The 144,179-nt window shown below is 45.7% G+C and overlaps 1 protein-coding gene across 8 annotated transcripts; it reads left to right on the plus strand.

Annotated features, from left to right (window-relative positions):
- Positions 1-226: 226 nt before the first annotated feature.
- Positions 227-111,239, plus strand: SLC12A3 (solute carrier family 12 member 3). 8 transcript variants are annotated; one of them, XM_088471921.1, is made up of 26 exons: positions 227-523; positions 5,093-5,215; positions 10,534-10,609; positions 10,688-10,783; positions 12,266-12,405; positions 12,485-12,595; positions 15,070-15,181; positions 23,758-23,888; positions 24,252-24,336; positions 40,371-40,525; positions 42,527-42,634; positions 46,666-46,789; positions 48,839-48,940; positions 50,359-50,514; positions 51,570-51,669; positions 52,111-52,222; positions 53,696-53,830; positions 55,744-55,850; positions 82,692-82,774; positions 86,626-86,709; positions 87,193-87,294; positions 87,507-87,618; positions 93,129-93,215; positions 97,140-97,275; positions 97,636-97,703; positions 109,559-111,239. In XM_088471921.1, the coding sequence occupies exons 1-26, from the start codon at positions 227-229 to the stop codon at positions 109,698-109,700; spliced, it is 3,084 nt and encodes a 1,027-aa protein (XP_088328047.1). In that variant the 3' UTR covers positions 109,701-111,239. The 8 variants fall into 8 exon arrangements, with proteins under 8 accessions (XP_088328047.1, XP_088328046.1, XP_088328053.1 ...); XM_088471920.1 differs by having other exon boundaries at positions 10,534-10,783; XM_088471927.1 differs by lacking the exon at positions 227-523 and having other exon boundaries at positions 5,127-5,215; positions 10,731-10,783.
- The last annotated feature ends 32,940 nt before the right edge of the window (positions 111,240-144,179 follow it).

Raw genomic sequence — 144,179 nt, forward strand, 5'->3', positions numbered from 1 at the left:
ATTGTGTGGCTCCTTTATCATCTCTCTGATCAGTAGGTACATTCAGCTCAGTTAGCAATTTTCTTTGTCCCCAGGCTGTGGCATTCTCTGTAAGGTCTTCTAATGGTCTAATATTCTTGTTAGTGATTTGCAGGTTTGGTTCCTACCGGTTCTCCAGAGTATAAAACCGCCACTTTCAATTGAATGGAATAAGTTTCCTGAAGCCCAGTCTGGGGATGAAATGGAAATGGCTGAGAGCAGAGATGAGACCCCGGCAGACAGTGCCCCATGCAACGGCCGATTTACCATCCGCTCCTTGATCAGCACAGAGGACAGCGCCAAATCTCAGTATGAGCAACAAGAAACAGCCTATGATACCTTTAACGTCAATAATCTCACCCATTCCAGTACCTTTTACATGAGAACTTTTGGATACAATACCCTTGATGCCGTACCAAGTTATGACCACTATGCTAATACTGAAGTATCTGGGGAGGTAAAGAAAGCCAGGCCCACATTGGAAGATCTTCATTCTATCCTAAAGGTGAGATACAGGAGCCAATGGCCATAATGTAGACTTCCCAGATGGCGTCACCAGATTTTGGACAATTCCACAATTAAATATGTCAAATGTTTAAGAAGTTTATTATGACACCAATTATCAGTTAAGATAATGTGTCAAATAATGCAGTTGTATTTTAGTACTTTAGGGTGGGATTTATCAAACCTTCTACAGAAGATAAGTGTTGGTGGTGTTAACCTTGACTACCAATCCGATTATAGCTATCATGTATGTAGCACACAGGTTCTCAGGCTCGATCCTCAGGACCCCAAACAGTGCATGTTTTCCAGGAGTCCTCACAGAATCACAAGTGAAATAATTAGCTCCACCTGTGGATCTTTTAAAATGTGTCAGTGAGTAATGAATACACCTGTGCACCTGCTAGGTGACCTGAAAAACTTGAACTGTGTGGGGTACTGAGGACTGAGGGCCTGATTCAGAGCCGGATGCTCTGACCAGAGAGCTCGCTCTGAATCAGGGCCCTCCTACCTTAAAATGGAGCGGCCTCCTGGCCGCTCGTATAGCTGTGGGTGACCACCCACAGCTATAGCGAGCGGCCATGATGATGGTCGCGATGGTCAAGACCATCGCGACCATCGGGCTTGTGACGAGACCCTGCGGTAGGGTCTCGCTGCCGCAAGCCCTGGAGTGATTTTGGCTCTATCAGAGCCAAAATCACTCCCACTGACATCACTACTGATGTCAGTGGGGCCGGACTCAGAATCAGGCCCTGAGTTTGAGCACCTCTGATCTAGCACATTCTATGAATGATAGTTATAATCTGATTGGTTGCTATGGGCAACACTTGCACTTGTCTGCTGTCCGATTAATCCTCCTCAGTTTGAAGATCAAATGAAAGAGCTGTTTTGTTGTGTTCTGTTTAGTCTTTGTCAAGTACACAGTTTAAATACTTTAAATGGTACCCTGGTTAAACGCTGGGCTGGATTACACATCCTTACAAAGCAACATGTGTTATCACATCTAGAGTGAACCACATACCCCCAGCTTATTTCAGCAGTTGACTTTGTTAAGCTGGGTACACAGCTATACTCCTCTCTGCAAGTTCATCCGTAATGTGCGTATGTTTAAGGGTAATGCAAATCTGTTATAAGAAGCTTCATCAATGACTTGGATTAATATTTTCATACACTAGATTTCGATCTGTGATTTGGTTCATGAATGCTTATTAAAAGCTGGTTAAATCTATGATGTATATGTTTAACTCTAATATTGCTTACTGCCAGCAAAAACACATTGAATGTTTGAATGAAGGTTTTTTTTTTCTCTCACACCGAAGAATGGAACGTTTTATTTTTTACAAGATGTTATTTTGTGAGCTTGCTGTTGTGCGTAATCCATGGTTCCATCTTCTTATGAAGCTAACATTTGCCAGTATAGGTCCATAACTTTACACATAGACACAGAGTAGTTTTATTCATATGACGAGTTGGTGACAAGTAGTTCTGTTCTGCATGATTATACTCTGTGATCCTCTTATTTACCATCTACAATATCCTGATTTTCAGTTACATAAGCCTGTTCTGGCTATATATATTATCTACCATAAGTGGATGCTGCCTTATAAATTGAAACACCTGCCACAGACGTTCATTGAAACATTGTCCCCTGGGGACAAATAAAGGTGAAAAACAGTATACTATCTGCATGGATTTACTGGGGGTCTATATGCCTTTCAACAATGTATGTGTCAGACATATAGGGGAGAACAGAAGACGTCTGGGGGAAAAAAAATTTCTTTCTTTTATTAAAGCCATTATAATGTTCTCATGTAGCCCAGAATGTATATCTCATGTCTTTTTAACAATAAAACAGCACAATTGTATTTTAATGCGCCTTTCACATAAAACGCAAAACATATTCAATGGGCTCGATTCAGTTCAATGCAAATTAAATAGCGCTGGGAAGGAGTTCCCGGAGCTATTTAATTCAGCGCGCCGTTAACCCCGACTATGGATTTCTTCTCGCATCCCTCCTGGGGTGCGAGCAGAAATCCAACAAAACTACAGGCGCAATGCTCTTTTCTGTTCTTAAAAACAGCATCGCGCCGAGAAGTTTAGTAGGAGAATGCCTGTTCCCGCGACTAAACACCCTGTTTTAAGGCGCGAGGGGTGGCATTTCCCGACCTAACAGCGCGCAGATTTGAATAGCTCCGGGAGCTCCTTCCCAGCGCTATTCAATTAAATTTAATTGATCGAGCCCATTGTATGTTTGACTACAGACTTACGGCTCCGTATCTCTGTATTGTCACTTTCAATTTTTGAGAAACGCAAGTCAAAAAGAACTGGAGAACTATGTGTTTTTTACATTTGAAAGCACTATATGTAATAGTAACAATAACATAAATATGAAACAAGATAACAATCCAGGTTTCTCATTATTTGTTTTATTGTGCCATATAGCCATAGATTTCATTCACATGTATTCAGGACTCTCGGGGCTCGATTCAGACCCGGACACTAAGCTGCGCTCTCTTGCAGCTAAAAGGGGCCAGGTATGCAAATGCCATCGGAGCTGCTCGCAGCCCTTGAGGTCGACCCTACCCCACCGCAAGCACTGCGATCACTGCAGGCTGAAATACAACCAAGTGACGTGTACAATGACGCTTCTTTGCTACACACCCATAAGACGCCGTTTTGACGCCCAGACTCGCCTGCGTTAGCAGCACCACTCCGTTTACCTTCCCGTTACCACCCTCAAATGACACTATCTGTCACTCAAAATAGCGTCCAATCTGTGTACTACGAGCGCACGAATCCCGGACGGAATGACTGGTAAGCACATGCATATTTTGATGCATACGCATGCGCAGACGGGCGACAATCACCCATAGCGTGCGTCCACGACTTAGCGTCTGGGTCTGAATCAGGCCCTCAGTGCTTCATTTTCAAATCTGTGATAACTGAGTGTGGTGTCTTTATCTTGCTTGGAACATATGGATTTATTTTGACCTCTTACTACTTCAGCATCAGTGATTTTTTTTTTTTTTTTAGCTGGGTCCAGTCTTGCAAACAATTTCTTACTGAGACTCCTATCTGTGTCTCTGCTCTCCCTTCCATACACTCTGCATGACATTCTGTGTATTGTGCCTTCTTGCCATAAGTGGGCAATGATCTCATAGAAAATGGGCATTGCATTGATTGAAGTATGATCAAAGCATAGAGATGATTTGCGCCAATAGATATCTTGGTGATGATGGTTTATGTATGCAGCCAAGAAGAGCAGAAACCTGTAGATGGGGCTCCTCAAGGTAAGTATAACGTGGCAATAAGTTGTTCTGGTGCTTCTTACATGTCAGTTATGTTCCAATATGGAATCACCCGATGTATATGAACAACAATAAAGAATATATAGTAGTTACGCCCATGGTGCACACTGTTGTGTAATTTAGCACTTTTAAATTAGACAATGCAAACTCACCCTTTCTGGATGATGTACAGACATTGGGCAGTTCTTACACCGATGTTCTTTGATAGTTGTTCCTATTTGTCCCAGCTACTGTTATAATGGGCTCCTGTTGGGCATCTTCCTTTGATCAATTTCAATGCTTCATCAGCCTTCTGATGCAGATTTACTGGCATCCACAGCGAAGATGTGGCAGCCATTCTGAGAAACCTTAGGGTTACTCAGCTTGCTGATGCCTGCCCGATGGTCGTGATGGTGATCCCATGCTGGGTTTTCGTACGCATCAGCAGATCACAGAAGCCTGCAGTGAGCATCTTTGTACACAAGATGCTTCCTGCCGCTATTGCATATTTTCGCACAACCGCTGTGCAGTGTGTACAAAGATGCAACGCAGGTGCCAATAGCATCCATTTCTGAGTCGGGCCCTTTGCCATTATATACCGTGAGTAGGCTCATGATGATGTGAGTCACGATGCCAGGCACCTGCTCCTCCCATCCTGACACAGAAGTTATACTTCTACTGATTTCAAAGTACCGCATAGGAATTTGCAGCACTTACAGTTAATTATAATAAGGGATTATGGGTGTTAGTGTGGGGCTCAGGGCTGCCATTTTCAAACCATTTTATGATCTTGACTAAGAGAAAAAGGAGCTTTGGTTGAAGGATCTGCTTTTACAATGCACTAGGAGTGGCCCTTTCTATTTTATAAATGTACTAATGTATTAGGTTTGCTTGATCCAGAACCCTTGGAGTGAAAGGCTTACTGTATGTTCTGCTGAAAATTCAAACTCAAGTGATCTAAAAAGTACAGGAGTGGGTCAGTCTCCTGTATGTCATATACCTCCTGAGTGAAGTAGCAGGCCTAGGGGTTTAATGACACCATCTCACATTAAATCGCCTCATTGTGGCCCCTCCTCTTGCAGTAAAATGCCCTTACTTGCAGTTTTGAAAAGCAGAGGTCAGGACCATAATGTCATAATCACTGTGCCCCCCCCCCCCAAAAAAAATAAATAAAATAAAATAAATAAAAATGGGTGTAGTAGTCAACCAAAACTATCTGAAATCTTTAGTAATGAATATGGCGTGGAAGCAATAAAGTGAGGGATAATATCCTTCTGTCTCCATAGCAAGATCATCTGCGGCCTCCTGTGTATGAGGCCAGTTTGGACCCTCCTGATGGTGAAGCTGAGAATGCAGTGGAAAAGCCTGCAGGAGAACCTGTCAGATTTGGGTGGATAAAAGGAGTAATGGTAAGTCCATAAATGACCGATATACTGTATGAGGCAATTACTTTTTTTTTTTTTTCAAAATAATTTTTATTGAAACACTGCACATATTCACAATTAAATAATACAATAGCAACCAGTGGTCGAAGTGGAAATTTTGAAGTGGGGGTATGGAAATATCAGGGGGCTGCTTAAGCAAGCCTAAATTCTGAGCTCCCCCGATATTTCCATAACCACACGTTAAAATAATGACAGTAACTTAGCCCTAATGCCCAGGGTCACTTTCCATGTACTGTACACAGGCTCTCTGATCCTCTAAAAAAGCACCGCAGGCCTGAGGTCTGATTGCGCCCACGGGCCTCCCCTCACAGCAGCACACTAATCCTCACACCTCCTCCTTCCCTCACTGCAGCACTCACTTCTCACACCTCACTGCAACACTCAATGCTCCTTCCCTTACTGCAGCACTCCTCTCTTTACACCTCACCTCACCTCACTGCAGCACTCGCCACCCCTCACACATCCCTTCTCAATAGTCCTCACCTTTCCGCAGCACACACCTCCCCTTTATTTATGTATTTACATTTTTTGGTGCTTTGCAGGTAAAAAGGTGGTATTAATTTGTAGTCAAGGGTAGGTTTGATTATTTTGGCCCAAATGGAGGCTGCACACAGGCCCCCTCTTAAAACGCCCCTGGGAGGAAGAAAAATTACACCTGGATCAACCATGCTGAGAGAGGAAGGTTAAATGCAGCAGAGGGCTACAGTCCACTGTACACCTCCCAACCAGAGGCGGATTAAGACATCATGGGGTCCTAGGCAAGCTATTGGTTTGGGCCCCCAGCTGGTCATGCATCCCATTTTCTACAGTGTATATGCCCACCTTCCACTTATATTCTATACTGTCTATACCCACCTTCTGCCCCAAATGTTATATCTATACCCACGTTCTCCCACCCCATGTTCTACAATGTATGCCCACCTTCCCCCATATTCCCTTCACAGTTATCACTTCTCAATGTAAAAAACAAACAAACAAATGCTGTGGGCAGGGTACTTACTATTCACTGTGCAGGCTCCCTGTTACTTACATTCACTCCTCCTTTACTCACAGGCTGCAATGCCTGCCCCTCTGCAGCCTGCATGGCCAGTGTCTGTACACTGAGCCTGTGCAGGCTCTCACTGCATTCTCATTGGCTGGCCACAGGCACAGCTCTGTAATGACGGAGCTCAGCTGTGTTGATGTCAACTTAACAGATGGAGAGTCAGTGTCTTCCCACTCGCGGTTAGAACCCCTCCCCACCCTTACTAGCAGCCGGACCTCTCCCCTACTCGCGGCTGTACACCCCCCTCCCCCACTCACGTCTGGGCACACTCTTTCCCTGCTCTCGGCCAGAATCCTGCTACTAGGTGACAGGCGCGCCGGTGCTCCGTACCCTAGGTGCCCGCCTGTACTGCCTTGTGGGAAATCTGCCCTTGCTCGCCTCTCCTCCCCATAGCACTCACCTAGCCTCGCCACGGTACGCCTCCACTCCACAGACTCATGGCCACTAGTTTGTACAAGTACAGTGCTTCCTTCCCCGGGCGGTATTTTTAACCTTGCGCTTGCCGCGCAGACCGGCAGCCAATTAGAGGTGGCTACGCAGCCGCCTCTGATTGGCTGCCGGTATGCGAGCCGTGATTGTCTCGTGGCAGGCGTTGGACTCAAAATGCCTCAAGACTCCCCTAATTGGCCACCCGTCAAAGTAACAGATGGCACTGGGACAGTGATAGTCCCAGTGTCGGGCGCAGAAGTGAAGTGCCGGTACCGTTTCATATCATAGCAACAATATATTGTGTATGATAACATTCGGTACGTAATACATTTCTGTGATATTTTCAATATAGTCAGATATAGTCAATATAAGATTTTAACAGACACAAATTAAAAATAAATATATAAATATATAATAAATAAATGAAAAACTTTCTCTCACCCCTTCCCACCCCCCCCCCTTCCCCGCCCCGAAGAAACAAGGCTCCTCTCATTTTCAATTTGTTCAGGTATCAATAGAAGTGATATCCATTGGAGGGTTGTTTTCAATGGTCCAAAGTGTATACCATGTGGTATCCTTCACACTATTCTAAATTTGGCCTCGCATATCTAGAGATAATGTAGATATAAATGACTCCCACGTATTGAAAAATATTTCTATTTTGGTTTCTTTTTCTAATACTACCTCTACCCAGTCTGTTCGGAAAATGTTAAATAATTTTGCTTTAAATAACGCAAAAGATGGGGAAGTGTCGAGATCCATTCTTGCAGTATTGTCTTACGTTCTGCCGCGCTGATTGCTAAAAGCAGTTGTTTACTTCCCTTACTAGCCCTGTGTCTGTAGGGATGATGCCAAATATTGCCCATTCTGCTATGAAAGGGACGTAGTTAAATAAAGATGATTCCGCATATCTCTTTACTCGTAGCCAAAATCCTCTAACTGTTGGACATATCCAGAAACAATGGTATAAATCAGCATAGTTTTCTCCACATCTATAGCAGGAATGAGAAGTTGTACTTCCCATCAGGAATCTTCTGTGTGGTGATATATAAGCTCTGTGGAAAATGTTTAAAAACCTCTCCACATAAATTGTTGATGTTAGAGATCTACAGGAGTAACTAAGGGCCGTCAGTAGATTTTCTATTGTGTATGTAGGAAATTTCTGAACCCACTGTGAAAGTCCCCTAGTATTGGATGCATGATCCATATTTGTTTTAAACTGTTGATAATAATTAGAGATGGCTTTCCTCAAGATTGGCGGTTTAGAAAGAAAATTATCTATTGAGTTATTCCAATCTCCCTCTGTAAATACCTGAATAACTGAATTAACGTAATGTTTTGCCTGCAGGAAGGCCATGGGATATCCCGACAAAGGATTATATTTTTTTATGGCTTCACTAAATGTCAGTGACCTATGTGCCTCTCTATCAACCAAATATCCTATTCTCTGTATACTTCCTTCTTGCCACAGTATAAATGGATATGCCGCCTGTCCAGCTTGAAAATCAGGATTTTTTATAAACGAAAGAAACAAATGTTTTATGTGACTCTGGCCTGACTCATGTCTCATTTGATGCCATAGTCGTTTTGTATTCCACAGTAGTGGATTATCCCTTATAGCAGTAGAGAGTTCTTGGTCATGTAGATGGAGAAATGTAATCAAATCCTTTTGTTCAAGAAACTCTCGCTCAAGTGACGTGTTGGCATAGTCTCTGGCCCATTTAAGTGATATGTTTTCCGGTAAATGCGGTGTTGAATTACGTGAACCCAAATAAAGCGCCTCCGATTTGCCTATGTTTACTGCGAAACCCAAATTTTTTTCAAAATTTTTTAGTAAATCAAATATATGAATCATACTCTCATGAGGATTAGCAATATAGAGCATTATATCATCAGCAAATGCTGTTAGTTTTATTGTTCTAGGACCTATTGTAATCCCTTTAAAATATGCCTTTAAAATAAGAGAGGTGAAAGAGGGCATCCCTGCCTTGCACCTCTAAACATCTTTATTGGATTGCTATTACATCCATTTATTAAGAGCGTCGTCATGGGAGATGAATATAAATATTTGATTAAGTCAATGAATGAAGAACCAAACCCGCGTATTTGTAATACTTTAAATAGGTGAGGCCATAGCACCATGTCAAATGCCCTTGAAGTATCTATGCTTAACAAAGTGTTAGTGGAATTTGAGGATATTCCTGATGATACCGCCACTGCAGCTATCGCCGCTCTAACCCCACGAACCAAATGGCGCCCTCTTACAAATCCCAATTGATGAGTTAATAACTCAGGTAAAATAATCTGCATACGGTTTGCCATAATTTTGGCTAATAATTTGGCGTCTGTGTTTAATAGACTGATAGGTCTGTATGATTATAATTTTTGTGCATCTCTTTGTGGGGGATGCAATCGGGAAACCGGCTGACGTGATCCCGACAGCCGGCTTCCCGACTGCTTTATCCCAGCGTGGGTTAAATGACAGGCGTCTATATCTAGATGCCTGTCATTTTCCCGACACCAGGAGACAGGCGCCCGGCATCCCGATCGAAGGGATGCCGGGCGCCTCGAGCGGACAGCCGCGGGGGGGTTAGGTTTAGGGTACCTGGGGGGGACAGGGTGAGGCACCCCCCTTGGAGGGTTAGGGTTAGGCTAGGGGGAGGGAGGGTTAGGGTTAGGCACCCCCGGGGAGGACTTGGGGTTAGGCACCCCCCCGGGGGACTTAGGTTTAGGTAGCGGGGAAGGGGGGATTAGGGTTAGGCGCTTGGGGGGAGGTTAGGGTTAGGCATCCCTGAGGAGGGTTAGGGGGGTTAGGTTAGTTTATACTTACCTGAGGATTTCCAGCGCAGTCGGGCTGCCGCTGCCGGGAATCGAACCGGCCGGCGGTATTTCATATCGATTCCCTTTGTGGTTTGGGAATCAGCACTGTAGTAGTATTTGTAAAATAATGAAATTGGGATTTGTTGTCTATCATATCATTAAATAAGTCTTTTAGGATCGGGCGGCAATTACTTTTTGTTATAAAGCACAATTTTATTTCTATTCTGTTTATTCTATAAATGTGTTTTTTTTTCAACAATAGATTTTTATTGAATATATGCAAAAACAAAAGCTGTAGGGGTGCAAAAAAGCAAAAGGGCAACAAGGAAAATAAGAAACAAGGATAGGGAAGACAGGACATCTACAGGCATCAAATATGTGAAACCGAGGACTTACAGTAATGACAGTGCAGACAGCAAGGTCCGCAGTTGGAGATTTGTTTAGGTTAAAAGGAGGGGTTCTCTGCATAGCAGAACCTGTAGGAGGGCCTACGCCCTTACCATCTGTTACATATAGAGGCCACTGGTACCATTTCAGGATAGGAGAAGAGGGGGCCGTGTAATATGGGACCTCCCAAGTCTCCATTTCAAAAAGGATTTGGGTTTTGGAAACAACTTTACCAAATGGAGGGGGAGAATCATGGCAGCAGCAGCATTAGTTCTATTAGCTGCACTAGACATGAGATAGCTATATTCTGGTAGGCTGCAGGGGACAACGCCGCCATTTTCTTGTGGACAAATTTTAATAACGTTCCCCTGTACTGCATTAAACGTTTCCGCCTGTTGCTGTCACTTATTGCATGATACGATTATAGTCACGGAATCTGCTGTTACCCATGGCGACTAGTCACAAATTAGTTGTTTTGCCTTGCAGCCCACAGTTTGCACTGTGTGTCAGCATCATACACAGTATGTTTTATTTGGGTAAGATAAATATATTTAATTTGCCATGACTATATTACTTTGTAAATGTATTTATGTCTATCTAGATCCGCTGCATGCTGAATATCTGGGGAGTGATTCTGTATCTGCGGCTGCCATGGATAACTGCCCAGGCTGGGATAGGTCAGTACAAGACAACACTTTCATTCCTCTGTCTTTTTGCAATGTATCACATTAATCCTTTGCACACTCCTCCTATAGCGCTAACCTGGCTTATTATCTTCATGTCTGTGACGGTCACCAGCATCACAGGATTGTCCATCTCGGCCATTTCCACCAATGGGAAAGTCAAGTCAGGTAAGCTACAGTTTTAATAAAGCTTTACAAATTCTTGTTCAACTCATTTCCTCGCACAGTTTGATTGGCCATTGTGGAAACCTTTAAATACAGACTCAAGACTTACCAGCTACTCAGCATTTCATTGGCCCTTTATTTAAAAAAATAAATAAATAAAATGTAGGTCTTTTCTCTAGTCTGGTAATACTTATATTGATTTTGTATTATGTGTTTTTCAATCTGCAACTGTAAACCACTCTGGGGGCGATTCAAAATTGTTTTGTAGGCGGCAATAATTAATAGGCACCCAGAGTTGCAATTCAATTGTTCTGGGCGCCCATTAATTATCGCGGTCATCGCGCCCTACTAGCCCAGGTTTAGCTAAACCCATCTAATGTCCTGGTTAGGGTGCCCAAACTGCTGTTTGGGCACCCTAACCACAGGTTAATCACACATTTTTGCTCGCACCCTCCTGATGGTACGAGCAGAAAAGCCAGTGGCTATCGCTCCCTAACGGAGCATCAATTGAATTACTCTGTCGGGCACCCAAAACAAATAGTCCCCAAAAGTCAATTGAATTGCCCCCTTATATTCCCATTGGGAAAAAATAAATGTATTTTATTATTATTATTATTATTATTATTATTATTATTATTATTATTATATTTTGTTAATTCAATAGTGGATTCCATTTGCCAAGAAAATACATGAGCAAAAATGAGCTTGTATTACTAAACAAAAGAGCACAAAAAATAGTGTATTTCCAAATATGCGCAGAGCCTTATACATCCAGTGATGTGATGGCAGCCACTACTACAACATATGCCCCTGGTTTATGACAAGTCATCATCTTCAATGTGAATTGGCACCAGCCCTGAGGCAGGTACAAAAGATACCCCACCTAACATGCACATATGTGCTTTTCTGCAGGTTTGTATGAGCCACATTTGCTTAATAAAAAAAACCCCATATGTTTGCTGTACTGTGGCAGAATCAATGGAGTCTGCACAGGTGCATATGTACGTGTGCCCACTGTCTGCCGAGCAATATCATGCAGTATATGCTAAACAAACTGGTTGCCACTTGCCATGGAGATGTCTGTGTTTGTATTATTTATATAATATGCATAGATATATGGAACAACCTTCATCCAGCATTCTAAATCATCTCAACTCCCCTTAATCCATTTAATACCTTGGAAAGCACCTAAAGGGGGGGAGATTTATCAAAGCTTGGAAAGAGATAAAATACTAACCAAACAGCTTCTGTCATTTTACAGGCTGTATTTTTCTCTCTCCACTTCATAAATCTCGAACTGTGGTAAATCTTTCCCCAAGATGAGGTTTGATACGTAACTTGGAATATCCTCAGATTACAGTTTGAGTAACCGCAGTTCCCTCTGTTACTTAGCAGTTATATACTCCAGAAATGTACAAAAAGTCACACTAAACTGTAAACCACCTGTACTATATGGTACACAAAGTCTACATTTGTACACTTCAGGTGGAACATATTTCCTTATCTCTAGAAGTCTTGGCCCAGAGCTTGGTGGATCCATCGGACTGATATTTGCATTCGCGAACGCTGTGGCAGTTGCTATGCACACTGTTGGTTTTGCGGAGACAGTCCGCGATCTTCTGCGGGTGAGCCAATGTGTCTATGACAAGTGACCTTCAAGTGTCAGCTGTGTTCTACAAATAACTGACAATTTTACATATTTAGGACTACGACTCAACCATTGTGGATCCAATCAATGACATCAGAATTATTGGCATCATTACGGTGTTTCTCCTGCTAGGAATCTCACTGGCTGGCATGGAGTGGGAGGCTAAGGTACAGTAAAAGTACTGAATGTTCATTATTTGAATATTTAATCTAGGGATGTGCAGGTTCGGATAGGTTCGAGTTTGCACGTGGAGTTCGGATTTTTCCCTCCAAAAAAACGGAACTCAGAACGAGGCAAAACGTCATCTTACATGGACGAACACCATCATTCCTGGTGTTCGTCCATGTAAGATGACGTTTTGCCTCGTTCTGAGTTCCGTTTTTTTGGAGGGAAAAATCCGAACTCCACGTGCAAACTCGAACCTATCCGAGCCTGCACATCCCTAATTTAATCCAATGCTGTCCACTGTCTCTATAATCTGAATTATTTGTCTCAGATCTGACCAATTAGTAAAAATGTGTCCAGCAATAAATCAGGTGAAGCAAACATAGTGCAAACCATTATTACATTCATTGCCAGTTCAGATCAAATTAACCTCTGTATTTTTGTGAGCAGTAACTGCCAATCAGATTTCTTCTTTCATTAGTATGACTGATAATAGCAAATATCCTATTGGTAAGTATCATCAATATTTTTGTTGATCCTATTAAAAAGACATCAGAAATGTTTAACCTGTGCCTATGATCAGACTTGTGTACAGTGTAGCGCCAAGAGGGGGGAGCAGGTATAGATTACCTGGTCCCAGAACTCTGTAGGGGCCTGGGAGTTTCGGAGAAGTGTGTTCATGTTCTCTGTCGGCACAGACCATAGATGTGAAAGCTGTTCTCCAGTTACCACGCCCCCACCAGCAGCCAAGCCTGCCCAAAGTCTCGGAAGCTGTGTTTGGGGAACTGAAAGTCCCAGCATGCCTTGCCAGACCCTGCAAGCATTTGCTTTCTTTTCCAAACAGCATATGAGCTCGCTCAATATTAGATGTAAGCATGCTAACTAATACTGGGTGAGTGAAAAAAGACCAAAACAGATCTCTATGAAGGCCGCAGCAGCATTAAAATTCAGTGAGGGACCCTGATCTCCAAATATTTATATTGTTATATGAGCCCAGGGTGTAATGCTAATAACCCGATACCCTATCACACCCTTACTAGTATGTCAGGGCCGCAATGTAGACCATACAGGAAGAAAGTTTCTCAGTCTGCACATTACATACAGAGATAATCTGCTAGCCACAGATAAAAGCACAACGGCTGTGGGCACAAAGTAAAGTAACAAATTATATAGTTGATTGGTCCACTAAGTGGTTGAGGTGTTCATGAAAAAATACCTGATATATTTATGTATTGCACCAAGCAACTTAGCCAGGGGTGTAGGGAATGCTCAGGGGTGCAGGGTGGGGCTCACACAATTTATACTCTACAACACAGAAAAGGAGAGAGAATGATATTATCTGTTGGGTGTACTATTTATAGAGAGGACGGACTACCTCCATGGCCCTTTGTTACTCCTGTAATAGGTGTGAAATCAAGAGGTGTTAGTGACTTGTGACATAGGGCCTGATTCATTAAAGGCCGCTATTGCGATCGCAGACCCACTGTGGAAATATGCTAATGATTGCAATCGCAATGCTGTCGCACTGCCAGCATAGAGACGACCACTGCCTCCCACTACCGCTATCTCCCATCCATACTTAGAAATTACTAACCTCATCGTGCGCAGTGAGTACACAAGCTGCGTATGCAATCGCAGTGGCTAAGTTATGAACGCCCATGCAACAGCGTTCAAGCGGTCAGGCACGCCTGCATTTCTCTGACCACCCTCCGTCACCACCCCCAAACGCTCACTGCCTGTCAATCACTCTGCGATGGCTCTGCGTGGTCTCCGTTATCGCAGTGCGATCGCAGTGGTGCCTTCTCATACGCACACTGCAATGCATATGCATACGCAGTACGCAACAATCGGCCAACTGCCAGCACTGTTGCAGTTGCGATCCTTAATGAATGAGGCCCATAGTTAGCATCATCACACGAGTGGGCAAGGTCAGATGAATATGAGATTTTCCACTGTCACAGCACATCCTCGCCCACCTTGGAGGCAGGAAGGGGCCCTTCCGGGAAAGTCGCCTACTCCATTGTTAAAGGTTACCTATCATCTGCACATACCTGCTGTGGAGCCAGCAATTTTGTGGTCTGACCCAATACTGTAATTATAGAAATACATTCACGAGGAGCCTGTGGCCTCCCTCAGGCCACGTGTGTCATCTGCTTCAGTGATCTCACTGGTACTAGTGAATTTTTTGGTTGCATTTTCATTAACAGTGTAGCAGCAGAAAGACTGTCTGTGTTCAGATGTACATAAAACTACACAGGGGATGTTGTCAAAAGGTCGGCAATGACAATTTCGACACCCGTAATGTTGACAGTGTTGTTGTCGACACTATCAGAATGTCGACATGTGAACAGTCGACATTGTCAGGTGTCTACATTAGGGCTAGACCCTGACACAAACCTATTGTGAAAATATGATTATCTCTTACTGTATCCATGTGTTGTTAAACTACTGTATGGGTTTTGTCTCTGTTCCTCAGGCTCAAATTCTGTTCTTCATAGTGATCATGATCTCCTTCATAAACTATTTGGTTGGGACAGTGATTCCTGCCTCGGATGAGAAAAAGGCTAAAGGCTTCTTCAGTTACCGCGGTGAGTGATGCAGAGATCACATGATCATTTGCGGTAACCTCAGCGTAGTGTCACAAATACATGGTAGTCATATGGTGACAGAGTTGGGGGTGAACAACATACAGACATTGTAACAATGTTATACCGATACCCTATGATGTCATCAATACCCTGCTAGTATGCTGCTTTGTCTCATAATATGATCATTTGGTAGTGCTTGGTGCAATACTACCCCTGTGATGTCAGGTGAGTGTTAGATTGACAGCAGAGCTGCCTGGGCAGTCGCACAGGGGTCCCCCCACACATACTGTAACTCAGGGCCGGATTAAGGGGGGGGTGACGAGGCGGTCGTCCCTGGGCCCCCACACACAGAGGGGCCCCCACTAGCAGCGGTGCAGCCGGTGGCTTCACCCGCCGCTAGTGAAGTGTAGACCGCGCAGTGAGCGCGGCCACACTACGCAGTGACAAACACACAGCCGCCGGCGGCAGCTGTGAGTATGTTACAGCAGCCGATGAGAGTCACACAGACTCTCATTGGCTGCTGCTTCAATGGATGGAGCCGGCTGGAGCTCACTTATGAGCTCCGTCTTCCGGCTCCCCCCCCCGGGTGATGATGGGAGTGACGTCATGACGCTGACATCTCTCCCATACTGCAGGAGAAGAGGAGCCGAAGCGGACAGCGGCGGTCGCGTCAGGAGCGGGATTTCAGGTAAGTTGTGGGGTTTTTTTTCGTGTGTGTAAGGGGCACTGCATAGGGGGGACGATTCATCGGGGCACTGGGGGCAATGCTTAGGACAACTACTGGTGGCACTGAATAGGGGTGGGCTACTACTGGGGGCAGTGTATAGGGGGGACTACTTCTGGGGGCAGTGCATAAGGGGGGACTACTGGGGGCACTATATAAGGGGCACAGCATGGGGGGGACCACTACTGGGTCTGGGGGCACTACTGAGGGCACTGTATAGGGGGACCACTACTGGGGAGTTATATAAGGGGCACTGCATAGGGGGGACCACTATTGGGTCTGGGGGCACTACTGGGGGCACTGTATAGGGGAACCGCTACTTGGGCATTATATAAGGGGCACTGCATGGGGGGGGACACTACTGGGTCTCGGGGCACTATATAAGGTGCACTAATGGGGGCAATGTATAGGTTGACCACTACTGGGGCATTATATAAGGAGCACTTAGGCGGGACCACTACTGGGTCTGGGGGCACTATATAAGAGGCACTACTGGGGGCCCTGCATAGGGGGACCACTACTGGGGCACTGCATAAGGGGCATTACTGCAGGGGCCCGCCACAAGTTTGTTGCCCAGGGGCCCCCACAGACCTTAATCCGGCCCTGCTGTAACTATATGGCATAACGTGAACTGGGGGTTCTGTGTAGCATAATGTGAACATGGGGAACTACAGTGTGTTCCATACTGCTAGGTGTATTTAAATATACTTTTAATAACATATATCGTGTTGCCAATATGATATATTGACAATTTTATTGGTAGTGGACCCCACAAACCTTTATCTGGCCCTGTGTCTGGTTGACAGCAGAAACGTATTGTGGTCACCATGGTTATGAAAAACAAAGGATAGTGTCTAATGATAGTGGTTCATTTACAGGTAGGAGGAGAACATTAAGCTGATTTGTGGAGTGCATTGGAATATACGGTCATCAATGAGTATGTGCTATGTACATTAATTAATTTTACTTGAGTATGACTACAGGAAAATTAACTATTAGCAGGGGTGTCATTAAGGACAATAGGGTATATATTGCAGGTCTGATGGATGTTAGGCACTGGGGATTTTAGGGTTACTCTGGTAGTGGATTGAGACCACCTATATAATAATCCGAGATGGTCTGTCCCATCTCCATCATGCGTAGGACTCTCCGCCCCCCCCCCCCTTTAGCGGCTACCACTGCCATGAAAGACAGACAGGACAAGTTAGCAAACGGGGTTGAGCGGGAAAGAGAGGGGAACCCAGCAATGCCAGCCAAACAGAGTAAGTGTAACAGAAGTGCGGGGGCAGGAATGGGGGGACCCAGCGTACAATTGGTCCAGAAGTTATACATATTCTTTGATTGTTACATATTATGGAGGCAAATGACATTCAGGCTATGGCCTGGGAAATGTAACTAAAAAAGTTTAACAAAGGGGACCTTAAAGGGAGTGAAAATTATATGCTCAAGTAGAAGTAGTATTTGGGCCAACACATTGAAGTGGCTCTGTTCTGTCCATGGTACGACTTTGTAGCTTTCACAGTTATAATGCCATGAGAACCGGATGACAGAATGACAGTGGAATTAAGCACCATCCATAGGAGCTATGTAACTTGGGTTACTCCTATCTATTCTCAACCCCTTACCAATTTAGGCAAGCTTTGCTTTCTATGTGTGCCTTTAATCCAAAAGAACAGTGCTTGGAGCTAACCTTCTGTCTACTGTCGTCTTGTATTTCTATGCTATTCATTGAGCAGGTTCTTCCTGACACCTGATACATGCCAGGGACGGCATTTGGTCTTTTAATCCTCTATCCACTCCTACCATAGTATTTTGTCACTCCATTGTTTTTCCTCCAGCACATCTTTGTCTATACAATCATCCCAGGCTCCATACTGGAACACCCAATATTGGGCAGTGACATGGTATAGATTCTCTACTTTACGTTTGCATCCAGATTCTTTAGAAAGTTAATGAAGGCCTTTGCGTCAAGGGTGTAACTATTGGGGATGGGGTAGCAGCTGCTGAGCATGTGTGTAGCTTCCCTCCTTCCATCTCCAGGGCCATGCTATCCTGTGCAGTCTGCAATCAGCATAGCATTGCCTTATCTGAGTTTTGTATTCATCTTCAGCCGGCCAGTATTATCAGGAGCATCTTTAGCTGGTGCACTATTTTGCCCTCTCCCAAAGTGAGAATCTCCCTCAAATGATGGTTAGATTTAGCTTACCAGAGAAGTTGATGACCCATGTCAATCCTTGTCTGGAAGGATCACCCAACCTGAGGGGAGAGAATGATTATTTTTGGATGCCACACTCAACATAGTCTATGATCTCCATCCAACTATAACATTTGCTGGAACTCAGTGCAATTCTTCAGGGATTGACATCTTTCCATCAATGTCACCATAGTGGGAGACCCTACATCCAGCCCTTTGGTCCCTCCAACTACAGTTCTACTTTGCTTGGTGCCAAGTTCCCCAGGCTCTCAGAATAGGTGCCACTGTGGCTCTTTGGGAGATCAGTGTGAAATTTATTTAACTCTCCACTGATTTTTTTATTGATTCTGCCCCTCAAAAGCCTTCTAAAGGCAAGGTAACCATCTCTTCAAAACATGCCATGGGGTCTGGGCTGCTTATATCATATTATGTATGCGTGACCAGAGAATTTCCACTTCATGTTTTCTGTATTTTCTGTTGGATTTTCTTCAAGATAAAGTGGGGACTGACTCTCAGCTCACTAAAGTTCCTTTCCTCCCTTTGCATTGTACCCACAAAATAATTTCGTTCCACTCCTGGAAGTCCGAGTTTGACATGCTTTTCCTACTGTCCTACCTTGCCTTAGTATGTACTTTTCCTGTTATCTGATAATGGTGGTTTTTTATTTTTGTGTTAAACATTAAATAATTTTACTCTTTTTTTTTTTTCCTACCTATTCTTAGCTTTAAACTTTACTCTTTGGACACATTGAGGGTTATCTGCGTTTACCTTTGATATAACTTAGTATTTTTACCACTGTAAGGAGCAAAGAAAGGTTGGGTGGCATCAGGGGCTGGCTGGCAACTTTCAGCCTGGGGGGCAAACACAAGCAAGTGGCCCCGGCTTTTCTATCAGCACACTGAGAAGCATTCCAGAACGTGGCCCTGATAGAGTAATGCATATGGCATTACCCTATAGTAGCCTATGGGGTACAATTTAGCAAATTCTTCTACAGCAAGGTGCTCTGGATCTGATAGCCGCGCATGTACAGTGTTGTGCACCGTGGACCCGAACCAGGAAGCAGTGTGATAGTATTACACTATGACACTGCTTCCAGCTCTTTAACAGGACAGGCTCTTATTGGAGCATATCTCCTGGCAAGAGACGTTTAGTAAATGTAGGTGAATATATTAATATACACATTACAAATTTACCAAAAAATATTTAGCACATCCAATTTAAAAATGTGGATTGTGATAAATATGCCCCTTAGTAACAGAAAATTGTGCTTACCTGCTCTCCTTAGGTTCAGTTTTGTGGCGTTGAACGCGATTGATCCTCCATTCATCCACACTAAGGGCCATAAACAATTAGCTGCGAAAGAAGCAAAAACTTAACGTCGGAGAAGTTTTTGCAAAATTCGCGTGTTTTGGTGCGATATTTTCGTGTATTTTTTTCTATGCGCGCTCCCATTTTTCGCACTACAAAGACATGAAAATGCATTTGCACGACAAACTAGCGAAAAGTACAGGTGAATTTGGGGAAATCGGTCTGTACCCTACAAAAAGCCTAAATGACATAGTAAATCAATATATAAGTGTATTAATGACCCTAAGAAAAGTATTTGGGGTTCTTAAACTGAGTTAAATGGCTGCTTTATGCATATTTGTATAACATTGGAAAAATGAAAAAACACAAGTTTTTTGGGCCAAAATAAATACTGCACTTAAATTAGGTATACATGAAAACGGGTGCAAGTATATTTTGTGTCCTAAAGGTGCGTGGCAAAATACACCTGGTGCAGCCACCTACAATGTTTAAAGTACATGTCCCATCCATAGAGCCCCCCAAAATATCTGACCTTTTACTTGAAATCCATTTTCCAATACTTTAATATTTCACCCCAAAATTATGTAATTATTGGCCAAATTAAAAAAATATTTTTGCCTAAGTTGCCATTAGGGACATAGGGGTCCCCACATTTTTAACCAAAAATAGGGATTTTGCACATTTTTTCACCTGTCCTGAGAGGGTGAAAACAGTTAGCAATTTTTTGTCTATGGAGTTTTTCCACATGAAAAAACTTCGGCAATAGCATTGCACAATACGCAGTTTTGTGCAAAAACTTTGCACCTGTGAACACTTATAGCCAAACCATGGCTTTTCGTGGCTAATTGGATATGGACTTAATTCTGATTGCAGCCACCAGCCATGCTGTAAGGGGAAAAGGGCACACATGTGGGGAGGGAGCATAGGCACATGTGAGTAAAGAGGGCAGAGGCACAGATGGGAAGGGTTGTGTAGAAGAAATTTATCAGACAATAATGAAAGACTAAAGGGGAAAAGTTGACAGTGGGAGAGACGGCAGAGGGAGAGCGGACAGTGATTGACACTGCAGGGGAGAAAGGGACAGTGAGACAGACGGCAAGGGAAAAAGGGACAGTGAGAGACGGCAGGGGATAAGGGGACAGGGGGAGATACTGCAGGGAGAATGGGACAGGGGGAGATACTGCAGGGGAGAAAGGGACAGGGGGAGATACTGCAGGGGAGAAAGGGACAGGGGGAGATACTGCAGGGGATAAGGGGACAGGGGGAGATACTGCAGGGGAGAAAGGGACAGGGGGAGATACTGCAGGGGATAAGGGGACGGGGAGATACTGCAGGGGAGAAAGGGACAGGGGGAGAGACTGCAGGGGAGAAGGTGACAGTGAGACAGATTGCAGGGGAGAAAGGGACAGAGAGAGACTACAAAGGAAAGGGGGTACCTCTGTGGTGTGATGTGCTCCGCAGCTACAGTGCCAGCCTTCTGCTGTGCTGTGCCAATGAAAGCAGGGACTCGGAGGAAGGAAGAGAAGAGAGGAAGAGAGCTGGGGGCGGGGCTACTGCAGAGCCGAGGAAGTGGTGCACTGCTGATCTGGTGGGAGGGGCTGAGGGAAACATGTCTGTGACAGGGGTTTCCTCCCAGGGCAGGTTCTTCCATCATAATCCAGCCCTTCTGCAGTCACTGATCAGAGGAGCAGTTTGTAGTTTAAATCCCCGGCCACACTCCATCTGCTTCTGTCCTAAACACTTGTAACTCCTGAACCCCCCCTGATGGCCCCGTCTGTATAAGCCGGCCCCTTCTCAGCCTAACTTCACTGTTCCACAGCCGACACTGACAGCCAGGAGGCAGATGGGGGAACTTTCCCGGCTGTCAGGCATAGTACACAGACAGCGCTGCTGCGGCCCTAGTTCTGCACAATTGTACTGGCCTGGGTGGCAGATGGCACCCTGCCCCCCGGCCCAGCCCGCCACTGGGTGGCATCTTAGTCCATCTTGTGATGGATTATTGCTCAATGCACGAGGGCAGTAGACCCATCCTGGGTAATGAAGCATGGGGCCTCAGTAGAACAGCTCTATAACCTGGTTCTTTCTCAATACATTCACCGCAGTCTATAAGGTGCACATCTTGTTCTCTGGAAGAAGATTTCTGCTTTCTGTAATTCCTCTGGAGTAATTCTTTCCATCCAAAATAGCAGTCTGTGGGACATCACCACTGTCAGACTGTTGTCTTCCATGGAAAATGGCCTTAAGAGAAAATTCGTTTTTTACTTAACATTACTACCGTACACATTTATCTGATCCCTGTAATAGACACAAACTATTCTTTCCAATTTGGCCTAGCACAAATGCATATAATAGCAAATGTTCTTACTTGGATGGATTTTTCTTGACTGTGCAAGTAACATTGTTTACTTTTTATAATTATCTTTGCACATGACCAGATGCAAAAGCATCAGCACATCCTGATGTGATGTGTGGCATAATTGCATAGACATCGACATACTTTAAGTCTAGGCCTGCCTTCAGTTAGGTCCCTGTTATATGCATCAGATCTAAGCATGTTGCTGCTTTGAGACATTCAGTGTAGGCCCTTTATTTTTTTTGATTGTTGGACTCATGTGGCCTGTTGTCCACCTCTGCTTCGGCCCTGCCTTCGCCTAAAGATATTGTACCACATTGATCAGTAGGGACTGACCTTGGATGTTTTATTGCTATTTTTGGTCAACAACTTTAGATCTGTTCTGAGTATGAGTAAACACATTGAGTTCTCTGGAAAACAGCCTGACTATTGCTGTTGACCTACTGGCAACACTATCTGGCATTACCATATAATGGTCCATAACCATACTCTATGGAACCTAACCATATCAAGATCCTTGATGACTTGCTCCACACCCTGTCAAGAATAGTACAGAACCACTCAACCAGGACCTCTGCTGATGTAAGTGCTACTCCTAGGCTGGTATCTCTTCATTTCCCCTAGCAGAGCACTGGCACAGAGGAACAGTGTGTGGCATTTTACAGGTAGATGCACATGTTTGGACCTTGAGTATGGATTCACAGAACTTATCTTATCCTTATTTAATGTCTTTTTTTTGTTTTGGACCTACATTTCAATAGCGCAGCCTGGTCCACCAGTGATGAAGCGAATCTCAGATCTTTGGGACAGGTCCATAATACCATGAAATAATTTTGTTAAGAAATCTGCCATTGAAATAGGGATTCCCAATGGAATAACCCTACACATTGGAGACACAATCCTATTGTCTCTGGTGGAGCTGCTCAAACTATTTGAGCCAGATCGCAATTCTACCAAACTGCCCAAGTTCAACAACCTTTTTTCTTGAGCCAGTCTTGAAAATATTGAGACTTGTTTTTGGTTTGACCTGGAGGAGGTGTATTTTATAAATGAAAAACTGTTAACTCCAAGCTCTCCATTAAATTACATTAAAAGAAAATAAAAAATGATATAACAAAACAGTCTACTACTTTCAGTCAATACTAAACTGGGGAGAAGTTCCCACTGTAAAATACAATAGTTTATTAAAGTTTCCCAACTTTATTACCCCCTTACCCAACGCTCCAGGGGTGCGTGGAAGAGCCCCAGGCTTCAGACCAAGCCTGGGCTTAAGGGAGAGGGGGACCCCTTTTTTTGCGGGATTCCCACCTTCCCTGAGATCCCTGGCTTGGGCTGCTAATGCTTTGGACCAGGAGCCCCGGTGAAAGGGTCTCCGGGCTGTGGCATTACAGCCCGGCCATTTTGGGTCTGGTGCTGGTTTTAAATATAGGGGGGATCCTACGCTATTTTTCCCCCCATATATATTTAAAATCAGGACTGTCCCTGCACCAGGTTGACTATACGCTACCTCAACCACTGTGATCACTTCAGTGTGAAATACAACAGTTGACGTGTACTATGACGCTGCCTGTTAATTATGCACGCCTCTGAAACGGCGTTGAGACTCTCAGGCACATCTGCATTCGCACCTCCACTCCCCCGTTTCTAGTGGCCTGCCCCTGTTATCACCCACAAACGGTCTCTCCTGTCACTCATTCAGCTGGGCTGTCTATGCTGGGTGACCGAACGCTTCCCGATCTTTCGCAGTGGTTCGCGCACGCGCGTTGTGATGCATACGCATGCGCACAATGCAAACCATCGGCAGCTACGAGCGAACGCTTCTTAGCGAGAGGGTCTGAATCAGCTCCTAAATGCCTGATACCAACAACACATAATTGGTTCCCTGATACTACAACCTCGGGGTGTAACCTGGCTCAGTCAGATTGCAGCTGCCTTACGCTGATCTTCACACTGCTGCTGTCAAGTAAAAATGAATATAAACTTTCCTTTCTCTACAGCTGACATCTTTGCTGAGAATTTCGTGCCTCAGTGGAGAGGACAAGACGGACATTTCTTTGGAATGTTCTCCATCTTCTTCCCATCAGCCACTGGAATTCTGGCTGGAGCCAACATCTCTGGGGATCTAAAGGTAGAAATCATTTGCTTAGGTCAAACCATGTAAGTTCCATCTTACAAGAGTAGTGAACCTATAAATGAAAGAGATGGTTCAAATATTCTCCTCTCACCCACTCCCCTCTCTTGTTTAACAAGTTTTATGTTCAAGACTAGTTGGAATAATCATTGCACTAACTCACTAAAGGGGAGGTCTATCAAACCCTCAAGAAAGAGAGAGAATAAGTTAACCAATCAGTTGGTTGTCATGTGTTCTGCTGGCACCAATCGAATGAAAGCCCTCTAGTGGTGTTGAAGATATATGTACAACCATCTTATTATCAAGGTTTGATGGTGGTAAAAGGGTCAATTACTATTATTCTTATCTTCCCTCACCCAGGACCCGGCAGTGGCTATTCCTAAAGGCACACTGATGGCCATTTTCTGGACGACTGTCTCTTACCTGGTTATATCCGCCACTATCGGTATGGAGATTTTCTTATTAAATCGTTAATATTGAGTGAATTACAGATAATTTATAGTAATGTATAATCTGGCATAAGCTACTCTGCAGATACTGATGATAGACAAACATGAAAAATTCACATAAATCGCACATTTAAATACAAACCCTACTTATTAAGATGTTCTGTTGTCATATTTCTCAAGTAAATCTATTGCCTCAAATGGACTGCGCCTCTGTTTTCCTGGAAGAAAATGTTACCTGCACAAGATAATGGAGCTCATTCAGACCTGCTCGTAAGTTGCGGTCGCTCACTGGGAAAAAGGGACGCGTAAGGATGCCCGGTATATTTTAGCGAGCTAGAGCAAAGTGCGCTCGCAAGTGTCTAAAGACGTCCCCTTGCCACTCACAACACACGTCATCTCCGGGAAATGAAGGATTAATCACAACCATCGAAAGCCATCGGAGCTACTCGCAGCCCTTAGGGTTGCCTTAGCCTGCCACAAGCACAGCGATCAGTGCTGGCTGAAATACATGCAGGTGACGTGTACAATGACGCTACTTTGCTAATTATGCACGCCCTTTAAACAGCGTTTTGGCAGCCTGACACGCCTGCGTTCACACATCCACTCCCCCGTTCACAAGCACCTTCCCCTGTTACCACACACAAATGGCGCTATCTGTCACTCAAAGCAGCAACCTGATAGTGGTTTACGAGCAACCAAAATCAGATCGCAACGAATGGCTTGCACACGCGCACTGCGAATTATACACATGCGCAGATGGGCGAAAATCACTCAGAGCGAGCGCGCCTTAGCGAGCTGGTCTGAATCAGGTCCAGTATGTATAAGAACGATAAGTATAATCTAATTAGAAATCCTGCCTATCTTGTTTGTAGTGTACATGTTGGAGCATATTTGTTCAAAAATATTTTTTTGTATCTGTTGTGGTCTCCTGTTTTCAATCACAATATCAGCATCATAACTTTCTATGGGTCCTGCTAAAATGCCAAAGAGCCCTGTGTAGCTAACACCATCATAAGACCAGATACCGTAGTCACTGTAACGGCGCCTAACGTAGCTACTCAATGCAAAGCTCTCCGGCACTCTTCGCTTGCACGTGCTTGGGCTTATGATCGCGCAGCTGCAGTAGTGCGGCGGGGGTCCGCACTAGTGGTCACGTTACATCTAGCACACCACAGGGTCGGGCTCCTACCAGAGCACCTGTCCCTGCATGTGATTAATGTTAAATTGATGTTACTTTAATTCCTTATTGCCACATTAAGAAATCATAATTATCAAGACCAGTTCCCAATACATAATAAATATGCCCCATTGGGCCTTATATTGTGTTGTTTTGGTAACGGGTACGGAGGAAAGATGTACTAAGCCTTGGAGAGAGCGAGAAAGTGGATGGAGATAAAGTACCAACCAAGCAGCTCCTAACTGTCATTTTACAGGCTGTAGGGTCTATGTACTAAGCCGTGGAGAGTGATAAAGCACCAACCAATCAGCTCCTAACTCACTATACAGGCTGTGTTTCAAAAATGGCAGTTAGGAGCTGATTGGTTGGTACTTTATCTCTATCCACTTTATCTGTCTCCAAAGCTTAGTACATAGACCACACACTGAGAAGTTCACATGTATAATAATAATAATCTTGTGCAATTTTAAAATGATTATGGGGCTGATCCATAGTTGGGAGCAATGCAAAAAAAGAGACTAACTTTACACCTGGGCAAAACCATGTAGTGCAGCAGGGGGGGCAGATTTAGAGGGCCTGATTCTGAGTTGGAGGCATCCTCACCCACTCCTCCGTCTGGCCCTGGCAGCCTACTTACAGATTTATGCTATGGTGAGTATCAGCCCGTCCGCATGCGTTTGCTTAGCGTCACCCACTGGTTTTCTCTCTGCAGCCATCATCATTATTATCTGGAATCACACCCCACCCATGCTGGGTGCAATAGATCCATCAGAAACAGGCATCCTATCTCCGCCCACACGCTCCAATCTAGCGCCCCACCACACTCCCATGAGATGGATCTGTTCCATGCGTCCTCATGGTAACCGTCCAAAATGCCCATTTCACGTCAATGGGTTGATCTGTCTGAACGCTCAATCGCCGTCCATGTGCGTATGCACGGTATGGCGCATGCGCAGTCCACTGTTGCTTTCTTTGGATCTGTCTGCATTAGGACTTGCGTTTATTTAGATTTGGGAGGGGGTGTCCAAGCTCATATATAAATTGCTTTATAAAAATAAAGCATTTGTTGGTTACATGCAAAACCCGGCACTATCTACTCTGCAGCGTGCTAAAGGAGAATATAAATTGGATTTGCACCCGTTGCATTGCAACATGGTTTTGCCCACGTGCAGAGCTGTCTTTTTTCTTCTTTGCTCCCAACTCTGAATCAGAGCCAATATGTCCAGCACATAGCTAAAATGATGTCGCTTTCCTTTTATAAATATCCATATTCATTAATACATATAGTCATAAGATATTCTGGCCAGAGAACATCATTTCTTAATAAGGGCCATATTTATTAATATTCTACATTTTCTTCCTGAAATATACCAGCCATTGTTTAGTGACGTATTTGGAAATTGCATCACAGCAATGGAACGGTTTTCTTGAGCCGAGACCGCTCCTCTGATGACCTGTTGTCTCGGCGCAGGTGGCCAGTGTTGTCCGATACCCATCACATCCATTCATCTCACAATTTACACATTTGTCCATGTGGCGAATCACAGTCAGGCACATGTGCAAATTGTAATCGTATGGATAGTACGCCTATCTCTCATACCTCACTGTAAGCTGGTTAGACAAACGGAAGCAATACATCACTGTTGTAAGTAAGTAGATATTTTTTATGTTCTCTAATATTTGCAATTAATTGGCTACGCTATACTGCTCATGGAAGAGTGATGTTGTCATTAACAAAGTCAACACCACAATGTCAGGCAACGTGTTGACACTCTTATGTTGACGTGCGAAATGTTGACATTATTGGAATGTCAACATTAGGTTAGGCTGCGGGAGGGTTAGGGTTAGGCTGCGGGAGAGTTAGTGTTAAACTGCGGGAGGGTTAGAATTAGGCTGCGGGAGTGTTAGGATTAGGCTGCGGGAGGATAAGTGTTCGGCTGCGGGAGGTTTAGGCTGTGGGAGGGTTAGGCTGCAGGAGGTTTAGAGTTGAGCTATGGGAGGGTTAGGCTGCAGGAGGATTAGGGGTAGGCTGCAGGAGGGTTAGGCTGCGGGAGGATTAGGGTAAGGCTGCGGGAGGTTTAGAGTTAGGCTGCGGGTGGGTTAGGCTGCAGGAGGATTAGCGTTAGGCTGCGGGAGGGTTAGGGGTAGGCTGTGGTAGGGTTAGAGTTAAGCTGCGGGCGGGTTAGGTGCTAGGGGGAGGTCATGCTATGGGTTTTGTGCACTAGAGGGAGGGTTAGGGATAGGAGAAGAATACTCACTGGAAGCGACGCTCCGTCAGAGCCCTGCATCGGAAGGCACACTCACGTAACTGCCGGGAACAAGAAGATTCCGCTGCAGCCATCGGGAACAAGTAAATCACTGCTGAGTCACCAGGGATGATATGTTGACATTCTATCATATCGACATTTCATCAGTGTCTGCATGATTAATGTCGAATGGTCAATGTTGACATTATGACTTTGTTGACATATCATACCACAGCCATGGAAGATAGGGCTACAGAGTGTAATTAACCCTAATGCTAAACCGCAGGAGTGGAAAATGTGTGCGGGGTTAATGAGTGTAGAAATCCACTATTTAGGTCCAGGTCCCATGGGTTAGGAGAGTACTGCCTCTCTAGATGTAACTGCAGCTAGTGGGAAGGAGTGGAGGAGATGTAGACACACCTGGGCAGTCTCTGCAAAGCTTTTTACTAATGCGTTAGCTATAGCCTTCAAGTTCCAAAAACACCCCAAAACTGTTTCTGACCTTGATACATTTGATATCATCGCTGTTCCCATAGCAGACATGGGAATGGTGGCGTTCTGTTCATGAAGTCCTGATACCGAAGTCTTGTATGAGACATTTACCATATGTCCTGCATTGACTGTTTAAAACATCTTGCCCAAACTAAAAAGGCTCAAAAAACATGTGGATACATATTCCCCTAAGCGGCATATTTATCATATCTCATCATATTAATGTGATTACAATGTAATAATAATTGCTAAATTCGTAAAGAGAAAATAATTTTCATTTCAATTTTAGCAAACTTCTCTAACCAAGTTGCTGTCACTTTACTTTCGGGTTCGGATCCGGTGAGCTTCATGCACATGAGCATCTGTCAGGCTGTACAGCGTTTGTACTAGCTGGCAGGGAAGGTGGAAATAGCTACCAGGCCCAAGCTACAAAATGCTTTGCATTTGACCATTGTATGGGGGCTGCTGAGGTCTCCAGTCCGATATCCACTAATACTAGAATAACGGAGGGCTCGGATAAGCCGGGAGTGGCTTAAACCAGAAGGCTGAGGTCTGGCTTGGGTGTTGATCACATGCAGTACATTTAACCTATTACAGTTACGGGTGTGGTTTTTGCAGATTTTATTTTGGTTTTGGTTTTCAGGCTTTAGGCCTCTTTCCTGAAGAAAATTTGCCAGGAAGGCGACGTTGTACTGAGCTGTACAGTGATACGTATATATACTGCTATTCTCTCTTACTTTCTCTACTGGCTATCACTGCTAGTTCTCTTCTTTCCTTCTCCTGCTTTTCCATCCTCCTATACATTTTCCAGTATCTTTTTCTCTCCTCTCCCTGGTATTCTCTCTCTCTCTCCTCTCCCTGGGTATTGTTCTCCATTTGTGCACAATGTTCCCCCCCCCCCCACCCCGCTACCTCTCAGCAGTGGCTGCTCCTCTCCAGGAGCCGGTGTTGGTTGCCTCTACTGCGACACTTCCGGTTCCTTCTGACCGGAGAACTGTGGCGGCGGTTGCATTGGGTCTGTAAGAGGGGTGCGGTGCAGTGCCTGCTGCCATGCAGGTGTCCTTCCTTCCATGATCTAGGAGGAAGGAGATGATGTGAGAACTGTCCTTTCTCAATGTCGACCGACACACCCTACCGGACCAAACAAAATGGATTCGGGTGAAGATCATCACTGGCACTTATGGCCTCAGATCCCGAGTTTCACCTATAGGTACTTGTGCACCAGGTGAAAACTCGACCTTGCATAGGGGTGCAAGGACCACTGTCTGCCCAGATGGAAGATAGACAGAAAGAGACAAACAGACAGTGAGAGACAGATATTGCTCACTGCGTCCACTCTTGTTCTTCGTCTGCTCACTCGCCTACTGGTCCCTGTAAGGAGATAATCAAACACCACAGCCGTGCAGGGCCTAAACCTAACCTAAGTGTGTCACGCTACTACACATACTGCAACAACATTGCGCTCAACCCTGTGTGTAGTGCGGCATATTTAACAATAATCCATTGAACTTTTACCCTGCACAGAAAAACAAGAACCGCAGACGGTAATCACACAAGAGTAAAACACGGTACTGTCCATTTAAATGTTTGCTACCTGCCTAACTAGAGCTGGCCAACTACTCTTCTAGGTGACTGGGAAACACTTGCTATATTAGTGGGAGCCTGACAGCTCTCCACAGGGGACTTGGAGGGTGAGTGTCGCACTACAGCTAACACCTCTACACACTAGCACAGGGGCTGCCTACTTATACCAGTGGTCTGGGCCTAATGCCCAAATCCACACTCAATGGGCTCAGTGCCCTGGGCCTAATGCCCTGGGTCTTACTGGTGGCTCAGGCTATAAACCTGCCTATTTCAGGGCACAAAGGGATTTGGGCCTAATGCCCTGAGTCACCTTTAGGTGTTGCCTCAGGCCTATGGGACTGCCTAATGGAGGAGCTCTCTCTTAGTTGATCTAGGCCTAGTGCCCAGATCAACTGTATTGGAGGGTCAGGCATACAGGCCTGCCTAACTGTGGGGCGTACCTAGTGGCTTGGGCCTAATGCCCAGGGCCACTTTATATAATATATGGGCACGAGCAGGGTCAGCCACCTATTTGCTCGATTAGTGAGCTGGGCCTAATACCCAGGTCACTCACTCCTAACAGGGGCAATAACAATCTATTAGAGCCTGAAGCCCCCTGGGTAGCCTGGGCCTACTGCCCGCCTAATGATGGCACAGGCCTAAAGCCTGACACCCACGGGCCTAATGCCCAATGCCTGGTGGTCTAGGAAAGGGTTAAATCAGAGCCGTAACTAGACTTTTTGGTGCCCTGTGCCAGAAAGAGCTTTGGCGCCCCCTTCATTATTCAAAGAGACATAATGCACACAAAAAAGGGCCATGGCTTCATGGGGAAGAGATAGGGGAGACCAGGCAATGCTGGGGATGAAATAAGAGGAAGCTACAAGCAAGAATGATAATAAACAGAAATTTGACAGGCCCAAACAGCGCCCCCTGACCTGTGGTGCCCTGTGCGATGGCACCGGCCGCACTACCCTAGCTACGGCCCTGGGTTAAATAATACCAGTGGCCCAAGGCCGCCTACCGGTATGCTGGGAGAGGCTGCAGTGGGGGAACTTCTCCGGTCCTCAACTGCTTTCTTCTTCTGCTTTTATATGAACAGCGGCGGCTGGACGCGATGCAGAGAAGAGGAGGCCGCGCCGCTGACCAGGACGGGCCAGTGGCGCCACCTCCTCTTCTCCGCGTCCAGCCTTTCTTGACAGCAGCGTCTTCTGACCTCTTCCGCAGCCACCGAAACTCTGGCCGCATCGCTCCTTTTCTCTTCTTCGAGAGGTCTTCTTCCCTCCCTCTCTGCTGCCGAACAGACTGTTCCTGCTCATAGCGGGGCTATGACATGGCGAGCCACGATTGGCTCATTGTGCCTGCTTCCTATTGGCTGCTGGACGGCGAGCTGTGATTGGCTCGCGGCCAGAGCCAAACACCCGCCGTGCCCGACGCTGGATCAAGGTTACCGGGCAACGAGCTACAGTCAGCTCCCGCCCTGGGCCAAGTCCTGCCTGCCGCTGCTTTACCTGCGTTGGGAGCAAACACACTGTCCCAGTGCTGACAACGGATGTTTCCCGCAGAGAACACATCTCTGCTTTCCCCTGCACTTCCAGTGCTGGGATCGGACATTCGATCCCAGTGCTGGTGACGGCTGCTATTTCCACAGGTCGCGGCGGCTGTGACATCACACGCCACAACCTGATCGCGTCTGTTGCTCGGCGCCGGACCCGGCACTCAAATGATCAGCGGGGCACCGCTAGTCGTGCAGCCTCACATAGGGGTGCTGGGCTCTTCCCTCCGGGTGGGGAAGTTAGTAATGATAGTGGCCCTGCCTCCATTAGCAGAAGAGGCAGGCGCCATCTTGGGCATTAGCAGGGGGTGGAGCTGGCATCCTAAGTTGCCAGTTTTAACCCAGTCATTGCCTGGAGCTGCTGCAGCAGCTAAGGCTGCTTCCCATTCTGATTTAACCCTGCCATTACCTGTGGCTACTACTGCTCCACAGGCTGCTGCTCCTGCTGCTGGCCAGGCTGCTCTATACCTCCCTCAACTGCTCAATTAGCCGCTCCAGTGATGTTCCCAGCACTCGACCCTACTGCTATAAAGGGGTTTATCTCCAACATGGCCAATGTTTTTGCCCCTGTTTTGACAGCCATACTCCCTAATGCTGTGCAATCAATGCCACCGACCCCTGTTGCTCCTCTGGTCACTGTTTTTTCGCAAGGGTTTGCCCCTATGGGCAGTTTAACTGCTTCAGTTGTACATCCTACTGTCACTTCCATGGTGTCCGCATCTGCGGGCGTCATGTTAGGGGGCCCACAAGCTGAAGGTGTGACAGAGTCTACAGATGCTGCTGGGGGTTCAAATTTGCAGCACAAATTAGGCATGGGTCAACCTGCACCCTTAGCCAGCAACAAGGGTTTGTGTTTCTCAATCAGCTCTGCTCAGTCTCCTTTTCGACACCTCTGCATCAAATGTGGAAAGGGCCACCCCTCATCTGGCTGCTCTAAACCCTTTGCTGCCCAGCATCCAAGAAGCCAGCCGGACCTGAGGCTACTAGCTAAAGCTTTTTCCCCAATTAACTTGGATGCCATGGCCAAGTGGTTGGCGTGGTAACCAAACAAAATTGAAGCACAATTTTTGATAGACGGTTTTAAGTTGGGTTTCCATTTGCCAATAGATTCTGCGGTGCCTGTTGGTTCTCCAAGGAACCTTCGGTCAGCAAGAGAGCTGCTGCTCATCATTAAAGACAAGGTCTTTTAAGAAGGATCCGCCTCTAGCAGAATTGGTGTTGTTCCCTGTTGACATTGTAACTAAAAAGACGCCAGGGTCTTTTAGGCTCATTCAGTATCTATCTTGCCCACCCGGCAGATCAGTTAATGATGACATCCCGCAAGAACTTTGCTCTGTGTCTTTCGATCAGACGCTGGGGCTTGTCCGGGCACATGGTCCTGTTGCTTTGGTGCATATGGTAGACGTTGAATTTTTCGTTTGCTACCCTTGCATCCTGACTCGTTCAGGTACATGGGTTTTCGCTTGGATGACAGATACTACATAGACAAGTGCTTGCCTATGGGGTGTTCCGTTTCATGTGCCTTTTTTAAAAAATTCAGCTCTTGCATTGGTGCATGAAGGCTGGGTCCGGGGGTTACAGTACCGCGCATTATCAAGATGACTTTCTGTGTGTTGGTCCTGCTGATTCCCATCCCGGTTCCGATTGCCCGTGATAAAACTTAAGGCCCTGTTACTCAGCTGTCCTACTTGGGTATCAGAATCGATACCCTGGATGGATGTTGCCGCCTGCTGGCGGACAAGATCTTAAAGTTGAAAGATGCCATTCAGGTTTGATTGTCCGCCGGGAAGGTAATGCTGTGCCAAGCCCAATCTCTTTTGGGTTTGCTGAACTTCACCTGCCGTGTCATTCCCATGGGTAGTGTTTTCTCCTGTAAACTCAAGAGGGCCACTGCGGGCATTCGTAGAGCAGACCATTTTATTTGGCTGTCTGCAGAAATCAAAAGTTACCTCTCTATTGGCTCTCTTATCTGGCTGATTGTAATGGTGTTCTCTTGTAGTTGCCTCCAGTTGTCCCCAGCTCCCAATTGCAGTTGTTCACTGATGCTGCTGGCTCCTCTGGTTTCAGTTGTTACCTGGATAGGTCTTGATATGCTGCCCCTTGACCTGCGGAGTGTTTTTTTCTAGGGGCCTTACTAAAGATATGTTGCTCCTGGAACGGTTTCCGATCATGGTGATACTGGAACTGTGAGGTTGCAAGTTGCGCGTCAAAAGCATTATTTTTAGATACGATAACATTGAAGTTGTAGGTGCTATTAACGGGCATGGTGCCTCCTCGCTGCCGGCGTTGCATTTGCATGCTGAGCTGGTGTTGCGCTCTTGCAATCTAACATTGTTTTCAAAGCGATCCACGTTCCGGGTTCAGAAAACTACATTGCTGATGCACTTTCACGCTTCCATTAGGACAGGTTTAGGGTTCTTGCACCCGAGGCTTGTTTGATTGGTGAGCTTTGCCCTCCTTATGTTTGGCTGGTCATAGAGCTGGCATGGAGGGCCTAGCTAAGCAATCCCTTGCTCCTGCAACGCTGTTGTCCTATCAGAAAGCGTTAACTGAATGTAAAAGTTACCTCGAGCACCGCAGACATAGAGGTGAGAACAAGCATCTTTTATCTGGGGTCTCTATGTTTCCGGTCAGTCTTGGGCAGTTGTCTCCTGGGTTCTGGCTGGTATTTCTTTTTTTTCACGTTTAAATGGGCGTCCTGATTTTGCTAAGAGCTTTATTGTTATTAAAGCTCTTAAGGGTTGGGCTCGCTCCGTCCCTCGTCCGCTTGATAAGCGGCGGACAATCGATATCCCACTCTTGCGCAGCCTCCTAGCGGTGTTCCCTGTGATTGTAGTTTATAATTTTGAGGTTCACCTTTTCCATATGGTGTTATTCATGGCGCCTTTCGAGTGTTGGAGCTAGATGCTCCTGCTAAATTAGCATTTTCCGCCGTTATGCATTTGGCATCTCGGTGGTCTGGATGCCGACGCTCCTATTACCGGTGACAAAATCCCAAAGCCGGTCAGAAGCCCGGCGCCCGCATCCCGACCACTGGGTAACCAAAGATAAGTATTAGGGAGTTAAGCACTAGGGGGAGGGTTAGGCACTATGGGGGAAGGGTTAGGCAACAGGGAGGAGGATGTTAGGGTTAGGCACCAAAGAGGGCAAAGAGGGAGGGTTAGGGTAGGGACAGGGGGAGGGTTAGCATACCGACCAACAAGTGTCGGTATGCTATCCCTTTCAGGATGCTGGTGTTGGGATCCTAACAGCCAGGATCCTGAGCGCCGGCATCTCATACCGATTCCTTTCCCGCCATTCTTCGCTCAGACATATGTATCGGGGAGAGTGCAGTGTTGTTCTAAAACCAACCAAATGTGTCACGGTGGGTCTCTCTGTCGGCTTGCGCTGATGAGCGTATTTGTCCAGTTTCCCTGGCCAAAATGTACTTCGATTTGCGACCAACCGTGGGCAATGCATGGTTAATTCATGCTGATGGTTCGCCACTTACTAAATATCAGTTTGCTCCACATTGGCCCCTCCCCGAGCGAATACAGTACCCATTCCTTCAGAATGGGTGCTGCCACGTCCGCTGCGTCGGCTGGTTTGTCGGTTCCATAGAACCTGGCTCTTGGTCGGTGGAAATCGGCTTGTTATAAACTCTATATTAGGCAGGTTGCCAATGGTTGAGGTTTTGCTTTACTTGTGCTTTATGTCTGCATTGTGATCCTGTTTGTCTGTCTGCATGTTTGTATTATCGTTTTGTCTCCCCTGTCCATGCTACTCGGGTAATACTCGCCGCTTTTCAAAGTGGGGGTCTTGAGGGATTTTGAGTAGACAGACTAAATATGCCCCGATCATACAGTCCCTCAGCAGGTCTTTGTTTTTACCTCTTGCCGAGTTATTGTGTTTTTTCCTGAGCTATCCTCCCCCCCTATTCTCCCCACTCTGTCCTTCCCTTCCCCCCCTTTTCTCCCCACTCTGTCCTTCCCTTCCCCCCCTTTTCTCCCCACTCTGTCCTTCCCTCCCCCCCTTTTCTCACCACTCTGTCCTTCCCTTCCCCCCCCTTTTCTCCCCACACTGTCCTTCCCTTCCCCCCCTTTACTCCCCACACTGTCCTTCCCTCCCCCCCCTTTTCTCCCCACACTGTCCTTCCCTTCCCCCCCCTTTTCTCCCCACACTGTCCTTCCCTCCCCCCCCTTTTCTCCCCACACTGTCCTTCCCTTCCCCCCCCTTTTCTCCCCACACTGTCCTTCCCTTCCCTCCCCTTTTCTCCCCACACTGTCCTTCCCTCCCCCCCTTTTCTCCCCACTCTGTCCTTCCCTTCCTCCCCTTTTCTCCCCACACTGTCCTTCCCTTCCCTCCCCTTTTCTCCCCACTCTGTCCTTCCCTTCCACCCCCCCTTTTATCCCTGGTTTTCCCCTTTTGCTCTCTGCTGTTGTCAAGTTTATTATTAAATTTAAAATGACTAAATTAATAGTTTATTTTTCAATTACTAATTTGGAACACTGTTTTCCGCTTCACTAAATGTATAATGTTTTTATTTTTAATATAATTTCTAACTTAATATAACTTACTTTATTAACATTCTTTAATTCAATATTATTGTTCTTTCAAATTTCTACCCCGCCCTCCGTTACAGGTTTGATATTCTGTGTAACGGATGTTTGGATTGTGGGTCATTCATTTTATCGTTTGATTTCGGGCGGCTCACTTTGCCGCGGTCGGGGAGAGCGGATGCATTGTCCTTTGACACTGCATTACCTTTTGAAAAAACTGCTGACATAGGAGAGAAACGCGTCAAGGAAGGACTCTAGTGGACTGCTTTTTATTTATGCATCACCTTGTTCCAGCTATTTGGCATAAAAAGCTATTTATATCTGTGTGTTCACCAGCGGTGCCTCTGGTTTATTGGATACCAAGCTATTCATTGTAAGCTCCAATTATCTACCCCACACTACTCTGCTCAATAGCGTGGTGAGCTGCGTTATCAGCTGGACCCCACCTTCATCTCTACACGCCGGAGCACTTAGCCGCTGGAGCGGCACAGCTATGAGACACACATAAGTGTGGGACGCTAACATAGCAGCCGGACTCTGCTCCCTTTCTATATGCTGGAGCCATCAGCTGTTGGAACGGCTATTTGGGGTTTACATTAGAACGGTGCACTGCACCTGCTACCGGACTTTGTTCACATTCACACTCCGGAGCTGGTGAGTGCTGTAGCGGTGCTACATTTGGATACAAGAACCCTCTCTATTTGGGTAGGCAAACCGCTGGCACAGTAGCCTACAGGACGCTAACCTTGATATTGGGGTCCGCACTGGTGACTATATCAGCTACCCTATCCAATTAAAATTATTTTTACCCCCCCCCAATGCAGAGGGGATTAATTACCATTTTGATTATTTAATCTGCTAATGTTCGTAACCATTGGTTTGGGATGTTTTTTCCAGTGTACCTTCAATTAAGTAATAGATACTAATGGGTACACTTTAAGTGAGTTTTATGTGAGGCTTTTCATGTGATGTTATATTATGTCTTTATACTGAACTGCAGTTCAATTATATGTTTAAATAAATTTATATAACAATTTACAGCCTTTATATTTGTGTATAGACGACTGCGCAGACATCTCTTTTCTTTTTATCTACACATTTATGGGGGTTATTGGCAGAATACCCTCTGGTGTCAGCAGCAACTGTCTATACTAAACAGTAGTTGAGCGGATCTAGCGCGCCCACTTCTTTTCTGGTATTGTCCTTTGTCAGCTAGGATTCGTTGGGTAGGTTTCAGAGGTCTTTGTTGGGAGTTCCTTAAACCCAGGTGGTTAGCGGCTGCGTGGCAGTTTGGTGTCCCCAAAGTGCTGGTTTTACATCTAGATGGGAATGACCTTGGGTCTAGGATAGGTCTTGACTTGCGCCTTAACATCATGTCAGACCTTCTACTCATAATGGGTGCTTGGCCGTCTATACCATGCTGTGGTCTTTCATTACTCCGAGGCAGCAGTGGCATGGTGCACGTTGTCCGAGGGCTATGGACGAGGCTAGATGATTAATGCAGCTGTGGCTAATTTGTGCTGGCGCATGGAGGTTTTGTGGTGAAGCTTCCTTTGATCCGTTTCTGTGATAAGTATCTCTATAGGCCCGATGGGGTGCATTTGATGGAGGAGGGTTTGGTCTTGTTTGTGAATAGTTTGTTCGCTAGTATAGTATGGTGGCGGGTTGCTTTTCTGTTAGGCAGAAACTGGCATTGGTGAGAAAGTACGGCTTATAATCAGCCCGGGTGCAATGGGTGCACTCACCTTCTAGTAATTTGTGGAGAAATACTGTACCACCTTTAAGGAGGCAGTATGACAATCTACGGATGGCATTTGGAGTGTTGAAGGTTTGTGCATAGTACCCTAGGGTTAGGTTTTTGCATCCACTGGGCGTATACTGTCCGCAATGCAGTGTTTTTGGTTGTTTAGTTTGCATTGTTTGGCTGGTCTGTGTAGGGGCCATCCTTTCTAACCACCATAAAATATTTTAAATTAAAATAAAATTCTTCAAATAAATAGCTGATGTTTTTTAATTAAATGTATTTTTAGATAAGCTTTGGGTATGTATGATGATCACACACCCAGGACACACCTGAGCCGTTACTAGGTTTATTACTATTAATAATACAAATATTTATGGCTTCGCCATCTTTTGACATAAGCAAGAGTGAACATGGAAAAATAGTCTCCCTGGTCCCAGGTGTTATTTACGTGCTCCTTATAAGGCCCATTAGACCCACCACATACAGGGCTTTATTCAGAGGCGGCCGTACTGTCTACGACCGCTCGGCCGCCTCGATGTTTGTCCAGTGCACATGCGCACGAGGGAGCCGGCTCCTTCGTGCGCATACGTGAGACCCGCTACGACCGACAGCGCCGGTCGTAGCGGGTCTCTTTCCAAAGGGGGCGAGCTGTCGATATTGATTGACAGCTCGCCCCGTTTGGAAGGCGGGCTGGGGGGGTGGCAGCCCAAACGGAGGCGTTCCCATGGGAACGCCTGCCATTTGGGGGAGGCCCCACTGACATCACTAGTGATGTCAGTGGAGAGCTTCCGGCTCTGACAGAACCAGAAGCTCTGGGGCTTACGACAAGTGAGACCCTACCCTAGGGTCTCGTCGTATGCCCCGATGGTCGCGATGGTCTATGACCATCGCGACCATCACCCTAGCGGTCGTTAGAGCTGTGGGTGTAAACCCACAGCCTAACGACCGAAACAGAGGCGGCTGGTCAGGATGCAAGTGGCCGCCCAGTTTCTGAGCGACCGCTTGTATCCTCTGACCGCCTCTGAATGAGGGCCACAGTCCCCCATATGTCTGTCCTGTTTTGTAACCTCATTTGTATGTGCCCACCTGATCTGTATTGTTCCCTCCATTTGTTATCTGTTATGTATATGTCCTGTAGTTTAGACCTCTCCATTTCTATTTTTTCATACCACACCCTTATCTGTATGTACTGTACTTTGCTGTCCCCCATCATTTGTATGCACTGTATTGTGCTTCTGCCATCATTTGTATGTCCTGTACTGTGCTTCCCCCCCATCATCTGTATGTCCTGTAATGTGCTTCCCCCCCATCTTCTGTATGTCCTGTAATGTGCTTCCCCCCATTATCTGTATGACCTGTACTGTACTCCCCCCCCCCGTCTTCTGTATGTCCTGTACTGTGCTCCCCCCATCATCTGTATGTCCTGTACTGTGCTTCCTCCCCATCATCTGTATGTCCTGTAATGTGCTTCCCCCCATTATCTGTATGTCCTGTACTGTACTTCCCCCCCCCATCATCTGTATGTCCTGTACTGTGCTTCCCCCCATCTTCTGTATGTCCTGTACTGTGCTTCCCCCCATCTTCTGTATGTCCTGTAATGTGCTTCCCCCCATTATCTGTATGACCTGTACTGTACTTCCCCCCCATCTTCTGTATGTCCTATACTGTGCTCACCTCCAGCATCTGTTTGTCCTGTACTGTGCTCACCCCCATCATCTGTATGTCCTGTACTTTTCTCACCCCCATCATCTGTATGTCCTGTACTGTGCTTCCCCCCCATCATCTGTATGTCCTGTATTATGCTTCCCCCATCATCTGTATGTCCAGTACTGTGCTCCCCCCCCATCATCTGTATGTCCTGTATTGTGCTCACCCCCATCATCTGTATGTCCTGTACTGTGCTTCCCCCTCATCATCTGTATGTCCTGTATTATGCTCCCCACCCATCATCTATATGTCCTGTACTGTGCTCCCTATCCCCCCATCATCTATATGTCCTGTACTGTGCTTCCCCCATCTGTATGTCCTGTACTGTGCTCCCCAACCCCCATCATCTGTATGTGCTGTACTGTACTCCCCACCCCCATCATCTGTATGTCCTGTACTATGCTCCCCACCCCCCCATCATCTGTATGTCCTGTACTGTGCTCTCCCATCATCTGTATGTCCTGTACTGTGCTCCCCCCCATCATCTGTATGTCCTGTGCTGTGCTCCCCCCCCATCATCTGTATGTCCTGTGCTGTGCTCCCCCCCATCATCTGTATGTCCTGTGCTGTGCTTCCCCCCCATCATCTGTATGTCCTGTGCTGTGCTCCCCCCCCCATCATCTGTATGTCCTGTGCTGTGCTCCCCCCCATCATCTGTATGTCCTGTGCTGTGCTTCCCCCCCATCATCTGTATGTCCTATACTGTGCTCCCAACCCCCCATCATCTGTATGTCCTGTTATGTATCCAGCTCTAATGGGTGGATGGCATGATCCCCGCAATCTCATTTTGCTGGCAGTCGACGCAACAACTGGCAGTAAAAGAGAAGTGTACTGCACTGCTCACTAGTGCAGATTTTCAGCTGGGGACTGTATGCCACTGGTGGGTGTATCAGCTGTTTTTGGGGGATTATTATGATAAATATGCCCTAAGAGTGAGAGCATAGACTGCAATATAACAATGGCCCCCTGTGGCCAAAGTACCATGACATTCCTTGTTTTCTTTCCCTGCAGGCTCTTGTGTGGTTCGAGATGCCTCTGGAAGTTTGAATGACACCATAATTGATGGAGGCTCAAACTGTGTTGGATTGGCGTGTGGGTATGGGTGGAACTTCACCGACTGTGCCCTTACACAGAACTGTAAATATGGGCTGAGCAATTATTACCAGGTGTATACCTTTTGCTGTCTAATTACATAACAAAATATATACATGTTCAGATCTGGGTTTCTTATCTGGCCACTAAAAATAATATGCAACAAGTCAATGTGAAAAGGACTTTACCTAATTTCAACAATGGTAGTAGTTAGTTGACTTGCATTTATCACTGGGGCCATTGCTTCTTTTCACTTCCCCATAAATCCTTTAAGCCTTCCCAGAGTCTCCTGACAATGGGGCTGATTCAGAGATGTGCTCTGACCCGATGGTTAGCCCACATCTCTGATTGTGCCTCCTCTGCGCAGGCGCATGACCCGTACTGCACATGCACATGCAGTGCAGTATTGACAGTCTGCTGCCATTTCTGGGCAGAGAGGGGGAGGCGACAGCCTCCATTTCCCCAAACAGAGGCATGATGTCACCGTTGGGTGGGAAGGGGGGGGGGGGGGAGGCCAGGACCTACTTCGGCTGACGGAGAATTTCTTGCCTCTTTTGTGCATCTCCGTCGGTCGGCTAGAGTGACCCCATGGTCACTCATTTGGCCGAAGATCCCGCAGATGATCCGATGCTGCGTCCCTGGATGCAGATCGGAACAGTAATGCATGCATTACTGCATGTGTGGTGCCCCCTGCTGCATTACCATAATAGTGCTGCTATTGCAGCTACTACCATGTTAGCAGCTGTGATAACATCTCCGTCTGAGGCTGAATCACCCCAATATTATTTGAGTTGGGAACGATATCCTGCTGGTATCCTTCCCGACAGTCAAAATCCCAACAAATTTTAGTGAGTATTCTAACCCTAACCATCCCCTACTGCAGCCTGACCCTAACCATCCCCTACCGCAGCCTAACCCAAACTATCCCCTACCACAGCATAACCCTAACCATCCCCTACTGCAGCCTAACCCAAACCATCCCCTACCGCAGCCTAACCCTAACCGTCCCCTACCGCAGCCTAACCCTAACCATCCCCTACAGCAGCCTAACACTAACCATCCCCTACAGCAGCCTAACCCAAACCATCCCCTACCACAGCCTAACCCAAACCATCCCCTACCACAGCCTAACCCTAACCATCCCCTATCGCAGCCTAACCTTAATCGTCCCCTACAGCAGCCTAACCCAAACCATCCCCTACTGCAGCCTAACCCAAACCATCCCCTACTGCAGCCTAACCCTAACCATCCCCTACCGCAGCCTAACCTTAATCGTCCCCTACCGCAGCCTAACCCAAACTATCCTCCTAGTGCCTAAGCCTAGTACTGCTGCCAGTACTGTGACCATAGGGATGGTCACTGCTGGGATACTGACTACATCCCTACTATAGAAGTGTGATACTACTATCATAATACAGTAGCTTGGTGCATAGCCTAGTGCATACCTCCCAACCGTCCCGCATTAGGTGGGAGAGCCTCAATGTCTAAGGACTATCCTGACAATAAGTTATCAAGGCAGGTAGAATGGGTTATAGTAAAAAGAAAGTAAAAGTCTCTTTAGTATATACTGTAGTAGTAATAAAGAATGTGATCATAAGGATGTGGCACCGGTACTCCCCAGGCACATCTAGACATCTGCATACTTGTAACTTGACATGGTGCGTACACACTGGGCGATTAAAGTGGACGACTGAACGATAACGATATCGTTATCGTTCAGTCGTCCACTTTACCGTCCATTTTTAACACAAAAACGATGAACGATAACGACGACGCGCATTCCCGCAGGTCGTTCAACATCATCGTTCATTGGGTTAACATGCAGGCCAACCTGACGTTGTCGTCAAGTTGCTGCATGTTATGGAATGGGGGAGAGAGCCCGGCGCTGAACGATATCGTTAATGATATCGTTCAGCGGGTGTGCTCAATGTCATGAACGACATTGAGCACACCCTGCTGGGGCACACTAGACAATATCACTCAGGGAGCATATCGTCTAGTGTGTACGCACCATAATTCTTAATCCAACCATATATGTGCAAAAAAAAGGATACAAATATTTGTGTGTTCTGCAGGCAATGAGTATGGTATCAGGGTTCGCTCCTCTTGTCACCGCTGGGATTTTTGGTGCCACTCTGTCATCTGCTTTGGCCTGCCTGGTCTCTGCACCCAAAGTATTTCAGGTACATCATGGAATGACAAAGTGCATGTATATGAATGTAAATCTAAGCGACTACAAATATGTACTGTAAAAAGTTTGATCTTGGCCTTTAACAGTTGTGTAGCAATGTGGGCCACATCTGCAATCAGTCACACTAACCTTGTCCAGTGATTATTGCTAATGGTACTGGCAAGTTCCTATGGCAAACACCTAATATGAAGAGTGGTGCATAACCAGTAAAACAGTGGTGGACAGCATGGGACCCGAGGCATCATGTGACTCACACAGTGGTCACATGCAGCCCTACTCACCATGGTAATGTTCCCATCAGTATGACCTGCTGGCTATGGGTTAAGCTAATGATTATATTATGTGAACATATCTGGTGTTGCTCCACATAATGTGCAACCCACTTTATGGGATCAAAGGATTATTATGGGCATCGGTATTTCGACGCCTATCAATAATCCCTAGCCGGCATTCTGCCGTCGGGATTGTGACTGCATCCCGATCAAAGGCCACTTGGGAGGCATCTGAAAAATATGTTTTCTACCACTGTTCTAGCGGGGAATAAAAGCATTATCAGGTTATCCAGAAGTCTGAGAGCTGAAGATCTAAAAATGGTTACATCAATGTCTCTGTAATCACTAAGGTCAGGTTATGATGGTAATCTCTGTAATTATTACCCCTTTCTCCCTCGGCACAGTGCCTCTGTAATCACTAAGGTCAGGTTATGATGGTAATCTCTGTAATTATTACCCCTTTCTCCCTCTGCACAGTGCTTCTGTAATAACTAAGGTCAGGTTATGATGGTAATCTCTGTAATTATTACCCCTTTCTCCCTCCGCACAGTGCCTCTGTAATCACTAAGGTCAGGTTATGATGGTAATCTCTGTAATTATTACCCCTTTCTCCCTCTGCACAGTGCCTCTGTAATCACTAAGGTCAGGTTATGATAGTAATCTCTGTAATTATTACCCCTTTCTCCCTCTGCACAGTGCCTCTGTAATCACTAAGGTCAGGTTATGATGGTAATCTCTGTAATTATTACCCCTTTCTCCCTCTGCACAGTGCCTCTGTAATCACTAAGGTCAGGTTATGATAGTAATCTCTGTAATTATTACCCCTTTCTCCCTCTGCACAGTGCCTCTATAATCACTAAGGTCAGGTTATGATGGTAATCTCTGTAATTATTACCCCTTTCTCCCTCTGCACAGTGCCTCTGTAATCACTAAGGTCAGGTTATGATAGTAATCTCTGTAATTATTACCCCTTTCTCCCTCTGCACAGTGCCTCTGTAATCACTAAGGTCAGGTTATGATGGTAATCTCTGTAATTATTACCCCTTTCTCCCTCCGCACAGTGCCTCTGTAATCACTAAAGTCAGGTTATGATAGTAATCTCTGTGATTATTACCCCTTTCTCCCTCCGCACAGTGCCTCTATAATCACTAAGGTCAGGTTATGATGGTAATCTCTGTAATTATTACCCCTTTCTCCCTCCGCACAGTGCCTCTGTAATCACTAAGGGCATCGGTATTTCGACGCCTATCAATAATCCCTAGCCGGCATTCTGCCGTCGGGATTGTGACTGCATCCCGATCAAAGGCCACTTGGGAGGCATCTGAAAAATATGTTTTCTACCACTGTTCTAGCGGGGAATAAAAGCATTATCAGGTTATCCAGAAGTCTGAGAGCTGAAGATCTAAAAATGGTTACATCAATGTCTCTGTAATCATAAAGGCAGGTTATGATGGTAATCTCTGTAATTATTACCCCTTTCTCCCTCCGCACAGTGCCTCTGTAATCACTAAGGTCAGGTTATGATGGTAATCTCTGTAATTATTACCCCTTTCTCCCTCCGCACAGTGCCTCTGTAATCACTAAGGTCAGGTTATGATGGTAATCTGTAATTATTACCCCTTTCTCCCTCTGCACAGTGCCTCTGTAATCACTAACGTGAGGTTATGATAGTAATCTCTGTAATTATTACCCCTTTCTCCCTCCGCACAGTGCCTCTGTAATCACTAAGGTCAGGTTATGATGGTAATCTCTGTAATTTTTACCCCTTTCTCCCTCCGCACAGTGCCTCTGTAATCACTAAAGTCAGGTTATGATAGTAATCTCTGTAATTATTACCCCTTTCTCCCTCCGCACAGTGCCTCTGTAATCACTAAGGTCAGGTTATGATAGTAATCTCTGTAATTATTACCCCTTTCTCCCTCTGCACAGTGCCTCTGTAATCACTAAGGTCAGGTTATGATGGTAATCTCTGTAATTATTACCCCTTTCTCCCTCTGCACAGTGCCTCTGTAATCACTAAGGTCAGGTTATGATGGTAATCTGTAATTATTACCCCTTTCTCCCTCTGCACAGTGCCTCTGTAATCACTAAGGTCAGGTTATGATGGTAATCTATGTGATTATTACCCCTTTCTCCCTCAGCACAGTGCCTCTGTAATCACTAAGGTCAGGTTATGATGGTAATCTATGTGATTATTACCCCTTTCTCCCTCAGCACAGTGCCTCTGTAATCACTAAGGTCAGGTTATGATAGTAATCTCTGTAATTATTACCCCTTTCTCCCTCTGCACAGTGCCTCTGTAATCACTAAGGTCAGGTTATGATAGTAATCTCTGTAATTATTACCCCTTTCTCCCTCCGCACAGTGCCTCTATAATCACTAAAGTCAGGTTATGATGGTAATCTCTGTAATTATTACCCCTTTCTCCCTCCGCACAGTGCCTCTGTAATCACTAAGGTCAGGTTATGATGGTAATCTCTGTAATTATTACCCCTTTCTCCCTCCGCACAGTGCCTCTGTAATCACTAAGGTCAGGTTATGATGGTAATCTCTGTAATTATTACCCCTTTCTCCCTCCGCACAGTGCCTCTGTAATCACTAAGGTCAGGCTATGATAGTTATCTCTGTAATTATTACCCCTTTCTCCCTCCGCACAGTGCCTCTATAATCACTAAGGTCAGGTTATGATGGTAATCTCTGTAATTATTACCCCTTTCTCCCTCCGCACAGTGCCTCTGTAATCACTAAAGTCAGGTTATGATGGTAATCTCTGTGATTATTACCCCTTTCTCCCTCCGCACAGTGCCTCTGTAATCACTAAGGTCAGGTTATGATGGTAATCTCTGTAATTATTACCCCTTTCTCCCTCCGCACAGTGCCTCTATAATCACTAATGTCAGGTTATGATGTAATCTCTGTAATTATTACCCCTTTCTCCCTCTGCAAAGTGCCTCTGTAATCACTAAGGTCAGGTTATGATAGTAATCTCTGTAATTATTACCCCTTTCTCCCTCCGCACAGTGCCTCTGTAATCACTAAGGTCAGGTTATGATGGTAATCTCTGTAATTATTACCCCTTTCTCCCTCTGCACAGTAATCTCTGTAATCACTAAGGTCAGGTTAGGATGGTAATCTCTGTAATTATTACCCCTTTCTCCCTCTGCACAGTGCCTCTGTAATCACTAAGGTCAGGTTATGATGGTAATCTCTGTAATTATTACCCCTTTCTCCCTCTGCACAGTAATCTCTGTAATCACTAAAATCAGGTTATGATGGTAATCTCTGTAATTATTACCCCTTTCTCCCTCTGCACAGTGCCTCTGTAATCACTAAGGTCAGGTTATGATGGTAATCTGTAATTATTACCCCTTTCTCCCTCTGCACAGTGCCTCTATAATCACTAATGTCAGGTTATGATAGTAATCTATGTGATTATTACCCCTTTCTCCCTCTGCACAGTGCCTCTGTAATCACTAAGGTCAGGTTATGATGGTAATCTCTGTAATTATTACCCCTTTCTCCCTCTGCACAGTGCCTCTATAATCACTAATGTCAGGTTATGATGGTAATCTATGTGATTATTACCCCTTTCTCCCTCTGCACAGTGCCTCTGTAATCACTAAGATCAGGTTATGATAGTAATCTCTGTAATTATTACCCCTTTCTCCCTCTGCACAGTGCCTCTATAATCACTAATGTCAGGTTATGATGGTAATCTATGTGATTATTACCCCTTTCTCCCTCCGCACAGTGCCTCTGTAAAGACAACCTCTACCCATTGATTGGTTTCTTCGGGAAAGGCTATGGAAAAAACAATGAGCCGATTCGGGGATACATCCTCACCTTCCTTATCGCCTCCGCATTTATCCTCATTGGTTTGTTAATGACTCTTTATATTTACTTTGTGTCATAGCTAGCGGTGCGATTCTTCATGTTGCCTCCTTCAGCTTGAATAAAAAACTTTTCATTCCTGTATCCCAGGCATTAAATGCATAATGTAAGCTCAGCTGGACATTTCTGTACAGAGGGTTCTGCAAACATTATATACACTATATTACAATAAATTATATGTTACATATATTGTATATATTCTATACCCTAATGCACAGCTGCAATGGCTATATTTGTTTATTTGATCTACTAGAATATCTACTGAATTTGATTCTCTGTAACTTGGAGAGATAGTTATGAATGCAACAATGCCTACATTCACAATTGCTGGCAGTGGAATGTCAGAGTATGCCGACACAGTACTAACATTCTTTCAAGCGTTGTAACCAGGTCTGCACCATCATGTTAAAAGTTATAGTGCCGACACGGTTACAACACTTGAATTAATGTTAGTAAAGTGTCATCATACTCTGATCGACATTATACTGCCGACAATGTGATTGTTGAAAATTCATACAGATCCCGTGCCCTGCACTGGTGAAAAGCACACTCTACACATATATGGGGTCTGTTTATCAAGTAGTGATAACACCTTTTTCTGCTTTTTAGTATTCAAAAAGGGTTATTACTGCTTCTCCATATTCTCTCCTGGTACCTCTGTTTTTTACACTTTGACACCGACCCCATAGAAGACAGTCAATTATAAAGCAAAGAAAAGCTCAGCTGTTAGTTGCTTGTGTTAGAATCATATTATATAGTACATGCTTATTTACTACAGGCCCACAGGCATCCGGACTCTCTTGGGGATCCTTCTGCGCATGCAAAACTTTTTGGCTTCTGCATGCACAGTATGGCGGAAGGGATAAAGCAATATGATCTAGGGATGGCCATCGCCCATCGATGGTCAGCAGATGGTTTTGCCATCGATGGTGGAGATCCAATGGTTTAGAGACCCCTACCGATGTTTTTTTTTTTTTTTTCTACCTGATACTGGGACACAGAGCATAGCTCTACCCCAACATGACCTGCGATTGGCCTACAACCCAGTGAGAGATAGAGCAGGGATGACCAGTGATGGGTGAAACCATCAATGGTTCCCCTGTTGATGGTTTCATACAGGCCTGCTGAGAGTGCGGCGGGCCGCGGTAATAGGGGCGTGGCCTAATCGTGGGAGGCGTGGCCACGCCCTCTTCCCGAAAAAATAAATAAATGCAGCGGCGCGAAGTGGTGCGAAGCGCTGGGGAGAGGGGGCGCTCTGAGCCCCCTCAGCCCGGCGCAAAGCCAGGGGGGGCGCGATCAGTGTGATCACTCCCCCCACAGGCTTAGGAGACTGCTGTGGCTGCTGTCAGCAGCCATGAGCAGTCTCCACTGCAGCTCAGCACACGCTGTGTGCTGGGCTGCTGTGAGGGAGGGGGAGCGGCCCCGGGCCCCCGCCGGCCCCTCAGGAAGCCCGGGCCCGGGTAATCTGTACCCGCTCCCCCCCCCCCCCCTCTCGGCGCCCCTGGTTTCATACTATCAAGGTTAACCACCAATGGTACCATCGCTGGATACCCACCGATGGCCATCCCTATTATGATCAGATAATTTCACCTTGCGATCCTGCCGTTGTGTAGTGCGCATTTGTGACCATTTTGTCTCATGTATGCGCAGTACGGATGAAAAGTAAAGGACAAGAGTTGGTGGATTTCACAGTCAGAGTTATGCCGGCTGTAGGAAGTACAAATACATCGCCGGAGACCTGGTTTATTGCATCACCAGTCCAATGGGTGTCAGATTAATAAATAGCTCTGCAAGCACCTTTTGTATTGCTGCAATACAGAATCTGTGTTAACGCCGAAAACACTGACAGATTGATGAATATGCTTCATAGAGATTAGATCAATTATTATAGTTCGCATTCCTGATATGAATACCAAAAATAAGTATTTAAATATACAGGGTGTTAACTGACAGGTAAGCTCTAATATGAAAATCATGAGTGTGGAGAATACGGATACATTGTTATTATACTGTAGTGCTTCTGTCTCCTACAGGTGAATTGAACACCATTGCTCCCATCATCTCTAATTTCTTCCTGTGTTCATATGCCCTGATTAATTTCAGCTGTTTCCATGCATCTATAACTAATTCTCCAGGTAAGTGGCATATATTGGTCCCAGCTACTAACTTGCTTTACACGTCTCTGCGACACTCCCGCAGCCTCATCTGGATGGTTTATGTTCATACAATGCTCGGTTGTGACTTCTCAACTTCATTTATTAGAGCTCATGTTTGCCTTCATCACAACAACCAATCAGCACTTAGCTTTAATCTATTTTGTGGTTTGACAATGAGGAAGTGACTGATTGGTTGCCATGATTTAGTGTAATTTTTGCATCTAATAGCGAGTGACTAAGGTTCTCATTTACAGTCCAGCTTTCATGTGCAAAATTCTGCTTTGTTTTACATGCGCTGTAAAAAAACTTTGACTTTTGAGTTCTGCCCTTGTAGCCCCTTTAGCTGGAGGTGGATCAGAGGGCATGCACATGCTGCGTTAGTACAGTACGGATGTGTACATGTAAATGTGACCTATATCCAGACCACTCCTGTTTGCTCAACTCTTAGTGCAGATATATATCCTTATTATTTATAATGATCATCTGCACAGATCTTTCCAGTGTTAAAAAACATAAATAGATACAGACTGTGGCATGGCCCTTCCCCTACAGAGTAACACTGGGTACACACTGAGATGAGCAGGGACACCCTGGACATCACATGATTGTAGGTACACACTATAGTGACTAGTGAACGACGGATTGATCATTCGTTCCGTCCTCCATTAACATAAATTGTGTCACATACGAAATCATCAGGTTTGATGTGCAGCACGTCAAAACAGATGTCGTCGCTAGTGACCGCGGGCAATCGCATATTGAGCGTACACACTGATCGATGTAGGTGATTTGTTATTACGAATTGGCAAATCGACCCGACATCGCTCCAGTGTTTACCCAGCTTTAAGCTAGCACCAGTGTTAATAGCCAGGGCTGGTAAAAACTAATGTGGGGGTAACGGAAAGCGTTTTTGCTCCCCTCCTAGGAAAAACAACCCCATCCTGACAACACTTGAGCTCCTCTTACCTCCCATGGGTGGTGGTGGGTGTTGTGGTGGTAACATGTCATGAGAGCAATAGTTTAAAAATAGTATTTTAGTATCCGGCACCACTGCTATAAGTGCCTGCATACCTATGGCTGCCAGAACTTACTTCTATTATAGCCTACAAAGCATCAGCACGCCTTACCATTCATGGACAAATAGGACCTGTTAGTTACCATAGAAATATACACATTGACACTATATTACATTTCATTTATTTGAAGTAAAGACTCAGCCAATCCCCCTTTATATTTATTCTTTATGGCCTGATGAATTCCTATTGTATCTTCATCTACCGTCCTTTTTCCTACCTATTTCCCTCTTTTCCTTCTTTCTTCTTCAGTAATAAAAAAAAACAAAACTGAGGACATATTTATATTTGTTGTTTACATGATTAATGCTGTATCCCCACCAGGCTGGAGACCTTCATTTAAATATTACAGCAAATGGGCCTCACTGTTTGGAGCAATAGTGTCTGTAGTCATCATGTTCCTGCTGGCCTGGGAATCTGCTCTGATCGCGATCGGTATTGTCATCTTCTTGCTGGCCTATGTCCTGTATAAGAAGCCTGGTAAGTACACTGTGCACAAGCTATCATACTGATGCCTCTAGTCTAGGCGGGAGTGCTGAGCCCGGGTCTGTGCTTGAATTATGATATTATCTTTATTTATATAATGTCACAAGGTGTCCGCAGTGCCGTACAGAGATTAAACAATACAATTATGCACCAGTACATGGGATGACACAAAGATACAACCCAAGGAATGGTGGAGCATGGAAGAAGTGTAGGGTAGGGTAGAGCTTCACACAATAACATGTGGTTCCCATTGAAAATCAGAACGTTAATACTTTTTGGACGAGATATGTACTGAAGTAGCTATATCTTTTTCTAGTATGACTAATGTTCTTACAGCTGTGTAATTGCTTTATTTTGCTGCCATTAGTGTAAATAACAATCACCATAAAATCCTCTTTGTGTGTATGCAGACACTTATTTGGACTTACTGGGCCATACAAGAAGTTACACAGCAGATGTTACACAAATATTGCAAGAACATACTTGTGAGTGTGATTAATCTGGAGTAGGCTGATCATGGGATGCCAAATGCCAGCCCTACCCACAAACGCATCTTTCTGGGCTGGTGGTCAAGTATAATGGACCACTGTCTAGTATCTGCCACCTGGTTATCAGTGGTCAGCCTTTCCCTGTAATCTGAGTCCACTGGGTGCTGAATTCTGGGAAAATAAACATTCCATGTTCTAGGTCTCCAGTGGTAAAATAGTAAATACAGGTCTGTTTTGGATAATCTAGAACATGTAAGACGCATAACTTTGTCCCATGTGCTACTGTCACTCTTCCATGGAAAACAATCATCATTATTTATAGTCAGTTTATAAAAATATGATTTCATGTGAACGCTGTAACAGTGTTCTTAATGAATATTGGGATGACAATTGTTAGAACGGTCACATTATTACTGATTACATGACTACTACCTGATTCTAATAACACAATTTTTTAGACTTTTATTATAGTACAGTTATTTGTGTATTATAACTTTATATACCTGATGCATGCATATACTTATCATGACCTCTAACACAGCATTTGACATTTACTTGTAGAGGCAAACTGGGGTTCCTCTGTGCAGGCAGGATCCTATAACATGGCTCTTTCTTACTGTGTGGGGCTAAACCAAGTGGAGGATCACATCAAAAATTTCAGGTGAATGTAACTGTGTGTCCGGTCTTTAGGTCCAATCCACTGGATTTCTGGGAATCCTCATTTAATCCTACAAAAATCTGCAGATCTCCTGGATGGCAGGGGAAGGGGATTAGCACAATTCTGAGATTCAAGGCTGCACAATGATGTGAAACATGTCATTATACCATGGTGTAGCCCTGCATAGATGTCATTGTGCATTGTTGGGCAGACAGTTGATGCAATAGTATGAGTGCAGTGATGACACAAAACGTGTCACCTGCCCACCCTGACTTTTTAGGCTTTCTCTCTACATCTCCCAGAGGACTGGTTAAATGTTTTCTTTTATTCATAGCGTAATGTGATACAGGCTTCATGAAGAACGTTTTTAGTGTAGTGTGCAAATGTGATGCAGGTTCAACTTTTGCAGAACTGTGATCTACTCTGTGTATCCTCTCCTTATAGGCCGCAGTGTTTAGTCCTAACTGGACCTCCCAATTTCCGTCCGGCTCTTGTGGATTTTGTGGGAACATTTACGAAAAAACAGAGCCTGATGCTATGTGGGAATATAATTATTGTAAGTACAAGCAGGCATTAATGTTATGATTTCTGACCTACCTGAATTTGGGTACATTTATTTTTATTATGCAGCCAGGAAAATCATTCTGGGCACCAAGCTCTGTTGACAAAGTGTTTACAAGTAGAAATAGTGATGTTTCACAACTATCAACCATTAAATAATAATGAAAGTCATATTATACATTTCAGGAAATGAAACCAGGGTCTTTTGCTACCTCCCTTTCCTCTATAACAGTCTTGTCCATGTTCTCCATTAGAAGAACCATCTGCAGGTTCAAAGGCAAGGTCATGGACAGTCTTGGGCCAGCTATTAAAGTTACCTTGGACAATGGATGGCCTTTAACTTATCAGAAAAACAACATTATGATACTATAAAACACCAATACATAATCTATATTAACAGTATTATAACATGTGTGCACTGTGTCTAATATATTATTTTAAGTAAGCAGTAGGGTTCTAAAGCCACATGAACTGGCCAGTGGCCAGCATATCGGGATGCAATCGGGAAGCCGGCTGACGTAAGCCCGACAGCCATTTTCCCGACTGCTTTATCCCAGCGAGGGTTAAATGACAGGTGTCTAAATCTAGACACCTGTCATTTTTCCGACGCTGGGTGCCGCGAGCGGACAGCCACAGGGAGGGAGGGTTAGGTTTAGGGCTCCCGGGGGGGACTTGGGGTTAGGAACCCCCAGGGAGGGTTAGGGTTAGGCACCACCACGGGGGACTTAGGTTTAGGCAGCGGAGAAGGGGGGGTTAGGGTTAGGCACTTAGAGGGGGGAGGTTAGGGTTAGGCACTTGGGGGGAGGTTAGAGTTAGGCACCCCTAAGGAGGGTTAGGGGGTTAAGTTAGTAAGTACTCACCTACGGACGATCAGGATTTCCAGCGCTGTCGGGTTGCCGCTGCCGAGAGCTCTTCATTTGTCTGCCTGCCGCTGCCGGGATTCGAACTCCCGGCCATGTGGCCGGCGGTATTTCATACCACTTCCAGCGTTTCATATGTTGTTAGGAGGTGACCATTTAGAAACTATGATTAATACTTTCCCAATCTCTTGGAATGTCCGGTGGTCTGCTACACACTCCAGAAAGAGTAGATCACCTTCTCACCGTCTAGTGTAATGAGCAGAACTGTTGTCAGTGAATCGCGTCATCATAGCTCCAACATTTTGCTGCCTCTTCCCCCACAGTTAGTACCTCCTAATTCCCTCATGTATCTCTCAAGGGGGGAATAAATGTTGACAAGTATAGTGAAATTTATATAACTATAAAGAACAATATAAGTAAATAAATAAGTAAATGCTTACCAGAATTTAAAACCTGTACCTTTTAGCTAAATTAATTGCATATTTGAATTTGTTTCATTGTTATCCCTAATCTATACTAAACTCATGTACTGTAGTTGCACAAGTAACAATTTTAGTGCAGCATAGGAACATCTTTCAGGGTCATATTTGTATATGTTCCTTACCCAGGGCCCTCGGAAACAGAAACTCCAGGAGTTGAACCCAGATGGTCACGTTAAGTGGCTGAATAAGAGAAAAATTAGAGGCTTCTATACAGGCATAGTAGCCGATGACCTTCGCAGTGGCGTTCAGATGCTCATCCAGGTACCCATGTGCTGTAATAGTAATCATCTGCTGCAAGGTTTAAAGATGCTTAGGGTTAAAATGATCAAGTGATGCTTTTTAAAGCTGCAGCGCCTTTGGTGGTTTTACGCACTCAGTTTAAAGGGGCGATAATATGAAATAGAAAATGATGCATGTTTTGCATTTAATGTTATTGCCCATTGAAATCTAGATGCCAAAACCCCCGAAGATGCGTCTGCTTTGAAAAGCACTGCTCTGTAAATGTACCCTAATGTGTAATTGTTACTATCAAACAATATCTTCTTAGTTAAAATCCTATTAGAAAGATAGACATTATCTTGTTCATTTGTTCCAAAAAATATTTTGTATAGGTTCTTAGGCCCTCATTCAGAGCCGTACGCTCTGAGCAGAGCGCACGCTCTGAATGAGGGCCGGGCTCCATGAAAATGGAGCGTCCTCCTGGACGCTCGTATAGCTGTGGGTCACTACCCACAGGCTATACGAGCGTGCATTGTGATGGCCGCGATGGTCGTGACCATCGCGACCATCGAAATTGCGAGCCGGAGCCTGCGGTTGAGGTTTTCAACCGCAAGCTCCGGAGTGATTTTGGCTCTATCAGAGCCAAAATCACTCCCACTGACATCACTAGTGATGTCAGTGGGCCGGCTTTTGACGGGAGGCGTTCCCGTAGGAACGCCCCCGTCAGGGAGGCACGCCCCCGGCACACCCACCAAAGGGGGCGTGCTGTCAATCAACATTGACAGCACGCCCCCTTTGATCGGACACAACGAGCGAAGGACTTTCCTTCGCTCGTCGCGTCTGGCGCATGCGCACGACGGAGCTCCCTCCGTCGTGAGCATGCTCAGTCCATAACATCGACCCACTTGCGAGCGGACAGCCGCTCGCGAGTGGGTCTGAATCAGGCCCTTAGTTCTATACCTTTTTATTAGACACTTTCACTTTATAAATAGTATGCAAATGAGAGGGAGGAGTCAAATTCAGGTAATATTGATGATAGTGTCAGCCCAGGGGAAGCTGATATAGAGCACATGCACAATAACTTATTTCTATATGTTTTTCTGAGCATTTCAGTCATATTACTGTTAGTATAAGTCCTACTTATATTATGATATATTTTACTTTTCTGCATGTGTTGCTATATAACGTGAAATTATAATTGCTCACCAATCCAGAGCTGTTGGAACAGTTGTTTGTTCAGAAAATTATCTCATCCACCCAGGTGTATACTGCCACAGCCAGGGCTGCCATCGGAAGTAGTGGGGCCCAGTACAAATAAATATGCAGGGTCCCCTTAACCTCTGTGTCCCCAACCTCACCAATGCCACAAAACAAACATGGGATACATATTATACACACTGACACAGACAGATGTGCATAGAGCGGAGACTGAGAATAGCATCCAGGGATATGGCTCCATCAGCACAGAACCTGCCTGTGGTAGATCTCCAGGTTTCTTCATTCTGCTGAGGTACAGTTTCTAAATAAAGTCTTTAGCACATCAGTGTCAGGTAAATTAACTTTCACCTTAAGGTGTTCCTTTATTACTGGTGGTAGCCATTTTTCTGGATACCAGAAATGCACTGAGACCTATGTTAACAACTCAGCCACTATGGCTTCCGGATAGAAGACAAACTGATGGTGCAATTGATCAGCAAGTGGTGAATGAAATGTAGGATGGGATCATCAGCATCGTGCCCCCTTTACAGCTTGAGCTCTTTGGAAATGTACCTACGTACCACTCTTATAATGGCCCTGTCTTCCTTAGTGACAAGTCTCTTATTTCATAGTGTCTGTAAGTTCATCTAACTTATTTAATACATTTCATTAAGGTTTAGTGCTTCCACATATGTAATTATTTTTCCTCTTCCATAGATCATATCTTTACGCAAATTCTATTCTTTTACCTTATGTAGTCTGCTGGCCTAGGTCAGATGAAGCCAAATGTCCTGTTTTTGGGATATAAGAAGAACTGGCAGACTTCTCACCCAAGGAACGTTGAAAGCTACATGGCAATGCTGCAGTACGTATACGATGCTTGAATGTGAATGAAATTGCTTTAAAGTAGGGGTGTGCACCGGCCACTTTTCGTGTTTTGGTTTTGGATCTGGATCTTTCTTCGTGTTTTGGATCTGGATTGGTTTTGCCAAAACCACCCTTCCGTGTTTTGGGTTCTGGGTTTTGTGTTTTGGATCTGTATTTTTTTTAAAAAAAGCATAAAAACAGCTAAAATCACAGAATTTGTAGGTTTTTCTACCCCTATGCTATTATTAACCTCAATAACCTTAATTTCCACTCATTTCCAGTCTATTCTGAACACCTCACACCTCACAATAGTGTTTTTATGTCCAAAAGGTTGCACCGAGGTAGCTGGATGACTATGCTAAGCGACACGAGTGGGCGGCACAAACACGTGACCCATCTAGGAGTGACACTGCAGTGGCAGACAGGATGGCAGTTTGAAAAACAAGGCCCCAAACTGTACATAGTGCAAAGAAAAAAAAGAGGTGCAAGATGGAATTGTCCTTGGGCCCTCCCACCCACCCTTATGTTGTATAAACAGGACATGCACACTTTAACAAACCAATCATTTCAGCGCCAGGGTCTGCCACACAACTGTGGCTGAAATGATTGGTTCGTTTGGGCCCCCACAAAACAAGCTGGCAATTAATGTGTCCCTGCACAAACTGGCTCTACGAAGGCAAGATGTCATCCTCATCCTCCTCATCCACCGATTCCTCACCCTCTTCAGTGTGTACATCCTCATCCTCACAAAGTATTAACTCGTCCCCACTTGAATCCACCACCACAGGTCCCTCTGTACGTTCTGGAGGCTGGTCTCCCTGGAAGAGCTGATAATTCATTTTGATGAACATCATCTTCTCCACATTCTGTGGAAGCAACCTCCTACGCCTTTCGCTGACAAGGTTCCCGGCTGCACTAAACACTCTTTCGGAGTACACACTTTAGGGGGGGCAACTCAGGTAAAATAGAGCCAATTTGTACAGGGGCTTCCAAATTGCCTCTTTTTCCTGCCAGTACAGGTATGGACTGTCTGACATGCCTACTTGGATGCTGTCACCGATGTAATCCTCCACCATTCTGTCAATGGTGACAGTATCATATGCAGTGACAGTAGACATGTCAGAAGTTGTTGCCAGGTCCTTCAGTCCGGACCAGATGTCCAAACTTGGTCCTGCCTGCCCTGCATCACCGCCAGCGGGTTGCTTAGGATACCTAAGTTTTTTCCTGGCAGCCCCAGTTGCGGGAGAAAATGAAGAAGGAGCCGTTGACGTGTCACGTTCCGCTTCAGCTGACAGTGTGTTCACCAGCAGGTCTTTGCACCTCTGCAGGCTTGTGTCGGCCGGAAAGAGAGACACCACATAGGCTTTAAACCTAGGATCGAGCACGGTGGCCAAAATGTAGTGGTCTGATTTCAACAGATTGACCACCCTGGAATCCTGGCAAAGCGAATGAAGGGCTTCATCCACAAGTCCCACATGCCGAGCGGAATAGCTCCGTCTTAGCTCCTCCTTCACTTTCTCCAGCTGCTTCTGCAAAAGCCTGATGAGGGGAATGACCTGACTCAAGCTGGCAGTGTCTGAACTGACTTCACGTGTGGCAAGTTCGAAGGGCTGGAGAACCTTGCACAACACGGAAATCATTCTCCACTGCGCTTGAGTCAGGTGCATACCCCCTCCTTTGCCTATGTCATAGGTGGATGTATAGGCTTGAATGGCCTTTTGCTGCTCCTCCATCCTCTGAAGCATATAGAGGGTTGAGTTCCACCGCGTCACAACCTCTTGCTTCAGGTGATGGTGGGGCAGGTTCAAGAGTGTTTGCTGGCGCTCCAGTCTTCGGCACGCAGTCGCTGAATGGCGAAAGTGGCCTGAAATTTTTCGGGCCACCCAAAGCGTCTCCTGCACGCCCCTGTCGCTTTTCAGAAAATTCTGCACCACCAAGTTTATTGTGTGAGCAAAACATGGGACGTGCTGGAATTTGCCCAGATGTAATGCCCGCACAATATTGGTGGCGTTGTCAGATATCACAAATCCCCAGGAGAGTCTAAGTGGGGTAAGCCACTGAGCGATGATTTCCCTCAGTTTCTCTAAGAGGTTGTCGGCGGTGTGCCTCTTACTGAAACCGGTGATACACAGCGTAGCCTGCCTTGGAACGAGCTGGCGTTTCTGAGATGCTGCGACTGGTGACGCTGCTGCTGTTGCTGCGTAAGGTGATACATCTACCCAGTGGGCTGTAACAGTCATATAGTCCTTAGTCTGCCCTGTTCCACTTGTCCACATGTCCGTGGTTAAGTGGACATTGGGTACAACGGCATTTTTCAGGACACTGAGGACACTTTTTCTGACGTTTCTGTACAGTCTCGGTATCGCCTGCCTAGTGAAGTGGAATCTAGACGGGATTTGGAACCGGGGACACACTACCTCCATCAATTGTCTAAATCCCACTGCACTAATGGCGGATACCGGACGCACGTCTAACACCAACATAGCAGTCAAGGCCTCAGTTATACGTTTTGCTTCAGGATGACTGCTGTCGTACTTCATCCTCCTCGCTAAGGACTGTTGGAGGGTCAATTGTTTAGTAAAAGTAGTGGTGTTCCTACTTCCTATCTGGGATGATGAACGACTCCCAGCAGCAGCAACAGCAGCAGCGGCAGCAGGAGGCGTAGCAATGCAGGATCCTCCGGAGGAATCCGGGATAGGAGAGTCAGTCATGCCAGTGACATGGCCTGCAGGACTACTTCCAATCCTGACTAAGGAGGAAATTGACGAGGAGGGAGTTGACGGTGTGGTTTGCAGGCGCTTGGATACAACAGGACAACGGGATTTAGGTGTCCCTGGACTGCTTACGGTCTTAGCCAAAGTTTCTGAACTTGATAGTAACTTATTATGAACGCGCTGCAGGTGCCGTATAAGGGAGGATGTTCCTAGGTGGTTAACGTCCCTACCCCTACTTATTCCACCTTTACATAAGGTACATATGGCAAGACAGTTGTTGTCCGGATTTGGATAGAAATATTGCCAGACCAAAGAGGTGGAATGTTTGGTCTTCTGCCCAGGCATGACCGTGATGGGCTTTTTCATCCCACGGACAACAACTGTCTCCCCCGGAGCCTGATTTAAACAAACCACATCACCATCAGAATCCTCCTCGCCACCTTCCTCCTCAGCGCCAGCTACACCAGTATCCTCATCCTGTTGTACTTCAACAGTGACATCTTCAATTTGCATATCAGCAAGTGGACTGTGGGTGCTCCTTTCAGCACTTGCAGGGGGCGTGCAAATGGTGGAAAGAGCCACCTCTTCCCGTCCAGTGCTGGGAAGGTCAGGCATCGCAACCACCACCACACTTGGACTCTCCTTGGGGATTTGTGATATCTTCTTAGAAAGCACAGTTCTTCGCTGTGCTTTTGCCAGCTTAACTCTTTTGATTTTTTTAGTGGGAGGAGGGCTTCCATAGTCATGTGAAGCTGAACCACTAGTCATGAACATACTAGGGATCGACCTTAGCCGTTCCTTGCCACTCCGTGTCGTAAATGGCATATTGGCAAGTTTACGTTTCTCTTCAGCTGATTTAAATGTTTTTTTCAAGGTCATTTTCCTGAACTTTGTCATTTGGGATTGTATGTGCCCTCTATTATGACATTGGGCATCGGCCTTGGCAGACGACGTTGATGGCATGTTATCGTCTATGTCATGACTAGTGGCAGCAGCTTCAGCACTAGGAGGAAGTGGTTCTTGATCTTTCTCTATTTTATTTTTATCGGAGAAAGTTTGGTCCTCCATTTATGTTATATCGATTTGATATATACGTGCGGCTAAACACAGAAAATATTTCTTTATTTCTACTTCAGGGTCCATAGGGGTCCACAGGGTGACCTTGGGGTATAGCTGGATCCTGGATCCTCGGGCACCACGGAGTTAAAGCTTTCAGCTGCTCCCAGGATGCACTTGGGTCCAACCTCCCCTATACCCCGCCCCCGAGCCACAGGCACCTCAGTTTTAGATGGTGCCCGGCCGGAGTCGGGTCACCCTGCGGGGTGGGCTGCAGGAGCAGCCCCCTAAAGCTTTTAATTTTTTATTTAACTTAGTTAAATTTATTTATTTTTTACTATAAGTTTTTTCTCTAGAGCAGCAGCGCTGGGCTGTCTGTACAGACGCCCACGCTGCCGCTCCTTCTCCCTGCTGGCGTCGCGACGCCAGCGCTGAACTGGGGATCGCGGCGGGGGAAGCCAGAGTCTGTACTAGCCGGACTCTGGTTTCCCCCGGGACTGCTGCCGGAAGACGCCGGGGAGATCAGGTAAGCCGCGCACCGCTGATTAGCGGCGGTGCGCGGGTTCCTTTCAAATGCAGTCCCATGCCCCCGGTCTAGGGGACAGACCGGGGGCGCTAGCGGTGGCGGCGGGCCCCCCCTTCCAGCGGAGGCATACCCCGCCAGACCACTAGACCACCAGGGTTAATATCGCGGCAAGCGGGATGCCGGCAACCCGGGGGTTAATATGCTAGCCAGGGGAGGAAGCCTTCCCTGTCTAGCGGCTCCTCCCCTCAGCTCAGCGCGCCTTTCAGCTCGGAGTCTGGCGTCGCTGAGCTGCAGATACTCGGCCACTCCTCCTCTGAGGTCTCCAGCGGCCATTTTCTCTGTGGCAGCGTGGATACTCTCAGGGAGCACGCGGACCGGTCCCCCTGTGTACCTCTCCCCTGCAAAAGGACAGTGTACACAGCGCTATAGCCCTCCCAGACACTGAATCTGGGCAGGTTGATTGTAGTGGAAAGGTGCAGTGAGTATATCTTCCTGCATGGTATGTGACTTTTGCTAGTGCTGCCTGTCTGTGTCTTTTTTCTACTTACTGTCAGCCTGTACCTATCCCTTTCCTTCTCCTACAAGCCCTACAGGTGTGCGGGGGAAGGGTGTTTCTACTGACCTCACCTATATAGATCACGTATTTGTGAGGTCCGTCACATACAGTTGTGTGCTACACGGTGCCATATTGTGGGCTGTTGTTCAGCACACTGGTGAGTGCGCACGTTTTCTTCCTAAGTCATGTCTGAGGAGGAGATTGAGCACTCCGGGGCTCCAGCATTGTTCTCCTGCAGGCGCTGTTCTGCAGGAGTGGATAGGGAGGATTTGTCACAGGACGGCCTGTGCGGACGGTGCCAGGCGGTCCCTGGTATGTCTAAACCTCCCATTTCGCAGGAGCCACCATGGGCGATGTTTTCCCAGGTGCTGGTGTCCATCGCGGACCGTCTGTCGGTCCCGACTGCCGCCCCTACTAGGGCGTTGCCCCAGCCTGCCATCCCCCATTCCCCGGGTGTCCCACAATTATTGCAGACTCCCCCGGGGTCTCAGCCTGTTGGTCACTATGCGGGGTTGCCAATGTATATTCAGTCCACCCCTGTGGCACAGCCGGCTGTGGTGCCGTTTCAGGCTCCTGTGACAGCTCCTCCACCCTGGGTGGATGCGCTTTCCCACACTGTCCAAGATTTGGCGGCAGCATCTTCGGCTTTTCAGTCGATGTTGCGCAGTGACGTGCCCTCCAGGGCGTCTAAACGCTCAGTCATGGCACAGGCTGCGCATCTTTCGGATTCTGAGGGGTTCTCCGATGATGGTGAGGTACAGGATGACTCAGCCTCAGATGCCTCAGTCCAGGAGGTAGACACTAAGTCTTCCATCAATGTGCGGGCTCTGGTTAAGGCGGTGCGGGCTATTCTTCTGATTGAGGATGAGGCACCCGCTCCCAAGTCAAGGTATCCTAGTTTTAAAAAAGCTAAGGTTACTTCTACAGCGTTCCCCTTGTCTGATCAGTTGACTGATCACATGGCGGTGGCCTGGCAGACGCCCAGTAAGCGTTTCCTGCCACAGAAACGCGTGGCGTCCAATTATCCATTCCCGGAAGCGCATTGTAAGAAATGGGAAACTCCGCCTGCAGTCGATTCCCATGTAACACGCCTCATCAGGAGTGCTACTTTGCCATTGCCGTCTATATCCTCGCTGAAGGATCCTACGGACAGGAAGGTGGAGACTTGTCTAAAGTCTATTTATTCTCTCTCAGGGGCTGTAGCCCGGCCGTCCATGGCCATCTCCTGGGTGGCGAAGGCCATTGAGGGGTGGGCCAACGCCTTGGAGGACACGTTTACGGATGAATCTCCGGACGTCCAGAGGGCGTTGTTAGGACAGATGAGAGATGCCGCCTCCTACATTGGAGAAGCATCTTTGGATGCTAGCCTGTTGACCTCTAGGGTTTCGGCGGCAGCAGTGTCTGCTCGTAGATCCTTGTGGTTGCGGTCTTGGAGAGCAGACGCGGATTCAAAGAAAGGCTTGGAGGCCTTACCTTTTAATGGGGAATTACTATTTGGTCCGGACCTGGACAAAATAGTAGATACCCTGGCAAAATCCAAGTCAGCCTTCCTCCCTTCAGCTACTACACCTGCTAAGGTCCGGAGCTCGGCGTTTCGTTCCTTTCGGGTTCAGGGCAAGGCAAAGGGTCAGTCCTTCCCGAGGCAGTCCGCACCCAAGACCGCCTCAAAGCCAAAGAAGCAAGCCTGGAGTGCTAGGCGCCCTTCTTCCAAGCCAGAAGATAAGCCTTCTGCGTGATGGGACGGGCCTCCCTCTGGGGGACCCCAGAGTGGGAGGCCGACTTCTTCAATTCGCCCAGTGCTGGCACAATACAACCACGGATGCCTGGGTGCGAGAAGTGGTCTCCCAGGGGTACGCCCTGTCTTTTCGGCACAGGCCGCCTTGCCAGTTTTTTTGCACAAGTCCTTCTCAGGACAAAACCAAGGCCTTGCAGGTTCAGGAAGCCATAGAGGCCTTGCTGACGGCGGGGGTCATTATACCCGTACCACAGTCTCAACGTGGGATGGGGTATTACTCTACGCTGTTTCTGGTGCAGAAACCCAATGGCTCTCATCGCCCCATCCTCAATTTGAAGTCCCTGAACAGGTTTCTCAGGGTTCCCAAATTCAGGATGGAAACTTTGCGTTCCATCATACTGGCGATGGAACCGGGGGATTATATGGTCTCCCTGGATATCCAGGACGCCTACCTCCATGTGCCTATAGCAACATCGCACCAACGGTTTCTGCGGTTTGCTATTCTCCACAACCACTACCAATTCAGGGCTCTACCCTTTGGTCTCTCCACGGCACCAAGGGTATTTACCAAGGTGATGGCGGTCATGGCGGCTCACCTTCGGAGCCAGGGGATACGGTTGCTACCGTATCTAGACGACCTCCTCTTGCTGGCAAGCTCCCCGGAGGTACTGATCCAGCATCTCCACCTGACGGTCGCTTGTCTACAGGCGCACGGCTGGTTGATCAACTGGAAGAAATCCTCCCTCATCCCATCACAACGGATGGTTCATTTGGGGGCCCTGCTGGACTCTCGTCAGCAACGGATTTTTCTGACTCCGGAGAAGGTCTCCTCCTTACAGCTGCGGATTCACAGTTGTCTGAGCAGTGGCAGAGTGTCGGTGCACTCAGCGATGAGAGTTTTGGGGTCCATGGTGTCGGCATTCGACATGGTGGAGTTTGCCCAGTTCCATTCCAGGCCCCTGTAGGGGCTGATTCTTTCAGAATGGAACGGATTGCCACACAGGATCCGCTCTCAGATGCTGGTGTTGTCCTCGGAGGTGCGTCTGTCCCTAGCCTGGTGGCTGCAGACAGCGTATCTCCTGGAGGGGCGCCCCTTTTGGATCCCGGAATGGGTTCTGCTCATGACAGATGCCAGTCTCCGGGGTTGGGGGGCGGTGACAGGCTCCTTGTCACTTCAGGGTCGTTGGTCGGCGGAGGAAGCGATTCTTCCCATCAACATCCTGGAACTGCGGGCAGTATACAGAGCCCTGCAGTCGTCCGGCACCGCTCTTCACGGAAGGGCCGTTCAGGTGCAGTCGGACAACGCCACCACGGTGGCGTACATCAATCACCAGGGAGGGACTCGCAGTCGAGCTGCGATGTCGGAGGTGTCCCGCGTCCTGGCTTGGGCGGAGCGCTATCTTCCAGCTCTCTCGGCAGTTTTCATCCCAGGAGTCCTCAATTGGGAGGCAGACTTCCTCAGCCGTTACGATGTGCATCCCGGGGAATGGTCGCTTCATCCAGAGGTATTCCAACTACTCGTGGACAAGTGGGGGCTGCCAGAGCTGGACCTGATGGCGTCCCGTTACAATCACAAGCTGCCTGTGTACGGGTCAAGGACAAGGGACGCAGGCGCAAGTCTGATAGACGCGCTGTCGGTGAAATGGCTGTTTCAACTGGCTTACTTGTTCCCTCCGATATCTCTGCTGCCTCGGGTCCTGCGCAAGTTCAAACAGGACGGAGGCACACTGATCCTGGTGGCCCCAGCGTGGCCCAGAAGGCCGTGGTACTCCGATCTGCGGAGCCTGTCCATCGACGCTCCGTACCTCCTACCTCAACAGCGGGACCTGTTGTCTCAGGGGCCCTGTCTTCACCCGGATCTGGGTCGACTATCTTTGACGGCGTGGCTCTTGAGACAGCCGTCCTGAGGTCTCGGGGCTTTTCTAGCTCCGTTATTACCACCATGCTGAGGGCGCGCAAGCCTGCTTCCGCGAGGATCTATCACAGAGTGTGGCACACTTACTTTCAGTGGTGCGAGGCCAGAAACTATGATCCCCAGGTGTTCCGAGTTTCGCGTATTCTGGCTTTCCTTCAGTCCGGTTTGGACTTAGGATTACGTCTTTCTTCACTGAAGGTACACGTGTCTGGTCTGTCGGTGTGGTTCCAGCGCAGGATCGCTGCTATGCCGGACGTACACACCTTTTTCCACAAAGGGAGGCTGGTGTTTTGAGAATCCAGCCTCCCTTTGTGCCACCTGTGGCCCCGTGGGATTTGGCGGTGGTTCTTAGGGCCTTACAGGGTCCTCCTTTTGAGCCCTTGGAGTCAGTGGAGCTCAAGTGGCTAACTTTTAAAACTGTTTTCCTCTTGGCAATTGCTTCTGCCAGGAGGGTTTCAGATTTGGGGGCGCTTTCTTGTCGTCCCCCTTTTCTGATTTTTCATCAGGACAGAGCGGTGCTTCGCACTCGTCCTGATTTCCTGCCTAAGGTGGTTTCCAGGTTCCACATTAATCAGGAAATTGTTGTACCAGCCTTTCAGTCACCTGATCTTTCGGCTGGGGAGACTTCCTTAGACGTTGTAAGGGCACTCCAGGTTTATGTGGACCGGACTAGTTCTGTGAGGAAGTCGGATTCTTTGTTTATCCTCTTTGGTTTTCACAAGAGGGGTTGGCCTGCCAACAAACAGACTCTAGCCCGTTGGCTTCGTTCTGTTATTATTGAGGCTTATATGCAGGAGGGTTTACCTGTTCCAGCCTCTGTTAAGGCTCATTCCACTCGGTCCGTGGGCCCTTCTTGGGCTGCTAGCCGTGGCGCCTCTGCTGTTCAGCTCTGTAAGGCGGCCACCTGGTCTTCCATTCAGACCTTTTTGAGGTTCTATGCGTTTGACACCTTTGCCTCTCAGGATGCATCCTTTGGGCGCCGGGTTCTCCTATCAGCACAGGAGCGTCCCCGCCCTTATTTGGACTGCTTTGGGACATCCCCAAGGTCACCCTGTGGACCCCTATGGACCCTGAAGTAGAAAACAAGAGATATGGTAAGAACTTACCTTTGTTATCTCTGTTTCTACGAAGTCCACAGGGCACCCGCCCTGACGCACCTGGCTTCATATGGGCTCTGTGACTGGTCACCGGTTTTCCGTCTCCCATTTCTGTGAGTATGGTTCTTGTGTGTTCCAGTCTTCCTTCTCTCTGTTTCGTCTCCTCCTCCGGCCTGGGCTGCTTACCAACTGAGGTGCCTGTGGCTCGGGGGCGGGGTATAGGGGAGGTTGGACCCAAGTGCATCCTGGGAGCAGCTGAAAGCTTTAACTCCGTGGTGCCCGAGGATCCAGGATCCAGCTATACCCCAAGGTCACCCTGTGGACCCTATGGACTTCGTAGAAACAGAGATAACAAAGGTAAGTTCTTACCATATCTCTTGTTTTTTGCTGGAGAGTAGTGAACTTTGTGGGTTACACCAGCCTTTAAGAAATGAGCCAGCCGGCCCTTTACTTATGGAACACAGGCGCACGCTTGGCGCTGCTCCTTTGTTGATGCACGTGCGGCTACTGCGCACACAATTCACAAACACAGAAAATAATTTTTTTTTTGGTTTGGACTGGAGTGTACTTTGGGGGTTACAGCACCCTTTAACGGTCAAGCCAGCCGGCCCTTTACTTATGACACAGGCGCACGCTTGGCACTACTTTGTTGATGCACGTGCGGCTACTGCGCACACAATTCACAAACACAGAAAATAATTTTTTTTTTGGTTTGGACTGGAGTGTACTTTGGGGGTTACAGCACCCTTTAACGGTCAAGCCAGCCGGCCCTTTACTTATGACACAGGCGCACGCTTGGCACTACTTTGTTGATGCACGTGCGGCTACTGCGCACACAATTCACAAACACAGAAAATATATATTTTTTTGGTTTGGACTGGAGTGTACTTTGGGGGTTACAGCACCCTTTAACGGTCAAGCCAGCCGGCCCTTTACTTATGACACAGGCGCACGCTTGGCACTACTTTGTTGATGCACGTGCGGCTACTGCGCACACAATTCACAAACACAGAAAATAATTTTTTTTTTGGTTTGGACTGGAGTGTACTTTGGGGGTTACAGCACCCTTTAACGGTCAAGCCAGCCGGCCCTTTACTTATGACACAGGCGCACGCTTGGCACTACTTTGTTGATGCACGTGCGGCTACTGCGCACACAATTCACAAACACAAAAAAATATAATTTTTTTAGCACTTGGGGGGAGCACCCCTGATGGACAGAGCACCCCCTGGACAACACTACAGCACCCCTTTAGGACTGGGACACTGCACAGGACTTTGGAGTGGACACAGCCCCTATGGACAACTGACTGCACAACACAGTCCAGCCAGCCCCTATGGACTTTGAAGTAGTGGACACAGCCCCTATTAACAACAGCAGCACAGCACAACACAGCCAGCCCCTATGGACTTTGAAGTAGTGGACAACAGCAGCACAGCGCAGCACAGCACAACACTACTCTGCACTACACTACACTACACAGCCCAGCCAGCCCTAACTCCCACCCTCCCTCTTCACTGTCCACAGCCGAGTGAGAAAATGGCGCCGACGCGGGTACCTTATATAGGATCCAAAACCCGCGAGACTCGGAAGGCGGGAAGATGACGTTTTGCCTCGATTTCAGAATCCGAGTCAGGCGGGAAAAGTCGAGCCTGACTCGGATCGGGGGGGTTCGGATTTCATAAATCCGAACCCGCTCACCCCTACTTTAAAGTAATAGGGGTGTGTTCCTTACACTCATTCAGTGGTGGCTCCAGAGGTGGGGCTGAAGCACAGACTAAAATTCAAATAGGGGAACCACACCAACTGCCAGTGAGTACTGGCCAGTGATGTTTAGCAGTATTTGGAAGCAGTGGCGTAAGTTCATGCCAGGTACCCGGAGGCAAAGTAGATGGTGATACCCCCCCCTCCACCGGCTTGCTCCATCCCCCCACCCCTCCCTGTGTTTCTCGCCTCCAGCCAGCCCCAGTGTCTCTCCTGCCAGCCCCCATTGTATCTCCAGCAGGCCCCCACTGTCTCACCAGCCAACCCCTACATCCCTCCAGCTCCATTTACCTTCCCCCTTGGTATTCCCATTACTAAAGAAAACAATAAAACACATTAGCCTCATAATAAAAAAAAACATACACATTGGCCCCTTAAGAAAACAATAAAACACATTAGCTCCCACAGGAAAATAATACAAACATATATTTCCCTAGGGCTGGGGGGTGTGGTGGTTTAGTGGGTAGGGTATGTCCCTGGGCTGGGGGATACTGTATGTCTACGGAGCCAGGATATAATCCAGAGGCCAGGGGGTAGGGTGGGTTACGAGTATGTTCCAGAGGCGGGGATGGTAGTTAGGGTGGGTACTGTATTGTGAGGCCAGGTGGTAAGGCTGGTTAGCCAATCGCCCCAACCGGAACCAGCACCTGAAACATGAGCTTCATACACTCCGCTGCTGCTGGGGTCAGAACAGGAGTAGTAATAGTATTGGGATGCAGGGTGGGAGTAGTAGTGGAAAGTGGAGACAGTATGGGGGTAGTAGTGGAAGCAGGGAGTTAGATGGGAGTAGTAGTGCAGATCAGTGGCATGATGGGAGTAGTAGTGCAGATGTGGGAGCAGAATGAGGTGCCGTCTCTCTCTCAGTGCTGACAGCACACAGCCAGAGTGATTGTATTAGGTAAGTCCCTGCCACTCATTCCTGATGCTCCTCTGGCTCCTACTCCGTCCCACAGCTACACACACCTCTCTCTCTCATCCCCGCGTGGTCCACCTTGTCTTCGGCCCCGAACATCCCACAGAGACAGGCCGCCGGAGGCTGACGGAGAGGATGCTACACAGTGATGGTAGCTCAGAATCTTACTTGTGCATTGCAGCTGAAGTGGGTGCCGGGATCTCAGAATCTAGTGGATAGGTCAGGAGCCGGTATGTCTGGATCTATGCAGCGGTCAGACATAGGCACAGGTGTGATCGCCCGGCGTCATATGCTGCTGTTGTTCAATCAAATGCCGAGACATCAGACCTGGCGCTCTATGGTCTGATGCCGGTGTATCCACGCTCGTTCACTTCAGTGTCGAACCAGCAGGGAGTAGAAGAGGAGCTCACTGCTGCCCCCCCTGACAGGTGGCGACCAGAGGCCAGTGACTCCACTGCCTTCGGGAGTTCCGCCACTGTTTGGAAGGGCAGTTGGTGTGGCTCCCCTATTTGAATTTTGGACTGTGCTGCAGCCCCACCTCTGGAGCCAGACACTCATTGGTTCAGCAGCCATATGGCAATGGTTATAAGACCTACATCTGTCTATTGTGTCTTACCTCTCTCTTAATTCACATTTTTCAATCCACTGCAAAATAATCTTAGGACCTATTTTTGGTTGGAGGTAGAGATCCATCGTCTATGTTTTTTTTTTTTTTTTTTAGTCAATTAATAGGCAAAGACTTGTCCTCCGTGCTAGATACATATACTGTATGCGATTCTTACTAGCTCAACTTACGTAATATGTCATTCATACTCCCATCACATGTTTGTTACAGCTAAATAGAGTGCATAACTCCCAAAAAATGTTATCATTAAATTTGTATTGAATATATGCAAAAAAAAATTATAGGAGACAACAAGGGGGTAAACAAAAACATAAAGGGGGATAGGAGAGACAGGTCATCCACAGGCGCCAAACAAACAATAAACCAGAAATTACTAAGTATATTGATCAGGTGTCTGAATATACAATCAGAGTTTCATTTACATTGAAAGGGGGGGAGAAGCATGTGCAGGGGGGGAGCACACTTTCTCTCTGTGACATATATGTGCCATGGAAGCCACCTCATAATAGGAGAAGAAGGGTTTGTAGAGTAAGGAATCTCTCTAGTCTCAATTTCAAAGTGGAGAAAGGCCGATACTAAAATGTGACCAAGGACATAACGGATAGATTTAGGAATGATAGGCGGATGCCAATGTAGAAGGATTAAAGAGGGGTCTGGGGTTAAGGTGAGGCCTAACACATCATGTATAAGGGTAAGCACTTCCATCCAAAAAGGGCGTAATACAGGATATTCCCAAAAAACATGGAAAATAGAACCGTCAGAATGGCAGAGACACCAGCTAAATTTGGAAGTTGCAGGCCATATCCTATGGAGTTTCGAGGGAGTCAAGTTCAATCTATTTAAGAGCTTGACATGCATTTCAGTATGATAGGTGCATTTAGAGAGGGTGAAGGAAGAAAGCTGAATAGGTTCCGAGTGTTTAATGGTCAAATATTTTATTTTTAATGATTACTCTACCCATGCATATTTGGTGACCGATCAGGCATAGAAGCATTGTTGGAATTATAGGAGGTGAGGTGGGCCCAGTGTAAAGGTACAACTATTTGTCCGGCCCCCTTAACAATAACATTGTCAATAAGATATTCTGGTGATGTTATTAAAAAGTATTATGCGTAAATATTCCCAGCACCACAAATGTGATAAACACACTGTAATGCCCCCAGTTCACATTATGCCACACAGAAATCTAGTTCACTTATAGTATGCCACAGTTCCCCCACAGTATATAAATGTGCTATTAATGCTGATGACAAACCAATAATATACAATGTTACATTATTATTTTATTTGTAAGGCGCCACAAATGGTCCGTAGCACTGTACATATGGGTGAACAGAGAATATATTAAACAATGTACAGACAATAAGGAATAATACATCATTCCACAACACAAAATTCTACAGTGATCAACTACAAGAAAATGACAGGGTAAAAATTGAGAGAATTGCAAATCCAGCTATTGACAAGACATTGAGCATCAGTGATAAGTAGCACCCAGATGAGGTAGGCCAGTACTCACTATTGTCGGCTTGAGAACCAGTGCTACAGGGGTCCAGTGTTAGGAAGAAAAACACAAGGGTAGAGGGTCCTGCTGGTGAGAGCTTATATCCTAGAGCAAAGGGGCAAACACAAATAGGGTGGCAAGAAAGGAGGAGTAAAGATGTTTGCAGAGATGAGTTAGGAGGGCTGATAGACTTGAAAGAAGAGGTGAGTTTTGAGGGTACGTTTGAAGCCTTGGTGACTAGTGTGTAATCTAATAAGACATGGGAATGTGTTCCACAGGTCAGCAGTAAAATCCTAGAGGTGGGAGAGCAAAGAGGTTATCAATGTTGTCTTTGGCAGACTGGAGATGGATGGGATTAAGTGTAGGTAGAAATGAGCAGCACTGGATTATAGGCGGGGCAGTCGCCCAGCAGTCTCCACACATTGGGGCCCCCACACTGCTGAAACATTCTGGGCCACTCTGGAACCTCTTTGGCCGGCTCCCGGCAGTAGTAACAGCACACTTAGGCAATGATGGACCGTGGCTGACGTTGGAAGCCCGCCCCTATGCTAATATAATGCCGTGATTCACGAGTGAGTGGGTAGGGGTGGAGCCTAATGCTGTGAAGTACCCGCCCCCATCAGAAGAAGCCTGCCCTGATGCTGCAATAGGTAGTGTGTGTGCTGTCTCCCCCTCCTTCCCTTTCTCTTTCCCTCTCTCTCCCCAGCCCTCTCTTTCTCTCTGTCCCTCCTCCCTCCATCTCTCTCCCTCTCTGTCACCCTCACCATTTCTTTCTCTCTGTCTCCTTCCTTGTCCCTTCTTCCCTCTCTCCCTCTCTCTCTCTCTCTCTCTCTCTCTCTCTCTCTCTCTCTCTCCCTTTCCCACCCCCCCCACCATTTCTACATGCCCCTCTCTGTCCCCCCTTTCCCTCTATCTCCCTCATGACTTTTCTACCTCCCTGTCTCCCTCCCTTTCTCTTTCTGTCTTTCTCTCCCTCCCTCCCTCTTTCTCTCTCTTCCCCTCCCTCCATCCCTCTCTCTGTCCCTTCCATCTCTCCCCCTCTCTGCCTCTTTATCCCTCTCTTCCTCTATCTTGCTCCCTATCCCTCTCTGTCTCACTCTATCCCTTTCTCTCTCTCCGTCTACCTCCTTGATCCTTCTTCTCTCTCCCTCCTTCTCTCTTTCTCTCTAAACCCTCACTCAAAATCCTGTGTTTGCTCCTGGCAGTGTACTAGATCATGTTCACTATGCTGCCAGGAGTTGGTTACCAGCAGTGCCGTGGACATGATGTAGTATGCTGCGACCTTGTTGGTCAGTGGAGAGTCCGGAGACAAGGTAACGGGCATAGTAGTCGCTGCGTGGGCTGTGGCAATTTTATTGATGGGGCCCCCACAACCTTATTTCCCCCGGGACCCCCAGGACCCTTAATCCTGCCCTGGAAATTAGATTGGAGATGTATGGGAGAGAGGAGTGGCTGAGGCCTTTGTAGGTCAGAGTAAAGAGTTTAATCTGTAGGAGACAGTATAGTGATTGGCAGAGAGGGCCAGCTGAGGTAGAGCGCAGAGAGAAGAAAATAAGGCAGGCAGAGGCACATTAGAGGGATTAAAAAGGAGTGAGATGGGACATGGATAGACCAGATACAAACGGAGCTCAGTAATTGAGGTGAGAGATAATAAGGGACTGAATGAAAACTTTTGCTTCCATGGTGAGAGGCCAGATGCTGGAGATGTTGCATAGGCAGGATCAACAGGAATGAGAGAGGGACTAAATATGGGGAGTGAAGGAGAGGGACTGGTCAATAATGACTCCTAAGAAGCAGTCTTGAGGCTGGGTACACAACTGGACGTCTTGTCCACTAACCCATCTATTCACAGACTGAGAGACCAATTGGTAAGCTGATAAACCGAAATCTGTCGCTCAATATGCCTGCGCTGACATCACAACTGGATGGGCATTTAAATTTGCCTGCCTAGTTGAAATGTCAGTGCCGGTGGGTCCCTGCATCAAGTGTACGAGCAGTCAGCAGGTCGCCCATACACACAGCCAGGTGCGCGGATATATCCGCAAGATATATCAGCATCTGTTGTGTTGCAGGACCGATGCGCTATGTCTATGAACAACACTATGTGATATGTCGTTAATTGGCTGATTGAACGACATATCTCATAGTGTGTACCCTGCATGACAGACAAAAGAGATTGTTTTAGGGATGGCCATCGAATGGTGCACCTTTGTCTGTGCCATCTGTGATTTACATCGATGGTGGGAAACCTTTGATGGGAAACTATAAACGGTTTACACCATCGATGAACATCCCAGCTTCTGTGACTCGGTGGGGGCAGGTCAGTCAAGATGCAGAGAAGGTGGCTAAGCGATGCATCAGGGCAGAATTAAGCTCCATAACCCCTGCACCTTGAAAAAAATAAATTGCTGCATTCTTTGCCATTGGTGTCGGGGAACCATTGGATCTCAGCCATTGATTGCAAAGACATCGACAATTGGTGACAAACCATTGATGGTCAATGGTCTTCCCTAGAGTGTTTTGCCTTCAACTAATAGCCTGGAGAGGGGGGGGGGGGAAGGACAGTGATTTATGTTTTAGACATACTGAGCTTCAGATAGCCAATTGGAAACATAGGCAGATGGGAGGGGAGATGGTAAAGGAGGAGAGGAGAGCGTACAGGTGATATTAAAGGCCAATAGAGCTGATGTAATCACCAGGAGAATGGGCTGTAGAGGGAGAAGAACATATTAAGGGCCTGATTCAGAGCCTTACGCAATGCCGATGTTTTCACGGTTGAGTGATTATCGGTGCACATGCGTCAAGGTACATTACCATAGTCTCTAGCCACGCCTATTTATTCGCAATGCGTCTGACAGTAACAGAGCGTTTGGGGAAGGTAAAACGGAGTTTCGGCTAAAAATACAGGCCAGTTGCGACTGTTTCGGGGGGTGCGTCTGCGACCCTGTACGCAAGAAATATGGCTCCGACGTCTCAGTTCCCATGGCCATTTGGTGCAACCATAGGGTAAGCTCAGGATTGCTAGCATCGAGGGATCTGCAGCCGATGCTATGTCTTTGTACACAGATTCTTGGATTTGCAAAGATGCTGCTGGGCGTCAGGATAAAAATATCCTGGCAGCTGCAACATTTGCATATTTTCGCACAGCAGCTGCCTACGGGATCACCGCTGCGGTGTCATTAGTCTACATCTCTCAATTAGATAGATCTCTGGCAGTAAATTTATCTGACTTCTAAAATGATTAAAGTTTTTCTTTTGTAATCCTGACCCCACACGTGCAGAATCGGTGGCTGGTTTGAATAGTTTCATGTAAGTCTTATGACATGTGCACAGATATGGCTGCAGTGACCGATTGTTGTGAATAATCAATATCTGATTAGTTCAGATTTAATTGAGCTTAGCCAATTACCCACACTGAAGGTTATAGAACCAGGTTGAACTTACTTTGTGATCCTGTCTTTTGGCCTCATTGCAAAATTACCATATATGTTCGATTTGGCACTATGGGGTCTATTCATGTTAATGATCGTGGTCCGAATATCCTGATAATTCACATTCTATCTCGCCGCGGCTACCAGAGCAATTCATCATTGCTCCGGCGTGGAGACAGCTGATGTGAAATCAGCTGTCCCTGCAAGTGGCTTCACTGCTCCTTTTCGGAGCAGTGATGGGACTGTGCATGCGCGACATACAGGAGCTTGATGAATTCTGTCCCCATACTAGTGTATGGGGACAGCGGACCATTCCACAAAAGGAAGGTAAGTAGGAGATATCTGTGATACTAGTGTATGGGGACAGCAGACCATTCCACAAAAGGAAGGTAAGTAGGAGATATCTGTGATACTAGTGTATGGGGACAGCGGACCATTCCACAAAAGGAAGGTAAGTAGGAGATATCTGTGATACTAGTGTATGGGGACAGCAGACCATTCCACAAAAGGAAGGTAAGTAGGAGATATCTGTGATACTAGTGTATGGGGACAGCAGACCATTCCACAAAAGGAAGGTAACTAGGAGATATCTGTGATACTAGTGTATGGGGACAGCAGACCATTCCACAAAAGGTATGTAAGTAGGAGATATCTGTGATATCTCCTGCTTTACCTATTTGATGAGTGGCCCAATAGCTTAATTTTTACAATTGCTGGTGCAAATGTGCATTTTCACCTGCTTTTGTAAAAATTAAGTGATGATGAGTAGGCCCCTATATGTGGGACCAGAATGCAACATTTGGTACTCTGGTCAAATGAGCAGAACAACACACACAGGAATCCATTGAGCCCTTTGTTAAAACTCTAAATCTTTGTCCCTAAAATAAGTTAGTTACACTGGTATAATAAGGCGTCCATAACTTTATTGCAATTAAAGACAATATAACAACTTACAACTAACTTATACTAAAATAAAGACACGGACACAGACTGCTTTGGTTAAATGGTCATAACTTGCTTTTATTGAAGGTATGACACTGAGCTTTTAATTTACTTTTGGGAGGCAAAGAATGTTGTACAAACACTCAGCTCCAGCCATATGTTACTTAAGCCAATATTAGGGAGCGACTGATACTCCCTCCCTGTGGCCATTGTAAGCTGAGCTGTGAAGACTCACAACCCCCTATAATACTGCATAGTATGAGCGTGTCTGCAGAGACGGATGCCCAAAGTCCTCCCGCTGAGGTAGGCCATTCTATGACCCTTCAAAGGATATGTGCTCTACAACGTTTTCTTACACCTTATGTGGACGCTAATTTGTAGCACCTTCTCAAAACCGCCAGGTTCAAAGAACCGCAGCCTGCCACCCAAAGCAAAACACTAGACCGCATCCAAAAAGAAAAACAGCATCCAAAAACATACCTACCCTCACTCTGCCCAATGTACCCCATCAGGGCGAAAAACTTGAGCCTGTTCCAACCGCAAACTTGGGTGCCGCACCACCAGACCCGAAGACAAAACGAGAAACAGCCTTATTTATCTTCCTGCGAGCCTTATCCAAGGCCAAAAGGTCTCTAGAAACCCTCCATACATGGTGAAGGACAATTTCTGACCACCCCAAGCACACCTCAGGCTACCGCAACCATAGGGCGGCCAAGTCAACCCTCATCTGCAAGATCAGATCAATACCCTCAAGTGCCCAATATCATTGCCTCCAAGGTGAATCGCCAACCATGACAGGCGCCCACAGCTCTTCTTATGATGAAACAGAAGGTCCAAAAGAGCCGACCAATGCATACCTCGGACCCCAAACCACCAATCCTGATGACCACCTAATAACAGGAACGCCCTTTTTACCAGCCCATGCTTCTCAGCCCAATAAATAAATAAATGGCCCACAAGCCACACTTGCTCAGAAGACACGGACAAAGCTGTAAAAGAACAAATAGAATGAAAATGTTGCAGTAATTGGAATCGGCATGAACCGGCAGTGCCTGGCCGACAGATGAGCAGAGCCTGGCAGCGGAAGCCCGACAGCGCTGGAAATCCCGATCATCCTAAGGTAAGTGTATACTAACCTAACCCTCCTTAGGGGTGCTTAACCCTAACCTCCCCCCCAAGTGCCTAACCCTAATCCCCCCTCTTTCCCCCTGCCTAAACCTAAGTCCCCTGGGAGGGTGCCTAACCCTGAGTCCCCCCCGGGGGTGCCTAACCTTAACCCTCCCTCCCCCTAGCCTAACTCTAACCCTCCCGGGGAGTTGCCTAACCGTAAGTCTCCCCCGGGTGCCCTAAACCTAATCCTCCCCCCCCCCCCCCCGCGGCTGTCTGCTCGCGGCGCCCGGCATCCCTTCGGTCGGGATGCCGGGCGCCGGTCTCCCGGCATCGGGAAAATGTCAGGCGTCTACTTCTAGATGCCCGGCATTTCACCCTCACCGGGCTATGACAGTCGGGAAGCCGGCTGCCGGTGTTAATGCAGCCGGTTTCCTGATTGTATACCCAGTAATCAGAAGATATATAAGAAAAAGGATAGAGTGGTAACCAAGAAGGAGAATGTTAGTAGCAATACCCAAGCGAAGGAGAAAATCTAAAAACCTCCCATGCACCGTGAATAATAAGCCAATTGAATTGAGGCCCTTTTGGAGGAAAAATTAAAAAAAATCCCTTCACACCCTCAATTTTTGAATGCTAGCCATTCAAACAGCTCTTAAGCACAGCAGCTAACTGGAACTAGTCAAGGGGGTCTGCATGCAATAACCATTACGGGCCGACTGACGGGCGCAGACCCTCATATAAACCAGCCAAGCACAAAAGGCAATCTCCGTATTAGGATGAGGCTTGATGGTAACCCAATGCCTAACTAAACAGCTTTAGAAGGGGGGAATTTTGCACAGGACAGCCCCAGCCTGAAGTACCACATGCTTAAGTAATAGACCGGAGTCAGCAGACCCCCACCAGATGCCACAAGCTTGCTAATCCGAAACGCACCAAAGAAACCCAGCACAGTTAATTGGAACAAAACAGATTCAAAGTCAGAAGAAGCAATCAATGAAACCACCCCTACCAGACGCAGCAGCAGTGCCGCATTAACTGGGCAGTGAAAATCATCTACAATGGAGCTGTCTAACTCTATAGCCCAACCCTTAAGAAGGCGAGAGAAAAAGCAATACCCGCTAGGGCGGAAGCCATGGCTGCCTTAGATCGGCCCCTCTGACATTGGCCCCAAACATACTCAATCAAGTGCTGATCCAACGACTCATCCGCAGAAAGAAACTTAACCCAATAAGTTTCCCAGTCGCGTCACGCTGCCTTGTAAACCCCGCAAAGTAGGCTGAGCCCGGGACCCCCGGGCCAGACCAACTAGTCTGACTCGACAATCTGCCAGACAGAAGACCGACAAGTCATCCCAATCAGATTGGCCTCAGGGGCCAACATCCGAAGCCTATTAAATTGAAAACGGGATAGGGAATCCACTATCCCATTCTCAATATCCGGCACGTTTCACACCCTAAAATAATAATCGCCTGCAAACACTTCAAAACCAAGGACCTCAACAGACGAAGCCATAGGGGAAGAGGAACGCTAATTATTAATAGTGTGCTCTACTCCCAGGCCGTCACACCAAAAATGAATTCCTGTCAAACAACAGCCACAAATCAACAGCCACTATTTATTGGAAAAAGTTCCAATAACAGCAGTTTGGACTGAAAGCCACACGATATCCATGAGACATGCCATGGAGCAGCGCACCAGTCCCCTTGAAAGAATGCTCTGAAGTCAGTTGAACCAGCAGCATCGATGAACAACTGCAACTTGGCATTGTCAACCGGCTGCAAGGGCAAATCAACTCCAAATTAAAATCAACCATAATTGAAGCCCACCCACGTAAATCAACCAAAAATTTCCCTGAATAGGCGAGCACTGAAATGTGGGTTGGAGACCCCCGCAATAGCATGCTCTAGCTTACAGAAAAAAAACCCGCCCCATCGGAATAGTCCAGCAAGAAATATTAAATGCAACCTAGGACCGACTGCCCTGACACAATTTAAACCTCCAGGAAGCCAAACAACACTGAATCTGCCCTAGCAAACCGCTGCACTTTATCAGCCGGCAACCGGCTGCACCCATCAACTGTATCCACTTCAATTCCAAGGTAAGACAAGAGGAAGTCGGGCCTTCCGTTTTGTCCAAGGCAACCGGCAATCCGAGCCCCGGAAAAGCGGCCTGCGCAGAAAATAAAACCTCCCCACAAACTGCGCCATCTGATGACCCGACAAAACAAAAAGTCATCCCAATAATGTGCAATGCCCACATGGCCCAAACCAGCCTGGATACACCAATGCAAGAAAGAGTTAATCTGTTCAAAATACGCACATGAGATAGCGCAGTCCAAGGGGAAGCACCTGTCAACAAAAATTGGCCATCTAACTGAAAATCCATAAAACGTGGTAACCCAGGGTACAAAGGCAGCAGGTGAAAAGTGGATTCAACAACCAATTTTGCCCTAAAAAACCCCAGGACCAAACCGTTTGTCATAGCCTATCGAATAACTTATACTGAATCAGGCAAAGCAAGTGGCGGATTACATCAATCACAGAGCCCCTATGAGGACACGACAAATGCTGGATAAACGAGATTGGCCCTGGACCTTCTCGGGAACAACACCGAGATAGGAAATGCACAGGTACTGAAAAGGGCCGGACATACGGCCCATAGCCACTAAACAAACACTTTCTGTCATACCGCATGGGAGAGCTCTCTGTACGAACGCAAATTCAGGGTGGTGGTGACCACATGTAATGCGCCAGCTACAGGTAACCATAAACCCGCACCAAAACCCTCTAGCAAATATCAGGAATCTTCCCACAAAGGATACCAGCCCAACCATTAGACAAATCATCTAATACCACCGGAGAATAGGCCTTATTTGTCAACTCAGGGAAGATCACTCCTGCCCCCTGAACCGCCCTTTGATCCTGACTAACAATCTTTGGCAGGGTGACCGCCATTACAAATTTGTAATGGCGGAATAGCGAAAAATGACACCCAGCCACCCTAGAACACAGAGAATCGTTATAAACACAACACTTCCCCTTGGCGAGCACATGCATGCCCGCACTAGAAGAAGGGTTAGGCTCCCTTCCCTGCGCCCCATCCACAGGCAAGTTAGCCTCCTATGTGACTACTAACCAAACCTCTACATCCATACGATCCAGTAGCATAACCAGCTGACCGTCCTGCTTCTGACGAAACTACTCTCCATACAAAACCCTTGGACTAATGAAAATATTATGCACCAAATGACTATATTTATTTACATGACGGTGAGCCGAAGGGCGAGTTTTGAGATAGCAGACTGGAAAAACCAGTATGACACTGAGCCAGTGATGATAGCTACGTTAAGAATCTTGCCTGCCCCCCTCCGTCTTCTTGGCCTTATCTTAAGGAATTTTCCATGTCATCCGTTAGCGAAAAAATATCTCCAAATGTTTTTTCTTGTGAGTCTTAACCCTAACACGCTTACCTAAGCCCCTTTCCACTTGCCAAAGTAGCTAAGTGAACCATACCAGGATCCTCAACTGATGCAGCAGAAGCAACTGGAATTTCAAAGTGCACTGACATTTAGCTGCCATCTTAACTAGATGCCGCGTAACCAGCTTAGCCATCTTACGCGGGGCGCACAGGCAATCCTGTCGATGAGCTACTACCACTAGACCCCTAAGAGTCAGTATCACATATCAAAGGACCTGCTACAGCGCTTCCACTGGAGACCCCAACACCGTCCGACATCATCATGGGAACACTAGGTGAAACACTACATTGAGACACAAATAAGGGTACATCATGGGACACCTCAGATGAGGGACCTGAAACCGGAACTGGAGGAAGGGCAGGAACAGGAGGAGAAGTAGCAGCAGGAGAAGGGGGGGTGGCCAAAAACACCCCATGGAGGAGAAGGCAATGGTGGGTGCGGAATCGCCCCACCTGCACCATGAACTGTTGAGGTCAAGACAGGGTGGGAGGCGAAAACCAGGGAAAAATTGCACAGGTTAAGTAGAGAAAGGGTAAGGTTGAGGGAAAGAAGGTTGCCAGTAAAGGAACTGAGCCCCGGGCAAGGAAGGGAAAATGGGATGAGCACCTTGGCCAAGAAAAAAAAGAGGGGTGGTAAACAGGAGAAAAACCTTGGGAGGGCGAGGCTGTGAGGGCAAAAGAAGAGAAGAAGAGGGCGCGGCAGAGAAAGACTATGGAATAATAGGGAAAGCGGGTTGCAATGGAGAATGGCAGGCACTGAAGGAGCCTGGTGAGAGAGAGGGGAAACCAGATTCCCACCAGGCACAAAAGGAGGGGTGTAAAATTTAATCACTCAGGAGCAGCAAGGCCCTGCTGCATAGGCAGGTAAAAAGCTGAAAACACAGGGAAGGGGGCAGGGCCAGGAGACAAGATGGCCGTGGTGGCTGAGGCAACCCCAGAGGGGGGTGTGCGGCGGGGGGTATGGAGCCGGGACCCCTGCAGCCGAGTACACAACAATGGGGGGGGCACCCGGCAGATGAGGCAGGAGGAACACTGGTGGGTGCAGGAGCCGGTGAAGCACCGCAAGAGGGGCCCGTGGCCACCGCTGGCGGAGGGAGCTTGTAAATGCGCAGGGGACGAGCGGTGGCCCCGCAGTATACGGGGAATGCTCGCCCGGCGGGGACCGAGGAAAGGATGTACACACAGCAGGGGGCATGGCCGGGCTCCAGGCCAGAGGGAAAGCTTTGGAGTGGAAGGAAAAAGGCAGGGAGGCTGAGGCAGAGGCGGGCAGCCACTGGGAGCTGCGAGGGGGGTTACATGGATCAATGTGGAAGGGGAACAGAGCGCTTAGGGCAAGGCATGAGGGGGGGAGTGAAAGATAAAATGAGGCAAGGAGAAAGAAAGATAGAAAGAATAAAAACAGAAAGTGAAATAAAAGTGACAGTGAACAAACAGACAAGGAGAAAATAAACAGAATAGTGTCACCAGTCACTGTCTAGGATGGCAGCGAAGGACAAACACCGTCCAGAAAGGAAGTTGCTGGGCGTACACCGGCCTTATAAAGCCCACATATAGCCAATCCCAATATCTCACACAAGGTCAGAAACCAACCAACCAAATAAAACCCCCAAACTACTCTGCATAGCAACAGTTGCCCAAATTCTAACCATTTACAAAAAACTAAGGACTCTTATATATCCTTAAGCCTATTCAGCTTTCGTCTCATCTTAAGCCAGGTGTTAATGTTAAGGGTCACAGCTTATAGAAATGTGTCCCTAAACAGCTGACTGTATGCAAAGTAAATATGAGAAATATATAACATTGCTTGCAGTTTTCCCGAGTGCAGTCCAGTGTAGCTTTTTTCTTGTTCCTACAGTAGTTATGATGTTCAGTTTTGTCATCTTGTCAGTGTCTGGTCATTATGTGGATTTGCTAAACACCTAGCATGACCTGAAAATATCCACAGCCTTTTGTTATTGATATGTACTTTGATAGCAGTGTTCCCCAACTCTAGTCCTTAGGGACACCTAATGCTGTGTACACATTCTAATGACGGATTGGTTAGCAGACCGATCCACCGTCCGCGCACCTGATTAGGTAAGCTATACACCTTTACAAATCGGTCGCTCGATATGTCTGGGATGACATCACAACTAGGTGGGCATTTACATTTATCTGCCCAGTTGAGATGTCAGCATTGGCGGTCCTTGCAGCAATTGTATGGGGCAGTCAGTGAATCGCTGCACACACATACATATGCGCCACTATATCTTTCAGATATATTGGCATCAGCTGCCGGGCTGACCTGATATGTCTGTGAACAACATCGTTCACAGATCCATTGAGTGTACACACCTTCCGATACTCGCAAAATCTATATCGCTCGTGCGGCGATTTGAAGGTCAATCGGAAGGACGCGGAGCCAATAGGATGCAATTCCATTACAATCGTGACATTTGGCCCCGCCCACTCCTGATTGACTTGAGAATCGTTCATTTAGCTGCAAGGGTAGAGATGGCCATCGGTGGTCTTACCTTCAATGGTTTCCATCGATTGTGATTTAGCAAATGGCCATCGATGGTCACCAACTATGCAGTGGATGACCATCAATGGATCATCCATCACCAACCGATGGTCATCCCTGTTCTTTAACTGACTGACCCGAGGGGCTTCTCAGGTGTCAGGGGCGGAGCTATTCTCAATGTCTTGCACCTTGAAATAAAAACAAACATTTGTCATACTTTACCATCGATGGAGGGTACCATCTGGTTCTCCTCCATCAATGGTAAAAGCATACGACATTGGCCATAAACCATCGATGATTATTAAACATCAATGGTCGATTGCCATCCCTATACAAGGGATGCGGGGCTTAATAATATTGTGCCAGCCTGCCAGGTCACGTCCTCATCCCATCTACAGCCTGCAGTCTGCAGATGCTGCAAGGTAAGTGTGTGTGTGTAATGTATGTGTGACGTGTGTGTATATATATATATATATATATAATATATATATGTATGTATGTATGTATGTGTGACATATATGTGAGGTGTATGTGTGTGAATTTATATATATATGTATATATGTAGAGCAGAGAAGGTAGTACTCATTCATAAAAGGCAAGGGCGTGCACAGTCCTAAACAAAACAGAAACCACTAACACTTCCTGAAGCAGCAAAGTGTAAAAACCAGCACTCACGTATAGTAGGTAGAAATGTTCCTTTAGTCACATAGTGATAAGCAGCAGCGCTGCAACAGCCCGACGTCAGTTTCAACAGCATTGTTCGTTTTTCTCAGGGGCACAGTTGAAACTAAACTAAACGTGAGTGCTGGTTTTTACACTATGCTGCTAGTGGTATATATATATATATATATATATATATATATATATATGGGACCCCCCACTTAATAATGATGTTTTCACCTGTACTTTAGTCACCCAGATTTTTAAATTGTTTCTAATCAAGTAAACAAAATGCTGTTTTCTTTTTACAGTGATGCATTTGACTTTAACTATGGCCTGTGTGTGCTTAGGATGAAAGATGGTCTCAATATATCCCGTGTCATGCAGGCTCATAGTAAGTACACTTTGACATCTGTTGACATTGTTTCCTAAGAACACGGCATATGCACAGCAAATCACATTGAGAAGTGCACTGTGTACTTTCCAGTGTTTGGTGATGCTTCTGCAGACTAAAAGTGCACCTAGGTGTGTAGGGACTCAGGGAGGCAGGGAAATCGGAAGAGGTTCACTGTGTAAATGTGTAAACAGCACATCAACATCTAAACTCCCACCACTATGGGCTCTATTTACTACAATCCGCATATTGAATGCGGATTGTAATGTGATATTACCGAGTGAATTCGCATTGCGAATTCAGGCAATATCACAGGGATTTACTATAAATCCCTTGCAGGGACAGAGCTTGTGATAAAGCTCTGTCCCTGTGGATCCCATCCGCACTCTAGTCGCGGTATTTTCGGAAAAAATACCGCGACTAAGAGCCCGCGCATGCACCTACCCACCGTCGCTGCTACCCCCCACCGACGCTAAGCCCCACCCCCCGCGATCGCGGACCCCCTCCCTCCCTTCATTACACTTACCTGCATCCTCCTGGCCTCCGGTGATCTTCTCCGGGCTTCCCGATCAGGTGATCTCCCATACTGCACTGGGACCCAATCACCTGATGACTGGGCAGCAGTGCACTGTGGGAGACCAGCTGACCGGAGAGGAGCCATCACCGGAGGCCTGATCACCGGTCCCAGGAGTCAGGTAAGTAAAAAAAAAATGTTTCAATTTTTTTTTTTTTTCTTTTTACAGTAATCAGCTTGCGGTCTATTTAGACCACACAGCTGATTACTGGTACCGGCTCCCGTCTCTGCTCTCCCCGTTAGAGCAGAGTGGGAGCCCGGTAACTGGGGGAGACCCTGGATAACGCCACCTCCAGGTGGCGTTATTATCACAGGGCTTTCCCCGGTATTTTTTTACAATTTATTTTTAGTAACTATGGTCGGATCACATTTCCCATTACAATTATGGGAAATGCGATCTGCTTTACTAAAAATAAGTGATACTTAGGGTTTGTAGTAGAATTTTACTTATTCTACTCCAATTGCCCTGTAATAACTACAGGTGATACTAAAATAATGTGAAATGGGTGTGAAAACACCCTTTTTCACTTTATTTTAGTAAAAATAATGTTAATAAATAGAGCCCTATAGGAGATCTTTTACTGTTACAATGTTATCTAGGTTATACTCATCTATAGCTTAAATGCAGTGCCATACACCCACCACCGGGGACTGGCCACTGTAGCTGTCCTTGTGGAGTTGTGCCTTCCCTGTGCAACATCTTTCCTGTGATATATTGGGAAAGATGCTCCGCACAGAAATTGCCAAAGTCTAGGGTAGAGGTTCACAAACGCAGTCTTCAAGGCACCCCAACAGTTCAGGTTTTAGAGATATCCATTATAAATCCATATAAATCAAATTGACTGAGGTAATAATTAAGTCACCTGTGGTCAAGCATGGATATCCTTAAAACCTGGACTGTTGGGGAGCCTTGAGGATCGATTTTTGGAACCTCTGGTCCAGGGTCTTTGCTCTCTTCTGTGCATGCGCCATCTTTTGGAATATGTCACCAGAAAGATGGTGTCACGAAACCGTGCCCAGCTTACGCTCAGATACGACAACCTGACGTAGCTGGGTGGTTCTAACGTGGGTTTTACCTAAGCTACGACCATGAAGAGTATTAAAATAGCGCTCTTACGTTCGCCAGACACTTAAATCTCACTGAAACGAACATTTATACACAAATATAGCATGGGCCTCTCCAGGCACGTGAATTCATTAGAGCACAGAGATAATGCTGATAAAGTTGTAGAATTTATTGAGAAATATCTCCAGGGTTAAATTACAAGGAAAATATGTGAATAAATAAGACATACAGTAATAAATGCACAGATTGATTCAGATAAAAGAAAATGATAAAGTATCAGAATCCTAAGGTATCTTATGCTGAGATCTTAGGGGATCTGTGTGGAGGGAGACCAGCATAGACCGACATGGGGAGCACTCCTTAGCTCTCAGCTACTCTCTGGAAGAGTGAACAACTAGCAGTGTGGGCTGCTGAGCCTTATAGTTCCATGACCTGCAGCCCACACCCTTTTCAGGATCAAAAATACTGTCCTTTGTTCTCCCAGGGTCTGTGTAGATGCAAATTAGCACAACTACAAGACCTGACACTAATATACCTCCCTGGACCTTTAAGGTATTTTATGATAGGAAGATTGCTAGCATAACGTGTTACAAATGACTCTTCTAGTAGCCAGTGTGACTGTGTACTGGACTTGCATCATGGCCCCCTAGTGTGTGAACAAACATTACATTAAGGAAGCTTTGTCTTCAAAGGCCAGGTGTCACTTGACCCTTTAGTCCTGATTAGCTTATGCAATCCAGCTTTGCCTTACTGTATCCATTCCTGGAACATAGAATTATAATAACACACACTTTATCCAGAGGACACAAAAATACATAAAGTCATGACATGGGGCTTTGATGATTCACCGTAACTCATGGCGATGGTCACAGATGGCGTCACTGAGACCAGGTATGGGGGAGGGGGGTGGAGCTGCACATGGGCCTCCAGCTCTTAAAATGCCACTGCTTAAATGTATAATGAATAAAAGGACATGTCTCTGTTACATGTGGTACTTTTGTGTGTTTACAACTCTTTTACTGTGCGCTTCTAAATGACCTGCTCCAACGTAGGTCTACAGAAAAGTGTACAATGCATGAAACAAATATAGGACAAGCCTCAAACATCTCCTCAAAGCTAGTGCAAAATTCATGTATTTTATAGCGTGAAAGCTAGAAACAAACCTGGGTCTGACCTGGGTATAGGGGTGAAACGCTAATTGAAATATCTAGTAGCTGGTTCTCTCCAAAGTTTCCCTAAGAACAGCTGGCATTCGCTTCCCCAGGGCCATAACTAGGGGTGTGCAAGCGGTGCAATTGCGCAGGGCCCTGGGGACAGCATCGTCGTTGCCCCATGGCACCTGCATTATACTTGTCTATTATCCCAGAAGGTGCAGGAGACTCACGATTTTTTTTCGCAGTACTGGAACAGTGACCGGATCTCCCTCTTACATCCTAGTGAAGTGGGTGAAGAGAATACTGGGAAACGCCTTTCCGTAGAGAGAGGGCAGGGCAGAGCTAAGATAACGCAAAACACATCATTTTAGTTCTGCCCCCTTCCCAGTGATCTGTGATTAACATAATTTTGGCATGACGGGGCCTTATGTGAGAGTATTACCCCGCCCCCTGAAGTGGTCGGCTGCATCTCCTCTCCCAGCTTCTCCAAGAAAGAAGACTTTCAAAATAGGCAAGTATGACCTGCGTGTGGCTTGCAGGGTATCTGGAAGAGGACGGCACCCTGCAGCCTGTGCAGCTGTCCCTCAGCCATTTTTGTACTTAATACAGTGGTTCCAAAACTGTATACCGTGGCACCCTGGGGTGCCTCAGAACACTTGCAGGGGTGCCTCAGGTTAGTGGTCCAGCACCAAATCAAATTATTACTGGTCAATGTAATGTAAATATGGGACAAACAGATGCGCAAAGACCTGTGCACTACCACATAACTGACCCTAAGGATGGCAGGTAAGCACAATTTACTTAATAATTTTTATCTGAATCTCTCAATAAAAAAAACTTTTGGCTTAAAGGTGCCGTGAAAACAATGCTGATACTCTAAGGCGCCGTGATTCAAAAAAGTTTGGGAACCACTGACTTAATGAATGAAGCCCTGTGTGTGTTTTATGAGAACATAATGTCGGAAATCCGAGTGTAAATGGGTCTTTATCTATGGGAACTATATGTTCAGAAGCTTTTTGTCATCCATACCCAAATATATATAATCCTCTCTATATAGTTAACCCTGTGTTTCAACAAACGGAGGGACCAACACTGAAAGAAGGGGATGAGAATGGAGCGGACTGTCTACCACAAGGAACATGTAAGTTTGAGATTAGTAAGTACACCAGTCATGGGTATCACGGATACTACAATTCCTTCTCTGTTACTCCATCATCATCTGCACATGTAGCTCTGCAGCAGTAGAGGGGGGCAGCTAATTGCAGCCTGAGTGCAGTATTACTGGGTTCTATTGCTGGCACTGTCAAGCTTCTAGTTACCTCACAGTACCTCAAAACACTTATTTAAAAAACTAACATAAGTTAAGATCCATCTTAGAGTGTTTCTTGTCTTATATAACAATGAGCTCTATTGCTGCCATCTTGTTCCACAAAGCTGTGTTCTCCTCTGCCAAAGCCGCCTTTTTTTGTCATACAGAGCTGACACATTCACACCCATGCAGTAACCTCAGAAATGCACCCAAGCAGATGACATTTAGCTCATTATAAATAACCTCCCATATGCGTACAGGTCACATTATAATTGAAAAAAGGTGTACAATTGCTATACAATTGCTTGATTACAGTGGACCCAGAGGCTGTCACCGCTGAACAACAGGCCAGCACCATTTTCCAGATTAACCAAGGAAACAAAACGATTGATATTTACTGGCTGTTTGATGATGGAGGTGAGTGTGACTCACTTAGTGTTTGCTCAGATCATGCTATAATGTTTGTTCTGTCCAGAAAATTAACACTTCACAGAATCAAAGAACCAGTTATGTGGTTCCCACATTATCTTCCATCCTACTGGTGACCGTTACATGTCCTATAGCGTCAATATAGTAAGAAAGGGACAGGCATTGGGGTCACGTGGTTACACAAAGTCTCTTTCTTGCAGGACTTACTCTACTGATCCCTTACCTTCTGAGCCGCAAAAAGAGATGGGAGAAATCTAAGATTCGAGTATTTGTTGGCGGACAGATCAACCGGATGGATGAAGAGCGCAAAGCGTAAGACCCTGCAATTTATTGTAGTATGCAAACCACACAATACGGCTGTCGCACAGTAATCTGGTTTGAGTGACACCATGTTAGGTTGTGTTTTCAAGTAGTTGGGGGCACATCAGCTTTTTTTTGTTACATCAAAGTCCTATCCAGTGGTGTAAGTTCATGCCAGGTACCCGGAGGCAAAGTAGATGGTGGTGCCCCCCTCCACCAGCTTGCTCCAGCCCCCCACCCCTCCCTGTGTTTCTCGCCTCCAGCCAGCCCCAGTGTCTCTCCTGCCAGCCCCCATTGTGTCTCCAGCCAGCGCCCACTGTCTCATGAGGCCAACCCCTTCATCCCACCAGCTCCATTTACCTTCCCCCTTGGTCTTCCCGTTACTAAAGAAAACAATAAAACACATTAGCCCCATAAAAAAAAACACACACATTGGCCCCTTAAGAAAATAATAAAACACATTAGCCCCCACAGGAAAATAATACAAACATATATTTCCCTAGGGCTGGGGGGTGTGGTGGTTAGTGGGTAGGGTATGTCCCTGGGCTGGGGGGGTACTGTATGTCTACGGGGCCAGGATATGATCCAGGGGACAGGATATGATCCAGAGGACAGGGGGTAGGGTGGGTTATGGGTATGTTCCAGAGGCGGGGATGGTAGTTAGGGTGGGTACTGTATTGTGAGGCCAGATGGTAAGGCTGGTTAGCCAATCGCCCCAACCGGAACCAGCACCTGAAACATGAGCTCCATACACTCCGCTGCTGCTGGGGTCAGAATGGGATAGTAATAGTATTGGGACGCAGGGTGGGAGTAGTAGTGGAAAGTGGGGACAGTATGGGGGTAGTAGTAGTGGAAAGCAGGGAGTTAGATGGGAGTAGTAGTGCAGATCAGGGGCATGATGGGAGTAGTAGTGCAGATGTGGGAGCAGAACGAGGTGCCATCCCTCTCTCAGTGCTGACAGCACACATCCAGAGTGATTGTATTAGGTAAGCCCCTGCCACTCATTCCTGACGCTCCTCTGGCTCCTACTCCATCCCACAGCTACACACATCTGTCTATCGTCCTCGCGTGGTCCACCTTGTCTTCGGCCCCGAACATCCCACAGAGACAGGGCGCCGGAGGCTGACGGAGAGGATGCTACACAGTGATGGTGTAGCCGGTAGCTCAGAATCTTACTTGTGTGCTGCAGCTGAGGCGGGCGCCGGGATCTCAGAATCTAGTGGATAGGTCAGGAGCCGGTATGTCCGGATCTATGCAGCGGTCAGACATAGGCACAGGTGTGATTGCCTGGCGCACTAGTTCCTGTTTATATGCTGCTGTTGTTCAGTCAGACGCCGAGACATCAGACCTGACGCTCTATGGTCTGATGCCAGTGTATCCATGCTCATTCACTTTAGTGTCGGACCAGCAGGGAGTAGAGGAGGAGCTCACTGGTGCCCCACCTGACAGCTGGCGCCCGGAGGCCAGTGACGCCACTGCCTTCGGGGGTTTCAGCACTGGTCCTATCACGCGTAGCAACCAACTGATTTGGTTTAGTTTAGGGCAATACAAAAGGGTTGACAGTTCTATAGATAATTAAATATACGTCATGAATCAGAGAAATAAACTTGATGAAAAAACTGAAGCTGGGGTTTGAACCAGTCATGGGGTGAATGTTTTTTTTCATTAGATACACACAGATCTTTTCATATATGTCAGTATCTTATTGATAATACATTTATCTTTTCATGTCAGAGGTTAAACAAAAATCCTACTTGGTTATATCACTGCAAAGTTTAAACCTATGGTTATTATTATGCAAGGAACCATGACAGATGGCAAAAACAACCCCACTAGGTGTCGCTGTTTGTAATGGCTCCAGTGTTTGACTTTATAAACTAAAAAGGATGTGAGCTGATGTTTGAAAATATATTCCTCATAAATACAATACTGCTATAGGCTAGAAGCTGTCGGTGGAGCTACCACAAGAGCAAAAAACTGTTCTGTCTTTTTTTTTTGCTAAACATTCTGTAACAAAAGGAAATCATTATTTTGCTGAATTGCTGAAAATGTTTTGCTTTATTAACAGATTTGCTTGTTTGCCTCTTTCTAGCCGAGTTTAATGTGTTTTACATTTAAACAATCTGTTGTATCTGTATGTTAAATAGGCATATATCTCTATATACATCCAAGTCAAAACTAGGGATGAGCGGGTTCAGATTTCTGAAATCCGTGCCCCCCCGATCCGAGACGAATCCGAGTCAGTCTCGACCTTTCCCGCCTGACTCGGATCTGAAATCGAGGCAAAACGTCATCATCCCACCTTCCGGATCTTCTGGGCTTTGGATTCTATAAAAGGTCCCCGCGTCGGCGCCATTTCTCACTCCGGCTGTGGACAGTGAAGAGGGAGGGTGGGAGCTAGGGCTGGCTGGGCTGTGTTGTGCTGCTGTTGTCCATAGGGGCTGTGTCCACTCAGTCCATAGGGCCTGGCTGGGCTGTGTTGTGCTGCTGTTGTCCATAGGGGCTGTGACCACTCAGTCCATAGGGCCTGGCTGGGCTGTGTTGTGCTGCTGTTGTCCATAGGGGCTGTGACCACTCAGTCCATAGGGGCTGGCTGGGCTGTGTTCTGCTGCTGTTGTCCATAGGGGCTGGCTGGGCTGTGTTGTGCTGCTGTCATAGGGGCTGGCTGGGCTGTGTTGTGCAGTCAGTTGTCCTTAGGGGCTGTGTCCACTCCAAAGTCTATAGGGGCTGCCTGGACTGTGTTGTGCAGTGTCCCATAAAGGCTGTAATCCTAGAGGGTTGCTGTAGTGTTGTCCAGGGGGTGATCTGTGCATCAGGGGTGCTCCCCCAAAGTGCAATGCAAAAAAATATATATTTTTTCTCTGTGTTTGTGAATTGTGTGCGCAGCAGCCGCACGTGCATCAATAAAGTAACGCCAAGCGTGTGCCTGGGTCATAAGTAATGGGCCGGCTGGCTTGACCGTTAAAGGGTGCTGTAACCCCCAAAGTGCACTACAAACAAAATAAATAATTATTTTCTGTGTTTGTGAATTGTGTGCGCTGTAGCTGCACGTCCATCAACAAAGGAGCAGCGCCAAGCGTGCGACTGTTTCATAAGTAAAGGGCCGGTTGGCTCGTCCGTTAAAGGGTGCTGTAACCCCCAAAGTGCACTCCAAAAAATATTTTTTTTTTCTGTGTTTGTGAATTGTGTGCACTGTACGTGCATCCTCAAAGCAGCAGCGCCAAGCGTGCATCTGTCTGTTAAAGGGTGGTGTAACCCCCAAAGTGCGCTCCAACAAAAATAAAAAAATCTTTTTTTCTGTGTTTGTGTGTGAAATGTATGCGCAGTAGCCGCACCTGCATCCTCAAAGCAGCAGCGCCAAGTGTGCGTCTGTCTGTTAAAGGGTGGTGTAACCCCCAAAGTGCGCTCCACAAAAAATAAACAATTCTTTTTTTTCTGTGTTTTGTGAGAAATGTATGCGCAGTAGCCGCACGTGCATCAATAAAGGAGCAGCACCAAGCGTGTGCCTGTGTCCCATAAGTCTGTTAAAGGGTGGTGTAACCCCCAAAGTGCGCTCCACAAAAAATAAACAATTCTTTTTTTTCTGTGTTTGTGCGAAATGTATGCGCAGTAGCTGCACGTGCATCAACAAAGGAGCAGCGCCAAGCGTGCGCCTGTGTCCCATAAGTCTGTTAAAGGGTAGTGTAACCCCCAAAGTGCTCCAAAAAAAAAAAAAATTTATTTTTCTGTTTGTGACTTGTGTGCGCTATAGCCGCACGTGCATCAACACAGTAGCAGCGCCAAGCGTGCGCCTGTGTCATAAGTCAAGGGCCGGTTTGGACATCTGGTCTGGACTGAAGGACGTGCCAACAATTTCTGACATGTCTACTGTCACTGCATATGATACTGTCACCATTGACAGAATGGTGGAGGATTACATCGGTGACAGCATCCAAGTAGGCATGTCAGACAGTCCGTACCTGTACTGGCAGGAAAAAGAAGCAATTTGGAGGTCCCTGTACAAACTGGCTCTATTTTACCTGAGTTGCCCCCCCTCCAGTGTGTACTCTGAAAGAGTGTTTAGTGCAGCCGGGAACCTTGTCAGCGAAAGGCATAGGAGGTTGCTTCCACAAAATGTGGAGAAGATGATGTTCATAAAATGAATTATCAACGCTTCCAGGGAGACCAGCCTCCAGAACGTACAGAGGGACCTGTGGTTGTGGATTCCAGCTGGGACGAATTAATACTCTGTGAGGATGAGGATGTACACAACACTGAAGAGGGTGAAGAATCGGTGGATGAGGACGACATCTTGCCTCCGTAGAGCCAGTTTGTGCAGGGACAGATTAATTGCCAGCTTGTATTGTGGGGGCCCAAACGAACCAATCATTTCAGCCACAGTCGTGTGCCAGACCCTGGCGCTGAAATGTTTGGTTTGTTAAAGTGTGCATGTCCTGTTTATACAACATAAGGGTGGGTGGGAGGGCCCAAGGACAATTCCATCTTGCGCCTCTTTTTTTTTCTTTGCATTATGTACTGTTTGGGGCCTAGTTTTTCAAACTGCCATCCTGTCTGCCACTGCAGTGTCACTTCTAGATGGGCCACGTGTTTGTGCCACTCACTCGTGTCACTTAGCATTGTCATCCAGCTACCTCGGTGCAACCTTTTGGACATAAAAACACTATTGTGAGGTGTGAGGTGTTCAGAATAGACTGGAAATGAGTGGAAATTAATGTTATTGAGGTTAATAATAGCATAGGAGCAAAAAAACCCACAAATTTTGTGATTTTAGCTGTTTTTATGCTTTTTTTAAAAAAAATACAGATCCAAAACCCAGAACCCAAAACACGGAAGGGTGGTTTTGGCAAAACCAATCCAGATCCAAAACACGAAGAAAGATCCAGATCCAAAACCAAGACACAAAAAGTGGCCGGTGCACACCCCTAGTCAAAACACAGCAGTGTTTCTACATGAGGCAAACAAATGCATATACTAACATTCAACTATAGTGCACAGATGCTCCTTGATAGTATTATTAATAAATTGAAAAGATATGACTATGACATAACAAATTTGAATAGGTGGTTGTTATTTGCTATAGTACAGATGCAATGCTAATCATTGAAACACCTATATAGACCATACTTACCTACTCTCCCGGGGAGTATCCTGGGCTCCTGGAAGAATGGAGAAAATGATTGGCACATAAATACTTTACATGTTGAGGTATCAGCTCTCTGTTGAGCCTTTGTAAAGACAGTTACATCCGACCACCCGGAAATGAAGAAAGAACAGACTACATAACAGGCTAAAACTTCTAGAACAGACAAGTAGTGCTTTTGCCCATAGCAACCAATCAAATCCTGTCTATAAGCTTCTAGAATGCAGAAGAGAAATGAAAGCTAGAATCTGGTTGCTATGGGCAACACCACCACTTGTCTGTTTTAGAAACTTTAATCTACTGCTCTATATATCATATGTGTGTGTGTGTGTGTGTGTGTCATTCAGTATATTATATTTTTTTTTTTTTACTTGTGTTTCAGGATAATCTCTCTGTTGAGTAAATTCAGAATTGGATTTCATGAGGTGCACGTCCTACCAGATATCAACCAGAAACCACGGTCTGACCAGTAAGGACATTATCAACACATGAACTGTACATGTTGAGAGTGCGTTGTGAAAGAGATTATACCATGGAGGGAGAGATTTATCAACTGTTCTGGTCTGGGTCTAGAACCAATCAGATTCTAGCTATCATTTATCTAGTATATGCTTTCAAATTATAGATACAATCTCCTCTTTAGAAGGTTGGTAAAATTCCTCCCTAGTCTGTTGCTATAGCATTCAAGTGACATATCACAAGGCCAATGACAATGAGCTTTAACTGCTGTCAGTCAGGGGAACTTTTCCCCGAGCAGTAGTGTTCCATTATCCCGTGACTTCCAAATGCTGAACAAAATTAGATTTACTGTATGTTAATTGAAATCTTTTATTTTACAATGGGTACCACCACCATATTTTGAGCCTGAGCCGCCAATTCCAAATTGGGAGCCTGCCCTCCTGCCCCATGTGCATTTAGCTAGAACAAGATCCCACTACACACGTCCATTTGAACATTGTACAATAAGGTGCCCCTTGTGACCAGCATTTAGTGCAGGGCTATTGTTTGGGCTTTTATACAAAGTTGGGCTTAGTGTAGCAGCTTCTGTGCAAAGCCCCAGTCTAGTGACCGCTGGAAAAGCGCCTAATTGGCAAATTTGTGCCCAGTCTGGTGGCTAGTGGGCAAAGCTTGGCTAGTGGCCCAATGTATTCACTAATTGCTGCTGTAACCAAACCGGCAGTAATACTATTAATGCCACTGGATGATACACCGCATCTCCAGAAGCTTCTTTTCTCCCTACCTCCTGCTACACTATGGCAATACCGGCCATTGCGACACGCTTCTCCAGTCTGGGTCTCCTCCAAACTTTTGTGTGTTGATTCCTCTGTGACAACAACATTTTTGCCCAAGTAATTGACTATAGGGACAAGTTTAAACCCTCTTTATCAATGACGTTAAAGAATCAATCACTCTAGCTCACCCAGATGTGTGTTACCTAGACCCTAAACCAAGGACTTGGTTCATATGTGTTTGCAGTTTTATGTATACCCAGTCATGTAGGTGGATCAAAATATTACTGAGGATCAATTAACCAATGAGAAATTGCCTTAGTGACTACATTGTTAATACATTGTGTTCACTTGGGAGCGCTGTTGTATTTGGGTGCATAGATATTGTATTTAACCATGAAAAAGTCCTGAATATGGCAGATCGCAGTCATACAAACAGTAGAACACACTGGAGATTTCTGCTGCCCAAAATGTACTTCCTGTACAAAACATTGCTCTTTTTATATACTGTAGACATCTCACCACTCCCAGTGTCTCACTGTATCATGTGCTCATTACTTCACTCAGGCAGCTGAGGGAAATCAGCATTAAATCTCACTTTGCTTATAACGTACTGTATATATAATCCGTATTTCAGTCTCCACTCTATAGTGCATAAAAATATTGTTAACTGTAGAAAGGGAATTTAAACATGTATGAATAGATAGGGCCAGGAGCTGGGAAGGGTGGCCAAAAGAGGGGGCGAGGCCGTGCCCCCATGTTCAGCACCTTTCTACGATGTGCGCCATTGGCATTCTGGGGGGTGGTTACCCCTCCCCTCCACTCACCGGGCCCCTACAGAGTCCCGGGTTATTAATACCTGCCCCTCCTCCTCCCATTCAGCACCCCAATAAATAGAGATAAAAATGAGTGATTTGTCATGGCACAGAGAGAAAATCATCTCACTGCAAAACAGATGTAATGATGCAGAAAATGCTCCTACTTACAATGTAGTGTATAAAACGTGTCTGTATGACCTTTTCTGGGATTGCAGCTTCAGATGGAAATATACATCGTAGTCCAGCTACCACCACATGCCTACCCTCCCGGAATTCGCGGAAGGCTCCCGATTTTTCGGGTCACCCCCTGCACCCCCGGAAGGGGGTGCAGGTGCAGTGAAGTAGGCAGAATGGGGAGAATATTAGCAGGGATCGGAGGGTCCGTGCGTTGGGGACAGGGGTCTAATGACGCAATTCTATGAGAATCACATAAGTTAGTCCCGCCATCTATTTCAAATCTGCGTCATCGCGACAAATTCCCATGTGGGCGGGGCTTAATGATGCAATTTCAGTCGGACCCACCCCCAACTCCGCCGCCCGGGCCTCTCCTTCCCGGGCTTCTCCCGGGGAGGAGAATTTCTACAGTCGGCAAGTACATTATTATTATCCTTTATTTATATGGCACCACAAGGGCTACGCATAATTGTGTACTTATTGAATTTCATTTTGTATATCTCTTTCTGCAGAGTAAAATCTCATGTTTGCTTTTGGGAGTAAAGTTAGGGAAAACAGTGCTCCTAGCTCTCATCCAGCAAGAGCCATGATCTTCTCTGTAGCTCCCATTAAAAGAAATATACTGCCCACCTCCATGGCTCCCCATGCACATATAGTACCGTGACTACAGACTCATTCGCACAAAATAAGCAGATAGTAGCAAACCTGTGGTTTTGTACCTTTGTAAATTACCTGCGGGAGTACATTTACTAAATGGTGGTTCGCCAGGGATTTGAAACCGCTGCACATCGCCAGCGGTTTTGGCATCCAGAACATTGGATTTACTATTCAGCAGTTTGGATGGTCATACTCAAACCACCAGTGATGTCTGGCACTTTACAAATGGTCAAATTGCTGATGCTTTAGTCAAAACTGCCATAGAACCCGCTACGTCTATCTGGCCAATCAGAGGTGAAGAATCACAAAACACTTACCCAGAGGGCAAACATCATGTATTGAATAAGGAGGCAAATTACATTAATCATTCTCTTATTAGGGGGCAAAACTAAGGTTTAATTTTATTGAGAACTATATTATTAACGAATTTAAAGGCACAACAAAAAAAAGTTCATTTACAGGACAGAAATCCATATAGCTTCCCAGATCACTGCAGTTTCAGAAATCACTGCAGAACAGAAATCATTGCCGAGCAGAAATCTCTGCAGACCAACATTGGAGACCATGGCATATGAAAATGTGCTTGGAGGAAATTAGTAACTGTCAGTGCAGGTGCAGTGTGACAGTTAATCCTCCAAGGCGCTGCTCTTCTGTTGGAGCTCTGACTGCTCCCCACTGGTACATATCAGTTTGTGCCTTCAGATCAGTGCAGTTGTAGACACTGGGAGACATCCTGGGCAAACTTGCTTAAACACAGCCTACTTGGTGGGTACAATGTAGACCTCCATGGCCCTGACAAGCTTCAAATGTAGCCAAAAACCTAATTCTGGTCAAACTACACCACCGTGCCAAATTTGGTGGAGCTATGTTCAAAACTCTGGCCATGCATAAAGGACACACACACACTCGCTATTACATAGATTAGTTTTGGCTTCAATATATTTATTAAATAATACTCCTCCAAATGAGAATTATTAATATTATTTACCTCCAATATATAATGATTGTCCTCATTACAGGGGGACATATATCAAACCTTCTTAAGAGTGTAATGGAGTAAGGTTTCCCATAGCAATCAGTCAGCTTTTACCTATCATTTTATATAATGTACATGATAAATGCTAGCTAGCAGCTGATTGGTTGCTATGAGCAACTTCTCCACTTGTTCTCTTGTCCACTATTTAGAAGGCTTGACACATCTCTTCCTGTATGTATTCCTTACCTTCTGTTTGGCCATACAGGTATACCGCAAACAGCAGGCTTATAGAGCTAACTCGTCTGTCAGAACCTCATTTAGTTCATCAGTTTTGGTTGCTTTCTATTCTTCACATACTAATTTATCAGGACGGCGATGTGGTTAGTGGCATCCTCTGAACTGACTGTTTTGCCTCTAATAAATCTGGGATTTTCAAAACCACCCTGAAACACCCCCAAAACTGGACGGTTTTACAATCCCAACGCTTAGTCATTTAGCTCTTAGTATCTGCTGTTCAATAAACTTGTTCTGGTTGATAGTGTGAAGCGGTTTGAGGATCTTATTGCTCCATACATGCTGAATGACGGCTGCAGAGATGAGGCACTGGTAAACGAGATGAGACGGGACTGTCCATGGAAGATCTCAGACGAGGAAATCTCGAGAAACAAGGCCAAGGTGTGAAGGCAAATACTTTATATGCACTGCGGCCTATAATGAGGGAATCTCGGGCAGCTGTATTAGGCAGCAGTGTTTGGGGTCCTGTGAGCTGTCGGGAATATATGAGCAAAAAAATGTTTTTCCTTTGTCATAAAAGGACCTATAAGCAGTAATGATGATAGTGACATGTTTTATAGTGTACATTGCACTAATGCTTATTTTTATGCAAGTGATACTAAGAGGTGCCAGTTATCCAAACACATCCATGATTATAAGTGAGAAGTGAACCACACACAAATCACAACGCAACTCTTATGTCTAATGTACAGCCACATGAATCGTTACTTGTACAGTGACTTTCTTCATGTTTCTCTTTAGACTTTGAGACAAATCAGATTAAATGAGGTGCTACTGGATTATTCGCGGGATGCGGCTCTAATTGTCATGTGAGTATAGGAGAAAAAGTTTATAAAACACAATCGGAGCTCTGTGTGCAGGGATGAAATGGATTTATATAAATGGAAAATGTGGAATAAATTACAGTATATAAAAAAAATTAAAGACAATAATTATTAAATTATGTAATCAAATATAAGTAAAGATGAAGGTTTATGGCATGTTGGAATACTTAGGGTATGGGTTACGGACACACACACAATACAATGTTGTAGCTCTTTTGTGGTAAATTATGTAAGTGGGCGTGGAGTAGATCCAAAGTGCTCCTGTGCACAGTGATGTTAGTTTACCCTCCCACTGTCCCTAGAGGTATCCGGGTGTGTAGCCGCTTGATGCTCAGTCTTCCGCCTTACCGGTTCTAGCGTGTTCAGCAAGCAGACGCCGGCATTGATTCCAGAAACCTACCAACGCATTTCGTCCACAGACTTTTTGCTTAAAGTCTGTGGATAAAACGAAACGCATTGGAGAGCTTTTTGACAGCTGTGCGGCCACCATACACATACAGGTGGTGTTACGGTGTTTACCGGCGTTCAGCTTCCCGAATCAATAGCGGCGTCTGCTTGCACCTACTGTAGGCTCCTCCTGTTATGCCAGTAGTTACACCCATGGATGTCCTTTTTAAAGTAATAGAACCCCAATCTGAGAGCACCTCAGAGAATGCATAAAAGTTGAGTGGTTGTGCATCTATAGAAAGGTTCTGCAGCCACGAGAAGGCCTCCTAGAAGTTTAACATCTAGTTGAGGTTAATAAAAAACAAAAATCACTAAAACACTGTGAAAATGCAGCTTATAATTCAGCACAGGAAGCTGCATTCCTGCAGAAGAATACGAGACTGCAGTGAGAAATAGGAAGAACTAGAGCAAATCATTGTACAAGGGATACAATGGGTCACCTTTTAAGTTATCACTATCGTTCAACCGCCTGGTGCATTATATTTACCATATCCCACTTTCTTGGCAATCCATTCAAATTCATACTCCATAGGTAAGCGCTATCTACAGGATTCTGTACTTACTATTAGGGAGATTGGTGACCTCCATAGTATAGCCGCTCCCACTCCACGACCCCGTGTACCCATTTATGCGCACCCACTATTGCTGAGGATGTGCATGGAAGTCCCAGTAGCAGCATTAAAATGAAGGGGTTAATTTTCGTGACTGAAAGTAAAAGACAGAGCAGGATTTAGCCAGAGGGAGAAGGTACTTAGGGAAGTGGGAAATGGAATATGACTGCACCCAGGGCAGTTATAATGTTAGAGAAACCTTGTGATTGAAGGAGGAATGGTCCTAGGTAGATAGCATTAGGTTAGTACACGGTACAATAAGTGGATTGTAATACTGCATGAGAGTAGAGAATGTGAAAGGTCCATACACCTATAATAATGAAAGAATAAGAGACATGTTTAAATAAGGACTTGCCATGCCCATAACTAGAGGTGCTTCATAGATGCAGGTTACCAGGCATTGTACAGGTACAATCTGCCAGCTAATAATCTCACATTTGGTGTGATGAGAACCCCTAAAATGAATGCATCACTTATGTCTTAGGTCATGTGACTGTGGTATACTGTGCTAACGCTCCGGCCTGGAATGCTAGTGGCTCTTCAGGAGTTGTGAAGCTTCAAATCTGGGATATGTATAGTAGTTTCACAACCCCTAGAGAGCGACAGCTTGTACAGACCTGAGCTATAGCTACTAGGGTCTTGGCCATTGGGCCCAATGGGAGAGGCTTCTTTTTGCATCTCCACCTCAGCCCCGGAATCCATTCTGAAGGTCAACAGTAATCATGTTGACACCTCAATGTCAACATTAGAATGTCGATATAGTTCAAACTGTCGACATCTCCAGAATGTCAACCTGTCACAATTTTGACATCTGAACTGTATCCATGTGATTTGTCGACAGTCTGAGGATGTCAAAAGTTAGGGGTAGGACTACTGGGGAGGTTATCCTGCCTGCAAGGTAGGAAGGGGGGGTTAGGGTTAAGCACTAGGGGAAGGGCTAGCGATGGTAGTATTTGGATTAGGGATAGTGGGATATATACTCATCGGAATGCCGCTGAGACATCGCTGCTGGAACTGATCCTCTTGTGATTGCTGGACCTGGGTTATGGCGCTGGTAAGATACCGCTAGTTACCAGGGACCATTTGTCGACCGTTCATCATTTCAACATATCATCCATGTAGACATGATGAATGATAACTATCGCTGCACTAGGGGCCTGATTCAGAGCTGTACACTATGCCAATGTTTTCACAAATGGAGCAATTTTTTGCCCCTGCGCATGCGCCTGAGTGGCACTGTGCTTGTGTCAAAGTACATTACCGTAGTCGCACAGTGCAAGTCTTTAATCGCAGTGTGATTGACAGACAGGGAGCATTTAGGGGTAGCAACGGGGAGTGTTTGCTAAAAACTCAGGTTTGTCTCTACCTGTCGGGGGCATGTCACATCCTGCATCTGCGATCCCATACGCAATTAACATGGCTCCAGCGTCTCAGTTACGGAGCCCATTTTGAGTGACCATAGACTCAATCAAGGACTCTGGCCCTGATCCAGAGCTGGACGCTCTGACAGCGCTCGCTCTGAATCAGGACATCTTTTTTTTTTATGGAGCGGCCACAGCTAATGCGAGCGGCCAGGATGATGGTCGCGATGGTCAAGACCATCGCAACCATCGGACTTGCGATGAGACCCTTGTGGTAGGGTCTCTTGGCCGCAAGCCCCAGAGAGCTTTCGGCTCAAACAGAGCCGAAAGTTCTCACACTGACATCACTTGTGATGTTAGTGGGGCCGCCCCCAGATGGTAGGCGTTCTCATGGGAATGCCTCCGTCTGGGCAGCCACCCCCCCGGCCCGCCAACCAAAGGGGGCGTGCTGTCACTCAACATCGACAGCACGCCCCCTTTGGTGCGAGAACCGGAGCGACGGATTGCCCGGGTCTCGCGCATGACGGAGCTGGCTCCGCCTTGCGCATGCGCTTTGGGCCACCATCGATCCGCTTGCGAGCGCTCAGCGCTTGCGACCGGGTCTGAATCAGGCCCTCTGTGTGCCTGATCTGCGTCCGATGCTGCGTATATGTTTGCAGTTGCGGACAGCTTCGGTGGCTCAGGTGGGCATCTCGGTACTAGTCCCGGCCGTTGCGGCATTACCATATTTTCACACATCCACAGCAACGAAAATCGCACCTGCAGGAGCATTAGTGTACAACTCTGACTCAGGCCCTGTACCCCTACAAATGTCTTTATTCTAACTAATATATGTGTGGAGTTTGTATGTTCTTCCTGTGCTTGCGTAGGTTTCCTCCCACGCTCCAAAAACTTACTGACTTCTGACAAATCTGAATGACAAGTCGTCCAGTGTGTACGTACTATTGTACTATTGCGCGCTCCCGCGCATCGTTCAACGCATCTTTAGACCGGCCTGCTGTGCTTCCAAATATATATGTTATAAAATAGTGAACGGGTAGCGCACTGGAGTGGTTGAGTCTGCAGCGAGTGTGCAGCTTAGTAAAGAGATTGTCCAGTTCTCTGTTATAGTAAGATTCAAATATTTTACAGCGCTCACCCTTAGCAGATATGAACTTAGAAATGTGTAGTGAATGGAATAAGAAAAAATGCTTGTCAAATATATAAACAAACGTGGATTTATTCAAATACTGGTTGCATATGATGTCCACACTTGGATAACAATGCCTAATGTCCTGAGGGTAGGGTATTGTTTAAAAACAAAATGGGCAAGTGTCCTGGTGAAACGTCTGTGGCGTTCCTACTGGTAGATAACCCCTCGAGGGGATAGTTACAGCGAGATTACTGGCTCACTATTAATAACGGTGTAATGGTGATACACATACAGTAAAGTCACTGGTTTTGCTCATGATTAGGTTCATCTCATTTGGGCCTAATCATCAGCAATACCAGTGACTTTACTGTATGTGTATCACCATAGATTGATTACAGATGTTTCACCAGGACACTTGCCCATTTTGTTTTGTTTTTAAACTTTCACTACATTTCTAAGTTCATATCTGCTAAGGGTGAGCGCTGTAAAATATTTGAACCTCCCAAATATATATATCGACCAGTCACATCTGCCATCGCTGGGTACTCACATCGTGTACCCAGCTTTACAGTGCTGCGGAATATGTGTACGCTATATAAATAACAGTTAATAAATTAAATAAATAGCCATCTACTTTCCCTACTGCGATGACTAAAAATAGATCTGCTCAAAAGAGAATTAAAAAAAATACTAAATAAAAGTGAATAATTTTTTCGAATGCATATGACTTCTTTTCATAGGTAGGTGCTGCTGGTCCTTTTATTTAACTGCGTGAGGCCTGCAGCACATCTGGGTAAATCATGCTTATGGTGCATACCCTAGGTCAGATTTTGGAGGACGATATAAACAATATCGTTAGATCATTAATATCGTCCATTTTTTAGCCCCTTCCAACCCCCAAACGACGGACGATGCGTGGGCACGGAAGGTTGATAACTATAACGACCATCGCTCGTGCATGCAGTTCAACCTGGTCAATATCGACCAGGTTACTATAGGTACCCGCGATCATTGATTGCGAGTCGTTTAGTCGTTTGGGGCTTGGTAGTGTGCTGGATGATCGATAACGATCATCCAGCACATGCAGGATGATCAGACAACGATATCGCTATCGTTGTCTTATCTGATTATGTGTATGCACCATTAAGCAATGTGTGGTTCTTCCACTGTTGTGAAACTACGGCTGGATCTTGTGGGTGAACGACAGCTGAAAGGCTACATATATGGAAGAGTGTAATGAGAAGTTTTGTCCTAAATCTGTCTAATATGGATCTTGTACATTTTTTCTTTTATTAAACATGAAGCTGTGTGTCTTATCACTGAATATTAATACTCACACCTTTAGGAAATGTTAAAGTTTTATTTTTTTTAAACAGACCCAGGGTGGCATGTACTAAAGCCTGAAATGCGGTCAAAACTCCGAAAACCCCCGTTTTCTGAGTTTTGCCCTCATTCCATATGTACCAAGCTCCGGAATAGGATACAAGCTCCGGAGCTTGGACCCGGTGGGTGATGCCATCTTAAGCCTCTGGGTTTTGTTTCACGTTTCCCCCTGAGGGATCCCTTCCAACCTTCCCCCGCATCATTTGGCGCATGCGCAGAAAGTCGCTAGAGGGACTTCTGGGTCATAAATCCGAAAGTCCCTCTATCACAAAGGACAGCTGTGCATTTCTACTTCAGGGTCCATAGGGTATCCACAGGATACCTTGGGGTATAGGTGTGACGTCAGTCGCAGGGCACCAAAGAGTTAAGCTTTCAGCCTCCCAGGATGCACTAGGTCCCCCTCCTATACCCCGCCCCCGGGCCAAGGCACCTCAGTTTAGTTTGGTGCCCGGCCGGAGTCGGGTGCACCTGTTGGAGTGGGGGCTAGAAGAGCCCCTGAAGCTTTTTCTTCATGCAGCTGTGGCTGCACATCTGGATGAACAGCATGGACAGTCAGTCCTGACGTCCATGCTGTCTTCCCTACACCCCGCCGGTACCAGAACGCCGGTACTGCTCCGGGGATGCTGGTGGGCGTCTGGGGTCACAGCTAGCGGTGACCCCAGATGCTCCGGACCATGGCCGGATTCAAGGGGGACAGAGGTAAGCAGCGGGGTCCCGCGGTGGGTCCCCGCTGATCACATGGTCCTAAGTCCCCAGGCAGGGGGCTCCCTGGGGACTGGCTGCAGCGTGGAGCCAGGCGACCAACCTGCGCTTCCACTACCCCCTGGGACAGCGGACCGCAGCAGAGCGGTAGCGCTGCGGCGTCCCAGGGGTTAAATGCATGCCAGGGGAGCGCGCCTTCCCTGTCTCACAGCCGGCGCCTCCCCCGCTGCACACAGCCCTCTCTGCACTGTGCTGACTGGTCCTGTGTCAGCGCTCCTCCCCCAGGCCAGCTTCTCTCTGCTCCTCGGCGGCCATCTTCTCTGCAACGCATGGTGAACGCTGCTGGAAGTCTGGAAGGAAGCATCGTGGTCTGGGTCCCCCCGCATACCTCTCCTCCGCTGTGGCTCAGGTCTGTGTATGCAGCGCTGTGTCCTACCAGGCCCTGTGTCTGTGTAGTTGAGTAATCAGCGCTGTTAGTGCAGGAATTGTTATTTCTCTGCATTGTATGTGACTGTGCTAGCGCTGCCTGTAACTTTTCTTCTCTAAACTGTCAGCTTTATTACTGTCCCTGTTCTTTCTGCTAAAGCCCTTGCGGTGCGGTGCTGCAGGGTGGTCTCTCGCCTATTTAATACTTAATTGGTGAGAGAGGTCACATACGTGGTGCCATCATGTCTGAAAGTGATTTTCCCCTCCGGCTACAGTGTACCACGTGCAAAGTACCGTTAGCGGAGGGGGAGGGTAGCGCGGAGGGCCTTTGCCAGCAGTGTTTGTCCATGGCGCGGCCTATTACGGTTACAGCACCGGTACAGGAGCCGCCCTGGGCTTGTTTCGCTCAGGCGTTAACAGCTTTAGTGGGCCAGTTAGCTCCGCAGCCCGCGTTTACTCCGATGGGTTTGTCCCAGCAGTCTGTGGTGTCGTCACCCATGCAGGGGTTCCCACGACAATTGGTGGTACCCCACAGTCTCCCTATTTCCCCGCTCCCGGGTTCTCAGGAGCCAGCGTGGGTTAACTCCCTGACGAGTTCTGTACAGCACTTGTCGGATGTGTTGCAAGGGGAGTCTGTGATGCGGCCTCATAAAAGGCCGGTGGCGTCTCTGTCCGCTCCTTATGAGGATGACGAAGGGACGTCTGATGATGGGGAGATTCTGGATCCTTACGATCAGGAACCTTTCCATACTAAGGACGCTGATGCTAAGTCCAAAGTATATATTCCTGGACTTATTCGGGCGGTCCGCACAGCCTTGGTGATTGAGGACGAAGTTCCCCCAGCGGCTAAATCTAAGTATGCCTTTTTCAAAGATGTGAAGGGCGATGCCACAGTCTTTCCTCTTTCGGGTCAGTTGGTGGACCATTTAGAGGAGGCGTGGAAACAACCTGGCAAAAGATACCAGCCGCAGAGACGCCTGGCGGTGGCTTATCCGTTCGCGGATAATTATTTTGCTAAGTGTGAATCCCCTCCACAGGTGGATTCTCACGTGACCCGTCTTGTCCGTAGTGCCACATTGCCGATGCCATCCATGTCCTCCCTTAAGGATGCTACGGACCGCAAGGTAGAAATCTGCCTGAAGTCCGCTTATTCCCTTGCAGGGGGGGCAGCACGGCCGGCTATGGCCATTTGCTGGGTTGCCAGAGCGATGGAGCGCTGGGCGGATTCATTAGAGGCTTCTTTTGAATCCGACTGTCCGGCCGAACAGGCGGAGTTGATTGGCAATCTCCGTGATTCGGCCACCTACATCAACGAGGCGGCTCTAGACATTAGTACTCTGGTGTCTAGAATTTCTTCAGCAGCGGTAGCTGCTCGTCGCACCTTGTGGCTGCGATCCTGGAAGGCGGACGCAGATCCAAGAAAGGTCTGGAAGCGTTGCCGTTTACCGGAGAAGTTCTCTTCGGTCCGGATCTGGATAAGATTGTGGCCACGCTGGCGGCAGCCAAATCTGCTTGTCTCCCGTCGGCCGCTGCTCCTTCTGGTTCTGGACCATCGTCCTTTCGGTCATCTAGGGCCCAGGGCAGGCCCAAACCACAGTCGTTTCCTCGACAGGCTGGCCCTAAGAAATCGGTCAAGCCCCGGAAACAGGCATGGAGTACCAGACGTCCGGCCCCCAAGCCAGATGACAAGCCTGCGGCCTGACGGTCCGGGTCTCCCCTTGGGGGATCCCAGGGTGGGAGGCCGCCTGCTGCAGTTCTCCCGGTGTTGGTCATTCACTACGACAGACACTTGGGTTCTGGAGGTGGTCTCTCACGGGTACGCCCTCTCCTTCCGGCGCAGACCCCCGGCTCGATTCTTCACCACGGGTCTACCATCAGACCGGAACAAGGCTACGGAGCTGCGGAAGGTATTGCACACTATGCTCCAGGCTGGAGTTATAGTGCCTGTTCCATTCTCCCAGAGGGGCCAGGGTTTCTATTCAAATCTATTTTTGGTACAGAAACCCAATGGGTCATATCGTCCGATTCTCAACCTCAAAGCACTCAACAAGTCTTTGCGGGTCCCGAAGTTTCGGATGGAGACCCTACGGTCCATCATTCTGGCGCTGGAACCTGGGGACTACATGGTGTCATTGGACATACAGGACGCTATGGCGGTCATGGCGGCTTCTCTGCGGCTGCAAGGAGTCCGCATGTTGCCGTACTTGGACGACCTGTTATTGGTGGCAGGATCTCCAGAGCTCCTGTTACACCACTTGGACCTGACCATTGCACTGCTGCAACGGCACGGCTGGCTAATCAACTGGCAGAAGTCCACTCTAATCCCGTCTCGGAGGATTCTGCATCTTGGAGCCTTATTGGACTCGGGACAGCAAAGGATCTTCGTGACGGAGGACAAGATCTCTGCTTTACAGTCAAGGGTGCGCAGTTGTCTGCACAGCCGCCGGGTGTCCTTACACTCGGCGATGAGGTTACTGGGCTCCATGGTGTCGGTGTTCGACATGGTGGAATACGCCCAGTTTCACTCCAGACCTCTGCAGCACCTGATCCTGTCCAAGTGGAACGGGCTGCCTCAGTCTCTGAAGTTCCAGACGATTGTGCTCACCCCGGAGGTTCGCCTGTCCCTTGCGTGGTGGTTAAAGACGACCCACCTCAACAAGGGACGTCCGTTCTGGGTTCCAAATTGGGTCCTGTTGACAACGGACGCCAGTCTTCGGGGCTGGGGAGCAGTTTCGGGTCCACACTGGTTCCAGGGCAGGTGGACACCGACAGAAGCGGAGCTTCCAATAAATATCTTGGAACTCCGTGCGGTCTTCAATGCTCTCCTGCAGGCACAGCGGTTTCTCCAGGGTCACCCGGTGCAGGTCCAGTCGGACAATGCTACCACCGTGGCCTACATAAACAGGCAAGGAGGAACTCGCAGTCGGGCGGCTCTCGTAGAGGTCTCTCGGATCCTGGTTTGGGCGGAGCGCAATCTTCCGGCCATATCAGCGGTCTTCATCCCGGGAGTGCTAAATTGGGAGGCGGACTTTCTAAGTCGCCAGGACGTTCATCCAGGGGAATGGTCCCTGCACCCGGCCGTTTTTCAACTACTGGTGGACAGGTGGGGTCTTCCAGAAATCGACCTCATGGCGTCCCGGCACAACAACAAGTTGCCGGTGTACGGGTCTCGCACAAGAGACGAAGGGGCGTCTCTGGTGGATGCTCTGTCCGTCCGGTGGACGTTCAGGTTCGCATACCTGTTCCCTCCGGTCTCCCTTCTTCCACGGGTAATCCGGAAATTCAAACAGGAAGGAGGGACGCTCCTGTTGATAGCTCCCGCGTGGCCCAGACGGCACTGGTTCTCAGACCTTCAGGGTCTGTCCGTGGACAGTCCTCTGCGGTTGCCGCTACGACCGGACCTTCTGTCTCAGGGTCCTTGTCTTCACCCGGACCTGACTCGGCTGTCTTTGGCGGCGTGGCTGTTGAGACGGCCATGCTGAGGTCCTGGGGGTTTTCCAGCTCTGTGGTGCGTACCATGTTACGAGCTCGGAAACCGTCTTCCGCGAGGATATACCATCGCGTGTGGCATACGTTCTTCCAGTGGTGTCGACCGAGAGGTTATGCACCGCGGGAGTTTCGTCTGTCTCGGATTCTCGCCTTCCTGCAAGCAGGACTAGATCATGGGCTTCGCCTTGCTTCTTTGAAGGTACAGGTTTCGGCCCTATCTGTCTGGTTTCACCGTAGGATTGCTACAATCCCGGATGTGCGCACCTTTATGCAAGGTGTTCTCCGTATTCAGCCGCCCTTTGTTCCACCTGTGGCGCCTTGGGATTTGGCTGTGGTCCTGAGGGCTCTCCAAGGACCGCCGTTTGAACCACTGGGCTCAGTGGATATTAAATGGCTAACAGCTAAGACTGTTTTTCCTTCTGGCCGTTGCTTCAGCCAGACGTGTTTCTGAGTTAGGGGCTCTTTCTTGTAGACCCCCTTTCTTGGTTTTTCATGGGAACAGGGCAGTGCTCCGCACTCGGCCCGAGTTTCTTCCCAAAGTTGTTTCCCAGTTTCATGTTAACGAGGAAATAGTTGTTCCGGCCTTTAACTCACCGGGTCTTTCCGTGGGTGAGGCCTCTTTGGATGTTGTGCGGGCCTTAAGGACTTATGTTGACCGCACTTCTTTGTTTAGGAAGTCGGACGCTTTGTTGTCCTCTATGGCTTCTGTAAAAAGGGTTGGCCTGCTTCAAAGCAAACTTTGGCAGCCTGGATCCGTATGGCTATTTCTGAAGCTTATCTTCATGAAGGCCTACCGGTCCCTCCTTCTCTGAAGGCTCATTCCACTAGGTCTGTGGGTCCTTCGTGGGCAGCTCGACGTGGTGCCTCGGCAGTTCAGATCTGCAAGGCTGCTACGTGGTCTTCTGTCCATACCTTCGTGAGGTATTACAGGTTTGACACCTTCGCCTCTCAGGATGCTTCCTTCGGGCGGCGGATTCTCCTTTCTGCACAGGAGCGTCCCCACCCTTAAAGGATACTGCTTTGGGACATCCCCAAGGTATCCTGTGGATACCCTATGGACCCTGAAGTAGAAAATATGAGATATGGTAAGAACTTACCCTTGTTATCTCTATTTCTACGAAGTCCATAGGGTTCCACAGGACTCCCGCCCTGTCGCACCTGTGCTGCAGATGGGCTTTGCTCTGGTCACCGGTTTTCCGTCTCCCTCTGGTGAGAATGTGATTCTTGTATGTGTCCAGATCTTTGTTCTCTCTCTTCCTTCTCCTCCTCCGGCCTATGGCTTGGTAACTAACTGAGGTGCCTTGGCCCGGGGGCGGGGTATAGGAGGGGGACCTAGTGCATCCTGGGAGGCTGAAAGCTTAACTCTTTGGTGCCCTGCGACTGACGTCACACCTATACCCCAAGGTATCCTGTGGAACCCTATGGACTTCGTAGAAATAGAGATAACAAGGGTAAGTTCTTACCATATCTCATATTTTCTAGGTACATCCCAGCATTATTATCGCCGGTCTGTACCAGATAATTGGAGGAATGTACGGCAGTGTGGATGCAATGCTTAGTACATCTTGCCCCCAATACCATATTCTCCACAGTTGTCTCATGTAATTCCCATTTACACATAAATTGGTGTGTCCCATAGGAGAATTTCATGGGGGAGTCATGCGAAGGTGACAACAGTTTATAAAACCTAAAAGTCCGTTTGTGTAATTATTTTAAGCTGGATACACACTGATAGATATATCGCCCGTTCCATTGAAGGGTGATATATCGATAGTGCATCGCCGGGTGTACAGCGGACGTCATTCACAGACTTATCTGATCTGCTGTGCAGCACAGCAGATGGGCGATAATTCTGAAAGAAATATCGGTCATATACTGGTGTGTATGGGCGACGGTCATCTACTTGTGTGTACGGATGACCCGCCGATCGCCCGTACACAGCTCAACTAGGCGGGCAAATTTAAATGCCCGCCCAGTTGAGCTGTCAAGCCCGGCACACCGGACAGACGATTGTTTGTGTGTATAGACTTACCAATCGTCAGATAGGTCGGCCTAGTGTGTACCCAACTTAAGTATATGTATGTGGTGTCACAGCATATTTATGTAGTGATGGACACCAATGTAAATAATAGCACCCAGGGGGTTATAATTACAATATACCCCTGGGTGCTATTATTTACATTGGTGTCCATCCCCATTCAGAAGTATCTACCTATGGTAATTATTTACAAAATAACTAGACTCAGGTGGCAGACATGCACCACTGACAATTGCTTTATGTCATTTCAGAACAATGCCCATTGCTAGAAAGGGGAAATGTCCCAGCTCTCTGTATATGGCCTGGCTGGAGACCCTGTCACAAGACCTGAGACCTCCAGTCCTGTTAGTCAGGGGGAACCAGAAGAATGTCCTGACAATGTACTGCCAGTAAGAAGTAATCCACCACCTTGTGTAAATACCAAGAGGAACCGGGAAAGGCTGACCAAGGCTACTGGGATATAAGCATGCCACCATATGTAGGCTGCTATACAGTGTGTATATATATATATATATATATATATATATATTCCATTATCTTTTATGGCTTGTACATGTATTTATCTATGGCAGGATAGTAGATTATTGTCAGTACAGAAGGTGATAATTAAGCTGTACCAGCTGGTTTTATAATGGTAAAACATTCATAGATTCAGTCATTTTGCGGGAAATTTATCAATGCTTCTGAAGAGGACTTGTGTAGATGTCCCCCACAGCAACTACTCAGATATTTATCTAGTACATACTATAAAATATCTAGAATATGATTGGTTGCTATGGGTATGGGTTACTACGGGTAACATCTCCAGTTGTCTTCTTTAGAAGGTTTGGCACATTTCCCCCACAATCCTCTGGTCTCTGGGCCTATTTCAGAGGCGGACGCAAAACCCGTTGCGGCTGAGATCCCGTACGCAGCGGTTGTGCAAGAATATGCAAATGTAACAGACACTAGTATGGATTTTATCTAAATGGACTGTGGAAATATTATACCTGGTAATCTAGATTCCTAAATTCAACAAAAATGCTCTTAAATATTTTTATCATGTAAATAAAGTTTTTTGCTTAACACTAGACAATCATTAAGATAAATGTATATTTGTAATGATCTCACGTAAATGTGCAAATGTAAAATCTAATATATATATATATCTATATATATATATATATATATATATATATTCAACATATAACATTAATAAATAAAGTGGTGTAAAAGTTAAAGTAATGCATCAGAAATAGACATATTTGAGATCAATTGGCAAATTTATGAGAGGTCTAAAACAGTGAAATGAGGGACAGGGACAGATAATCTGATTAATCCTAGACACATTTAAGGCAGCAATCCCTCATAGAAGGACACACTGTATTTAACAGTACAGACAGAACTGAGGGGGTGTGACAAAGACTTTCTTATCGCCACATCATGTGCCATGTGACTGTGGTTGCCATGACAGTCACATGACACTGTGGAAACTTCTAAATCATTATTAGCAGCCTAAAGATAGTCTTATAGGAAGAACAAAATACACTCATATTTTTCATGGGATTGCTGCTTTAGAAACATATGCACCTGGCCTGTACAATAGTATCAGTTTTCATTGTGTACAATCCTGCAAAATGCAGTATATGTCTCTGATAATTCTTTTGCTTTAGTAACCGTAGCTCTCAGCTATATCACAATAATGTTACTTTTAAATCTATATTCTCTTATGCTATTATCAAGGGGCAAGGGAAATTGAAGACCAGTGAATAAAAAAAAAAAAATCAGTTTGTATCATCACACAACTTTTTGGATTTATTTTCTGACATTTTCAAGCCTGTTTTAAAACAAATCAATAAACATGTGATTTAAACTACCGATGTTAACAATGCAATTAATCTGAGATTGTGCTTATTTTTATGCAATGTTTGTTTCTGTGATTGAGTTTAACAGGAGCTGGAAAGTATGAAAATAAAATATGTTGACAATGTGACGTTATTTATTTTTGCTAGGTGCCTAAAACATTTCACTTTGTAAGCTGGCGAGTGGGAGCCTGGAAACGAACTATTTTCATCTCTTATGCAAACCACCATAAACATTTCTATAGAATTTGCGCATAGTTTGACTTTGTCATTAAGGAAAATGTTATTTCCGCTTAATGCCCCACCCCCAAAAGGAACACTCTTGACATAGACTTCATTTGTGAGAACTGTACGACGTGGAGGTTTGTTTCTTTTCCCATTGTTGACAAATACACATTAGAGCAATGTCAGGCAGATTTACCGTTTTGTAATGACAAAGCACCTACATCGCTCAGTGTGTACGGGTTATTGCGCGTTCAAGCGGTTGCTAGGTTTGATGTGCTGTAAATCAAACCTAGCGATACCGCAAGCAACCTGTGGTTTGTTAATGAAGGACATAACAGTGTGTACGGGCAATCCCCGTTCAAGGGCATTCGGTCCCATGTCAGAACGAATGTCCGTCGCTCCAGTGGTGTGTGAGAGTAGAAGTGTGGGTAGTGTTGAACATACTGTAATCTGTGAAGTGTAATGGTGTGTGTAAAGTTATACTGTAACTATGCAGCGCTGTTGGGGACTGATGCGATTAGTCTACCATTGACCCACTCTGATGCGCTTTGTATGTGGGGGTGAAGGGGTTAATGACAGCGAGGGGGAACTCATAGCTACTGAAGGTTAACTGTGTCCACTGGGGTTGGGTGTTATCACAAAAAAGTTTTTTTGCCCAGGGGGTTGGTTATTATTAAGACATAAAGAAAGTTTGCGCCACTTGGGTGGAGGGGTGCAGTGGGAGGCTATTCTTTAATGGAGTCTTGCAAATATGGGGTTTGGGGGGCAATATAATTGGGGCATTTATTTGTCACTGGGGAATCTATTGCCACTGGGTGGAGTGGGGCGTATTATTACAATGGGGGGGGGGCTAGTTACCTCTGCACATTTTTTACTTACAAAAAATATTTTAAAATGTTTTTAAACAATATGTTTTAGTCTAAACTAAAATAATCAGTTAAGTAGTTTTTATAAACACTGAATAAGTGACATTATGGGCTTATTTATTATATTATTATACTATTTATTATAGTGAGAGAACCCACTACAAATTATATTTATATTGCTAAATGCAGGTCTGATATGTGCTGGAAAAACATCTATTTATACAGCATATTTGTCAATGACATCGGTGGTGAGAAGAGTATATTTGTTTTGGGTTTTCACAAATGATCATAAATGAAGTTTTGCAGATGTGTTGGGGAAGTTTCTTACTGTATTACCAGCTGAGGACAACAATGAGCACCTGCTGATTACAGTATGGTCACTCAAGTGAATCGTACATGGTTTTAAGCCACTTGTTTCAGTGTAGAAGCAGCAATGTTGTGTGAAACCAGTGATCCAGGCCAACATTGAAACAACACCTTCTACCTGAGAAATGTTCTGCTTATGATCGTCTCACTTAATTTACAGTTGCTGTTACCTGTACTGAATTATTTGATATATAAAAAAAACAACACCCGGAAGGGAGATATATAATGTCAGCAAAGCAAGAGTAAAGTGAATGGGATATTCTGGGCAGAGTAGACTGTACCAGATGGAAGAGGTCTGGTGATGGGATGCTGAGATTGAAATCATGTAGTTGTGTTAATGTAAATAATAAAAGCCACATAATATTTAGGCAACATATAATAATGCAATTACATGTTTGTGCAGAACTACCGGTGGTGCAGTCAGTGCATTGCACCGGGGCGCGCCGCAATAAAGGGGTCTGCAGCTGGCAGCATTATAATGAGTCAAAATGACTCATTATATGCCACCGCAGGCCGCTAGCCCGTCTCAGTGGTAACATCATGGAATGGTGATGTTGATGAGCTGTGGCCATGGTTGCGATCGGGCCGGAGGAGACCAGGCTGTCCTCCCTGCTCATCCCCTTTCATCCTCTCTCCTCCCAGCTCTTCCACTTCCTCCCTGCTTCTCCCTGTCCGTATCGGTTCTTCCTCTCTCCTTGCTGCGGCACCAGGGATCTGATATCACGATCTCATGACCGTCCCCAGCATTCACTGCTTGTCACCTTGTCCCTGTCACCTCTCCCTATCACCCTCTCCCTGTCACTCTCTCTCTCCCTGTCACCCACTGCCTCTCCCTGTTGCCCACTGCCTGTCACCTCTCCCTGTTACCATCTGCCTCTTTCCTCTCCCCATCACCCACTACCTGCCACTGCTTCTCCCTGTCACCCAGTGTCTGTCACCTCCTTTCGTCACCTACTTCCTCTCCCTGTTGTCCACTGCATGTCACTTCTACCTGTTACCCACTGTTTCTCCATGGCACCCATTGCCTGTCACCTCTCCCTATCACTCTCGCCCTGTCACCCACTGCCTCTCCCTGTTGCCCACTGCCTGTCACCTCTACCTGTTACCCACTGCTTTTCCCCGTCACCCATTGCCTGTCACCTCTCCCTGTCAGCCACTGCCTCTCCCTGTTGCCCACTGCCTCTTTCCTCTCCCCATCACCCACTGCCTGTCACCTTTCCCTGTCATCCCCACCCTGTCACTCACTGCTTCTCCCTGTCACCCAGTGTCTGTCACCTCTCCCTATCACCCTTTCCGTCACCTACTTCCTCTCCCTGTTGTCCACTGCCTGTCACTTCAACCTGTTACCCTCTGCTTTTCCTTGTTACCCATTGCCTGTCACCTCTCCCTATCACTCTCTCCCTGTCACCCATTGCCTGTCACCAGTCCCTGTCAACCTCTCTCTGTCACCAACTGCCTGTCACCTTGTCACCCACTGCTTCTCCCTGTCACCCAGTGCCTGTCACCTCTCCCTGGCCGGGATGTACTATAGACAGAAATGCAGTAAAACTTAATTTCTCATATGTAAACCCAGAAGTCCCTCTATTGCCAAGGACAACTCTTACCGGGAAAGCTGTCCTTTGTGATTTTCTAGGTACATACCGGCGATATTACCAGATAATGGGCGGTATGTACAGCATCGCGGATGTGATGCTTAGTACATCCCTCCCCCTATTACTCTCTCCCTGGCACCCACTGCCGGTCTCCAATTCCTGTCACTGTCTCCCTGTCACACACTGCCTCTCCCTGTCATACACTGCCTGTCACCCTCTTACCTCTCTATATCTACCTCTTGCCTCTGCCTGTCGCCCTCTACCTCTCCCTGTAACTCACTGCACTATGAACTTATGTGCTCCGTGAAGCCACACACCTTTACTAGTGCCAATCTTGAGGGCGTGACCGCATGTCACGCCCCCTGTTCTCGGCACACGCAGTGGGCTTGCCTTACCCAGTGCTTCTGCAGCTGCCGGTGCAACCTCTCCCGACCTGCTGTGTGGCTGTTTGTGACACCATCCGACGAGGTGACGCCAAAATAGCAGAGCAGCTCTACTATTTTGGTGTCACCCAGTGCAGCCTGCCCCCCTCCCCCCTCTAGTGATGCCAGTGCACTGTGCTGCTCTTCATTACTTTCCTGTAATAAACCGGTCTCTGCGCATGCACGTTTTTGACACTATGCATTATCCTGCTGGAATATTCATCATTATGGGTGTACATGAAGGGCTGCAAATTGTCATCAAGCAATGCAACATAGCGGTTACCAGTCAGTGACATGTTAAGTTGGATCAGCACACTCAACCCATGCCACTTGCACACACCCCACACCATTATGGTACCACCACTACTATATTGGGGGTGTCGTCACCCACTCCCCGCCCACAAATGGTAGATGACTGTCAATCACTGACAGTTTGCTGCCAGTCTGCGATTGAGTTAGCAGGGCCCATTCTGCACACTCACAGAATGGGTCCTGCATCTGCGCAGATTCCCAAACATTAGCGTGCACTGCTGAATCAGGCCCTCTGAGTGCTGCCTTTACTCCTATTTTACACACAAAGACACACACACACACATACACAGACACGCACACATACACACACACATACATGCACACATTCACACACACACATACATGCACACAGACACGCACACACACATACACATGCACACATACACAGACACGCACACATACACACACAAAGACACACACACAGACATGCACACATACACAGACACGCACACATACACACACAAAGACACACACAGACATGCACACATACACAGACACGCACACAGACACACACACATACACACAAAGACACACACACATACATGCACACATACACAGACACGCACACATACACACAGACACACACACATACATGCACACATACACGAGAAGAAGCAGCGTTGACTTTAGTTTGAAATGTTTATAGATCACACTTTTTTGCTATGGTACATGCATTTTTATGACTGGTAGTGGCAGTGCCCCCCCCTCACTGATTGTTGCAGGTCCCCATCCCTTATATTTATTATTAAACCCATCAGTCAGTGACCAGCACACTGATATATAATCAACAGGACACTGGTTGATGGGTGCAATAATAAATATAAGGGATGGGGACCTGCAACAATCTGTGAGGGGGGGGGGGGGGCACTGCCACTGACTTTCCTTTCCCTCACTGTCTGTAGAGGGTCCCCATCCCTCATATTCAAAATTGCACCCAACAGTGACCACCCCTGTAAATGATAAAGTACATACTGTGTCAGTGCGGTTCCTCTCTCCAGACTTGGTCCTGTCTAATCTCCGCCCATCTGACGTCATACGCACGACCCGGGGGGGGGGGGGGGGAGATAGTGTGGAAGCCTCCGCGGCTCAGCTTGTCACTGACAGCTGCGAGCAGCGGGCCTAGGTGCCGCACCGGAGTCAGGCTGTGGCACGCCCTTTAAACTTTTAGGCACCTGGAGCCGCCCTCCCTACACCTCTGTCTTCCACCACCCCTTACCTGTCGCGCGCATGGTGCCTCACCTATCTCTTGCATTCATGATATCAATAAGTGTTGTTTTTGTTATTGCTCAGCTTTAACTTGATGGATGGAGATAAAACAAAGTGCTGGTTATTTCTGGAGTTTCCACTAAACAATGGCGCAGTTTCATGAAAATCGGTTCAGTACTTTTTGTGCCAACTTGAAACAAATAGTTCGACAACATTCTTATTATACTGGTATATATAAATATATATAGAGAGAGGATATCTACATAAGGGACTTGTTTATCAGATGAAACTGAAGGGGTTAAATACAGCTGTGTCCTTGTGACTCTGCTCTCCTTTTATCAGCAACCTCATACCTCACTCTCTGCAATCTGGTTCCTCAGTGAAGGGTAGATGTTATTGTATTTGTACTTAGTAACGGAGTTAAGGGTAAAGTTTCTGCTGCTGCTGGTTTACTGTCTGAGCTCTAAGAGAACTCTCATGAGACTGTTCTGCAATATTTTACATAACTGTCATCAGCACCTGGCAGTGCAATCACACACCATTCCCATGCAATGTCTCTTGTATACGTCTCCATATGTTATGTCTAAAATGGTCTCCATTATTCTCTGTATTTAACATACCTCATTCCACACACAGGGAAGGATACTGCCTAAACCACTGTGCACCGATTTGCAGTGTGTATCTTGCATGTATTCATGCTGCACATGCAGGAGCGATTTTAGAGAGGTGATGTGCAGACCCCATGTGTGCCTCCTCCTCTCTGGCAGTGCCATAGACTCTGGATTGGTGCAAGAATCTACTACGCATGTCTCTGAGAAAATGGTGCCCGTGCCTTATTCCCAGGGACATCTTTACTGTGCAAGTGCAAATCACCAGGAAAATGGGTGCAGTGCCATTTTCCCTGTGATTTGTTTCTGCAGTGCCAGGGCGTCAGCAGACGCAGGACTCCGGAGACTGCAGTGAGGTAAGTATAGCTGTATATGAGTGCAGGGTGTGCCGTGTGGGCGGGTTGGGTATGGGTTGCCAGCATTCGGGATCTCAGCGGTCAGAATCCCGACACCGGGATCCCAACAGAGTTAACATACTGACACTTTTTGGTTGGTATGCTAACCCTCCCCTTCTCCCTACCCTAACCCTAAACTCTACTTTCCTCATGCCTAACCCTAACATCCCCCTCTTAGTGCCTGAACCAAACCCCACCTACCCTGCACCCTAGCCCTCCGTCTAGTGCTTAACCCCCGATACTTACCTTCAGGATGCTGACAGTCTGTATTCTGCTGTCGGGATTCCGGCGCCGGTGTTTAGACCGGACTTCCTGGATCGCACACCCTGCACCCATAATAGATACGCCATTGTGCGCATGCTCCAGAACCAACGTACACATATTGGAGCATGTAAAGTGACTGTGACCCAGGCCCCCCGCTACACAATGCCACGATTACCAATATTACTGCCAACCCTAATACTACGTATGCACGACGTCATTTTGTCACTGTATGAGCGACGCAGTGGTACGTGGCCGTGTAGCACTTATCTCCAGTGAGACCTGCGTTTTATATGGTCCAAAAGCGTTTCCAGAGTGATCCTGCACCCCTACCTGCATACACTCACCGGCTGATGAGCTGTGTAACACCCCGCTCTGCTCAAGCTCAGCTTCATCCTACTAATGTGTGTGTGAGCAAGTACTTCTGTACCCATCACTTCTTTAATAAGACACTCTCTACTGGTTAAGCAACAAGGTTGTTCTTCATTGTACAGAATCTGCTGGTGTGTACAGTCACTCTGCTCCATCCTTTAGGCTGTACACAAACCATTTTCCAATAATTACCCAGCGACAGAACTACTTTTACTGCATGGCACCTTCTCCTCTTCTATTAGTAACACGACCCACTGGGTAGGTACATAATGCATTATGGATGATGGCACTGTGCATCACTCCTACAAGGAGGAGTCACAATATGAACAGCTTCTAGACTGGCACAGGACGTCAGTGTTGCTGTACATCTCAGGGAATGAGGACCTCATTCAGAGTCGGTCGTAGCGGCCGCACGGTCGTACGCCACCGATGTTCGCTAAACTGCGCATGCGTAATGTTCGCAATGCACGTGCGCAAACTAGCTGCTACGATCACAAATTTCTCTCTCCTTGAACACAGCCAGGTCGGTAGTTTGAGTGACAGATTGAGGCGTTTGTGGGTGGTAACAGGGGAAGGTGCTTGAAAATGGGGGAGTGGAGATCCGAATGCAGGCATGCCTGACTATGCGAACGGCGTTTTATAGGAGTGCATAATTAACAAAGTAGTGTCATGGCACACGTGACATGGGTGGTTTGTACACTGACCTGATCGTAGTGCTTAAGAGAGGGTATGGTCAACCTTAAGCTCTACGACCAGTTCCGATGGTCTCGATTAATCCTTATATGCCCGGAGATGACGTGTAATGCGTACGAGAAGGGGGCGTATTTTTTGTCTTATGGCCGCTTCCTCCCCTTGGTCGGCCAGCTAACGATCCGATCTTAAGGACGCAACTTGCGAGGGAATCATTTGCATATCCGGCCCCTTTTCCCTTACGACCGTGCGGCCGCAACGACCGACTCTGAATGAGGTCCTGAGAGTGGAGTGACACAATGGGGAAGCATATAAGAGAATTATTAGTAAAATAAAAGAAGAAAGGAAAAACTAAAGCAAAATAACATGTGGGAGCAGACGTGAGCAGATATATGAAAAAAGGGGGCGCAGATGTTGAAGCAGACAGGAAAATAGGGGACTGAACATGTTCCAACAAACATGGAGCCTGATTTATAGATGTACACTAATGCCGCAGCTGCTGTGAATGTGTATGCAGTGGATTTCCGAAAATATGCAAATGTAGCAGCCGCTGGGATTTGTATTGAGACGCCCACCGCCGGCTTTGTAAAGCCAAGCGAGCGAGACACTCTGACACACACTCTGCATAGCAGAGCAGCAGTGAATGTATGACGAGTGCATGCGCTCGTCATCTACACACACTGTGCTGACTCTGGGATGGACTGGGGGCTGTGCAGAAGGTCTCGAAGCACTGGGCAAGTCCCCAGCATGACAAAAATTGGGGTTAGTGTGGCTCATTGGTACACCATGCACCCTAGTCTCAGGTACATGCAATTTCCCCAACCACCACCTCATAAAAGTTGGTAGCCGAGGTATGCCTGTGGTCACTCAGAATGGCTGAAGTAACAAACGTAGGAGCCATTTTTTCTGTGTACAGGATCGCAGTCGTAGGTTGGGACATACTACGATAACGGTCGTGACACACCTTCTTTGTCGTTGCCAGCCCCCTGTTGCCACCCCCAGACAGTTCCTGACTGGCAATCACTTTGCAACGTCACTCTGAGCAGGGCCGGCGCCTCCATTAGGCAGCTGCCTTAGGGGCCCATTTATCAAAGTTAATTTGAGGTAAATTCACAAAACAGGTGTTTTCGGGGGTTTACCTCAAATACTAAGTATCCCCCGGATGTATGAAGGAGGGACCGCAGCAGGTATCTCCGATACCTGCTGAGATCCCTCCATTGCTGCTGGAAGCCGCCTCCCCCATAGTTTTCTATGGGGGATGAGATGCTGCCAAATGTATCAATATTGGGAATGCGGAGCATTCCCGATATTGGCCGCAGCAGCTAACGCCATCTGAAGATAGCGTTAGCCGCTGTAGTCTATAGGCAGCATACCGCATTTCAGCCAGCGGAGGGATCTCCCAGATCCCTCCGCTGGCAATGGGCTCCGCTCGTGTGCAGGCCGCGGGATTGCACATGCACAGAAGCCCCGCATGCACTCCGACCACATCGCAGGGACGGGCTCCTTTCGGAACCCGTCTCACTGCATGTGCCGGTACATACATTCAGCCGCTATGATCGCATTTTGCATTGCGATCATGAGCGGAACTGGATGCCCTGATCGCATTGCAAAATGCGATCATTAATAAATGGGCCCCCTAGGGAGTCGGCCACTGGAAGGCGCCGCACCCAACCGATAAATGTCCTTTACTAGAAAAAAAAATGACATTGTGCTATGACTATGCTACTACTGTAGTCTAGCGGCAGCCGCGGTGCGGGTCTATCCCGCCAGTAGGGCAGTAGCTGCTTGTAGATATGAGACCAGTGGGGACTGCCAATGGTATGGTCAATGCTGCAACCGCTAGACTACTGTCACTAGCATAGGCATTGCACCATGTAAATTACGAGTGATTCACCCCGTGACATCCGCCCTTTGGCCTGCTCTCTCATTCCCTTAGCTCCTCCTCTTCCTTTCAGAGACGAGGAGCAGGGATCACGGGCTCAGAAGAGCCTCTCTCTCATGTCTCCATGGACTCACTGTGACAGCTTTCCGATTAAGCCAATTGGGTAATTAATGCAGAAAATTAGTTAAGTAAAACATTGCATACTGATGTGTATAGTGTATTGTACCATACTGCGTATATGTGTGATGTGTATAGTGTAGTACTACAGAGTACTGGGTGTGATGTATAGTGTATATTGCACACTGCTGTACAATGTGCATAGTGCTGAGTATAGTGTATATTGCAAAGTGCAGGGAATATGTGAGCCCCGTATAATGCACAGTTCTAGTGCTATACATATGTATATTGTAATGCACAGTGCTGTATATTGTTGCAAAGTGCTACGTAAGTGAGCTCTGTATTTTCTACTTTGCACTGTGCTATGTATGTATATAGTGAAATTTCAATGTTGTGTTATGTGTAGTGTATATTGTTCAGTGTTGTGACTGATGTATGTAGTATGTCACAGTGCTATGTACGAGTAAATATTCTGTGGTTGGTTTGGGACACTAACTCATTTATCAGCAATGGTTCCTGTTCTAAAATGCGAACTGCAATCATTTCTTAAAATAGACTATATTAATGTTCCACAATAGGGGGGTATCCAATTACCTCCTAAATGAACGTGGCGGGGCTATACATTGGCGAAAAATGTGGATAATCTGCGAAAAATCTGTTTTTTGCCAATCGCGGCTAATTGGATGCCGCCCATAGTGTGCAATCGCACATTTCTTATATGGTTTACATAAAGTATTCCAATGATCTGCGTGTAAGGAAAATATGAAGACAAAATGGGGGGCACCACAAAGTCACAGTTGTACTGAATATAGGCGGCTGTAACAATTCGCCTCCCTGAGAGGTTGGGAAGTAGGTATTGGTGGGGCAGCAGGCTAAAGTTTTGCCTAGGGTGCCGAGAAAGCTGGCACCGGCCCTGACTCTGAGGGCCCGATTCAGACCCGCTCGCTAGAGTTCGCACGCAGCCAGACAATTTTTGCATTCTGCACATATGTAAGCATTGCTGTGCGCATACGCAAACCAGTCCAAGCAATCGGGAAGCGCTCGCTCGCCGCGCATAGACAGCCAGGCTGAATGAGTAACAGGAGAAGCCGTTTGTGGGTGGTGATAGGGGCTGGCCATTAAAAATGGGGGAGTGGAGGTGCAAATGCAGGCATGCCTGAGCGTCTCACCGCCATTTCAGAGGCGTGCATAATTAAGAGGCAGCCTCATAGTACACGTCACTTGGTGGAATATTACACTGAAGTGCTCGCAGTGCTTGCGGTAGGGTATAGTCAACCACAAGTGCTGCGTATGGGTTCGATGATACCGATGATTGCATACTCTTCCTGGAGATGATGTGCGCAAGTGGGTGTCTTTAGACTGGCTGGTGGGCGTCTGCATACACAAAGCGATCGCATGCCAAGACATACTGGGTGTGCTAATGCCTTTCCGTGCGATCGCCTGCCTTCCTGAATTTGCATACGCATCGAGTGAGCGAACGAACTAGCAAGTGGGTCTAAATCGAGACCTGAGTGCCAAGACTTCTGAGTGCACTTCTATATTTTTGTGTCACAGCACAGTCCAGCTCTGAATGTGTTTGCTTGTGCTACGGGTCACTCCTGTCTGTGTAGGTAGTGGTACATCAAGTGGTGGTACTATGGACCTCATTCAGACCCGGTCGCAAGCGCTGAGCGCTCACAACCGGGTCGCTGTTTAGGCCCTGCGCATGTACAAGCCCCGGAGCGAGAGAGAAATTCTCTCGCTCCGGAGCTCACTACAAAAGGGGCGGCTGTCGATGTTGATCGACAGCTCACCTCGTTTTGTAGGCATGGCGGGGGGTGGTTTCACAAACGGAGGCGTTCCTTAAGGAATGCCTGCCATTTTATGGGCAGCCGCACTGACATCAGCAGTGATGTCAGTGGGGAGCTTCCTGCTCGATCAGAGCAGGAAGCTCCCTGGGGCTTGCGGTTGCCGAGACCCAACCTCGTCGCAAGCCCCGATGGTCGCGATGGTCTTGACCATCGTGACCATCAACCTGGACAGTCACTAAAGCTGTGGGTGGTAACCCACAGCTTAGCTAACGACCAGGAGGCCGCACTTGAAAAGGCAAGCGGCCGCCCTCATTCAGAGCGAGCACTCGCTTCTTGCGACCACTTCTGAATGAGGGACTATGTTCCACACAAAACTCCAACCTAAAGGAATAAGAGTTCAGGCCTCCCTAGCCCTCCCCTTCAGTGGCGGCTCCTACTGTCTAGGTCCAGGGGGGCTGCCCGTGCTGCAGTCTACAGTCCCAGCACCTGCGCAATGGATTTGTCAGGCCGCGTGACTGGCACATGAGAACAAATACCGGCATCTAGGGACTGCATTGCTGCAACCCCTAGCAGCTGGGTAGTGCTGTTGGAAAGACAGAGGAGTGGATTCCTTTTGGAAGCACTCTCTCTGTTAATTACAGCCTGAACTGGCAGTCCCAGGGGGAGAAAACACCTTGCTTGTCCTGTGTGTGATTGGCAGGTAGCGCTTCCAATGGGAAGCCATTGCCAGTAACACCAGTACACTGCAGCCCCTAGGTAAAATACGTCATTGCTCTCTAGGCTATCACACTTGTAGCAACTTTTACTTTTGGAGTCACAACGATGACAGCCATTTTTGGGACTTATATAAAATACAGAAAACATCCCATTGACTGCCCTTGAGTACACTGAGCATCCCAGTGAGCTCCATACAGTACACACAGCATCCCAGTGACCACCCTACAATACACAGAGCATCATAGTGAACTCCATGCAGTACACAGACTATCCCAATGAACGCCCTACAATACAAAGAGAATCCCAGTGATCTCCATACAGTACACAAAGCATCTCAGTCACCACCATAAAAGAGCATTTTTGTGAATGCCACAATATTATCCTCTCTGCAGAAATAATTTACTCCTTAACCCTTAATTGCACCAATCCCATTCCCCATAATTAACGTACCTCCTTCCTATTATTACTTAATCCCCACAACATCCATTATATTTATACTCATTATCCCCCTAATTACCTTTCTCATTAATCCCAGTAATAGGCTAAGAAGAGCTCCATAGAGCTGAACATGAGAGCTGTCTGGTGGAGGCCATACATGCCCAAAGAAGAGTTTCAATGACAAGAGTTAGTGCGTGCACTGCACACGTGTTCCTGGTGCACGAGGAAACCAGAGAAAGTAGGGAAAGGGAGGGCACATCAAAAGAAGACATTGATCGTACCTATGTTTTCCTATTGGTCACAAAACATCGATACCACTAACTTGCCTATTGAATGGCTGATACACCTTAAAAAGTACAAATTATGCACAAAAATAGCTTAGCTTAGTCTATTCAACCTAGAAAACAACAGATTTATGAACTAAGGGCCTGATTCAAAGTTATGGGATAATAGCATCACTGCTGCATCTTTGGATGCAGCAGAGATGCTAATATATGCTAATGCTGCAAGAGGCATTCAAATAAAAAAGACGCCCTCTTTCAGCATCGTAGTTCCGAGTGCTGCGTCCAAAGATGCAGCATCGGATCTCCATCGTGACCATCAGCCGCAAACATCGCCCATCTGAATAAGTTTACGCTTACTCAGAATGAGTGATGGAACTCCTCTGCCAGGGCCAGGAAATCTGCACAGACTCTGGCCTCGGCACTCCCACTAAACGGAGGTGACACACCCATTCCCCACCCTGAAATGGTCTTATTGGCTGCGGGGTCCAGGGCATCGCAACACGTGCACTGCATTCCCCAAAACATCTGTCAAATGCGACCAATACGGGACAGCGTACAACTCTGAATCAGGCTCTAAAATACTTAAACTGCCCTGATCTCATTAACATACATAATACGTCAAAATAAAATAAAAAAAATCAACACATTTCTCTTACCCACTTAACTGAAAAATATTTGCAAAAAATGTATTTAAGAATTTTATTACTGTCACCCAGGTGTTATTATTAGGGAACTAAGATGGTAAATATTATTACTGTCACCCAGATGTTATTATTAGGGAACTAAGATGGTAAATTATATTACTGTCACTCAGATGTTATTAGGGGACTAAGATGATAAATATTATTACTGTCACCCAGATGTTATTAGGGGACTAAGATGGTAAATCTTATTGCTGTCACCCAGATGTTATTAGGGGACTAAGATGGTAAATCTTATTGCTGTCACTCAGATGTTATTAGGGGACACAGCAACAGAGCAGCTGGCGACATCTTTTCCGCAGGTAATGTAGCGCTGATTGCAGACGTGATCTCTTCTTTTTTGTGCCATTATCTGATGGTTGATCCCTGTCTGCATCAGGTATGATGTCTTCTTCTATTTCCTCCATCTCTTCCGAGTTCACCTGGTGGAGATATAAATTATATACAATATGTTATATGTGTCCTCTAAAGTGATATGAATAGTTCTGGCAGTATGACTATTACCAGACAATCTACTAGTTATTACTCAGACATTGTACAATAACTAGTAGGTTCCATGTTTAATTCATTAAAGATAACTCATATCCTATAGCTATATAAAGGAACTATATGCTGCAGCAGTGATTACTTCTTAACTAGGTATTTGAAGACCCCATAGTGCCCTTTATACACATTACACCACAGTAGACCCCTTATACATGTTACACCACAGTAGAGCCCCTTATACACATTACACCATAGTAGACCCCTTATACACATTACACCACAGTAGAGCCCCTTATACACATTACACCACAGTAGAACCGCTTATACACATTACGCTACAATAGAGCCCCTTATACACATTACACCACAATAGAGCCCCTTATACACATTACACCACAGTAGAGATCCTTATACACATTACACCACAGTAGAGCCCCTTATACACATTACACCACAGTAGAATCGCTTATACACATTACGCTACAATAGAGCCCCTTATACATGTTACTCCACGGTAGAGCCCCTTATACACATTACACCACGGTAGAGCCCCTTATACACATTACACCACAGTAGAGCCCCTTATACACATTACACCACAGTAGAGCCGCTTATACACATTACACCACAGTAGAGCTGCTTATACACATTACACCACAGTAGTGCCCCTTATACACATTACACCACAGTAGTGCCCCTTATACACATTACACCACAGTAGAGCTGCTTATACACATTACACCACAGTAGTGCCCCTTATAGACATTACACCACAGTAGTGCCCCTTATACACATTACACCACAGTAGAGCCCCTTATATACATTACACCACAGTAGTGCCCCTTATACACATTACACCACAGTAGTGCCCCTTATACACATTACACCACAGTAGTGCCCCTTATACACATTACACCACAGTAGTGCCCCTTATACACATTACACCACAGTAGAGCCCTTATATACATTACACCACAGTAGAGCCCTTATATATATTACACCACAGTAGAGCTACTTATATACATTACGCTACAGTAGAGACCGTTATACACATATACCATGTTAGAGCCCCTTCACCTCATTCCTCCTCCTCATTAAACTACAGTAAGTCATGTGCAGCTAAAGTCACAGCCCAGCATCTCTATACACTGTGAGTGGTGATTTTCTGCAGTCTGTGATGCAAATAAGATGCATAATGTAAAGAAATAGATGGTACACTACACCTTTCTACGTGGCTCAGTCGCACCAGGCTTCTTGTGCCATAAGGCACAAAGACACTGGGGATATGAGGACTCATCTGTAGTAAATTTATTATGACTATTTACTTGTGCATATAAGTGATTACGCACCATTGTAACTTCATTGGTGATCATAAGATGTGGCAAGTTATCATGGTGATGGGGCACATCATTATATGACAGGATCTCACTCTGTAATAAAGAAAACCATAGTCCATTTAGAATAAAACAATGTCCTTATTACTATGGGGGCCCAAATCTTACTCATTTATTGAACACATTTTGAGAGAAATCCCTCATCCCCTGGATGCTATAGTTCCCCATGTCATTGTTACTATGGGGGCTCTAATCTTACACATAAATATGGATTAAGTATTCTCTATAATTGTTATTTCTGAAACAAATTTTGAGAGAAATCCCTCATCCCCTGGATGCTATAGTTCCCCATGTCATTGTTACTATGGGGGCTCTAATCTTACACATAAATATGGATTAAGTATTCTCTATAATTGTTATTTATGAAACAAATTTTGAGAGAAATCCCTCATCCCCTGGATGCTATGGTTCCCCATGTCATTATTACTATGGGGGCCCATATCTTACACATAAATATTGATTAAGTATTCTCTATAAAGCACTTATTTCTGAAACAAATTTTGTGAGAATTCCCTCATCCCCTGGATGCTATGGTTCCCCTGTGTCAGTTTGCAATTGCAGCCCCCATAAGTTTCTATATTGTAAAATTTACCAATGTGAAGCATTCTGGAGCTTTGTCCCGATAAATAACTCCATCTTTATCCTATAGTCTACATATGGCACAATTTGCCAGTAGTGCAATCCATTGGATCCCCCTCTGGTAATGGCCATTTCAATATGTGCAATCTGAAGACTGCGCATACCCACTAGTATGCTAGGGATCCCGCAGCAGAAAGTACACTGGGCCTGATTCAGCACGGATCCCAACTGTAACAGCATATGCAGATTGGCCGATGGTGCATAGTGCACATGCATGTGCACTGCTGTGCGCAGGCGTGAGATAGCATTGCGATGGTACTGCAATCTCTGCATGCAGAAAGAAAGCCATCACAGAGTGAGTGACAAGCAGTGACCTTTTGGGGGTGGTGACGGGGAAGTGGTCGGAGAAACACAGGCGTGCCTGTCCGTTTGAACGGCGTTGCATGGGCGTGCATATATTAGCCACTGTGACGGCATATAGCTTGAGTACTTACTGCGGAAGATGAGGTTAGCAATTTTTGAGTAAGGTCAGACCTCCTGTAATTGTGCATGAGGGACCAATGTTACTTGATGTTTCCAATGTGTACACAGGACTCCAAAGTATTACGGATGTGAGATAGTGGTAGTGGTTGTCTCTATGCTGGCTGTGTGACAGCTTTGTGATTCCATTCATTAGCAGACTTTCACAGCAGACCTGTGTGTGCAATCGCAGTTGCGATCGTAATAGCAATCCCTGCTAAATCAGACCCAGTGATAGTATCAGCGATCACTTTACTCATCGCAGGGATGGGCTCCTATTAGCCCCTGTCCCTGGATGTGTTCCTTCATATATCTGGGAGGTATATAATTTCTTGTTGGTGAGAATATCAGTGAAAGAAAATGATAATTATTGGGTCTAAACCTGATAATTGATAAATATGCCGCTTTGTAAAGTATCTAGGCTATTTCAGGGTTGATAATAGTAGTAAAACTACTACTACTACTACTACTACTACTACTACTACTACTAATTATAATACTATTAGCAATTTACTTGTGTAGTAAAGTGATTACTCACCATTGTAATTCCCTGTGTGATTAAATATTGCGTCTCGTTGTTATTGGACACATCGTACAGGCTAGCGATGACTCTCAGTCCTGCCTATAATATAAATATGTATAGAACAGCCCATTTAGATTAAAAAATGTTTTTGTTACATTGGCTGGCCAAAATGTAATCATAAAAATTGATTACAAAATATTCTCTATAAAACACTGTTGAGTATATTTGAACTTTATAAAGGATATTGATAATAATAATTTGGCATTGTAGCTAAGATATAACTCACCATTGTATGTGCTTGGGTAACAAAATACTCTGTACTGTTGCCGTTTAAATCTTCAAACACATATGAATATGTTCTTACATTGGTCTGTAATACAGATAATAGTAATCCTTTTTGATTAAAAACAATGTGCCAAAATAAAAAAATAATTAAAAACTGTAAAGTGCTGTGTATAATATTTGTGAATATACTACTATTACTTCTCCTAAAAATACTATTATCAACAACATCAACAATAATAATACTACTAATACTACTACTACTACTACTACAACTACTACTACTACTAATAATAATAATAATAAAATTTACCAGTGCACTGAAATGATGACTCACCATTGTAATTTGTTGAAACATCAATGTTTCGATTATGTAACCGCTGGGAGTCATATAAGTGTTGATGTAGACTCTGACCTCATTCTGTAATATAGATACCAGTAGTTTGTTTATATTAAAATCAATGTCTTTCTGACATATGGAGCCCAAAATGGACTAAAAAAAACTTTTAAACATTCTCTAAAAAGCACTGTGTAATATGTTTGTGCAATATAAATAAAGTCTAATAATAATAATAATAATAATAAAGTATCTGTATTTATTAATGTACAACCAGGCTCTTATATCGGTCTGTAATACAGAGACCAGCTGTCCGTATGATTATTAATATACAACCAGGCTCTTATATAGGTCTGTAATACAGAGACCAGCTGTCTGTATGATTATTAATGTACAACCAGGCTCTTATATCGGTCTGTAATACAGAGACCAGCTGTCCGTATGATTATTAATATACAACCAGGCTCTTATATAGGTCTGTAATACAGAGACCAGCTGTCTGTATGATTATTAATGTACAACCAGGCTCTTATATCGGTCTGTAATACAGAGACCAGCTGTCTGTATGATTATTAATGTACAACCAGGCTCTTATATCGGTCTGTAATACAGAGACCAGCTGTCTGTATGATTATTAATGTACAACCAGGCTCTTATACCGGTCTGTAATACAGAGACCAGCTGTCTGTATGATTATTAATGTACAACCAGGCTCTTATATCGGTCTCTAATACAGAGACCAGCTGTCTGTATGAAGGATACTTGTCAACATGTTTAATCTTCTCTCAGGTACAGTAAAAGCCCAGAGAGGAGATGCATCATTTAGGGGGCAGGGCTGGGCCCTTTACATCATTAGGGATGCGGTTGCATCATTTTGGCTCTCTCCCCTCCATACGGACTCGTGATTCCCGGTAATTGTCTCCCCATCCTGCGCACTTCACTAGAAAGTGGGTGGGATGCAGGAGATTCAGTCACTCTTCCAAGTGTGCGGGGGGCTACTTGAAAAATCATAATCCTCCCGCACCTTCCGGGAGAGGAGGCTAGTATGGTATGAAGGGGCTGCAAAAGAAAGAAAAAGTGCCTGCTTATACATGTAGTATCTGCACAATTTACTGCAGGAAAAGAGGAAGCACATTGTACATACTGTATGCCATCATTCAGTTACACCATACTGCTGATCACTATTAAAAAGTCCCAATGAAGATGAAGGGAAGTCCTATGCACAGGCAGCACCCAGATAGGTATTTCCAACAGGAATCTAAGGTTCTGTGTAACAAGAATTCTACCAACTCCCTCTCTCACTCCCAGTCCCAGCCTGGACCACGGTCTAGGAAACTTGAAGAGTTATTTTTAAAATGGACTGTGCTACAGGGACATGACCCAAACCTGCATGTGCCACTAAAAAGCTCTTGGCAGCCTCATCTAGGGCAGGATGTAGCAAGGGGAGAAATGTGGTCAAACCCCCAAAATTTGGGTTGGCAGCATTTCTCTTATGCACCAAGCCCCGGAATGTGATGCACTATGGGGCCTGGTTGCAGTGGGTAATGCCATCTTACTGAGAGTGCTGTGAAAAATTGGTAACGCCATTTTGGGAGAGTGCTGTGAAAAATTCTATTCCTCCCAGCACCCCCCTTGGTGCTTGGGTCCTTGTTCTCACACTGCAAAGGGCCGCTATTACCGATAGAGTGGTCCTTTGCTGTGTTCATCATGCATACTGGCGTATGCTAATGTCGGCATGTATGCAAAGGGTGGCAGGATGCATCACATACCGAATGCAATGCCTCATGCATCCCAAACCTAAACAGACAAATGATATATAATTTGGGCACTTAATGTTCTCCTGCTTTAGTGAACCAACTATAAAACATGTAAAAGGACAGTTACTGTATCCTGTAGATAGTTATTCCAGTTTGTGAAAAGTACTCATATTCTAGTTGGTGGGGCCCTAAACTGTTCCCCCCTTCAGTGCTGGAGAAACACCAAGCTATTGTTATTAGCCTTCCCAGTGTGGACACACTGCCCTGCAGACTTAACATAGGGATGTGTCATGTCAGCACATCTGGCAAATCATGGTACAGCTATCTGAATTCTGCACACTGACCTTATGACATGTGTAAGTGATAGAGTGGTTACTATGGGTGTAGAAGCTTGCATATATCATTATGTCTAGTGTAGAGCAAAACCATGCATCCCTACTCTGTGGTCTGTAAAGCAGGATGGTTTTTCCTTTGTGGGGCCCAATTTCAGGGTGGCTCCCTGGTGATGAGGATTGTGGTACAAAGAGAGCAATCCCATAACTCTGGAATGGAAGGTTGGTAATGGTGTAACTTTTAATTGTGATAAAACTAATTTTCCTCTTTATTAGTATAGATAACTATGGTATTATGTACTATTTGTATATCATAGTTTATTAGCATAGATGGTTAAACATTTTGTAAACTACAGTAACTGGATTGACACTACAGTCATGGTCATTATCACTTACCCAGGTTACATAACTTGTAGGTGTTTCTCCCCAAGTGTCACCTGGAGACCAGCCTTCCATGTCTACCTATTAGGCACAAATAGCAGTTGGATTATATGCACCCTGTATGTGTATATAGGAAGAGAACATAACCTCATAACTACAAATACTGGTAAGTTTCTCTCAGAAATGGTGTCTGGCTCCATACTGAGTCTATCAATAGATCAAATAGTGTTCCTTGCTCTGCAATTAATACACAGAGTAATGGGCACTGTGCTACATGTAACATCTGCCCATCTTCTCTGCTTTGCTGACTGTAAGCTCTGATAAATGTCAGGAGCCTATATCTACCCAATACATTATATATAGAAAACATATTGAGGCAAGTATTAAAATCAATTCAAATCTTAGAATTTTTTTTAATACAATACACATTTGGAGATGCCACACATCAAGCACCTTATATAGAATAGCAGAAATAGGGCCTGATTCAGACCCAGTCGCGAGCGGCTGTCCGCTCGCAAGTGGGTCGATGGTCTGCACTGAGCATGCGCACGACGGAGGGAGCTCCGTCGTGCGCATGCGCCAGACGCGACGAGTGAAGGAAAGTCCTTCGCTCGTTGTGTCTGATCAAAGGGGGCGTGCTGTCGATGTTGATTGACAGCACGCCCCCTTTGGTGGGCGTGCCGGGGGCGTGCCTCCCTGACGGGGGCGTTCCCAACGGAACGCCTACCGTCAGAAGCCGGCCCACTGACATCACTAGTGATGTCAGTGGGAGTGATTTTGGCTCTGATAGAGCCAAAATCACTCCGGGCCTTCCGGTTGAAAACCTCAACCGCAGGCTCCGGCTCGCAGTTTCGATGGTCGCGATGGTCAAGACCATCGCGGCCATCAAACTGCACGCTCGTATAGGCTGTGGGTGGTGACCCACAGCTATACGAACGTCCAGGGGGACGCTCCATAGTTATGGAGGACGGCCCTCATTCAGAGCGTGCGCTCTGCTCAGAGCGTACGGCTCTGAATGAGGGCCTAAATTCAGTTGGTAGTAATGCCTGATGTCACTTCTTTTGTGTCCTATTGGTGCTATTGGTTCATGCAATCTGTCACTCATCTACTCTAGTCTCTGTACTATTACATAAAAAGTCCTACATCTCCCTTCTGTATTGTTCACTTCTGAGCTGGGAGAAATATATGTGTTATGACAAGATTAGAATTGGACCCATTATACCACTAGTGATTGGCACTAGCTAAACCTGGGTACAGAGTATTGAGCTGATGATAATTTAGCCTGGCCATCAATGATATAACCATATGATTGGGGAGAGGAAGGTGTTAAAGTAATGAAAATTAAATCTATCCAACTGAAACTATCTCTAACCAGGGCCATAGCAGGGCTATAATCCACCCCATGCCAGCCCTGCCCTCTGAAATTTCTCATGTTGTGGAATGACATCACATTGATGAAGTGGGTCCACCAGGACAAGGAGGAAGAAGAGTTCCCAGGAATGTTCAAAGGATGATCCAGCAGCTCTACAGGGTGCAGGACACGTGCCTGGAGCACCCAAAGGTGGCTCTGTGACAGCTCTATAGGCTACATTTCAGACACCCTAAAAGCCAAATGCAGGTACAACAGGGCAGTTGCAGTGTCACCCCTGGCATTGTGCCATGGATGGTGGCACCACACACACATTCCTTGTTGCGGCTCTGAACTTAAAGTTCATACAAATTAATAGAAAATATCAATAAACTAAAAGTTAAAAACCAAATTCTAAATGAAGGGCCTGCAGCATCTATACATCCCCGCTGCCATCACTAGCTCATGTATACATTACTCACTATGCCATTGGTTGGTTGGTTGGTGTGAGACACAGGATATGCTTTGAGTTATCTAGTCCCTATAGCATTTACATAATATTATAGATATAGTTTTACTTTGATTCCCAAATATCACTAAAACCTTTAATTATTGTTTTATACATTTATAACCCGAATTCAATATCTCTTTTCTGATTCACTCTTGATGCCTTTATCAGAATTGTTCTGTCAATTGATAATAATGATGTCTGAAACTATTACAATAACTTTCCATGTTGCAGTTTTATTACTAGAATAAATCCCTGACACAATGCAGCTGGCAATGTTATAGTTTCAGGCTAATAGGAGGAGTAGAACAAGAGACATCACCAAATGAGAAACCTACTCGTTATAAGAAATAATATATGAGAACCTACTATAGTCACTTATATCTCTCACTTGCCTTATAGCAAAGCTTCTGTCTTATCACTATATAAAGGTGTTTGTAATTGTAATGCCCAGAGCCTCTGGTCTGTATTATATGTATATAATGTATTTAGGCCAATATGATGCATGCATTATTCCTTGGTAAAAAAATAAAAAATAAATATATATATATAAATTAAGTGGGCAGATGATTTCTATGTACTATAACTATAGTTCCTAAAGTTTTGTGTGTCTGCCCAGTCTAGCTATAGTATTAATATAACAGATTAAACAAATATTATGAACCACTATGAGATCTCAGTTTCATTACCTGCTCAGGTGAAGAGGCGGCCTCCTGGAATTGGGTTTTGAATCTCTACAGTATAAAGAAAAATCCTATAACTGTGCAAATATCTGTCCTGGGACAAATTCTCTGAGAACCTCTCTGTCCAACCAACTCTCTCAGAGAGATGAGAATCCTGTGACATCACAGAGCTCAGGGGGACCTGACTGTGACATAACAATGGAATTTCAGCCTTTTATGCTTTCATCATAAACACCTACAGTATATTTACTGTAGTCTAAATTCTGGCATAATGAATACACAGTAAGAATGAGTGAATGGTATAATGATCATATTTCAAATCATTAGCATTTTGAAATCCAACTTGACAAATGGCAAAATCTTATAGTACTTTTACAAGGACACAATAAAAACACTGATTTTGCATTACATTATATTTGCAGATGCAATATCAATGCCATCAAGAAGGTGGTTTATTTCTTAGTATTAATATTGGTATGTGTCTTGTCACACATACTAATAATACGCGAATACCACCTGATGGGACGTTACGGGGTTTCCCACATCCCGCCAGCCAATCAGAGGCCGCTTCACATCTAGCAGCCTCTCATTGGCTGGAACCCACGTGTACCCCTGCCAATGAGTGGCTGCTAGATGTGAAGTGGCCTCTGATTGGCTGGTGGAACATGGGAAACCCCATGACGTCCAGTCAACTGGCATTCACATAGTATTGGTATGTGTGACAAAACACATACCAATTATAGTCTATATGGTATCGGGTAAGCGTGTTCTTATTTTGCCAAGACCCCCGTGGGATCCTACGGAGACCAATGTGAGGATCAGGTGAGTATAGGATCTTTGTTGCCGGTCCATACATACGGATTCTACTTGGAGAAGAGGACAGAAACATCGGGTAGAAGGTAAGTATGTGTGATTGATGTGTGTGTGTGTAATAAATCTGTACTAACTATGGTGTGTGTCATGTCTTTATTTAACTATTTATTTTACAGTGGGGGTATGGGTGCCGGCCGCCAGCTGGCACTTGTAGTTCCACAAGTGCCAAAGGACAGGCATATTGGAAAATAGTGATGTGCAGGCTCGGATTTACTTGGATTTACTCGGTTCTTATTGCCACTTTACCGCAAATTTGGATTTATTATATTGGCTATCCAAAACACATGATAGGCGATAGCCAATAAAATGCCATTTTGAGATCCGAGTAAATCCGAGTAAAACCGAGCCTGCACATCCCTAGAAAATACAATAGTTTACATCTATTTTACACTTAATTACCCACAACCCACGGGTGTGGGGAAGAGCCCCAGGCTTCAGACCAAGCCTGAGGTTATGGGAGAGAATGAACCCCTTTTTTCGGGTGTCCCCACCTCCCCTGAGATCCCCGGCTTGGCCTGACCAACTTGGTGTGAGAATGCTTTGGCTCTGGAGAACCGGTAATAGGGTCTCTGGGTTGTGGCATTACACCCCGGTCATTTTGGGTCCGGTGCTGGTTTTAATTATAGTGGGACTCCTACCCAATTTTTTTCCCCCTATAATTAAAGCCAGGACTGGCCCTGCAGCCTGATGCTCATACCTAAATTATGGTGGAACCCTACTCATTTTGTTTCCTGCATGCAGGGTGCACAATGGGCAATGTGGATGACAACGTGCGGGAGAGCGTATCATCAGCGATATAGTACACACTGGCCAGTACTGACAATATGTTCTCCAATCTGCTAGATTGGACAAAATATCATCAGGTGTGTCTCCAGCATTACACTGTGATGTTTATTTTATTTATTATTTTTATAATCTTGTGCATAAGTTTATGTTATGTTACTGTTTGCATTTGTACATAAAGTGTCAGAAATATGCTGATATTCTTTTTTTAATTTCTATTTCAGATGCAGAACGTCAGAGGCCTGATTGGCAGGATGTACTGAGGAGGGAGTTGAACCTCCTGAGCAATTATTTGGGGCTTATCCAAGAGTCTGTGGAGAGGATGAGGAGTGTTTTGAGGTAAAATTTTGATTTTTGTTTTTAAATTTTTTTTTATAAATCCAGTTTTTTTGGTTTATATCATGTGTTGTGTGATTATTATATGTTAGCCTATTATAGTTTAGAAGTGAGTATATATTAACAATACACAAAGAAAAAAAAACACACATAGGCTCTGATTCATCAGTGCACGCAAGTGCACTGCTGATTGCAAATTTCCGATTATCGGGAATCTGCGAGTGGGCAGAATGGGTCCTGCGTTTTCACACGCAGTGATTCCCACCATGACTCCATTTAAGCAAGCTGATTCTAAACTTAAATATTTGGGTGTACAGATTATTCTGATCTGTCTCAGCTTTATAGCGCTAATTTCTCTGCTGTTATAGACAAAATTGTCACTATGCTTGGCAGTTGGAAATTACTGCTATTGCCAGTTTGGGGCATGCGCCTTTCCTAAAAAGCATTATCTTCCCAAAGATGTTTTATTTCATGCAAATGTTGCCAATTAGCTTGTCTAAATCAGATATTATTTTTTTAAAATAAGAAAATGACCCGCTTTCTGTGGCAGGGCAAGAAAGCAAAAGTGGCCCTTTCAAAGTTAGTGGCTGTACACAATTCGGGAGGGGCTGGAATCCCAGAGTTACCCTCTTACTCAGTGTCAGTCTTTTACAGATAAATGAATGATTGGTTCATGGAACAAAATACTTGTACTGATTATCAGCTAGATATAGTACTATATTCCCCTTATTCCCCTAGTGCTCCCCCCCCCACCACATTCCCCCTCCTTCCCCCATAGCCTCCTGGAGCAGGGACAACAATAATGCAAGAATAATAAGATACTTACCTTACCTCCTTATGTTCTGGCTGCCCCTCCATCCAGGGTTGATGCTAGCCTCAGTCCAGTCCTCACATGTCGTGGCTCCTCTTTCAGCGGTGTGGAGTGACTTCATGACGTCACGCGCGGTGGCTCACAACAATTAAAAACTTTATTGCACGGGCCGGCGGCAGCAGCCTAGATAGGATGTGGAGCGGGAGCGCAGGACGGAACGGGAGGGCGGGCCCTTGCCTGTCACCTCTATTGTGCAGCAGTGGGGGGTAGGAGAGAGCCCCTGGGCCTGTCACAAGAAGGATTTAGTAATACAGGGCTCGAGCCACCGTCCTTATGGCTGCAAGCTAGCGGTGGCTCGCGAGAGATGGGTTGGCGACCGATGGTTTATACTGTAATAGAAAACTATAAAAGGTGTACAATGTTTCCTTTTCCTGCAAAAGCTTTTGTAGTTTCAACAGTTGTATCCAATTGTATTACCAAGAAGCAGGATTAGATAAACAAAGTAACGCTTTATTTTTACATGTAAAACAAATGAAAAAGTCCAAATAGATAAATAGTATAAAGCAGCAGCAAAGTCTTTTGATAGCCAAACCACACTTTCACATATAGCACGGTTTCTTTGCAGAAAAAGGTGGCCGGTTTTTAAATACTGTAACTATATCACATACATTCATTCTCAAATCAAAGAGGCAATTTTCATGTAGAATAATCAGTGGAGTGATGATGTGATTGTTGGCTCATAGAGGCAGTTTTTATGCAGAAAAGACAATAGAGCAATAATGTAATTTTTAGCTCACTGGACCTTCGGAAGTATAGGGTATGCGGCAATAGACACACCGGCAGATGCCAGAAGCCAGGGTCCTTGTGGTCCCCAGCCGCTAAACCTCCCTCTTCTGCACGTCGCTGATGGATGCAATTAGGGATCCGGAAATGCATCCCGCACTTGGAAATCAGTACTGACCGCCTCAACATGCTGCTACTATTTATGTATTAATGTTACCCAGGTGTTATTATGGACTAAGATAACAAATAGTATTAATAGTACTAATGTCACCCAGGTGTTCGTAGGGGCTGATATGACAAATAGTATCAATGTCGCCCATATGTTATTAGGACTAAGATGACAAATAGTGCTAATGTCACCCAGGGGTTATTAAGGACTAAGATGACAAATAGTATTATTGTCACCCAGGTGTGTTTAGGGGACTAAGATGACAAATAATATTAATGTCACTCAGGTTTGTTTAGGGGACTAAGATGATAAATAGTATTAATGTCACCCATGTGTTATAAATGGACTAAGATGACAAATAGTTTTAAAGTCACCCAGGTGTTCGTAGGGGCTAAGATGACAAATAGTATTAATGTCACCCAGGTGTTATTAAGGACTAAGATGACAAATAGTATTAATGTCGCCCATATGTTATTAGGACTAAGATGACAAATAGTGCTAATGTCACCCAGGGGTTATTAAGGACTAAGATGACAAATAGTATTATTGTCACCCAGGTGTTATTAGGGGACTAAGATGACAAATAGTATTATTGTCACCCAGGTGTGTTTAGGGGACTAAGATGACAAATAATATTAATGTCACCCATGTGTTATAAATGGACTAAGATGACAAATAGTTTTAAAGTCACCCAGGGCTTCGTAGGGGCTAAGATGACAAATAGTTTTAATGTCACTCATGTGTTATTAAGGACTAAGATGACAAATAGTAGTAATGTCACCCAGATGTTATTACAGACTAAGATGACAAATAGTATCAATGTCGCCCATATGTTATTAGGACTAAGATGACAAATAGTGCTAATGTCACCCAGGGGTTATTAAGGACTAAGATGACAAATAGTATTATTGTCACCCAGGTGTATTTAGGGGACTAAGATGACAAATAATATTAATGTCACCCAGGTGTGTTTAGGGGACTAAGATGATAAATAGTATTAATGTCACCCATGTGTTATAAATGGACTAAGATGACAATTAGTTTTAAAGTCACCCAGGTGTTCGTAGGGGCTAAGATGACAAATAGTATTAATGTCACCCAGGTGTTATTAAGGACTAAGATGACAAATAGTGTTAATGTCGCCCATATGTTATTAGGACTAAGATGACAAATAGTGCTAATGTCACCCAGGGGTTATTAAGGACTAAGATGACAAATAGTATTATTGTCACCCAGGTGTTATTAGGGGACTAAGATGACAAATAGTATTATTGTCACCCAGGTGTGTTTAGGGGACTAAGATGACAAATAATATTAATGTCACCCATGTGTTATAAATGGACTAAGATGACAAATAGTTTTAAAGTCACCCAGGGCTTCGTAGGGGCTAAGATGACAAATAGTTTTAATGCCACTCATGTGTTATTAAGGACTAAGATGACAAATAGTAGTAATGTCACCCAGATGTTATTGACTAAGATAACAAATACTATTAATGTGACCCATGTCTTATTAAGGACTTAGATGACAAATAGTATTAATGTCACCTTGTTGTTATTAAGGACTAAGATGATGAATAGTATTAATGTCACCCAGTTGTTTTTAGGGACTAAGATGACAAATAGTATTAATGTCACCCTGGTGTTATTAAAGACTAAGACGACAAATAGTACTAATGTCACCGATGTGTTAATAAGGACTAAGATTTCAAATAGTATTAATGTCACTCATGTGTTATTAAGAACTAAGATGACATATAGTATTAATGTAACCCAGGTGTAAATAAGGACTAAGATGACAAATAGTATTAATGTCACCTTGTTGTTATTAAGGACTAGCAAGATGATTAGTACTAATGTCACAGGTGTTTTTAGGGACTAAGATGACAAATAGTTTTAATGTCACCCAGGGGTTTGTAGGGACTAAGATGACAAAAAGTATTAATGTCACCCAGGTGTTATTAAGGACTAAGATGACAAATAGTATTAATGTCGCCCATATGTTATTAGGACTAAGATGACAAATAGTGCTAATGTCACCCAGGGGTTATTAAGGACTAAGATGACAAATAGTATTATTGTCACCCAGGTGTTATTAGGGGACTAAGATGACAAATAGTATTATTGTCACCCAGGTGTGTTTAGGGGACTAAGATGACAAATAATATTAATGTCACCCATGTGTTATAAATGGACTAAGATGACAAATAGTTTTAAAGTCACCCAGGGCTTCGTAGGGGCTAAGATGACAAATAGTTTTAATGTCACTCATGTGTTATTAAGGACTAAGATGACAAATAGTAGTAATGTCACCCAGATGTTATTACAGACTAAGATGACAAATAGTATCAATGTCGCCCATATGTTATTAGGACTAAGATGACAAATAGTGCTAATGTCACCCAGGGGTTATTAAGGACTAAGATGACAAATAGTATTATTGTCACCCAGGTGTGTTTAGGGGACTAAGATGACAAATAATATTAATGTCACCCAGGTGTGTTTAGGGGACTAAGATGATAAATAGTATTAATGTCACCCATGTGTTATAAATGGACTAAGATGACAAATAGTTTTAAAGTCACCCAGGTGTTCGTAGGGGCTAAGATGACAAATAGTATTAATGTCACCCAGGTGTTATTAAGGACTAAGATGACAAATAGTATTAATGTCGCCCATATGTTATTAGGACTAAGATGACAAATAGTGCTAATGTCACCCAGGGGTTATTAAGGACTAAGATGACAAATAGTATTATTGTCACCCAGGTGTTATTAGGGGACTAAGATGACAAATAGTATTATTGTCACCCAGGTGTGTTTAGGGGACTAAGATGACAAATAATATTAATGTCACCCATGTGTTATGAATGGACTAAGATGACAAATAGTTTTAAAGTCACCCAGGGCTTCGTAGGGGCTAAGATGACAAATAGTTTTAATGTCACTCATGTGTTATTAAGGACTAAGATGACAAATAGTAGTAATGTCACCCAGATGTTATTAAGGACTAAGATAACAAATACTATTAATGTGACCCATGTCTTATTAAGGACTTAGATGACAAATAGTATTAATGTCACCTTGTTGTTATTAAGGACTAAGATGATGAATAGTATTAATGTCACCCAGTTGTTTTTAGGGACTAAGATGACAAATAGTATTAATGTCACCCTGGTGTTGTTAAAGACTAAGACGACAAATAGTACTAATGTCACCGATGTGTTAATAAGGACTAAGATTTCAAATAGTATTAATGTCACTCATGTGTTATTAAGAACTAAGATGACATATAGTATTAATGTAACCCAGGTGTAAATAAGGACTAAGATGACAAATAGTATTAATGTCACCTTGTTGTTATTAAGGACTAGCAAGATGATTAGTACTAATGTCACAGGTGTTTTTAGGGACTAAGATGACAAATAGTTTTAATGTCACCCAGGGGTTTGTAGGGACTAAGATGACAAAAAGTATTAATGTCACCCAGGTGTTATTAAGGACTAAGATGACAAATAGTATTAATGTCGCCCATATGTTATTAGGACTAAGATGACAAATAGTGCTAATGTCACCCAGGGGTTATTAAGGACTAAGATGACAAATAGTATTATTGTCACCCAGGTGTTATTAGGGGACTAAGATGACAAATAGTATTATTGTCACCCAGGTGTGTTTAGGGGACTAAGATGACAAATAATATTAATGTCACCCATGTGTTATAAATGGACTAAGATGACAAATAGTTTTAAAGTCACCCAGGGCTTCGTAGGGGCTAAGATGACAAATAGTTTTAATGTCACTCATGTGTTATTAAGGACTAAGATGACAAATAGTAGTAATGTCACCCAGATGTTATTACAGACTAAGATGACAAATAGTATCAATGTCGCCCATATGTTATTAGGACTAAGATGACAAATAGTGCTAATGTCACCCAGGGGTTATTAAGGACTAAGATGACAAATAGTATTATTGTCACCCAGGTGTGTTTAGGGGACTAAGATGACAAATAATATTAATGTCACCCAGGTGTGTTTAGGGGACTAAGATGATAAATAGTATTAATGTCACCCATGTGTTATAAATGGACTAAGATGACAAATAGTTTTAAAGTCACCCAGGTGTTCGTAGGGGCTAAGATGACAAATAGTATTAATGTCACCCAGGTGTTATTAAGGACTAAGATGACAAATAGTATTAATGTCGCCCATATGTTATTAGGACTAAGATGACAAATAGTGCTAATGTCACCCAGGGGTTATTAAGGACTAAGATGACAAATAGTATTATTGTCACCCAGGTGTTATTAGGGGACTAAGATGACAAATAGTATTATTGTCACCCAGGTGTGTTTAGGGGACTAAGATGACAAATAATATTAATGTCACCCATGTGTTATAAATGGACTAAGATGACAAATAGTTTTAAAGTCACCCAGGGCTTCGTAGGGGCTAAGATGACAAATAGTTTTAATGTCACTCATGTGTTATTAAGGACTAAGATGACAAATAGTAGTAATGTCACCCAGATGTTATTAAGGACTAAGATAACAAATACTATTAATGTGACCCATGTCTTATTAAGGACTTAGATGACAAATAGTATTAATGTCACCTTGTTGTTATTAAGGACTAAGATGATGAATAGTATTAATGTCACCCAGTTGTTTTTAGGGACTAAGATGACAAATAGTATTAATGTCACCCTGGTGTTATTAAAGACTAAGACGACAAATAGTACTAATGTCACCGATGTGTTAATAAGGACTAAGATTTCAAATAGTATTAATGTCACTCATGTGTTATTAAGAACTAAGATGACATATAGTATTAATGTAACCCAGGTGTAAATAAGGACTAAGATGACAAATAGTATTAATGTCACCTTGTTGTTATTAAGGACTAGCAAGATGATTAGTACTAATGTCACAGGTGTTTTTAGGGACTAAGATGACAAATAGTTTTAATGTCACCCAGGGGTTTGTAGGGACTAAGATGACAAAAAGTATTAATGTCACCCAGGTGTTATTAGGGACTAAGATGACAAATAGTGTTATTGTCACCCAGGTATGTTTAGGGGATTAAGATGACAAATAGTATTAATGTCACCCAGGTGTGTTTAGGGGACTAAGATGATAAATAGTATTAATGTCACCCATGTGTTATAAATGGACTAAGATGACAAATAGTTTTAAAGTCACCCAGGTGTTATTAGGGACTAAGATGACAAATAGTATTGATGGCACCCAGGTGTTCATAGGGGCTAAGATGACAAATAGTATTAATGTCACTCATGTGTTATTAAGGACTAAGATGACAAATAGTATTAATGTCACCCAGATGTTATTAAGGACTAAGATGACAAATAGTATTACGTTGCCCAGGTGTTATTAAGGACTAAGATAACAAATAGTATTGATGTCATCTAGTTGTTATTGAGGATTAAGATGACAAATACTATTAATGTGACCCATGTCTTATTAAGGACTTAGATGACAAATAGTATTAATGTCACTCAGGTGTTATTAATGACTACGATGACAAATAGTATTAATGTCACCTAGTTGTTATTAAGGACTAAGATGATGAATAGTATTAATGTCACCTAGTTGTTATTAAGGACTAAGATGACAAATAGTATTAATGTCACCCTGGTGTTATTAAAGACTAAGACGACAAATAGTACTAATGTCACTGATGTGTTAATAAGGATTAATATTTCAAATAGTATTAATGTCACTCATGTGTTATTAAGGACTAAGATGACATATAGTATTAATGTCACCCAGGTGTAATTAAGGACTAAGATGGCAAATAGTATTAATGTCACCTTGTTGTTATTAAGGACTAGCAAGATGATTAGTATTAATGTCACAGGTGTTTTTAGGGACTAAGATGACAAATAGTTTTAATGTCACCCAGGTGTTATTAAGGACTAAGATGACAAATAGTATTGATGTCACCTAGTTGTTATTGAGGATTAAGATGACAAATACTATTAATGTGACCCATGTCTTATTAAGGACTTAGATGACAAATAGTATTAATGTCACCCAGGTGTTATTAATGACTACGATGACAAATAGTTTTAATGTCACCTAGGTGTTTTTAGGGACTAAGATGACAAATAGTATTATTGTCACCCAGGTGTGTTTAGGGGACTAAGATGATAAATAGTATTAATGTCACCCATGTGTTATAAATGGACTAAGATGACAAATAGTTTTAAAGTCATCCAGGTGTTATTAGGGACTAAGATGACAAATAGTATTAATGTCACCCAGGTGTTCGTAGGGGCTAAGATGACAAATAGTATAAATGTAACCCAGGTGTCATTAAGGACTAAGATGACAAATAGTATTAATGTCACCCAGGTGTATTTACGGGACTGAGATGATAAATAGTATTAATGTCACCCATGTGTTATAAGTGGACTAAGATGACAAATAGTTTCAAAGTCACCCAGGTGTTAAAAGGGACTAAGATGTCAAATAGTATTAACGTCACCCAGGTGTTATTAAGGACTAAGATGAAAAATAGTATTACTGTGTCAAAGCCGAATGATTGGCTGAGACCTAAATTGTAACAATAATACCTGCACAACGTAATTTTGCGTCGTCCGCGCGACACCATTTTGCATTGTCTACATGATATCCCCACTTGTACAGCACTGTTATGATTATTAGCGTCGTGCGTCTACCACTGCCCCGGGTTAAAAGTCCTCATTATACAAATATTTACATTTATTACTACATATAGTATGAACAACCCCGCAAAGCATGTCCCATGGTATACTCCACAAACACGTAGACGCACAACGCATACTAGCGTCTTTTCTTAATATCCCCACACCGACACACTGCATACTTACACATTAAGGTTCCCTAGCATTAAGGTTCATAT

Source organism: Taudactylus pleione, unplaced genomic scaffold (genome assembly GCF_031769625.1).
Source record: "Taudactylus pleione unplaced genomic scaffold, aTauple2 ptg000117l, whole genome shotgun sequence".
NCBI lineage: Eukaryota > Metazoa > Chordata > Amphibia > Anura > Myobatrachidae > Taudactylus > Taudactylus pleione.

Excerpts from the sequence above, each read along its gene's own strand:
- SLC12A3 (XM_088471920.1), top strand. The coding sequence starts at position 227 with ATGGCTGAGAGCAGAGATGAGACCCCGGCAGACAGTGCCCCATGCAAC. Across the intron at positions 5,216-10,533 it reads GGTGGATAAAAGGAGTAATG|ATCCGCTGCATGCTGAATAT; the intron begins GTAAGTCCATAA and ends ATGTCTATCTAG. Across the intron at positions 51,670-52,110 it reads GATCACATCAAAAATTTCAG|GCCGCAGTGTTTAGTCCTAA; the intron begins GTGAATGTAACT and ends CTCTCCTTATAG.